Raw genomic sequence first — 144,179 nt, 5'->3', positions numbered from 1 at the left:
ATACGTTTTCTCATCTCCATCAGGTCCCAGAATAATAAAAACATGCTTGACTCTGCCAATTTACAATGAATCCTTGCTTTAAATAGGCACCTCTGCCTCACCTTCTCCAGGAAATTCTCCTTGATTCTATACTCACCCATTTCTATTCTCCACTCTGCAATGCATTCTTTGTCCTCTTTGCTCTTCCACACCACCGACCTGACTCTCTGCTCATCTCCTACCAGACTAGTAGCAACTTGGTGCTAATACTTCATTTCATCTTACCTTTTTATTCTTCAGCAAGTCCCATATACACTGTGCCTGAAGGCTACATATGAATGTGTATTAATTAACTCAAAATCTTTAGAAGGTCTATTTTTGTTTATTGTTTGTTCATTCTTTTTTGCTTGTTTGTTTTGGTTTTGCTTCCTAGATTCCACATATAAGTGAAATCATATGGTATTTGTCTTTCTCTGACTTATTTCACTTAGCCTAATACCCTCTGGGCCCATCCATGTTGTTACAAATGGCAAGATTTCATTCATTTTTAATGGCTGAATAATATTCCATTGTGTATATGTACCACATCTTCAAATGTTGCATTATGGGATAAAGCAAATAAAAGGAATTTTAAAATCCCGGTGTTTTTTGTTTGCTTATTAAAGAGTTTGTGGGAGGAGGTAAATTTTCAAGTAACTTTTCAAAATTTACCATTTGAATCAACAAAATCATTCAACGTTTCTTGCTTATTATTTCAAATTATATCCACTATTTTTAACCAATGTCATAGGTATCATAGAAATTATCTCAAGTAAGCACCTCCACTGAGACCAAGCTTAGGTTTTCTAGCTTGTACTAAGAACAGTCTTAAAAACAGCATTTCCTGCTTCCAGCAACAGTTTCCTCTCTTAGCAAAAGCACTTAAAATGAATTCAACAAATCTCAGTGTAAGGCAGACTTCTGGGTTTGAACTCCAGCCCTGCCGTTTACCACCATAAGTAAGTTACTTACCCTCTCTGGGCCACAGCTTCTGTCCTGTCAAATGGAGAAAAGAATGGCACCTATCCAAGGGGATTTATGGATGCTCAGTGAATCCTCAACAAGGTGCCGAGCCCTGTGCTCTGTGCCTTATGAAGGTATCCACTACAGGTTGGGTTTCTATGCCTGTCCTCACGAACTTTACCCTCTAGCAAGCCCAGCATCAAACTCTCATAGAGTTGAGGATAAGTAGAATGAGACTCTCCCACTACAAAATCCCAGAGCTTTGGAGAGCATGTAAGGATGTACCTGGGGTTTCTTTTTTTTTTTTTTTTAAGATTTTATTTATTTATTTGACAGATGGAGATCACAAGTAGGCAGAGAAGCAGGCAGAGAGAGAGAGCAAGGAGGAAGCAGGCTCCCTGCCGAGCAGAGAGCCCCATGCGGGGCTTGATTCCAGGACCCTGGGATCATGACCCAAGCCGAAGGCAAAGGTTTTAACCCACTGAGCCACCCAGGCACCCCTGTACCTGGGATTTCTGATTAAATTCCCACTTCATGGTAAAGCCTCAAGGGTTGACCATAGCAATTAGAAGAGTCAGGAGGTCCTGTGATGCATGCCTTTGGCCCTGAAACAGGACACTGCCATAAGTTCGCAAGGAACCTCTACCACCAACCTAGAGCCCTGGAGAGAGGGATCCTTCCAAGAGTGCCCCTGAGGTGTTCTCAATACTTTGGAACTCACTCTTCTCCAGTAACTTCCTCTGCACCCCAGACCCTCCTCTGCCTGGCGTATGGGTCTCATTCTTGAACAAGCAGACTGGGATCAAACCTTTCTCTCCATGAAATACTTTATCTACCATTAGTTTCATCTGGCCACCTTCCAAATATGAGGGAATTTGGAACTTACCTGGTTATTACTCAGTGCAAACCCTTTCTGCACACATCTCATTTGCTGATCCATGATTTAGTCATTTAAACAAGTCACAAATCCCTCATGAGATTTCTTGTTAGTGCATGCTACCAAACCCTCACAGCATTTCCTAGCTTTAAAGACATGCCAAACAATAAATAAGTAAAAGAGGAAGATACATTTAGAGAGAATGGTAGAAAAAAATTCTAACTTGCTAGATATTCCCCACAGCACTTTTTCTTCAACCACGCCACTTAGTAATGACTATGTCCCTGATAGATTTGTGGTGGAAAAGTTTTTATGAGTATGGATTGTTGTAGGTGGAGCTTATACAGAAAAGATTATTTGCTAAATTAGATATACACATATATATTTGTTCATATATATTTGTTCATATATATTCATATATATTTGTGTGTGTGTATATATATATATATAAATATATAAATTTTACCTCAATATACTACCTATAAGGATGATAAAAGTATTAACTAAAGATGTTAAATACAATTTAAGGATTAAAATAGTGCCCAGAGAGAAAATCATCTATAGAGCTAAATTTAAAACTATCTGTAACACAACAGACCTGGTTTTCTTAAGAAGATAGTTGCGAGTCTCCCCAGTCACGTGGGTTAGCAGAGCAGTGAGGGGATAGGTGACAAATAACCTTTTAAAGAAGATTTTGACTTTTTGTCCCTAAATGAGATTGAGGAAAACCCTATATGTTAAGAAGGAAAATACTAAGAACTTTAACTCTGATTTGGAAATTCCACACAATGAATCATTTAAGGGTGTTTCTTGTGAAGAAGTGTAAGTCACAGCTTCCCAGAAAGTGACAAATTGTGCCAGTTGCATAAAAAGAAACTATCAAATCTATAATCTAGGATGATAGTAAGAATGAATACATACATAGTCCTTTGTCTAGCAGAGTAGCTAAACTTTGGATTTCTTTCCTTGAAAAGAGAGCTATCCAGAGACAAAGATTACTTCAGAGAGTTTGAGCAAACAGCTTTCCACTAAACTGCAAGTTTAAATTCTAGCCAAGCAACCGAATGAGAAATGGATCTCTTCCCTTGGAAAATGAATGAATAGGACATGTCCAGATTCTCTAGCTGGGGACATACAGTAGCTTTTCTTTTGTTTTATTTTTCAGGCAAGAAATCATGGATTAATCAGTCTATAGTCAAGCAAAGCTGCACTGTAGAGACATAAGAGACACAACGTGTAATCCATCTGGCCTGGGCAGAGAGAAGAAAGGTTCAAGGACCCTACAACCCTGGCAGCAGTGACAGAGCTGTAATTCTGTGTGATTCCACAGTGTCCATCTAGAATAAACAACCCTCTTCAGGACAGCAAGCCTCATCATTCCTATCATAAAGACGTACTTGGACTGTGGAGTTTGCCCAAATGTCTGGTAAATTCCATTTTCAAAACTCAAGGCACTACATGGCGTGGTGCCTTCGCCACTACTCCAGCCTGGGAAGTTACTGCCCATCTCTACAGATTACAAAATGAATCTAAAGCAAGCTGGGAAGTGCTGTCTTCATTAACCTGTTCCCTTCTCATCTTCTCAAGCTTCTCTCTCCACTAGTAGCAGCCATGGCCTTGGGGCAGGATGCTTTCACAGGCATAGAAGTTTGTCGTAGAGATCCCAACTGAGCAACTGATCCCAACTGATCCCCAAACGTCAAATTATAGAGCAAAATGTGACATGAATTGCTAATCGCCATCTTTTCCTCCTTGCCATCTGCTCCAGCTCAGCCCTGACCACTCACCAGACTGAGCATATGCAATAACCATAGCATCTTTAACACCTCCGTCTTAATTCCAAGCACTGCTTATTCAAAAGCCTTCTCTCTGCCAGCAAAAAAAAGAAAAAAAAAAAGAAGAAGAAAAAGACTGCTTTCAACTTCTTTCAGCCAAGATCACACGCTGCTGTACTGAGCTTTCAGGGTCTACATCCCATCTGCTACCTGGCAGAAAAAGACCCTTCAAAATGTGTGACACCATTTGGGGTGAAACCCCACTATTAGCCGGGACAAATTCAATGGTATTTGTAGATGATAGGTTTAACACCCAGTCTTCCCAGTTCTGTTGATGTTCTGGTACATTTGCCTTCACCTCCACTTTATTTCTGCTATATAAACTTATCTTGTACCTTATAATTAGCATAACGGATTTAGAGCCAAAATTTAAAATACCGGCATTCCATGGGCTGACCTCATCCTAGCCCTAGAACTTCCTGTTCTCTCATAGGCTTGCTTTCAGCCTGGCTGAAATCTTCAGTTCTATGACGCCCCATTTTCTCTCCATTTATCTTTCTCTTCCAGTCTTCATTTTCTTTGATATTTCAACTTTATTGATCCTTGTCTTCCTGCCACACTATCAGTAATATTTCAACCATCGATCACCCCAAACATCTACTTTCTGCCTTCCAAACCCTAGGCTGATGAGTGAAAAGTCTCTCTCCCTCACACACACACACACAGTATTGTTCCATTATAAATTCACAATTTCTTAGCAAGCACTTTAGCAATATTGAGTAACACTGAAGAAGATATACAAACCATAAACCCTAGAAATTTTACCAATACCCTTGAAGAACTCTTGAACATGTAGACAAGGAGACAAGCACAAGAGAGTTCAGCAGGGCTCTGTTTGCAAAGGCAGAAAGGTAGCAACAACCCAATTGTCATTCAGGGGTGTGGGTCAGTACTTCCTGGTATATTCAAACACTATAATACTATATAACAGCTAAAAAGAATAGTCTAGATGCATCAGCATGATATGCCTAAAAAATAAAAATCATGCTTAAAAGTTGTAAAATGATACATAGAGTATAACATTTATGAGAAATTCAAACACAATAGCCACATCCTATTTAGGCATACCTCATTTTATTGCACTTAATTGCTTTATTGTGCTTCCCAGATATTGCATTTATTTACAAAATGAAGGCTTGTGGCAACCCTGAATTGAGGAAGTCTGTTGGTGCCATTTTTTCCAAAAGCATCTGCTCACTTTGGGTTTCTGTGGCCCATTTTCATAATTCCCACAACCTTTCAAACATTTAATAGACTACAGAACGGTGTAAATATAACTTTTATATGTACTAGGAGACCAAAAAATTCATTTGACTCAATTTATTGTGATGTTTGCTTTATCATGATGGTTTGGAACCAAACCCAGAATATCTCTCAGGTATGCTGGTAGTTTTTATGAGTAAATACATTATGATAAAAATTCAAAATCTATACGGCAATGATGTACAATCTCTTCAGGAACATGAAGAGGGAAGAAAAGGAGAAAGATCATGGAAGGAGAATGTTAAATGGTTAGTATTTCAGTAAAATTTTATCTCATAGATCTTATACAAATATAGAAAGAATATGAGCAACTTATATTTAGATGTATATTTGGGCTTATAAAGGATGTGTGTTACAGTAATTTACATTATTTCTATATCTCTGAAATACGATTACAAATAGAAATCAGTTTAAATAAATTCATAGTTTCAACTTTAAATATGCTGTAAGCTGTCAGATATAGTCAGCTTTTTTGGATTCCAGCATCCTCTGTCACTCTCGTTTCCTTCTTCCTAGAGAAAATAAAATAAGAATTCCTCCAACTTCCTGACCCTGTTCACAAACCTACAAACTATATATACGCTCTCCCTTCCTCATTTGCATCTTTCCTGGCTCAGTAAAAGAAGGGTCTCCTCCATCTCTGCATTTTTCCCTCTCAAACTCCTATGTGATCTCTTTGCAGCCATATCCTGCCCCTAAACCTTATCTTCATCAGCTTCATTTAAGTCTTTCATTCAACAGATAAAATCTGAACCCCAAGCATGTTCCAGCATTCTGTTCCAGGATGAGGATTCAGCTAATCACAATATCACAATACAGGTGTGACCCCTGCTTTCACAGAGTTTGGGCACTATCTCTTTGTTTTCTGACAGGACTTAGCTTTCAACCTACAAAATTGCTCAAGACTTTTCTTTCTCTCTCTGTCTTCTCACAACAAAGCTTCTCAAATTACGTCCCTAGTCACTGTTTTTACTTGCTCTAATCTTTAACCTACCTAATTTCTAAAATCTCTTTAACTTCTGATTCTAAAATTCCTCTTGCCAAAGTCATGAGTGGAATTCCCATATAATACAATGGAACACTTTTAAGATTTCTCCACTTACCTTGACTTTTCTTGATGCTCCAAATTTTCTTGAGACTCCTCCCTTACTGTCAGTGACATTATTATTTCCTGGATTTCCTCCAACATCCATGGCTACTCCCTGTTGCCCTACTGATCCCCAAAATATTGGGCAAGATTATCACCTCAGAGTTTCTTGCACATTCCACATTCTCCTTGGCAGATTCATTCACTTTCATAATCTCCAGGAACTCCTGTATTATGTTGACTCTCAGTCCATGGTCCCAATATAAATTTTAAACTTTAGTCCTAAATTCCTTCCTTATGCACCATACTGCCTACTAGACATCTCCATTTAGGCAGGTGCCTCAACTCAACATATCCAAGACAGGGCAGTAACTCTCCCACTGGTAATAATTATAACAACTAAGAAAATACCTAATAAAGTTACAAGAAGGGCACCTGGGTGGCTCATTCAGTTAAGTTATGACCTGCCTTCAGCTCAGGTCATAATCACAGGGTACTGGGATGGAGCCGCAAGTCTGGCTCCATGCTCAGCAGGGAGTCTGCTTCTCCCTAATCCCCTGCCCCTCTCCCTGCTTGTGCTCTCTCACTCACTTTCTCTATCTCAAATGAATAAATGAAATCTCAAAAAACAATAAATTATTTTTAAAAGATTACTATAAAATAACTAAGAGCAATGAAGGCAACCAGCATTTGAGGCAATAAGATTATAAGGGAAAGGGAAGCACATTGAGAAAAGGCCTATGTTCACAGCAGTTTTCTGTCTCAGGACATTTGTCAACTCACAAGGAAAGTTTAATAGGCCAAACAGAAACAGCAGTGTACAGTTGACATTCAATGTTACAAAAACAGCCAGGATTTGAGGGATCAAGATCCCAGAGAAACAGAGCTAAAGAAAAGCATAACAAATAGTTTACATGAAATGTGAATGTGCATGTCAAGGCAAATCTCTGAGAAACCAATCAGAAAGCACCTAGTAAGAGGTTAAAAGCTATGGGGCGCCTGGGTGGCTCAGTGGGTTAAAGCCTCTGCCTTCAGCTCAGGTCATGATCCCAGGATCCTGGGTTCGAGCCCCGCATCAGGCTCTCTGCTTGGCAGGGAGCCTGCTTCCTCCTCTCTCTCTGTCTGCCTCTCTGCCTGCTTGTGATCTCTGTCTGTCAAATAAATAAATAAAATCTTAAAAAAAAAAAAAAAGAGGTTAAAAGCTAGGCAGAGATTTGAGACACTCTTACGGTGTTATAAAAGTTGGAGTACAGACCTTACCAAAGAAGAGGGTTCTGACCTTTTTTGAGATCCCTGGAAGGGCTATCCCATAGAAATAAAGGCAAACTGGAAATAGTTCAGCCTCAATGAGATTTAGTGACCTTCTCCTACTGTATGTATAACCCTGCAGAAGAAATCTAAATCTTTTATGGAGGAAAATAACATCATCTTTTTAAAATTTTATTTAAATTCCATTTAGTTAACATGCAGTGTAATATTTGTTTTAGGTGTAGAATTTAGTGATTCCGTATTTAGGTACAACACCTGAGTCGTACCTAACAACGGGTGCACTCTTTAATCTCCATCACCTATTTAACCCATTCCCATTCACTTCCCCTCTGGTAACCATCAGTTTGTTTTCTATAGTGGTATGGATATACAATGGAACATTACTCAGCCATAAAAAAGAATGAAACCTTGCCATTTGCAGCAACATGGATAGAGCTAGAGTGTACTATGCTAAGCAAAATAAGTCAGTCAGAGAAGGACAAGTACCATATAATTTCACTCATGTGGAATTTAAAAAACAAAACAAATGATCTAAAGGAAAAAAGAGATAGGAAACTAAGTCCACATCATTTAATAAAACATTCCAAGTATGAAATAAAACACAGCCCCATGACTGAAAACTGAGAAAGCAAGTAATAAAAATACATTGAGAGGTAATACAAATATTGGAGTTGTGTAAAACAGACATCAAAATAATTATGATTAGCATTTTTATTAAAAGCTATGAGATAAACTATATAATCAGCATACTGAAATCTATAAGTAAAGAGTCAAATGGAACTTACAGAACTGAAAAATACAATGTATAAGAATTCAATAGATGGTTTCTACAAATAGAAACAACAAAAGAAGAGAAATAACACATTGATTAATAAAAGTTAAAAATCAGGACTGATACTCAGAGAGAAAAAAAGAATAAAAGAACAGAGGAAAAGGCATATATGACATCAATAGCACACATGTGATTGGAGTCCTAAAAGATGGAGAAAGAAGGAAGCAAAGGCAATATTTGTAGAGATAAATGAGTAATAATTTACCCACAGATACAAGAAACTCCATGAAACTATGAAGAATAAATACAAATACAACCAGAACTAGGCAACTAAAGACAGAGAAAAATCTTAGAAGGTTCCAAAGAGAAAAGACACATTTTCAGAGATGCCACTATAAGACTGACAGCTGAGTTCTTAAAAGAATCAGTGGAAGCCAAAAAAATTAATTAATTAATTAATTAATTAAAATAAAAAATAAAAAAATAAAAAGAATCAGTGGAAGCCAATGATGGAAGATAAATGACTGCCAAGCTAGAATTCTACTATCAGTGAAAATAATCTTGTAAAATGAAGACAAAACTGATTCTGGACAAACAAAACCTGAAATAATTTATAGTCAACAAGTCTGAACTAAAAGAAATAAGAAAGTCATTTCTTCAAGAAGAACAAAAATGATCTCAGATGGAAATATGATAATACAAGAAGGAATGGGAAGCCTGGAAAAACTTGGAGAGGGGCAATCATGTGGCTAATTCTAAATGAATTTCAATTGTTTACAGCAGTAATACTGATGTATAGTGAGGCTTATAACAATGCAGAGGTAAAATATATAACAGTAGCACAAAGGAGAGAAATGTGGTAAATGAAAAATCAGAGCTTAATTAGACACTAATTAAAGGTAGGCTCTAAGAAGAATTGGTAAAGGCTAGAGGATAGGATGCATGCTATAGGCTAGAGTAATCCTTAAGCAGTGTATTACTAGAATCTCAAACATGGAGGAAATGGAGTAATAAAATTAATTAATAATTAAATATATGTCCAAAAAAGGGAAGGAGAACAGAAGAGACAAAAATGTATACAAAAATGATTTAAACCAAAATATGCTAGTAATTACATTAAATATAAATAGAATAAAAAACCCATGTTAAAAGGCAATGATTGGGGGCACCTGGTTGGCTCAGTGGGTTAAGCCTCTGCCTCAGCTCAGTTCATGGTCTCACAGTCCTGGATCAAGCCCCGCATCAGGCTCCCTGCTCAGCAGGGAACCTGCTTTTCCCCTTCTCTCTGCCTGCCTCGACTACTTGTGATCTCTCTCTCTCTCTCTGTCAAATAAATAAACAAATAAAATTTTTAAAAGACAATGATTGTGTGTATACTGTATGTATGTAACATTCTATATGGACAATGTGAGGGTTAGGGGAACTGACTCCCTGCACAGTCCAAAATCTATGTATAACTTTTGATTCTCCAAAACTTAACTACTAATAGCCTACTGTTGACCAGACCCTAACTGATGACATAATCAGTTGACTAACACATATTTTATGTTATATGTATTACATACCGTATACTTACAATAAAGTAAGCTAGAGAAAAGAAAATGTTATTAAGAAAATCATAAGGAGGGACATCTGAGTGGCTCAGTTCGTTGAGCCTCTGCCTTCGACTCAGGTCATGATCCCAGGGTCCTGGGATAAAGTCCCATGTTGGGTACTTTGCTCTTTGCTCAGCATGAAGCCTGCTTCTCCCTCTGCCCCTCCCCCCACTCATGCTCACGCTCTCACTCTCTCTCTCTGACAAATAAATAAATAAAATCTTTTTAAAAATCGTAAGGAAGGGAAGATATATTTACAGTCCTGTATTGATCCCTCCCCCACAAAAAAACACCTTGTATAGTGAACCTGCACAGTTCAAACCCATGTTGTTCAATGATCAATTGTATTATACTTACAAGAGTTGTATTTCTTATACAATGACACAAAAAATTTCAAAGTATGTGGATTTAAAAAAGGTATACTATGCAAGTATCAATCAAGACAAAGTTTGTTTAGCTATAATAACATCAGACAAAGTAAACCTTAAGGCAACAAGTATTATTAGAGATTAAGAAAGATACTTTGTAATAACAGAAATATCAATTTAACAAGAAGATATAACAATCCAAAATTTATATATGCCTAGTAGCAAAACACGTAAAGCAAAAACTAACATTAAAAGGGAAAAGATAAATAAACCCATGATTATCATGAGAGATTTTCATGCTTTTCAGTGATTTATAGAAAAAAGAGAAAAAAAAATCACTGAGGCTGCAGAAGATTTAAACATGATTAACCAAATAGACCTCTTTGACTTCTAAGGTACACAAGGTATAATTATCAGAATACGTCATATATGAGGCTACAAAGTAAGTCCAACAAATTTCAAAGTATTAAAACACACAGAGTATACTATCAGACTAGATTACACCAAGCTAGAGAGCAATAACACATGCTTAGAATTTAAGTAATATTCTAAATAACAACAGTTAAAAAAAGAACAATGAAAATTGGGAAACACTTTAACCTAAGTATAAAAAAATTGTAAGAAATGAAAAAAAAACAGTAAAAGTTATGTCTATATCAGGAATTCCTAATAAAGGACTAAAATTCAAGAGATCCATGAAATTGGAAGAAAAAAAAATATGCGACTTCATTCCTACTGATCTCAAAATAGAAGAAGAACAGCTATTTCCATTATGAGTAGGCAACAGACTATATTAGTAATGGTAGGTTTGGGAAAATTTGAAAGATAATTATAAAATTTATAAGGAAATTCTAATACAGAAGTAATGAACAAGATGAAGAAAAGTTAGGGCACTTGGGTGGCACAGTCAGTTAAGCGTCTGATTTTTGGTCAAGATCCCAGGGTCCTGGGGTCGAGCCCCACATTGGGCTCCACACTTAGTATGGAGTCTGCTTGAGATTCTCTCTCCTTCTCCATCTGCCCCTCCTGCTTGTGCTCTCTCTCTCTCTCTCAAATAAATAAATAAATAAATAAATTTTTTTTTAAAAGAAGAAGAAAATTTAGAGGACACACACAACTAGTTATTAAGCATTATAAAACTACAGTAATAAAATAGTGTGGTATTGGAACAAAGATACACAAATAGACTAGTGGAACAAATGTTTGAGAAACAGACCTACACATATATGGTTATCTGATTTATGATAAAGATGAACAACAGTGTGATGGTGAAAGGACAGCAGATCCATTGGAAAAACATACATGAGAAAAGAGAAGAGAAGAGAGGAGATGAGACCAAAGAAAAGAAGAAAAGAGGAGAAGACAAGAGAGGAGAGGAGAGGAGAGGAGAAGGGAAGGGAAGGGAAGGGAAGGGAAGGGAAGGGAAGGGAAAAGAGAAGAGACCAAGGAAAAGAAATTTGATCCCTACCTTACAATATAGAGTTCTAGATTATCAAAGATGACATTAATAGAAGGAAAGAAAGACGAAAGTCCTCTTACTTAACATAGACAAATTTTTTAAAAACAGAAAAAAAAGCATTTACCACAAAGCAGAAGATTAATAAATTAGATTTCATTAAAATTTAGAACTTCTGTGACCCAAAAGACATTAGGAGCATGAAAGAGATGCCACAGATCAGGAAGAGATATTCCTAACATAGGTCCAATAAAATATTTGCCAACAAAGGACTTTTATCTAGAATATAAAATCATTTCCTAAAAATCAATAAGCAAAAGACAGACAACACAATTTTTAAAAACTGGGTAAGAGATTGAATAGGAACTTTACGAAAAAGGATATCCAAATGGCCAGCCAGCATATGAAAAGGTGGTCAGCATTATTAGTCATTAACAAAATGCAAAATAAAACTGTAAGATACCACAATACAGCCGTGGGATTGGCTAACATTAAAAAATCTAAAAATTCTAACAATTGGTGAAAGTAGGCAGGACCTGGATCTTCTGTTTCGTGTCAAGAGTAGTGCAAACTGATACAAACAAACTGATACAACAACTTTGGAAAACTGTTTGATACATCCACTGATGTTGATCATACTTATAGCCCATGATTCAGCATTTCGAATAGAAATGCATATGTACGTACACCAAAAAACAAGCACAAGAATATTCACGCACTATTAATTACATTAACACAAAAATAAAACAACCCAATGGGCAATGAATAATAAATAGGCTAAATAAATTATGATATATACATAAGGGAATACAATTATGGCAATGAATGAAGAACAGTGTATTGCTACTTGTGATAACATAAATGTCAAATAAAAGTCAGACCAAAAAAAAAAAAGAGTACTGTATGATTTTATGTAAAATTCAAAAACTGAAACTAACCTACAGTACAAAAATCCGAATGGTTTTTTTACCTTTGGGCTAGATCTAACTCATCATTCAGTCATCTCCTAAGTAAGTTTTAAATCTAGCCTTTGTTCTCCATTCCCATTTCCACTGCTTTAATACAAGTTCTAATTATAGCTCATCAGGGTTATTGTGATCATGTCTGACCATCTTTTAACTCTTCTTGCCCCACCACATCAAAACCTTCATTACTTGTCCGAACCAATCTTTCTTTCTTTTTTTTTTTTTTTTTTAATATGGAACGCTTCACGAATTTGCGCATCATCCTTGCACAGGGGCCATGCTAATCTTCTCTGTATCGTTCCAATTTTAGTATATGTGCTGCCGAAGCGAGCACCGAACCAATCTTTCTAAAATATAAATCTAACTATGTTTTCTTCCTCACTTAAATCCTTAACTGGTTCCCTATCACCTTCAAGATAAAACAGTATACGAGGTAGTTTATTTTACAGGCTCTGGCTATTTCTCTAGCTTCACTTTCTATGCTCCACATCTCATGCTATGGCCATGAAGTTTCCAAATCGCACCTTGCATGTCCCTGTACCTTTGAATGTGATGTTCCTCCACCCACAAGACCCTCCTTTCTACCCCTTCTCTGCCTGGAAAACTTTTACACATCCTTCAAAATGTCTGCAGCTCAAGGATCCCCTCCTCCAGGAAGCCTTTCCACCAGCCCTAAAACTAAGGAAGGTAGGTGATCCTTTCTGCAAATTCACATTTGCCTCTGATCTAGTCATGCCTGTACTCCGTCCAGTTATCTGTTTACTCAAAGGTTCCCCAACTGCACTACAAGGAATCAAGAGCAGGCAGCGTGCCCTTTTCTTAATTCTGGAACACTGAAAAGAAATAAAATAAAATAAAATAAAATAAAATAAAATAAAATAAAATAAAAATATCGGAGGTTCACACAAAGCCAGCAACTAATAAATGAAAAAAGTACTCATCTCCACTTGTTCATTTTCCCCCAGTTAGTTACCTGCAGCTTCTTTCTTGAATCTAAAGAGGACATGCAATTTATTTTTTCCATAAATGTAAAGCCTATCTATAGACAGGAAAAATAGTAAGCAATTGAAATCATTTTTCAGAATTTTACAATTTTTGCTCATAAATGTGGTTATTGAATAAAACAAACAAAAAATGGAAATTCAAACTCCCAAATAGATTTGAATTCCGTGGATTCTATGGAAGGGAAAGCATGAGCTCTGGCTTCAGACGGCCTGAGTTCCAAATTCCAGGGCTATCATTAGCTAGATATTAGCTATTAGCTATGAAACTATTGCCACATTATTTAACCTCTCTGTGCCTTCACCTCTGCACCTGTAAAATGCGGTGTTTCTGTTTCATACAGTTGTCACAAGTATTAAATGAGATAATACATATAATGCATCAAGCAAAGTGACTGGGAAAATGAAGTGTTTGATAATATCTACTGGTAGTAACAATAGCAACAGTAGTGTGGTAATTTAGAGAAATGTCTGTTTACAAAATGGAAGTATTCTAGAAATTTTTATGACAGAAAGTTGTGGCTATGAGGAAGAAAAAAATCATTCTGTTGACACATTACTCCCTGAGACATCTCCAACCAAACCACCATTGCTTTTAAAGTATAACTTGAGAGATATTTGTATAAAAATTGTTGAATTACTGTTACAGGAATTATGCAAAACAAACTATAAGATGTCTCAAGACTTCCTATCTTTAAAAAACGATGAAAGTAAATTGACACTGTAAGTTTTTGACTTCTGTGTTTGTTTTAAACATTTGAATCAAATAGCTGTTTTCTCAATATCAAAGTCTTGGAATATTGAAGTCTTGGCAAGTATAAAACCTCTTATTGATTTAAAATCAAGATCAAGCTAAAAATACCACTTCAAGAGTTTGAGTCCTTTTTAAGAATAAGAACCATCCTTTTACTTTAAAAATTAATTCACAGGGAGTTTCATTAAAATGATCTGCAAATAAAACAACTTTCTAAACCCAGAATCATAAATATTTTCCCTTCCAGCACTTAATACTAATCTTTGTGTCCTTATATTGAATAAAATTTTCATAAACCATAGTCTTATAACCATTTCCACCAACTGAAGAACTAGAGTTCATTTCGGATTAGGAATACATACTGGTAAAAAAATAATAATAATAATATTGGTGATATAGTGCTTTCTTAATGGTGAATGTCCCTCAATGTTCACTTTTGATGATAAGACTTTTGAATCTCTGTCATATTATCTGTTAGATGTATAAAGAACACAGTAACTTATGATTCTGAAGGAGCAGAAAGTATAATTTCCAACAAAAATGCATAGTAAAATAAACCTGAACTTAAATATGATCTGTTTATTATTTCCCGCAGGGCCTTTTAAGACAATACAAGAAGTTGAGAGCAAAATATATATTTAACCTGAATCTTTGAAATCTGCGTATCTATAAACTTAAAATCAAATGTTCTGCCTTAAAACCCAAGGAACAGTTTTGCCACACTCTCATTATCTATATGATATGAAATTCTTCCACCAATTATTTTCCACATTCTGACTGAGACAGAAATAAACTTAATAGTAATCTTATTTTTATTTATTTTGTGGACTAGATTTTGTATAAAAATATGTTTTATTATTTACTTGCTTTATTATTGCTTCAGTGCAATGCCAGAAAAAATCCTTAAAAATTGAAATATTCAACTGGCTAGTTGTTTTGGCTAAAAATTTTCTGGCAGTTGTTTCAAATGATTTTGTTCCCAAACTTATTGCTTTTTAGTCTGTCTTCTTTTGCCAATAACAGATATATTTTGGAAGTAAATGATTACCTCACACATACGTAGTTCTAGCTACAGGGGTTGATGAGTATTATCTTTGAAAATTGGCATTATTTTTAATTTTAAAAATCCTATTTTAGCATGTGACAAAATTAAACAATATTCCTTCCAGAAACTAAATGTATAGCGATGACATGGAGAAAGCAAGAAACAATAGTAGACTTTATTTAATGACATCCAAATGGTTGTTTAGACCCAAAAGATACTTTATAGTATCCACGGCAGACCTATCATATTACATCCAAAGTCAGGCCAGAGTGATATGCTGAGCAAACCTAACATTCCAAAAGAAACAAAGTTGATAAGAAAATCCTATCTCTTTAAGGGACACCAAATACAGGCAATTCCTATAGACTTACACATGACCTTACCACTTCTGCTTGGCAGTGAGTTCTCAAGCCCATGAGGGGCATCCAGGCAATTTCACTGAAAGATCTCAATATTAATTTTTTTTCTAAAGAACGGCAATAGAAAAACAATTGCCCCTAAGTCAAGCAAAGCTCTGATCACCATAAATATCTAGATATAAAACTGTATAGCAAGAAAGAGCACAAAAGCAAGTGACAAACTCAATTTAAAAGATATATTTGACCTTGTGTAATGGCTCATTGGCTTGTTCCTAAAACCCAAGTAACAAGGCGGCCAGATTTCAAGCTATTTAAAAATACACTTAAATCTCCTGTATTTGGGAAATTGCTAGCTAAAAAAATTATAGCACAGGAAAATATAAACAAATAATATGAAATTCCACCTAGTATATTTATTTTAATCATTGACTTTAAAAAAAATAAGAGCAGAACACACATAGTTTAAAAATTCCAACTATTCAGAAGGGAAACAAAATAAGAAGTAAACGTTTCCCTCCTCCTTCACCCCCAGCTACCCTGGACTTTGCCTAAAATTGTTTAAAACGTTCTAATATATCCATCCAGAAATGCATGTTTATATTTGTACTCACACTTACGAATACTCACCTACCATTGTACAAGCACATATATAACATTCTCCCATTTCATAACACAAATGCAACGACTATTCCACTCTACGCATTAGAGAATACTGGTGTAGAAAAACATGAACATTTTCTTTATGATTACTTCACTACATTTTGTAGGAAGCATGATTCTGAAATAAATTCTTCAATTGTGGTTTGTTTCAGGGTGTCTCAAGTCCCTGTCACTAATCCTTAATGACTCATAACATGCAGCACGTCCAAATCTCCACTAAAAGTGATAGGGAGAATTATCCACATAATTCTACATAGGTTCAAAGGAGAATGGAACAAAAACAAAAACTTCAAATACTTTTTTTTTTTTAAATAAAAACCTTGGGGCGCCTAGGTGGCTCAGTCTCAGTCATTAAGCGGCTTCTTAGGCTCCGTCATGATCCAGGATCCTAGGATCAAGCACGGCATCGGACTCCTTGCTCCAGGGGAAGCCTGCTTCTCCCTCTCCCACTCCCTCTGCTTGTGTTCCCTCTCTCGCTGTGTCTTTCTCTGTCAAATAAATAAATAAAGGTTTTTAATTAATTAAATAAATAAAAAAAATAAAAACCTTAAAAGAGAAACAAGTCATAAGGAAGATCTATGCTAATTGTATGATTCTATATTTCTTTTATAAACCACTACTTAAAGCAATCTGAAAAACCTAATTTTACCACTGCTTAGATTGAAAATAGAAAGATACAAAAATTAAGAAATGCAAATATTTTTAAAATTGATATTCTAAAATTCACATTCATCTTATATCATATATAAAAATAAATAAAAATCTCTTGCCAAAATTTCCATTTAGATTTTCTGAAAAGCAACTCAAATTTTAAAAAGCCTCAGTATTTCAATTTGTTATGAAATATCATCACGTTGAAACTTTAACAGTTGCCTACAACATGTAGACATACTGTTAATATTTTTAATTAAAATAATTAATGATCCTGTTCCCCTGTTACTTACTTTTAAGTTCTTTAAAAAAAAATCCCAATTCTGTTCACTTATATGAATAAGAAACAATTCCTTCATTTTAAAACATAATCTGACCCGAAATCGAATTTTTATCAAAACTTCATTTTTAACTCAGGATACAAATCATATAATTTTCATTTAATTCTTTGACAACTAGGTGCCTCGTTAGCGCAGTAGGTAGCGCGTCAGTCTCATAATTCTTTGACAACACAATTTATCTCATCTAAGAAAAATATTCATCAAGTAAATCTGTAAATTTTTTTTATTATTTCAGAATTATTGATCAAGGTGTCTCCTAATACTAGCAAATCCCGCCAATATCAGTAACATGACTCATGATAGAGTGAAAATCAAACTTCTCAATCAGCACTCATATTAAGAAACGCCTGGGGCGGAAGCTGTAATTCAAGTTGATCATCTAATAGATAAGGCAACTCTGTCAAGGGAAGAGACAACCCTTCCAATGGAAGAGAACCTTGAGGTTTATAATAAACAGATAATAAAAATAAAAACACTGCATTGCAGAGTATGTTTGGGAAGCAGATTGCGTTCATTTGGTCTGCAGAGTTCAGAAAGAGATTTTGAAATCTCCTTCGTAATTAGTAATGGCTTGCCTTCCATCAAAATGCCCTTGCTCTTGGAATACAAGTGCACTTGAAAATCAGAATACTTGCTTTTAGAAGTGCTCACTTTTTCTCCCTGGCCTTGTCTTTTTGGTAGCCAGATCCAGCACCTCCCTCCCATCCCTCCAACTGCTGCCACCAAGGGCCAAAATGAAAAGGAAACTACAATGGGCCAAATTATTTCACCAACTTGACTCCTCTAGACACATTCATCATGATGCGTCCTGACAACTTCTTACAATTAATATTGTCATTTGTAGACAATTAATATTGTCATTTGTAGTAGACATTTGTAGTCATTTGTAGACAATTGTACAATTGTCAATTGTAATATTGTCATTGTAGTCATTTGTAGATTAATATTGTCATTTGTCATTTGTAATATTGTCATTTGTAGTCATAGGGCAGACTGAATCACCGGGTGTTTACAAAAAGTCCCACACTAACTCTGCTCAGTTATGTGACAAAATGTTTCCAGTTTTCATCCGGTCTCATACAGATTCCTTGCTGCACCTTGGCTGATCGCATTCCACAGCAATTAGAGACTATTTGCTCAGTATTTACAACGAACCATATGTTGTGGGTAATTTGTCATCATCGTTTCAAAACATCAATCTCCTTGGCTTCTTTCGAGTAGAATTGTGGATTGAGAGAAAAATCTCTAACACCATAAACCAACATTGCTGATAATCCCTAGTCTTTGCTAATCAAAATAATAATAATAAAACCCAGTGACCAAAATCGAACAACTTTCTCACTTGCACAGTGACTTCCCCCCATCCCTGCCTTTCCTCTTCGGGGACATAAAAATCTTCTTTTGGGTTTAGAGTTGTCAAAAATCAGCCCTTAGCTTCGTTCCTTTGCCTTTTCTCCTTTTTTGTCCTGAGTGAAAAATTCCTCTGGAAAACGACATTTTCTGCCTGAATTGATAGCCCAACCTTTTAATTCTAGCATTTCAATACATGGACTAAAGGAGATTATATATGTGTCTTGTGTTTCATGGACTTAGGGTTGTGATAATTTAGGTCTAGATTGCTGATAATATTGGGGCATTATACAATATATAGTCTGACAGTGGCCATAAAATGGACATTTGTTACTGCACTGTGCCTCGTGCTGCTTAATGGTGTCCACAAATATTTGTACAACATAAAAAATACTGATATTTTAATGATGCAGTAGGATTACATCAAATAAAAAGCACTTTAGCTATAGCTGTGTGACAACAAAATTTACTGCACAACAATGGCAACAGAATTTAAATGAAAAGTTCTCTGAAAAAAAAATAGCCTCCCTTTTGGAGCTTTATACGTGTGTGTGTTTTTATTGGTGTGCTAAATTGATTCTATACAGTAAATGGCATCATTGCCTTTACATAGCATTTTGATAATTTCCAGATGGTCTGTGTTTTCATTTTACATTGGAAATTATGAACATAGAATCATTTTCCAAAGTTTTAAAATGTGACATGGTTGCAAATCTCAAACCTAGGTAAACCTCATGATTGTGAAACGGTTTTTCCTTATAAATGTAACATCTATAGACATATTTTCTACGAACTGTACAAAATCCCTGTGTGCCTAAAACTAATAGAACTGTTGGCAATGACCGTCCTGATAATAGTCATTGGTAGGCAGATTATTTGCTATCCCACCTATTCACTAATCAAAGCTAAAACTTAAAAAAAAAAAAAATTTCTTTCGTTCTTTATCCTCTTGCCCTTCCCCACAACAAGACTCTTGGCGTGAAAGGAATTTTTCCATTGCCTCTGATTTCCCAGCAGTCCACCTCCGTAGCCTATCATTTGATATTAAATCGCAGTGTTGCTTCTGCCCACCCTGCTCGTGGCGATCCCGTTTCAGCCCAGGGCACAGCCTGCATTGCCTTCCATTCTCCACACACGTCCTCCCCAAAGACCTCGTGTTGCAGACAGCTTTGCCACAGGGTAGGCAGCCTGGCTGAGTTCCAGGAGCACGTTGTGGGTGATCCTGCTTTGTGTTTCATGTTAAGTAGGGCTGGTGGATGATGCTGAAGGAAGGAAGAAGCCAGATGTGACATCTAGTGAAGGTTAGGCGCTACTGTCATACCAGAGAATTTCCATTTGGTGTGGAGCTGGAGGCCATGTTTGTTTCTGGTAGTCTTCTGTTTCACGAAGCACTTGGCTGCTAGTGTTGTTGATGTGATTATCTTTGTTGAGGAAACTGAATTAATACGGGAAGTAAAATTCATATTATGTCTCAAATATGCTAAATAATAGCATTCATTTCATATTTGCATTTTAAGTCATAAAAACAATAGGCGTTGAACACACTGAAAACTTTTATTCAACTCATATTTATTGAATCCCTGCTTAATGTTGGAACCTGTTCTAGGCATGAGGGATAGGGTAGAGAGCAAGGAACCTACAGAGTTTACCACTCATCATTGGATTATGTCTGTATTTATTTCTTCAATGAATTGGTGCTGAAGGATTGATTCCGGAACAGTATTCCATTTTGCTATTAATGAAAATGTTGGAGCACCTGGAGGCTCAGTTGGTTAAGCAACTGCCACTCTGGTCATGATCCCAGGGTGATCATTGGACTTCCTGCTCTGCTGGAGGCCTGCTTCTGCCACTCTCCCTGCTTGTACTCTCTTTCTCTCCATGTCAAATAAATAAATAAATAAATACAGTCTTTTAAAATAATTTTTTAAAAGATTTTTTAAAAATTCATTTGAAAGAGATACAGAGACAGAGACAGAGAGAGTACAAGCTGGGGGAGAGGCAGAGGGAGAGGCAAGCTCCCCGCTGAGCAGACACACACATCCCACCTCCCAGGCCACCGCCAACATGGGGTTCAATCCCAGGACCTGGAGATCACGACCTGAGCCGAAGGCAGACGCTTAACCATCTGAGCCACCCAAGTGCCCCAAATAAAATATTTTAAAAAAGAAAAAAGAGGGGTGCCTGGGTGGCTCAGTGGGTTAAAGCCTCTGCCTTCGGCTCAGGTCATGATCCCAGGATATTGGGATTGAGCCCCGCATTGGGCTCTCTGCTTGGCAGGGAGCCTGCTTCCCCCTCTCTCTCTCTGCCTGCCTCTCTGCCTACTTGTGATCTCTGTCTGTCAAATAAATAAATAAAATCTTAAAAAAAAAAAAAAAGAAAATGTTCAAGATTTGGGTATATACCAGTATTATATGATAACCTTGAGTTCGCTGAAGATATATCTAATTAAACATTTTCTTTTCGGTTTGGGGGTAGTTGTCATCTACCTAATTATTGTCTTGCAAAATAGTCAAACAAAAAGAATCAGACGGTATCAAACATGCTAGTTTCTGTTTCACTGCCTCTCCTGCCACCTGCCAAACACACACACACATCCATACACACACACGCATGCTCACACACACAGTCCCCTCCCAGAAGTAACTTCTGACCATGGTTTGATATGCATGCTGTGCATTTATATACATGTGTGTTCATATCACAATTATACTTCATGTCTTTTTTGTATAAATGCGATTATACAGTATTATTGTTCCATGCATTTTTTTACTTAAAAATATGTCTTAGAGATCTTGCCAAGCCAATATGTGTAAGTCTACCTCTTTCTTTTCAACAGCTGAATAGTATTCTTTACTAAGGATGGACCATATTGGATCTAACCCAGGTCCCTATTGATGCTTCGTGGCACCATTTCTCAGCTTGAAGGAATAGTACTTTATTGCCAATTTTTTTTCTATTTTAAGGAATTTCTGCAGAAAAGCTACACCATACATATGATCTCCATTTTCAATATGCTATTCCTTTTCACTTGTAGTGTTTGAAATATATCAAAGCTCCAGAAGAGAATTCTGGGTCTAATTCTCTCAGGAGTCTTCTCTGAAGTACTTCATTGCTTAGAGGCATAAGTTTCAAGTTACATATTTGGTGGCCAGGGTAACCTCACAATTACTTCACACTTACTATATGTTTTTAGAGTATTAATTAGTTTATGGTATTATAAGCCCAGCATCGAAATTTAAAAACCAAAACTTGGGACAAAAATAAGTCAACAAATAAACAAAGTGGTTTTGCCTTTATTTAGATGATTTGGAAAAGGACATATCTCAGAAAACTGAGGATAAGAGTACAAGGCATTGTTTGTTTGACTGAATTTTGAAAATCTGGTCCCAATAGGAACAGACGATGAATCAGGATTAAATTTGTGTGCTTTGATTATGACATTCACATAGACCAAAACATATAATTTGTCCCTTCAAATTCCTTTTTGGTAAAGATATAAATAAATGCTAATGAAAAAGATACGATAGTGGGTAGTGAGGACAGAGTGGTTTCAAATAATTCCAAACAGTAATTTTATCCACGCTGTCTGTTACTGGTTGACCTTTGTCCCCCATCACAGATGATAAGCTGCTCAAAAATCACTATTCTTTGGGAAATTTTCTTAGGTTGTGAGCTTTCTGATATCCCGTTAGGACAAACTATGTCAGCACACCCATAAGCATCACTGATGTTTCAGAGAATCGAGTACAACTGGTTTTGTGAGAATTTCTAAATTGAATGTCATCATTTTATTACCTTGTGCTTATCTTTAAAAGATCACCTGACTGAAATTACATCTCCCTCATGTCTCTGAACATTTTACCCAAGTTCTGCATAAAGCAACAGGTTTAATTTTCATGGTATAGTGGATTAGCTGCATAAAGATTTTAGACTCAGAAATAAGCCTCTGACCATCTATGAAGCACATTGGAGACATATTGGAGGGTTTGGGGCATGATTATCGCTGATTCGGGAGTATTGTCTTTTCCTTGACCCCTGTTCAGGCTAGCCAATAGACTGGCGTTGTCCTTTCTACTCCCACAGACCTAATCCAAATGTTATCCCAGCACACCAAAGCTGAGCAGAAACTGAAGGGGAGATCATTGTCCGACAATGGTAAATATTCCACTCCATCCCCTTTGTCCCTGGGTTTAGGAGGCGAAAAAGAGAGTCAACCTGGGAAGCGGCATCCTGTATTTAATAATGCAACCTCTATCAGCACGATGAGAAAAGCAATCATTCAGCCTCGGTGCCCTGCCTCAGGAATGTTTGCCAGCTTCTACAGGATACCTGCAGGTTCCCTGCCTATCTCAAGCTTTCCCAAGCTGCTCACAGAGCTAACACAGCTTCCACGGCCCGATCTCATGATGTCTGGTGGTATGTTCATTTCAAACAAATCAAAATGGCCATACTCTGTGAAATAAGCTTACATGATAAAGTCTATTTAATGTATTTTCATTCCCTGTGCAAAGTATGGGTTTTCTTCAGCTTCTTTAATTTCCTCTTATTTTCATTATAAAAAGAGAAATTAAATTTCTAGTATTTATTCATTCCATTTGCTCTTATTGTTGATAGAATGTTAGAAGTTAATTTTATAGCCTGGTTTTTACCCCAAAATGGTATATAACAATCATATCAAAATTAAATGACCAACCACGACATGCCAGTTTATACGTGCTAGAATAGTTAAAATTAAAAAGATGGATTATACCAAGTGTTGATAAAGATATGGAGCAATTAGAATTCCCATCCGCCGCTAGTGAGAATGTAAACTGATAAAACCACTTGGGAAAGAGTTTGACAATTTTCTAAAAAGTTAAGTATTTACCTTTCATATGACCCAACAATCTTACTTCTAGGTATTTACCCAATAGACACAAGAATGTATGTCCATATAAAGACCGTAAGCAAATGTTTCAATCAGTTTTACTCATAACACCAAAAAATTAAAATCAACCCACATGTTCAACAATGAGTAGGTCAATGAATAAAAAAAATTGTGGTATATCCATACAACAGAATCCTACTCAGAAATAAAAAAAAAAAAACACCCAAACTACCAATATACACATGTATAAATCTCAAATATATGACGCTGAACAAAACGAGGCAGACAAAAAATTTTCAGACCATATAAATGGATAAGATTCCATTATATGAAATCCTAGTAAAACTGGCAAAACTGATTTACTGAAAGGAGAGCAGTGGTTCATGAGTGCAGGATGGGAGGTAAACTGATGCTAACAGGCACAAGGAAATTCTGAGGAGCAACAGAAATGTTTTATAGCTCGATTGTGGTGGTGGTTAAATGGATGTCTGCAATTGCCAAGACCCACTGAGTTGTACATGGGTGCATTTTATTAGATATAATTATAATTCAGTGAAGCTTATTCTTAAAAAAAAATGGTCAATATTTAAAAAGGGAGTTTCTAAGGCTGGCGAGAGGACCCTGAAATGAGAAGATGAACACAACTCACACTGTTGGTCGGTGTGTGCAAAATTTGGGGGAAACAATTAGGTCCAAAGAAATATTTGTACCTTTAAGCCAAAAAAATATTATGTAATCATTATTTTAAAATCCATATATAGGAAATTGTTAACTTTGCCTGGAAAAATCCATGTTATTTACAGTAGCAGAAGCAGAATTTTTAAAAAGGAATCATCTAAATTCTTAACAATGGGAAAATGATTATAGAAATTTTAGCACATTAATCCAATAAGATCTTCAACCATTAAAAATAACTGAACATCATGAAAGAACATGAAAAATGTGTATCATGTAATGTTCAAGTATACAAAATTGTGTCTGTATGCATTACATATCTAAACTATTTTGTTTCATGGGTAGACAACCAGTGAAGGGAACTGTGGGGAAATAAACAGTTATATTTGTAGAAGTAATGATATCAAGGGAAGCTGTTTACTTATTTCTGTTCATGTTCCTCTGTTCATAGAAAATGTAACGAGTAAATGCTAAAGGACCAGGAGTACCTTCTAGGTGTCTTAAAAGCATCATAAGCTATTTTGTGGACCCCATGCTGCTCATACCGCTGGGAAAGGGACAAATCAGTATGTCCAATGGCTTTTAGGATACAGTTTGTGTATATGCATCCATGAATGAGAATGTAAGCCAGCCTTCATGGTCTGAGGTCAATACTAGCTTATTTGTCACAAGCTTTTTCTTTCCTTCTCCCCTCTATCATTTATGATTTAATGGTAATTATATTAGTTTTCTTTTGCTGCATTACAAATGATCACAAATGTACCAATTTAAAACAAAACACACTTATGACCATCTGTCACGGTTCAACATAACTCCCATGTTCCTCATTAAGTCTTTTTGATTAACTAAGTTTGATGTTGACCACAAGTAACCCTCATAGCTCCCATATGTTTTCGAAGCCATCTTTCAATTAAATATTTATAGGACACACTAAGTATCTGTGTTCTTTTCTGGAGCTTGGGTTCCTCTTCCAAACTAATGTGACTGTTGTCAGAATTCACTTCCTTGACATTGTAGGATTGAGCTCCCTACTTCCTCGCTGACTTCATTTGGGGTCTCTTGTGGCTCCTAGACACTGCTTCAGGTCCATGCCACATGGCACTCTCACAACACAGTGGCTTACCTACGTCTTCAAGGCCAGCAAGAGAGTATTTCTTGGGTGCCTGGGTGCCTCAGTCAGTTAAGTGTCTGTCTTTGGCTCAGGACATGATCCCAGGGTCCTGGGATTGAGTCCCATGTGGGACTCCCTGCTCAGTGCGAGTCTGCTTCTCCCTCTCCCTCTGCTCCTCTTCCCCCGTCATGCTCTCTCTGTCTCTCTCAAATAAATAAATAAAATCTTAAAAAGAAAAAGAGATTATCTCTCTTTAGGAAGGGCCCAGTATTTTTTTAAAATAAAATGGGCCCTCTCCCTTTGGATTAACTCAATCAATTGATTTGGGCCTTTAATCACATCTGCAGAATCCCTTCACCCTTGTGAAAATGTGACATCATCATCAGAGTGATATCCTGTCATATCAGGTCCTGCCCACGTTCACGTATACAGGTGCCCCAGTGTTAGGATCTTGTCTTTGATAAAGAGATGATTTCTACAGAGATTAAACCTAACTCTATAGGTGTCCACTATATTTCCTGTAAATATTGTCCAAACAACAACAACACACCACACACACACACACACACACACGCACGCGAAAGAAAATCAACAAATAACAAGAAATGTTTCCTTGTAGGATTGACTCACCCATAAGCAGAGAGTCCACTCACCTCCATATATAAACGTAACTAGCCTCCAGGGAACTTAGAATTCCCTTCATACAAGAGATATGTTCTTGGGTTAAGAAGAGGATGCTGAACACTAGCAGTAATTTCAGCTACCCCCATCCCATGTCTGTGACAGACGTTGCTGGTAGCCTCAGCATCTTCTCACACTGTCCAGCGGGTCTTAGAATCCTTCTCAGTGCAGATCTTTGGAAATTCACAATTATCAGTAGGAGATGACACCCCAGATTAAACCCATTTACTATCCCTGGGATAAAGTAATGTTTTCAGAAAGCACCTAGTAAAATCAAACACATTTGAGTACCAGATGTGGGCAAGGTTCTTTAAAGAGCTTATGCTGCTGTTGGGGAAAAAATAAGGTTATTTCATAATCCATGTGGCTTTTGTCTTTATTCATATTAACGTTTATTGGTTCTCTTGAAGAAAAATACCTATTTCCTACCACTTAGATCACAAACTTAATTTGACAGAAAAAAAAAATAGGAAAAGTGACATTATTTTTTAGCTACTAAGTGTTATCAGCAGATATAAGTTTCTTTTAGTGAAAACCACATTTACCGTCCACCAAGGAAGGTGTGAGACAAGGACTCGGTCATGAGAAAGTGCTTTAACAGAATTGTTCTTGCTCTAAGTAATGCCAGCTCAAACTGGCTTTAAATAATAATGTACCTCACATAGGATGTTATGTCAGCTATTTTGTCTATTATGTTCTCAAAGACTCAGGTTCTTTCCATCCGATATTCTGTCCTCAGTAACAGCCGCTCCTTAAATTGGTTTCCCTTTGAGGTCAAAGATGGCTGCGACAATGACAGAGCTATGCTTTCAGATTCACGCGAGACAGTAAAGCTGTTCTCCATATGTAGAAAGGACTTTGCTTCGGTTCTATTGGGCTTCTAGGGTCATGTGCTCATTTCTGGACCAATAACAGCCATCAGGACATGCCATGTGCTGAAATGGCTTAGTAATCCATTCTCACTGGAACTTTCTGAGGGAGCCATCTTCCCCAGGAGAACATGACTTGGTTGGGGAGAGGAAATGAGAAAAAAATAAGTTTTTGCTTGGGTGGGAGAAAAGGAAAACAGAAGTCAGGTTGGCAACTAAAGCTGTCTGCTTTGGATATCGCTCCTGATTGTGCCCAAACCTAAGCTCCTTCCCCAAGCTTCTAGGACCTCCTCTTTTCCAGGGCCTGGCTGGATGTTGATCCACCAAGCCCAAACATGGTGGATCATACATCGTGGAATAGCAGTACCAGGCAGATTTGATATAGGGTCTAGACCCTCTGCCTGCTTTTCCTAACTTTTCAGCCCTGGCTCCTCCTGCAGCCTCAGACACCATCTGCAAACAAGCCCCTTCCATCAGACACATATTAGTTTCCTATTGTTGCCATGGCAAATTACCACAAACTTGGTGGCTTAAAACAAGAGAAATTTATTAACTGATAATTTTGGAGCTCCTAAGGCTAAAATGTCTCGACGGGGCTGAGCTCCTTCTAGAAGCTTCTGGGGGGAATCCACGCATTTGCCTTTACTACAGGCGCCCTCTATTCCTTGGCTTTTGGCCCCCCACCTGCATCTTCAAAGTGCGCCCCTGCAATTTCTAGTTCAGTCTTTACATCCTCCTGCCTCCCTCTTTGGAGGACCCTCATGACTCTATTGGACCTGCCCAGCTAATTCAGGATAATCTTCTCATTTCAAGATCCTTAATTTAATAACATCGGGGGGGGGGGGGGACCACTTTTTTGTCATGTAAAGTAACATAGTCACAGGTTCCAGGGACTACTATATAGACATGTTTGGGGGACCATTATTAAGCCTGCGTTACTCAATTCCACCCACACTAAGGTGTTGGGAACTGATTGCAAATGAGTCTCCTCGGGATGGGTGTGGCTCCACGCTGCCAGTAAGCCACGCCCCTCCATTCTGCCAATGGACAAGCCTGGGCTTCCGAAGGTTGGTGATACAGACCAGGTTCAGGACAGGTACCAGAGGTACCCTCACCACCACCACCAGAGCGGAGACTGAGAAGCAAGAGGGTGGGATCAGGGCTGGAGTGGAAAACAAGAGGTAACTAGCTCAATTTACCACCAGCACTGTTGGGGACTTTGCTCTCTGGAAGGACCACAATCAGGGGAAAATAATCCATCAGATACATACCTTACACTCCATGGTTCACGGGGCTTTTTCCAAAACTCAGAAAACCACGTATCACGGATGTTATTGTTTTTTTAATAATAGTATGAAACTCACTTTTTAAAACTTAAATACATTTAAAGAAAACTATGCATTTTCAAAGAAAATAGCTGTTTAAAGAAAACTCTATGTGGCATCATAAAAATGAAAAGTCGGTACCATAAACAGAAAGTGTCCATAAAAACAAACACAACTAAAAATGTTTAATGTCAGTAAATTCTAGCTAGATGCTGTAATCCGTCAAGGCTTTGAGCTGAAGGCCCAATCTCTGTTTTATTAAAAAGGATCACCAGCAAGATTAGAGTCACTGTAAAGGCATGCTAGCACCACGTTGAAACTTTCCCTTTACTATAACTTAACTGGAACAGATTGAAAAGGGAAAATTTTTCTCCTAATATGATTCAGGTTTATTTAATGCCATCTTGGGGCACAAACATTATTTCTCATGCCACCAGCAGTAAGACACCCACACTTCAGGGGGCGCCTGGGTGGCTCAGATGGTTAGGCATCTGCCTTTGGCTCAGATCTCCAGGTCCTGGGATCCAGCCCCACATCAGGCTCCTGGCTCTCTCAGTGGAGAGCCTGCTTCTTCCTCTCCCTCTGCCTGGCATCTGTTTGTGTGCTCTCTCTGTCTCTCTCTCCCAAATGAACAAATAAAAATCTTAAAAAAAAAAAAAAAAGTCACCCACACTTTGGGAGAGGCTGGTTGCAGATAACAGCAGCCAAACCAATCTCTCTCGAGGAGCACAGTGAGGGAAGGGGGTCCTGCTATGCTTGGATCTTACGGACCATATCACATTCATTCCACATAAAAATAGAACCGGACTAATAAAGGAACTCCCCTTGGGTAAGTAGCCTAAAGAGCACTTAACCCCAGGGGGTCGGACTCCAAAGCCTTGGCTTATTTCCTGTCTGGATCACTGGAGAGGACCCAGATAAGGAAACGACTGCTTTAGGCTTCGGGCTAGAGTGGATGCATTCAGCTAGTTCCCTTTCTATGTGCATGCGCTTGTGCACACAGCCACACGCACACAGGGCCTCTAAAACCCAAGGAACGTGAAAGCCCTATTTCATGCTTTCTTATCACAGGGAGTGTCAACCTTAGCTGCCCATTGGAAATGCCTGGGAAGTTTTAGGAACTCCTGAGGTGTGGCCTGGCGCTTCCAGTGATTCTAATGTGTGTATTATTACCTCAGTTGCATATGAGGCATTATTTGCTCTTACAGAGCCATGAGCATGAGAAGCAGAAGGTCAGATCAGACTCCTCTGTAAATGACAGCAACCCTATGCGGGCCTGGCACAATTAGGAGACTATATTCAAGAACAGATATATTAGTAGAAGGCTCACATTGCATCATCTGTAACAAGTAGGATGTAGTACATAATACAGCTGAAGAGACTGATACGTTAGGACCCTGCCACTCTGGCCAGCCGGCTCAGATCCCCAGCCCAGCAAATACCAGGCAGAGAGAACAATGCCCATAGCCGGGGACCGCGCTGGACGGCCTCTCACCTACTGACTATGACCCCAGGAGTAGACTATGAGATGAGTTCTTGGGGAAGCAGGAAGGGAGAACAGATAGAAAAGTAAAGGGGAAAGGCCAAGCCCCCCGAAAGTCAGCACTCCACCTGATGGAGTTGCCATCTCCTTCTAGAAAATGTCCCAGTCCTCACTAAGGTCTGGCTCTTTAATTCAGAGGCAGCTTCTCAGCCTTCTGCCTTTCCCCTCCACAGACTCTCTGGGTCAACTTCACCGGCGAAGGTCCCAGAACATGTTATTGTTCCTGAGGACTTGAAAAAGCGAACCCACTGATTTTATGACATGGTATTAAACTTCCTCTAGGTTCACCAGAAAAATCCAATCTTTTATCATGGAGAAAGAGATAGTCACAATAATAAATATCAAAATGTTTCCTTATTGGGAGGAAATGGGTTTTCTTCCTGAACAAAATTCTGTTTCCAACTCCTGACCAAGAGAAAAAACCTTCAAACCAGGAAAGAGGAAGCGCTTCAGCTCCCCCTCTCTTCCCCAGCCTCATTCAAGCATCTGTGAAGCCAGTAAAGGGAGCAACACCGTGTTTGCCAGAAATGGACCAAGTACATGATGTCTGTACCATGTAATTGATTGGGCGGTTCTATTTAGGCCACCTTTGGTTTTTATTTTGAACATATCACATTTTATTTATTCTTGTAATTATACTACAATGCTGCTAAATGTACTGGGTCTGGGCAGAGCCCGCAGCATGCCAGGATCTGGGGCGGGGTACCAAGTTCAAGTACCTGGCAAGTGGCTTACAGGGTGAGTGTTATGTTTCCAACGCAACCCACTCTCTGAAATTATGGTAGGACGAGTGAGTCATCTCCTATTTTGTAAAACCATGCTTTAAGTTAAAGTCACCCTCAATGCTTTGCTGCCCCTGGGGGGAAATACATAAATAAATATAAATAAACAAATAAATAGGGACTAGACTGTCTTGTAGCTAAAATGCATATGACCCATGTGTGTGTTTTTCTTCTGTTCCAGCTGGTTGCATGTATATTTGGAGTGTGTGAATAATGAATCAGGAAGCGATAGTTTTGTTTTAAAGGGAGAAAAACATCACTCCTCATCGGCGCAAGTTCCTAGCAGGCTGATAATCTGTGAATGTTGTTGCCACTTAGTGACCCCACCACGGCAGGCAGAGTATCTCCTTCTCCCCCCGCCCATACTCACACCTGCACATAGTAAGCTCCTAAGTGCCATCAGTAGCAAACACAGTCTCTGTTTAAAAGGTGATAACTCAGTTATTCCAAGATAGGAAGCTCTCCCATATCCTCAAGACCTGCATAAAAGTGCCAGGGGTATCTAAAACAAGTGGCCCGGTATTTCTTTCCAAATACTAATGGTATGACTGCTGCAGCTAGATAAATATCACATGACATGAAGGAGAACAAACATTCTACCACAGTATTCAATAGATCTGAGTTTACAGAGACGAAGGCAGACAACATTGAGTAACTCAGGCAAGAAAAGAACTTAAGATGTGACCTCTTCCTGACAGTGTGAAAAGCAGTGGGAAATTTGGGGGGAGAGGGAAAAAAGCAGATGTCAAAAGCTTTGTAAAAATAACTTGGGAGAAAATAATGTAGCTATGAGTGTTTAAACACGTCTGGAAGTGGATTTTGACTCAGACAATGAGAAGTGGATTTTGGACCTGGGCCACTGAGACCAGTCTTTAAAAGGACATGAAATTGACCGTAGCAGGCTTGGGGCTGGTAAGATCTCAGGGCATTGCTAGCTAAAAGGACCTCTCTTATTTGCTGCTAAGTAAAATTCCTCCAACACAGCCTTATTTTTGTGACTTATAGCTTCTCAAATTAACAGGCCTACATCTCTGAGGAAAGCATTATTTACACTTTGGTGAAAATTATATTGTAATTTCCCCAGGATGATTTTCAATTGGAATACAGAAAGAAAGAAAGAATATAGAAAGAAGAGGAGACTTTGACAGCTATTATTTAAGCAGAAACATGTCTATTTTAACATGGGAATCCCCAAAATAATCATCATAGTGTAACCATGGAAACCCATTTTTACCAGAATTTCCATTCTTACTGATGTACATCCACAAATTCTGTTACCACCAGGAATGTATAATACTTAATGGAATGCAAATGCATAAGGAAATGGGAAAAAAAGTAAGAATACATTTTCTGGAGAGCTAAGCTTGTCAGAGTATGATACCACAAGTTAAGAGGGGAAAATCCGAAGTTGGGAGTCAGAGCCCTGGTTCCAGTTCCAGTTTTGCCTCAAAATGACCATAGGTAAGGTTTTTGATGTCTCTGGGGAAGAACCCTCCCTTCTGTTTAAAAAATAAATAAATACAAAAGACTCATATGTCATATCTACTCTACCTCTCTCACAGGATGTCAGAAGAATAAAAATTAATATAGAGTCACAAACCTTGAGAAGTGAAAAATACTATCCATATGAAAAATACTTTTTTAAAAAATTTTCATTTATTTAGAGAGAGAGAGAGAAAGAGAGAGGGCATGAGTCAAGGCGAGGGGCAGAGGGAGAGAATCCTCAGGCTGACTCGAGGCCGCGTGGAGCCCAACATGGGGCTCAACCTGACCACCCCGAGATCACGCCCTGAACTGAAACCAAGAGTCGGACGCTTACCGGAATGAGCCACCCAGATGCCCCAACATGCAAAATGACTTTTATTAGAGTCCAAAAACCATAACTTGGAGCACACGCTGTTCTAGAGGCCAGTCTTCAGCTTTCATGTTCCCTGTTGCCAAGGAACAAAGACGACATAGCTGTACTAATGCAAGAACAAGAGAACGAAGAGAAACAAACATTCTCAGACATTGGGACATGGTTCTCTTTTTTAATCTGTTCGACTGGGAAATCTTAAATATTAATTTGACTCAAAACCTTGCAATTTTGACATCAAAGCATGGCTTTCATTCTTCCAGGGAATGTTTTCTGAATGCATACCATGTGCCAGGCTTGAAGCTGGGCACTGGAAATTCAAAGGCGGTATAAGAGGCATCCAATAAGCATTTGTTGCCAATTATTTGAACCAAAATAGGAACAAAACAGGGTTAAGACATATTGTGAATCAGTAAAGGTCTTCACTGAAGACTACTTTAAAAAAAAAAAAGAATTTATTATTTTCAAATAGGGTAGGAACTCAGATTGAGGTAAGAAAAGTAACCGTTAGCTGCTAACAAAATGAAACAAGTATTACACACAATCAGGAACTCCATTTTTACACGTATACAAATCCTCTTAAAATATTCAAAAACCATTTTTTCTCAACTACTTTCCTCATCCACCATTTTGTTCACACTATTAACTTACATAGTCTTATAATCGACTGAGTAAAAAAAAAATTTCAACTGTTTCTATGTAAGTTATCACTGTTTCTATATAGGTAGAGACCAAACCAACCCCACATGTTTTGTCGGGTTTCTGCGGCTCTCCTAGCCCCTGCTCACGTCATATTTAGAACGTTCTTCTTAGTTATGGTTATGATTAACTAAGAAGCTCCCTGAACATAAGAGGTGCTCCCATCGGAAGATTTCCTTGCGGTCCTAATTATAAACATCGATATTCTCACTTAGAAAATAGAAGCCGACGAGTGAGAAATGCAACTGAAAATAGCTTAGCGCCCCCGGGGCTTTTTAAGCATTTAGTAGTTCTAATCCTGGTGTTCACAGAGATCTACAAATTGTGTTTATTAACACCAAAGAAGATCCTGTCCTATAACATCATCATCTTATGATTAAGAAACTTGTGTCTTTTGGAACTATTTAGTGTAAAAGTGATAGAGACACGGCATGCCACTTGTGATTTTAGTAGAAATTATTTTTCTGGTGGGAGCTTCTGTCAGGCTGTGACCTCAACTGTGAGCACAAGGGCATTTTTTGGTTACCAGAGGCAGTGGAACAGATAAGGTACTGGGATTCACCTTCTCATAGAGCCCAGAGGAGTTAGGAAAGAGTTGTACTGGCTCTGAAGTTTGAAAGCAAGTGAAATAAGCTTTTCACTTCGCACAGCATGCCTCTTGTTTAGAACACGGAGCGATTCAAATTCACTTCCCAGAATATAAAATCAGATCATTGAAGAGGAGGGGGAAAACAACTCAAGGGAAAAAAAAAAAAAAAAAAAAGACTGAAGGAAGCCATGTGTCATTAATTCAGTTATAAATTATTAGCCGAAAGCAGCCTCTCAGCATTTGTATTTGATGAACAAAAATTGATTGCTTCAAGGGCATTTCAGTCCTTTTGATGTTCCCATCTTTTAGCCCACCACAAATCTGAATCCTTAACAGAATGATTATAGCATTATAGTAATCCTGAGAGCCAATACGAAAGGATTTGCAAGAGCAACGGAGATCAATAGTTTGAAAAAAGAATGTCTTTTTGAATTGACAGCGCTGTCTCGCCTGATCGTGAACCTGAACAAAATAAGTGGGGCCTGAGTACACAAGCCAGGGCGCAGGCCGAGCCCAGGGGCTGCGAGGAGCCGGGCCCAGCGTGCTTGAATAGGCCTGAGCGCTGAATATTTCTAAAGGATTAAACCCCAACTAATGGCAACCCAAAGATATTTTGCAAACAATCGGCCTCTCCCCAAAATAGTTAAGATAATACACGACGGCTCTCGGTTTGGCATTCAAAAGACCGGGTTCAGCTACAGGTTCAACATTTGCTTTTGCACAGAGTTTGAGATGATGGGAAATTGGATTAGAGGTAACATCGTCTTAATGGCTCTCTCCTCTGGGCCACTTTGAAATCGAGAATCCGCCACCCTGTTTCAGGGTGGGACCGGAGGGAACCTGGTCCTGAACACATCCCATGTTAGAAAACCCGATGGGCCCAAATTGTTTAAAGACACCATCGCCGGCGTCTATGGGATTTCCAAGTTGTAACATCATTCGATTCCTCAAAAGACAGAGAAAGGCAGCTGACCGTTCAAGGTTCCTGGAACAATCCGGGGATTAGCATAAAATTACCCAGACAGGAGCCCAAGGAAGGCGGCGGCCCTCGCTCCCCACAGTACGGGCATTGTTAGGGAGCGCAAATGGACTCGGAGCAAGGGTGAAGGCGTCTGGGCGTTGTCTGCGGCCCCGCATGCTTTCACGTTGATGTATATATTCTCCAGCTCTTTGTTGCCTCCGCAAGAGGCCGGCTACGCCCGCCGGACAGAGGCGTCCGCAGACTCAGATGGCACACATCTGGAGAACATCCCATGGAAAATTATGAATGGCTAAGTAATCTCTTTCGGTACCAAGTCAAGGAGTGGTAATTTATGGTTTCACAGACTACGAAACCTGACATTAATTCTGAATAACAAACCTGAAGCCAAATGATGGGGCAGAATAGACTATACAGCGGCGGTGAATAGAAGGAAAGCGATTCTTCCAAGTGACATGGGTTCCATGTTGTCTCGAAGAGGAAGACAGCCTCCCTCTCCTCGACAGAGCTCAGGTTTGCGGGCCCTCCGCATGGGACAGTCTCGCTGGCATGGCCCCGCGTGGCGGCGGCACCGGTCCCCGGGTCCCCCAGTCCCCGCGCTGCTGCTGGCGTCCAGAAGGGTGGCTCCAATCAAAAGCATGTTAAAGCCACAGTCCCTGAGAGGTGTGCTGGAGCCGATCACACGTTTTATTTGGAGGCTATGCATCATAACATGTGATAATTAAAGTTAACCTTTTTTTTTTTTTTTTGAAGCTGTTTAAAATGTTTTGTAGCTGTTCTTGTCCAAACGAATCAAAAGAAGGATAAGCAGGAACTGGCATAAATAATAGCGGCCTTAAAAGGGGCGGCAAAATTGATAGCTCTACAAATGGCAGCCACCTGTACCAGGAAAACTCAAAGAATGAGAATAAGTATTTGAAGAGAAAGAATAATTGGAGATGTGACAGCAAAGAATAGAAATCACTCCCCAGAAGGTGTTTAAAAAGCTCTTCTCTCTCCTACTTAATCACTGTTCCCTCAAGCCCATAAATTAAAATGCACGGCATATGTTATATGCATTATAAGTAGGAATACTTATGTTATCTGAAGCATCTTAACTTTGCCCAGCTTGTTTTCATACGACCAGACTCCATTCCACTAATGGTATAAGGACAACAGGATCTTACAGGGAGCTGTTCTGCATCACATTCTCTTACAATTTTATTAAATTATCATATTGATGTTCTGCAAAGGCAGAACAGATATTACACTACGTTTGAAAGAAATTTGTGGGGGGGGGAGTAAAGTACTTGCTGGCAATCCGTCCCCAAGAATTAAAATGGTGCCCCTTGAGGTAGCCGGTTTAGCTCTATCTTTGTTCCATCAAAGCTAATGTTTTAAAGGAGTCTGTTGTTGGAAAAAGAAATGCAGTTTCTTCATTGTGAGAAGAAAAAACTATTTAATTCTAGAACTTTGGCAAATTAATAATTAAATTCAACCAGTAGAATAGGCATCCACAGGTCCTGTCATAGAGATCTGAGGATGAAGGAGACACCACAAGGATTTTGTAATTGAGTAGGGCTCATCTATGTGTCCCCAGATGTGCCTTTAAGAGTACTGTTTCAGGGGCACCTGGGTGGCTCAGTGGTTAAAGCCTCTGCCTTCGGCTCAGGTCATGATCTCAGGGTCCTGGGATTGAGCCCCACATCGGGCTCCCTGCTCGGCAGAAAGCCTGCTTCTCTCTCCCGCTCTGCCTGCCACTCTGCTTACTTGTGTTCTCTTTCTGTCAATTAAATAAATAAAATCTTTACCAAAAAAAAAAAAAGAAGAGTACTGTTTCATTACTGCGAATGTCACTAAAAGCTGGTACCGATAAAAATACCTGCGATTCCCAAGGGATTTTGGCAGTGTTTGTAAATGAAAAACCCATGTGTAAGGAATAAGAGTGTAGGACGAGCCAAGCAGTGCCAGGCTTGGGTAACCCCAGGCTAACCTTTCCCGAGTACTTCCTGTATGACAATACAACTAGAATATGTCCCATGGAACCCTTGTCCTGAAAAACATCCTCTCCAGGAAAAGGATTCCATGGTCAATTTGTTCAGGAATGACTACAACTCTACACCAAATAGAGAATCACAATGTACATAATTGTATAAATTCTTTAAAATGCTTCAATAAAGAAAAGAGTGAACCACAGAATATTTGAACATGGATCTTTTTTACTCATTACATTCGTGAACATCTGAAAACAAGAGTCCTAAGGAATAGACTTGGGGAAATTCGGCTACAGCCATCCTCTGGTCTGAGTTTCTGAGCTGCTCAAAGTGAAGGTTCCTCAGCTCTGAGGTTCGACTTCAGTTGATTCCAGAAATGTTACACAGTTTCTTTCTTTCTTTCTTTTTTCTTTTTTTTTTTAAGATTTTATTTATTTATTTGACAGACAGAGATCACAAGTAGGCAGAGAGGCAGGCAGAGAGAGAGGAGGAGGAAGCAGGCTCCCTGCCAAGCAGAGAGCCCGATGCAGGGCTCTATCCCAGGACCCTGGGATCATGACCTGAGCAGAAGGCAGAGGCTTTAACCCACTGAGCCACCCAGGTGCCCCACACAGTTTCTTTCTTAAACATGAATTAGCGCTAGTACAAATATTATTTACAGAATTTGAGGCACCTCTCAAACAATGGTTAGAAATAAATAAATGTAATCAATCATCATTTCTTAAATTTCCAGCTCAATTATGAAATTAGACTAATTCCAAATTTCTATAACTAAGCCAGATAAATTATCCCAAGTGTTCCAAGTATTAAAAACAAACAAACAAACAAACAAAATAACTGTTTGAAACACACATGGAGATCGAGTAACGCTGCACCAAAAATAAATAAAAGCAATAGAATGACAGAGGTTACAGGTGAGTGGTAGAGGCCCGTGGGTTGACAGCAATGGACTCATGAACTTGATTTGAAATCATCACCGATCAGAAACAGGAGTCTTTAAGGTATTTGGTTGCTGCTCAACTACCTTAGGTAAAAGCAGAAAATTGATTATATAGACAGAGAAAGCTTCATAAAACGGGGGGGGGGGGGGGCAAGAATATAGCTGGAACTGCCAAGCCACCAGGAATTCTGTAGGTCAGTTCTCTTCAAATCTCTCTGAATCATGTCTTGGCTTCTTTCATTTGCTCCATTCTTTTCTCTTTCTGCAGACAAGCATCCTCTACTTCTCTGCACCAGTGGCCCAATATGGCGGCCCCATAGCTCCCACGTTTACATATTACAGTACCAGCCACATGCGGTGGCTAAAGTCTTAGTTCCAAAGCCAAGTTGTTGGGAGAAAGAATGTGATTGGTCGGGACGCCTGGGTGGCTCAGTTGGTTAAGCAGCTGCGTTCGGCTCAGGTCATGATCCCAGCGTATTGGGATAGAGTCCCACATCAGGCTCCTTGCTCTGCAGGGAGCCTGCTTCTCCCTGTGCCTCTGCCTGCCATTCTGTCTACCTGTGCTCGCTCCCTCTCTCTCCTTCTCTTGACAAATAAATAAATTAAAGAATTTTTGGAAAAAAAAAGAAAGAAAGAAAGAAAGAAAGAAAGAAAAAAGAATGTGATTGGTCCATTTTAGTTCAGGTGTCCTGACAGCTTTGGCTAAAGAGATAGGTGAGAGCATGTAAATATGTTTGCCAAGGGCCCACCCAGTGGAGCCTAGAGATAGTTCCTAAAGAGCCACAGGGAGCACAGGGGTTAAGGAGTTGACATTGTGCCTTGAGAAAACAGACCATACAGTCCCACGGATGAAGGAAGATTGTCAAATGACATTACTAATACTAATAATGGAAAGGCCTAAGCTGCAAATTAATGGAGCAGAATTGCAGTGGTTTGCAGAATATCATAGCCTCACTTCAGCAAAGAAGATGCAATGAAAGACTTCTTCCCCTCTGGTCTGACTACAGGAACTAATTTTTTTAATAAGAAAAAAATGCTCTTAAGATGATCTTTCAGATATGGTCTCCCCTAACAATAATTGCTAACCTTTTCTGAGACACTGTTCTAGGTTTTTTAGGTGTGATAACTCAATTAATAATCTTGACAACCCTACAATTAAGTCCTAGGTTCAACTCCACTTTGCAAACTATGAAGCTGAGGCTTAATAAGGTTAAGTAAATTTTCAAAGGTCACACAGCTAGCTAGGTTTTCAACCTAAGGAGTCACCGTGGAGCCTTGAGAGTAATCAGTCTGTCCAATCCAGAGTCCTGGAGAAAACCGATGCCGCCCTCAGCCACAGTCCCGTACAGCCCTAAGTGCCTCCTCGACGTCATCATGATATCACCCACCCTTCCCATGAGATAAAGCAAATATCTTCAAACATAAAACTGCCCTCTAAATTAGTGCACTAACTGAGGCTAGGAAACATACAAAATTCATTAATAACACAAGACTTGAGAAATGATTGCTCCCGAAAGCAGTCAGGCACGCGCCCTGTACACCACATGTGGAGAGACACTCAACCCTCGGGTCCTGGGAATTCGATTTTTCCTTACTCGTGAGAGTTGGGGAAGAATTAAAAAAAGAGTTTGTGTTGGGGGTAAAAAGCTTCCTCACCAGGTTCGTTCGCTAGAGTTAAGGACAGTTAATTTTAAAATATGTGCACTTAAGAACAGCGTTTGATCTGCCAACAAGTAAACCAAGAATTTTCAATAAAACGGGGAAAAGTTTGAAAGTCTGGAAGTGATATAAAATTGTCATGAAAAAGAAAATGTTTCAGTTGTGTGATAGCAGCTTGGTGCCAGGTCTGAGAGACACCGCAGGATTCCGAGGTTTTTCCCAAACCCGGGGCATCTGGCAGACAATGGTTTTGAACTCCAGGCAGGTCTGGTGCAGGACCAGCCTTTTAGCGTGATAGAGAGAAGCTACTTGAGTATCAGTTTCCATCCAGCTTCAGCTGGAAGCGGGACAAGTTCAAGTCGTCCCGAAGTGGCACCGGTGAGGCTCTCCTCCCCCGTGTTCTCATAGTCAGGGCCGCAGCCCCTGGACACCTGCCAGGTGACTCGGGCGCGCTCTCGCACGGACGGCCTCGCGTGGCCTTCAGACGGCACATATGCTGGCAATTAACACCCTGGTTTTCAAAGAGGTGACTCTGCTCTTAACTCCACAGCTCTGTTTACGGAACTGCCCAGGCAACCAAAGGTTCAACAGCTGGGACGGCAGAACAACAGTTGGAAGATGAGGAGAAAGGAGGGCTGGGAACAAATTCAAGGAGGGCTCCTGGGACAATGCAGAGGCAGCATCGGGTGAGAGCAGAAGCCTGGGGATGATTCGCACAGGCCCCCTCCGAGGAGCGCCTGACCCGCGCAAGAGGGACAAGAACGAACCCGCGGCAAGTCCGAGCATGCGCTTTGCTTCTCTGGTCCTCAGCGACGGAGCCTCGACATCAACCCCAGAGAAGACAACGAAGAACTCCCGAAGGGCTCCCCTTCCAGATGAGAAGAAATACGAGTTTGAGAAACTCAGGGTTCCTTGAGTCTAAACTATCTGCGGCCTGGTTAGAAATGAAAGTCTTGCATAAGGCCCTACCCTGGTTACCATAGGCGTAGGCTATCTGTGGGTTATCGGTCTCTGAAGATGCGACTGCAAAACATTACACTCGCAGCATTAGATGAGATAAACTTTTTTTTCCCTGAACAGTGTGGGAGGCCGTTGAGAATCTCATTCTGCTTCAGGCACAGCATTTAACACTATTTATCATTCAGCTGAAGATGTGTGAAATTGCTAGTTAACACGATTCCCTCTGAAGGTCTGTCAGATTAAAAAAAAAAAAAAAGCTTTCTCTGTTTGCAATATGTGTTCTATATATAAATGAATATCCTGTAACTGGAGTCGAACCCACGACTAATACTGACATTGCCATGGTCATGGGTGAAGGTCCACGACATGCTCTCGGGAGCCCTGTGCTTCAGCCCTGCACAGATAACGTTGACGCTAACTGGCTCCACGGCTCCCTTCTTCTCTTGGCCCTGTCCTTTTCTCTTCCCCCACGAATCTTTCCAATACTTTCTCCATGTTACCGCTTTTGAATTTGGCCTGCTTTCCTTATTATGCCTTCCTTACGTCCCTGTGGATCATGGCATATATTCTCCAAATATGAATGTACAATCAGTTCAGAAAGAAACGTTTGATAGAATTTGATAAAACTACTACTGGAAAGACCTGGGAGGGGAGGGGGGTGAGGACGGGAGGGAAGGGCATGATTTAATGATTTGCAGAAAAATCATCCTTCTCTACAAGCAGAAAGTATAACCCATTAGCATTCCAAACAGGCTGTTCAAAGTTTTCAGATGGCAAGGCTGAGCGGGTCTTGTCCTCTCCCCAAGCACACACATCCCAAGGCTGCCTCGGACCTGGAGCCTCCAGACACGGCTGGCACAGCATCTGGGATTTTATCACCACCGCAGAGAGTGAGTCTGGACAGACCCACTGCTGGTTACTCCAAAATTTTTTTTGTGACTGAATGGCTTGATATGCATTAACTTGCATGGTATTCTTTGTAGTTGTTTTTTGCAGATATTTGCTCTTTCGACACGTTTGTATTACAAAGAGGAACATATGGCCCCCAAAACGCTATTTCTATATGTATAGACTCCAGAGTTTTCAGATCTTTTTGTTTCTAATTTAGCTTCACACAAAAAAAGAAAGAATGAATGAAAAAAAGAAAAAGCCACTTTTTTTTAACACTTTAAAAGTGTTGGTTTTTTGGTTTTTTGGGTTTTTTTTTTTTCTGAAAGGACCGCATACAGTCATACTTAAAATTCCTTAAAGTCAATGGAGTTTGGGTGTATCCATTTTACTTAGAAGATAAATAATGATCTTCAGGAGGCTTAACAGGCAAGTACAAAGAATGGATTCTCATGGAGCAAAAATGTACAGAGCTATACAGAGCCATCTTGCCCCTCATTGGGCATTTCTCCTGGCCCCCACCCACCCAAACTCACAGAGACTACCTGCATCATCATTAATAGGACTTGGCCATTGGGATTCAGAGGTTATGCTCCCTTGACAGCTGGGGTGCAGAAACAGCATGGGAATAAAGAGTAATCCTGCCAAATCAAAAAAAGAAAAGTGGGTAGATTCCCTTGTGTAATGTTTCACTCAGTTGAGGCATCCTGGCCCAAGTGGGAAAAAAAAAAAATATAAAGATGATGCATACCTATTTACATTGTTATAAGTGCTGAAATAGGCACCAATGACCCAAGCACTAAGATTTTTCAGCTATGAAAATTATAGTTGCTTGTAGCTTCTTATCACAATATTTTTTATGATGACTAGGGCAAAAAATTATTTGAAGCTCACTCCACCTCATGATTTAATTCTATAGTGCACAGACAATTATAATAAATGATATATTTCATAGACAATACCAAAATAAAATGGTTCAGTGTATAAGCTTCAAGATCATTCTACTCAGCTTTTAATCCTGGTTCTATCACTCATTAGCTTATAAGCCTTGGTCTAGTAACATCCTCTCTAAGCTTCAGTCCTTGCATTTAATTAACATCCAACAGATGTTAGCTACATTTATTATTTTGAGTCATTTCTGTGTTGGAAAAGAAGCATCTATACCAGCTCTTTTAGTCAGGGAAAGCAATGTTAGCTGGTATAACGAATGACTCCGAAATTTCAGTGAGCTTAACACTACAGCAGTGTTTTCCATTCATGTCACAGGACGGGGTGTGGGGGTAATTCTGCTCACCAGTGTGGGACCCAGACTGTTCCTATCTAGCTTCTCCATAGTCTATGGCCTTGGAGTGCATCACTGGATCCTCTGATTTAGCCTGCAGGAAGAGACCTCGGGTAAATGCAAGAGATTTGGGGCTGGGGGGAGGGGCGGGGAGATGCCTAGGCCTAGAAGTAGCCTGTATTCACTTTCACCACTTCTTAGTGACCAGCATTTAATCATACGGCCCCACCTAGTATATATCTAATATTCTCCCTTTATTGTACTCAGAGAAAAACAGAATATCCTTCCCAGCAAGAAGAAAAAATCAAAGTCCCAGAGCAATATTAAGTTCTATATTTTCTAATAATCCTGCTACTTATTTCTCCTAGACCTCATCTCAGCCTCTCTCAGTTTTGTTGAGTGTATTGAACATGGAAAAGAGTTAACGGTGTAAGGGTCATTTATGTAACCTGATAACACCATTATGTTATCATTTAAGAACACAGTCTTCTTCACAATTTATGTATATCATAGCTCTCATTTAAAAATGACCTAGAATTTCACGTATTTTGCAGAAGTTCCTGAGAATCAACTGAATTGGGGGTACCATTTTATTTATGTCTTTAAAGATTTATTTATTTTAGAGGGAGAGAGATTGAGCATGCCGTGGGCAGGGGCAGAGGGAAAGAGAGAGACTCTTAAGCAGGTTCCACACCCAGGAAGGAGCCAGACGCAGGGCTCAACCTCATGATCCTGAGATCAGGACTTGAGCCAAAATCAAGAGTCAGAGCCTCAACCAACCAGAGCCACCCAGGCACTCCAGGAGTATCATTTAAAAGAGTAATAAGCTTATACCAACTAACCTTCACAAAACATAAACCCATAAGGAAGAAAATATTATGTGATTTAAATCTAAAGGTGACTTGTGTCTATCAGGCTATCAAAATACACTAGCAAATTATTTCTTCTGTGGTGATACCCTATGAGAGTTAACTTCGAAATGTGTCAGAAATCGTACTTATTTTATAGAAGCAATGGTTACCAGTGGAGATGATTTTTACACCAAAAAAGGGCATAGGTTGGTTTTTGTAGAAAATCTTACTTCTTGAGTCTAAGAGAACTTGTTTCAATCATTTTCCAGCATGAAGAATAAGCTATCTATATAACATTGACAACACGGAATAATGAAATAATAATAATGAATATTGAAATAAATAAATAATAAGTTTGAAATAAATTTGAAATAAATGAATAATAAAAAATTGAAATACATTTGAAATAGATAAATAAATAAATAATGAAATAAAATTGAATGAAGCTTCCTAATATCTTGTGATAAGAAAATACCAGCTAACACATCCTGAGTCTTTGAGATCCTGTGAGGTAAGCTCTATTTTTATCTTCTTTGTACAAATGGGAAAATGGACCAAGAGAAGTTAAGCAAACTCCCTTAAGGTCCTGGTGCTGGTTTGAGACGAAGCTGGAATTTGAATGGGGAATGTTGGCCCAGGGTCCAAGTTGTTAACTGTTATCGGTCCTTAGCAATAGTCAATGCAATGTGTTAAATATTTCTCATGCCATTTCTGTGTTGAAAAATTACCGGTTGGTATTCCAAACCAATAGTTGGTCTCTAGTCCTGAACAAAGGAAAAAGAATGATGAGACTAAGCTATCTGTTTACTAGTTATTTCCTGCCCCCTCTCCTCACCAGAAGCACCTCCTTCTAAAAGTGACTGCATGCTCGGAGCATCAGACTAACCGAAGGGTGTGGCAAGTTGGCGAGGGCAAAGAGAAACTATAACCCAATGGGGTCATCTCCCAAATTGGAACTGGGCAGGAGATGACAGTACCAAAGGCTCTTCACAAGTCCATGTTCACATGCATCTTGAAAACAGCATCTCCTCTCCCAGATCCCTGATCCTAATTCCCATTGTTGGGGGGCGGGGGGGCGGGGGGGTTGGGTAATTGACTTTGACATGGAGTTGCAAAGCAAGCGCCCAGGAGCAAGAGTCCCACGTGGCTAGCCTCCTGGAGAGGGCTGTGGGGCAGGGGCTACTTCACGGAGGATTCTCTTCCTCCTCACCACTCCCGACACCCCCACCCCCAAGTGTAAGCAAAGCTCAAGCTTACAGATAAGCCACACGGAGGGTGCACATTCTCCAGTTCTTGCAGTATTGGATAAATGGATAATGGATGGATTGTAGATGAGGATATTCAAACGTTCTTTGTCCTTATTGCTTTTCTCAGTTGGTGCTTGCCATGAAAAGAGTAAAAGCTTGTTCCTTTTTATTTTTTGCACATTGAAGGGTATTAACCTTTTATGGAGAGGAGATGGATTGGTCTTTTTGAAGTGCTTGCTTTGCTATTACAGCTCAAAGAAAGAAATCAGTTCCGCATTAAGCCAAGTCTCAAGTTTGGTAGTAGCCTGGGAGGCCAGAGGGACATCATGTTTCCACTTTCTGAATTTAAGACGGCACAGCTCAGAGAAAGTCATGGGATATCTCAGGTCTGCTTAGAGCCACTTGCAAATTAGTAGCTATAATTGGATCAAAACTAGCCAGCTGTTGTTTGTTGCTAAATGGATGCAGCAAGGAGAAGCCCCCTCTTGCCTGCAGTGGGGAAAAAATGGCTCAGTTTTACACAGACGAAACAGGAGTGAGAAAATCTTTCATTGCCGTAGAGAGTCTGCAGCTTTTATTCAACTTTCCGAATTGTTGTGTAATGAGAAAACCTAAGTTTTCTTAGTTTCTCATTACAAACTACTTCAGAAATGCACCCAGACTCTCAGAGCGAATGAGGAAAGTCCCCCATCGGTCTCCTTGCCTCCATGGCTGAAAGCTGTGCACACACAAGCTCTTCCCGTTCTCTCTCCCATCCCTGTTCTCTCCCTTACAGGTCAGGGCAGCTTCACAGCTGACATTTGCGCCTGTGCTCACCGCTGCTCCCAGTGGCCTTGAGGGGCAGAGGCTCGCCACCCTGATCCATGGCCACAGCTCTCTCCATAACTCAGTTGGGGTATTTCATCTCTGTTACAGAATGGAAAGTGACCTAGAGCAAGTCATTTAAAGCTCTCTGGGCCTCAGCTTCCTCATCTGTCAAAGGAAGATAATCGTGTGGAAGGGGAAAGCAAACATGGAAAGCTCTGACCAGTTTCCAGGCTTGTTGTAGTTCCTCTCCCTTTTGTCTCTCACTATGGTGATTCACGTAGTGCTCCAGGCACCGTCAAGTTCTTACCTGCTAGGACAGTTACCCAACCGGAAGTGTCTAGAACCATGAAGGACAGCCCCGTCCCCCAAATGGCTCATATTTAAACAAACTTAAATGTTCACCTGCAGCTACATTTCTTAAAGTTTTTGATTTCAGCAATAGAGGAATAAATAACATGAAGGTGGCAAAGGGGTTGATGACATCATTACCCCAAACTTCATCCCCTCAAAGGGTTTTGTTTGTTGTTGACATCTTGGCCAAAGAGCAAATGCTCTTGAGAGTGCTGAAGGGAGAACAGGAGGAGGCAGTGGGAAGTGACCCACCACCGTTTCCCCCACTTTTCCTTCACGATGGCTCCTGGTCCGTCTTTGGTCCCAGGCTACCTCTGGGACCCCAAGCCAAATCGTATCATTAGAGGCAGAAAACAGTCCATTTCTGTTTCCACTCTAGGTATCAGAGCGGGATATTTTATAGTGGGCTGCAGATGCTAAATTATTTGAATCTTCGTTCAGATGTTCCTAATTTACATTGTCTGTGGCAAATAAAAAGATAAGTACAATCCATATTGCAAATGCATCATACTATGATAAATCTGTAGCCTTCCTTCTCGGGGCCTTCTCCACCTCGTGGAATTTATATTGCAGTCATAATAATGTCAGACCTACACTATGAATATCTTCCTGCTAATTATGCCTAGTTTTTAAAACAGTGCCCATTTATGAAGACAGTATTATGGCATTCTTGATTATACCCTAAATAATTCTGTAAACATAAAACATGCTGAATAATATTGGAATTCCACTAAAGAACTACAATAAAAATAGAACTATCACATACATTCCAACATTTTTTTTCTTTTTATGAAGAATGCTTTTGATGGGATGCAATGTCCTTTAAAACCCCTGAACTAAAAATATCCACCAATACTAATTCTAATGTCAGTGTAATCCTAGAAATACAATTACAGAATTTAGCTCAAAGAACAGTATCAAAATAATAATGATTATAATAGTCATAGCACTCATCATAATAAATAATATCGATTGAGTACTGAGCTAATTATGTCCTAAGTACTGAGTGTTGCCATGCTTTGAATATATTGCTTTTTAATCCTTTTTCAATTCTTCATAGTAAGGACTCTTCCCCATTTTATGGTTGAGAACACTGAGACTTGGAGATCAAGTACTTTGCTCGAGGTCACATTGCTGTGACAAAGTATAATTAGCAAGACTTGGCTTTGAGGTCATTAATGAAACTGCTTGTTTTTATGATTCCTCAGATTCCAAAAAACCTGGGAGCAGAGATGGTGGAGTATTTCTCCAGCTAGGCTTTCAGCCCATCTCATCAACCTTTTTTTTTTTTTTTTTGGTATGCATACATGTAAAGGACCTAGGAAGCAAGCTTACACTCTTGGGTCTTGTAGGCAGAATCTCAGTGGCTACAGTAATCATGTAATATAAATGTTCAAGAATCGGGCTCTGAGTCAAGATCAGATGTGTTAGTACACAGGACACAATTGGATGACCCGTAAGACTCGGCTGTTGTCTTCCTCCTAATGCCCCTGACAACCCAACCCTGTCTTACTTCTCATCCTGCCGCTATGTTCACAGCTTCTCCACTGTAGGAGTTTCTCAGAACACTGGCAGCAACAACACAGGGTCCCTCCCCCATCGCCATCCCACCCTTTAAACGTGACCTTATAAAAACCAAGGTAATTGATGGAGATGTTCTTCTGACATTTTAAAATTTTGTTTCAATTTCCAAAGCTAAATTTTCATCCATCTTGGTCAAGTTTATGGTTCTGAAGAACATGTCCAGACCAGCAACATGTGACAGAGTCTGGGCATTGGGGGTGGGGATTGTTACTCCTGTTTCTGTGATGGTCACCTCTACCTATGACAGGCATGTGAGTTTGGAACAGTGCCATTGTTTGATGGTAGAGTAGAGAGCCAAGTTCTCAATATTTGAAATGAAAGTATTCGGTTCCGTTCAAATGAACGATCCTAAATAAACACAGTGAACAAAATTAATGATTAAAATACACATGTGCTAGGAGCCCTAAAATGTAATTTACTCACTTTGACATTAAAAAAAAAAGACAAAACAAATTTCGTATAATATAAATCTTAAAATCAAGTGCAGTTAAAAAAAAAAAACCCTGAAAGGTTAATACATTTATTCCCCTCCCCCCAAATTATCTCAAATCTCAGAACAATTAAGTGACCTGGCCCCTTCTATATAAGGCAATTCAAAGTCGGATAAATAGCCTCTGTGCTACCCCACACCCCAGAACATCACCACCAATAAAATCTCACACTTAACAAAAAGAAAATGATTCCATGTGCCTTGCGGAAAATTGGAAACATTAGCAGAGAACTGTGCAAATGAATTTTTTCGGATCAATGATAACGTATTAAATAGGACTGGTCTGAAATGAATATTGTAAAGTTTGGGGTACACTAATTTTTCTCAATACTACAGAGGTTTATATTCTTTGTATCCTTCACAGATTCTTTCTTCCAGGGGATAAATGAAAAAGAAAATCCGGTTCAATTCATTTCCTCCAATATAGCGCACTAGGACTTCCTCATTTAAACCACAGACAATGTCCTCTCCAGTCTCCTCCTCCTCCCCTGAGCCTGAATAGAGGGATACTCTCTCAATGTATGCTCAGCCACCAGCTACCACAAGTCACTTAAGTAAACACAGAGGCACCTTGGTGAAAGCAATTGCATGGTCTGAATACCATCAACTGACACTTCTATTCAGTGACCCTCTCAGGTCTCAGAAATGGTCTTTTCAAATTCCGGGTCTTGAGATATTGATTTCAATCAGCAGCTTTTCCTAAGAGCATCATTTCAAAAATAGCCCTGTCACAATTTCTACGATCTCATCTCAGTTTCATCTGGGCTTTGTATTCCTATTTGAAACCATTCAGTGAGATGACACCAGAGGGCTTTACCGAGGCATTGATTCAACTGCATGCATAGGCAATAGAATTTATCCTTCTGTATATGAGAAAACATTAATATTTAAGTTTGCAGAAGGAGATTTCAGGTTTAAACAGGCCATCTCCCATTTTTTTTCCTTCTGGTAGAAATCAAAAGCTCAAATTAAACCATTCTCATTATGAAATTCTCAAGCTTCCTGCTAAACTAGTGACTTAACAAATCCATCAATTCTACCCTCTTGGAACATATTAGAGATAAACTGGGGGGGGGGGTAAAAAAATGTATGTCAGGATACACACATGTAAGTAAAATAGAAACATGAAGTGATGAACTATAATTCCAACATAAATGTCTTCCAAATTGCCCCCTGACACCGATCCAATAGTAAGGTCTTCTCAAGTTGTAATTATAAGCTGCCTAACAAATATTTATTTAATGACAGTAATCAAAAGAAGGTTGACATGCAGCATTTCACTTTGCAGTGAGAATGTGGAGGCTCAGGGTCACCCATAACCGTGTCTATTAAAAACTCATAGATTGTCCTGATAACTCTTCCATGACAGATAAATTCAGATTAATTTTCTATTTCAAAAGGAACCGAGAAAGAACCAATCTTAATTACTTCCTATGCTCTAAACCTTGTAATAAATACTTTATATATATTCTTTCATTTCATCTTTCCATAGGCCTTCAGAGGAAGTAACGTCACATTTAACAATGAAGAAACAGGTCGATAGTAAGTGACTCGCTTACATCATTAGAAACAAGCAGGATTGGAATTTGAATCCAGTTCTTCAAAACACAGATGGAGGCATAGTTTCAGCCTCTACTACGTACCAGGTATTCTGTGAGCTGAGGGGTATTTCCAGCTGAACAGCATTCGGTTCCTGCCCTCAAAGAGCCCATATTCAAATAGAGACAAACACAAGAAATAAATGACAACTGAATACAGAGGAAAAATTCTCAAGTTAAACATAGTAAAAGAATAATTTGATCAGGTTTTGGCCAGGCAGGCAGGATTTTTTGACATTAGGAAAGAATGTTTCAAGTTAGGAAATTAAGAAGGAAATGTATTATCATCTTGAATGCCAAAATGGCATTTGATAAAACTGAGTATCTGTTACTGAGATTTACAAACTCACTAATATAGAAATCAAAAAATAAATAATTGTAAGTATAGGAAAATAGAGATTCTTGTCGACACAGAAGATCCAAAGGAATCAGCTAAAAATTATCGGAAGTAACAAGGGTTAAATAAAATGTCATTAGTATAAGATATACAAAAATTAGGCAGTTTTCTTATGTGCTATTAATACCAAATTAGAAAAAAAAGTTATATAAAAAGATCCATGTGTTAGTAGATCACAGAGTTTTTGAGTACCTAAGAACAGAGTCAAGAAATACACAAAGACTATATGAAACTTTATTAAAGGACAAGAATATAGTCTCATGTACAAGGGGGGTAGTCCACTTTTACAATGTCTTTGGAGGGCAATTGGGTAGTATTTATCAAAATTGAAGATAACCTTTGAGTCAGCAATTTTACCTCTAAGAATCCATTCTACTGAGATTCAGTGACAGGTGCAAAAGGATCTATTTGCAGAGATGTTTATTATATATATGTATATAATGTAAAATAATAAATAAAAATTGGAAAGAAGTAGGTCTCTATCAAAAAAGGGAATAAATAAACCATGGCAACATCAATACTATAAAATATTATACATCCATTAAGGAGAATAAAAGAGATATAGGGAAACTGACATGAAGGATGCCCATAATACATTGCTGAATGAAAAAAAAAAGTCACAAAGCTGTACGTATTCTCTTTATGACTGTACACACTTCAGTATTGTATCAATTTTGTAACTGGCCTATTGTTTTCATAATTTAAGAAAGATCCTACAACTCCCAGTATGTTCTATAAATATTGTAACAGAAATATGAACCAGGTGCTGTGTGAGCCCAGAAAGGAAGTGTAAAACTCTCCCAAAGGGGAGTCAGACTTCAGGCATCACATGAGAACTCTGTGCCTTGAAGGGCAAAGAGGAATTTCCCAATAAAGAATGGCTGTAAAGAAGTCCAGAGAACAGCCTGTGCCAAGGACGAGGAGAGCAAAAGACGTGGCACAGCCCAAGAAGCTGGTGCGGCAGACCCCTGGGGTGGCTGGGGGGTCAGATGGAGAAGCCACCAAGGAGGTAGTTGGTGGCTCCATTGTGAAGAACTCCTGTGACAAAGGGTTTAAATTTCATTCAGATGCAATAGGGACACAGAAGAGCTTTTTCAGCAGGTGAATGGCATAAAATCTGTGGGAAGAAGACCCTGGCAACAGTAATCGAGATAAATCCTGGAGAACAGGAGGAGGAAATTAGATGGAGAAGAAAAGGACTTTGGAAAGAGAGTAAGGAAGTGGGATTATGGTGGTATTTCACACAGGGACAGGGTAAGATCTGAGAAAAGTGTTCTTTAAAAACGATCTGTGTCATGTAATATGTAATATGCACCAGAAATACATAAAAGAGACTTAAGGACAAATTAGGGGGAAAAGTGGATTTGATGGGGGGGGGTTGCAAAGAGGGAGTTGGAACACGGGGGCGCACATACTCACAGTAAGCCGGAACTGATAGAAAGTGTCACATACGTATCCCCTCCTTCATTATACAATTAATAGGAAAAAGTCATGAACATGCAGGAGACTGTTCAGGTCTCCAAATCAGAATGTTGAAAGCGAGTTGCAAACCCCCTCGCTCCAAGAAAAAAAAAGAAAAAACATGAAGCCGTGATCATCGTGTTGCTAAGATCCAGAGTATTATTTTGGGTGGCACAGGCCACAGGAAGTGTAATGATATGGACCATAGATCAAGATGCAATGACCTGAACTACCTCACCATCATTTCTGAGGGAGCATTTATTCACTCTTCCGATGCATATTTACCACATTTCTGTGGTGCATTGAGCATCTAGGGAGTGGGGTGCGAGGTAAGGGGGTGTGGGGAGCGGGGAGGGAATGGTTCCTGCATCGAGGATCTTTGCTGCGAAGGAAGGAGCCCAGAGAAGCACACTGGGGAATCTGAGCGGGTAATCGCCAAGCTGGTTCAGGACAGCAACAAGGGCAGTTCAGAGACAAAGTGAGTCCTGAGGTGGGTGGGGGTTGTGGCAGGCGGGGAGTCGGGGGAGGGCGTTGGGGGGGTCAGTCAAGGGAGGTCATGAGTGCAGAGTTCAGTGGAGGGGCCGTGCTGAGGGAAAATCGAGGGGGAGTGGAGGGCTGCTAGAGTTCTCCTTCCCCAACGCCCCAGCCATGAACCTCTTGAGTCAGGGGCCCCATGTGTTTTATCTGCATTGCTGAACATTGTACAAGGAGGCACTTGGTAACTGTTAATTGAACGCTGACTGGATGATGAATGAGGGGAAGTGGAAAATGGCAGGAGCCTATTCTCAGAGCCAACACCGAGCACTGGCGAGATGCGGAGGGCTCCCTGGGTGTTGCTTCCTTGGACGCTCACGAAGGTTTTTTGGGATAGGAAACCTTCCCATAACACCCTCGTTTGCCAGGTCAGAGTCACCTGGTTCATGAGACAGGCAGGCAGGAAAGAAGTGCAAAGATATGGTGGTCTTTTGAGATGTTGGAAAGAGAAATCAAGATATTTCAGGAAAGCAAGGATCCCAGAGCCCTCGGTCTTCAACTCAGGATAGGATTCAGGTTGCTCTCAGGACTGAAAACAGAAGTTGGGAGAACAGGGCCAAGAGGAGCTGAGCGGGAATGAGGCCTGATACACAGAAGTCTGGGTTCATCTGGGAGTGTGTGTGCGCACACATGTGTGTGCGTGTGTGTGTTTATAGGCCTAAGTATGCGTCTGAAGAACACTAGTACGTGTAAAAACCTGGGGTAGGAGCTGCGGAGAGCCAAAAAGGAAAGGAAGGAGAGAAGGACAGGTAGATGAAGAGAACTGCTGACAGATGAAAAAGGGTCCAGAGAGGTATCAGGACCATAAGACGTAAGGACAGAACTTCATGCCTGATCTCCATCTCCTCCTTTTAAAAAGTGTCACATAAGGAGTTATCATTAATTTTTGTAGGTGTGACAGTGACATAATGGCTATACATGCATATTTTTAAAAGTCGTTTAGAGATGGTCACTGAAGTAAAATAACATGTCTGCAAGGTGAGAGAGACTGGAGAAAAAGGTGAACATTTTGGAGTAATACAAAGGAGACCTGGCTGTAAACCCACCAAAGGGAATAGGAAAGACTGCTAGAATTTTTCAGCCGTCTTATTTCCTTTTGAGGCCATTAAGTGGAAAAATAGCAATGCCCATGAAAGAAAAATGAATTTCAAAAATAAAACAGCCTATGTCTTACATTAAAAGACACTTTCTACAGAGGGACCTGTGTGGCTCAGTTGGTTGTCTGCCTTTGGCTCAGGTCATGATCCTGGGGTCCTAGGATCAAGTCCCACAATGAGCTCCCTGCTTGCCCCTCCCCCTGTTTCTGCTCTCCCTCTCTCTCAAGAACATAAATAAAATTTTTTAAAAAGACATCTTCTACATACTTTTTCAGAAAAAAACACCAGGGTGGGGTGCCTGGGTGTCTCAGTGGGTTAAAGCCCCTGACTTCGGCTCAGGTTAGGATCCCAGGGTCCTGGGATCGAGCCCCCCGCCCCCTCAGCAGGGAACCTGCTTCCTCCTCTCTCTCTGTCTGCCTCTCTGCCTACTTGTGATCTCTGTCTCTCAAATAAATAAATAAAATCTCTAACAAGAAACAAAAAAAAAAAAAAAACAAAAAAAAAAAACAAACAAAAAAACCCACCAGGGTTAAGTATATAGCAGATGTAAGTATTTAAGCAAGGTACACAGGTGACTGAAAGTTTTTAAGGAATTGTAAAAACTTTCTAGTTTTTCCACTTCTTCTCCTCACCACCCTGAAAAAATTTCTCAGCTACTGGTAACTTTCAGTTATATAACAGAATTGCAAATCTTTATTAAAAATGTGTCTCTGACCTTTTAAATGGAAAAAGGTTTAGCATCCCATCGTAGATAAACCTGCCTAGCCTAACTAATGGGGCATATGACTAACACAAGGCCTGAAATTAGGAATTAGAAATGTAGAAATAGGGACACCTGAGTGGCTCAGTTGGTTAAGCCTCTGCCTTCAGCTCAGGTCACGATCCCAGGATCTTGGGATCGAGCCCTGCACTGGGCTCTCTGCTCCTCAGGGAGCCTGCTTCCTCCTCTCTTTCTCTGCCTCCCTCCCTGCCTACTTATGATCTCTGTCTGTCCAATAAAAGAATAAACAAATTAAAAAGTCTTAAAAAAAAAAAAAGAAATGTAGAAATACACTGAATAATGAACCCCAGTTACTGCCTGGATGATTCTTCTCGCATTAGATCCCAATTACACTTTCCCAAGTCAACACCGGAGACTTTACCCATAAAAAGACTCCGTGGGTTCAGCTTTTTAAAAAATATATATACTACACAAAGCTATCAGAAAATCCTCACCAGAAACTGAGAATGATTTCCTTATGGCTCAGGAGATACTGCCAAGATTTCCTTTAAGGTTTACTTAGATGGCACTCCAGTAAGATTCCCATATGGAATTACTCCCCACACAGGAGCCTGACCTGGGGGAAGCTGAACAAAGCAAAGATTATTTACAAACTCCCAAAGCAGGGGCTGTTTTACATTTCTCCCACCCTGGATCTAATTCTATCGGTAAATACAGCACATGTTAAGTTATAAAGCATAATTATGAAAAGGCCGAGAAGTGCTACAAAGGATCGGCCTTCGTGATACCGTGAGGCAGAGACCAAGGGCCAGGGCTGAACGGGCTGCCCACGTTGGTGGCAGCCACGAGTTACCACAATCCCCAGGCCAGCGAGATCCCAGCAGGCTCCTGCTGTTGCTTGAAGACATCTTACAGGAATCCTCTATGTTCTGGGGTGCAGATTGCCTGTCAGATAACTTTTGAGCAGTTTCCTTCACGTGAGCAAGACACATAATGTGGCAGAGTTTGCAACAGTCCAGTAAGCTCTACCCTCAAAGTAACCTTGAAACCAGGCCCTTGGATAACAGAGGCAGTGCCGACACATTTGTTCTCGGTGGGGTGGGCTTTGATTGGGCTTTCTGCAAAGAGGAAAGGAAGTTTTCCATGAAATAAAGCAGAGTATTTAACGACAACAATGAAAGAGCAATAGTTGTTTTTGGTGCATATCCTGAAAACGTTGGGTAAAAATGTATAGCTTTTCTTTTTTTTTTTCAAAGTGTAGTTTTCAATTACACTTTAGACCACTTGTATTTTATTGAGAAAGCCTCAAAATTTTTTTTAAAACAATAGGGATCCTGTTAAGATACTGTTACCTGTAATTAATTGTGTCCTAGACGATCCTTGGTATCATGTTCATAAAAGAAACATCAGAACATTCATTTGGCAGGAAGCAAAATATTATGTAAGGGGGTGACAGAGGCCAGGTCTTCCACCCCCTTTCATAATATTTGCATCATGTGTCAGTGGGATAATGGAGAAACAGCTTCTCTGGCCCTGAGACCATACATGGGGCTGCTGGAACGGCCCTTGACTGAACGGAGTAATCTGTTTTATGTAACCGCCGTGCACTCTCTTATTTTAGTTTTTTAATTACATAAAGAAAGCAGAATGAAGTAAGGTAAAGTTTTGGAGTAAACCTGCCTGGGTTCAAATTTCTTCTCCGCCATCGCTGGCTGCGTCACTAAGTCACGTACTGACTCTGAGTTTCCCTTTCCTCAGTGAAACAGAGCCCATTGGTGTTCCCTTCAGTGATGGTCTATTCAGACCTCAGTGGCAATCTAAGCTTGGTTCAGTGCCTGTGACATGCAACTCAAATCATGCTTGTCGTTTTTATGATTATCTGAAGAATTTACACTTTCAAAGCACAAAAGGGAAATCAAGAACCGTCTCTATGTGCTTTCTTAGAATGTCCTACAATGAAGAAGATTCTTAGGCACCTGGGTGACTCAGTGGGTTGGGCCTCTGCCTTCGCCTCAGGTCAGGATCTCGGGGTCCTGGGATCGAGTCCCACATCGGGCTCTCTGCTCAGCGGGGAGCCTGCTTCCCCATCTCTCTCTGCCTGCTTCTCTGCTCTGTCTGTCAAATAAATAAATAAAATCTTAAGGAAAAAATAAAAAAGAAAGATTCTTGGTTTCTATGCCTTTTGAGGCATGGGTATGTATCCCATAAATGCTATAGATCAAACTGAAAGCACGCTTATTTGGAAGTATGAAGTGGTGAAAACAATTTTACTTTCAGAAACTAAAGTGCTAAAACAATTATTTACAGAATCGTATTAAAAATATCTGATAAATGTTGTAATATTAATGTAATGATATTTGGGACAGCTTTATCAAAAAAGCTTTATGAAATACAAACATTTCCATTGAATTAAAAATATATTGTGTAAGGGCGCCTGGGTGGCTCAGTGGTTTAAGCCGCTGCCTTTGGCTCAGGTCATGATCTCAGGGTCCTAGGATCGAGTCCCGCGTCCGGCTCTCTGCTCTGAAGGGAGCCTGCTACCCTCTCACTCTCTCTGCCTGCCTCTCTGCCTACTTGTGATCTCTCTCTGTCAAATAAATAAATAAATAAATCTTTAAAAAATATATATATATATATTGTGTAAGTTCGTCAAATCAGCTAATGGTTGACAATTTCTAGAATACATGAAGGTAATCAAAAAACCCCAGAGGAAGAAAAAGAAACATGCTTGGTGCTATGAATTACCTGAAAAATCTATTTCTGTTTGACCTAAATTACTAATTCTAGATTTAAAAACTACTTTGGATTTCAAAATCTAAATTATTCAAGATGTGGGGCACCTGGGTGGCTCAGTGGATTGAGGGTCTGCCTTCGGCTCAGATTATGATCCTGGGGTCCTAGAATCTAACCTAGGGTCAGACTCCCTGCTCAGTGGGGAGTCTTCTTCTCCCTCTCCCTCTGCCCCCCCTTTTCTCCTGCTCTCTCTCTCTCTCTAAAAATAAATAAAAAATCTTTAAAAAATAAAAAATAAAAACCAAATAATTCAAGATGTGATTTTTTAACATGTTTTTGATTGACATCAAATTAAAAAATATATTATAGGTTTTCTTTTCCCTTGGGCATTAAAAATATAATATGTACTTTTAAATTTCTTGCTTTATTTTAGCAAAGAGGCAATAACAGGAGTCTTTCCTAAGAAGTTCTAAATTGAGAAAACCATTTTCTAGTATCTAGTGACAATCAGACCCATTACTTGATAGTTATTGTATATATGTGTAAGCTTCTGCTGCTAGGTCCTATAAAGTGTGTGTGTATGTGTAATGTGTTACCTATTCCAACAGAATCCAGAACTAAAATTGTTCTTATTTCTTTACAGTTCTAGTCTTCTAGTGGACAGTCTGTTTTGTCCTATAGAGACCTTTCATTCAATGAATAACTCAGACTCAAACTGCATATTGGTAACTATATTTTAAACCAAAAAAATTCCTCACATAATAAATACATTTTATGCACATTAACTTCAAATTTACTTCAGAAAGCTATTTACAATATAAATAATTATAAATGGGAACACTTTGCAAGATATCATTGACATAGCTAATATCTTCTACTTTACATTCCAAAGTAAAAGTTCAAATTACAGATTTATACTATGATACCACTAAAAACTATACATTGCAAGATGGTATTTGAAATATTGGCAATCAGTATCTTCTTTCACAAATATAATCCTTTTTATAGCATGTCAGTCAAAAAACAAACATAAAATATTTTTATCTTTTTTGAATTGCCTACTCATAAGTTTCACTTTTTGAAATATTTCCCTTTGGAAAAAAAAAAAACGGAAAAAAGTTACAGTACTTCTAAAAATTTTTCCACGCCAATTTCATTTCTTTTGAAATGTAAACACACCAAGGTCGTTGGTGTAAATTCAACTGTGATTAAATGTGTTCCAGATCAGCAAATTAGGACAAACTCTCCACTATATAGGTATATGAAAGCAAAGTCCCATGCAGCGAAATTTTTGCAATAAATAAAATTGTAAGTGTTTGGTTCAAAAGTTTTAGGATTTCTTGTGTGAACCATCAGTTTTTAAAGAGCACGGCAGAACAAAATCTTGTTACTTGCTTTACAACTGTGTGTGTGTATATATATACACATATATGTATATACACATACATATATGTACACACATATGTATATACACACATGTATATACACATAAATATGTGTGTATAGAGATACACACACACATACACACATGTGTAGCCTTTCTGCATACAGTCCTAGAGAAGGAACTCTGAACAAACCCCTATTTAATATGAGCACAATATCACATTTTGAGTTAAGCATTACCCGTACAACTCCTGTGCACAAGAAATGAGCACCACATGGTCATTTCCCCCAAGAACATTTTCTTTGTAAGATACCCTTTGCATGTGCCCATAGTTGTCCTGTCATTCATTTAAAGTTTAGAATGATCTTTTATCCACAATGCATGTCCCAGTAAGAACTAACCAGTAGGTTCTGCTGTCTTAGAGTCAAATCCCTATTCACAAAAACTGACATTTACATGAAAATTGAATCACTTATTTGGAGAGCCATAGGATTGACATTCTTTAAATCATTCAGAAAATAAAATGTATATCTATGTTCTATGGTTTGAATGAACTGAGGAACCAAAGCTGGGCATTCAAACTTGTTTAAAGCAAAGAAAGTATATTAAAGTGTAAGCTAGTCCACTGGGCAAGGTAAGTAGCCCCCAAATAACCAAATCGTCACTTTTCCAAGTATCAGCATTCAGTCTGTCACTTCCAAACACTACTAGTACTAATAGAATTGCACTGAATATCTTAGTAATGTCCTGCTCTTGAAAGGGAGAGTGAGCTATAAAATAACATAACTGTTCAGAATGTCTCTTTAGCGGTAGTGTCTTCTATCAGACTTGTCTAAACCAAGGTCTAGATCTGGATGGTAAAAAGCCTTTCATTTTATTTTAAGATAACTATGCATACTTTCCAAATGACCTTTTATTGAATAGATCCTTATCCCTCATTTAAAAAAGAAAAGAAAATAGAGCATATTATCCTTTTCTGGAAGATCCCATTAAAGCTTATTTTAAGTGGGATTCCCTGCCCAAAGGCAGCATGTGGCAGCCGGGTGTAGAGAGAATTAAGAATAGTACCCAATGGAAATAGTCTAGCCTTATAAAATATAATCAAGAGAGAATGAGTGGGTTTTCTGTATAAACACTGAAAGTTAATTACTTATTGCATCCTGTCTCATTTTGAATGTCACATCAGCACTCTATCATATTATCCTAGATCAGGCAATTATGGTTTAGAAAAGCTAGCCCATTATATTCAGCATAGTAAGTCAAAAGACTTGTGAAACTGAAGAACACCTAAATGTCCGTCTGTAGTGTTTATGACGTTAATATTATGCATCCAAAAATAATACATCAAATCTGTATATTCTCAATAGTTTTAATAGAATTTTCTCAAGGAACATTGGGGAAATACTTATTTATTTATTTGGTCATCCAAATTGTTAAATTAGGTCTGACAGGTAGGTAAAATGGGCGATAAGGATATTCTTACTATTACTAGAAAGCATGAACTTTGTATCATTAATGAATTGCTACATATTACACTAGCAATTGGATATAGCACATTTTTATGAATCTGGATGTGATATAAGACTCATACTTCTCAATTTCTATCGAGTATCATGATTCTCAACATTTAGCAAAGTTATGGAACTCAAGGATTAAAACTAAAGCCAACTGAACTTTAACTAAGTAAGTTATTGGGAACATATGCATTTTACATCCCGTATTTTAAAAAGACACAGATGATATCTTCATTATGAGGAAGTATGTTCCTGGACAGAACAAGATAATGTAGATTATAAATACATTTTAACACATTGTGTATATTAAAAAGGTACTTTGTCATAAACTGTCTCATCTTATTTTGGGGTCATTTTGTAATAATCATGCCACACTGCAAAAAATGTAAGCTTATAATACTGTGGACCTGGAAGGCATTATATGTAATGTAATAAATCTGCCACTATAAAATTATTGACATGTAAATTAAATAAATTGTTTGTATTTAAAACTGAGTCACCTGACAAAATTTTTAATTAGGATGTAACATAGATATTTCTGTCTTCACTTAAAAATATTGGTCATACCATTTTAAAGAGCATTATTTCTTCTGATTATCCCCTATTGGTAGAGTTCATAATCTATTTTTCACCAATTAACTATTTGCCATTTTAAGATTTCACTGAAGTCTCTCCAATGATGTTCTTTTCTTTTGTGTCAGTTCCTTTTCCTTGAGTCTGAGGACTGTATTTATTTTATAGCATCTGTTCCTGACATTTTTGGTAGAATGTATATCCATCAGTAAAACCCATCTGTATAGATTTCCTTTCCAAAATACACCATATTCTTCTGATATTTGTGCTTTTGAACCACTTACCCACCTACAGAATTCCCCCAGAACTTCAGCATTCCTAAAACCTTACTTCATGTTTCAAATTGATCAAAAATCTATTTTAAGTATTCCAGAGGTTTTTCATGAATATTCTTCTCAAAATCACTACACACTTCTTGCTTCCATTGTTTAGTATGTAGTCTTTCTTGTTCTTTGAACTTTTTTGAAAGTATATACGATAACCACTAACTTCCTCACTTACACTTTTTCCCTTTATGACACACATGTCGCTATGTCATACCCAAGAAATACTTATTTGATTTCATGTCACCTCCATTGTCATATACAAATGACCCCCTCTTCATCTCTCAGATTATCATCATTCAGATTGTTGCCTACCTATAAACTGCCAAATAACTGTGTTAAATGATGAAACTAGAGTTCTATCCCTGAGTGGTCAGTGTCATGTTCTGTCTTCAAAATCATGAGTCCATTTCTTCCAACGCATTCCCCTCCTTGCAGATGGCACAGGTTGCAGGCATGGAACCCCTAGGAAACACTGCCTAAGAAACTTCTCTAATCACTTGCGTGATTTAACTTTGCTTTGATTACTAGAGACTAGTGCATGAAATAAATCGTCCTTGTTTTCCCATTCCCTCACCAGTTCTTACCATCTACATTCTGGCTGGACCAGAAAGTTGACTATAACTACACATGCATAAAAGGACCCATGCACCTGCTGAAGTTACAAAGAACCTGGACCTCTGCAGGAGTGCAGACAAACCAGAATGATGGTCTTGACAACTGACAGTGGAGAGCTAACGGGTTAACGACCGTAATTCTGCCGCACGGATGATCCACAGAACCAGGGCACGTCAGAAGGGCCATACAGACAAAGAAACTAGGGCCCAGCCACAGTGAGTGATACATCGATATTCCCAAACTCACTCACAGGCAGGGCCAGGACTGGAACCCAGAGATCTTGCATTCAAGTCTGCGTTTTTCTACCATGTCGCACAAACTTAAGACCAAGTTTGTTGTTTCCGTCGTTCACAGACAATAGGGGAAACGAGCGCTTTGCGTGTTCCTTTTTGAAGTGACTCTCACCTTTTTGGCCACCTGTCCATCAGCCCAAGCTTTTATCTTGGGCTTTCCCTGAGGCTTTCCACATGTTGTCGCATTTGCACATCTGTGCCCTGAAATGTTCTCGTTCACACTACTGTCATGTAGCCCTCCACTGGCTTTCCTTAGTTCTTTTCTGCGCTTATCAGCCTTTTCCTGCTTGGTGAATTGGTTTGAGTCTTTTATTTGGTTGGTTTTATAGCCTCAAATATATTGATTACGTATTTAGAGGCTAAATTCTTGTGTGGAGATATCATTTCATTTCTCTCTGCCTCTGGCCTTTCCATCTTTCTTAAACTATTTCCAATTGGGCGCACCAGGTTTTTGATGTGTGTCCCAACATCTTAGTTCTTTTACTTAGAAAAGCCTTACTGCTATGTCAGTGTGATCCTGTTCCTTGTCTAACTCAAAAGTAAGGTGAAAAATCACCACTTCCTGATTGCTTATAATGGATACCAGGTGGAAACTCATTCTTGTACCATACCCAGAACAATTTCCCTAATTTATGCCTGAACCAAATGGGCTGACTGGTTGAAACCACAACCAAGAAACCAGTTTACGAGATGTAGCTCTCTCTCTTTCTCTCAGTTATTTTAGGAATGGAAATTTCTTTAATAAGCTTAATGTGCTAGGGTTAAGCAAACTTACCCATTTGGGTTGTATTTAAGGTATACAGTCAACATTTCTGCATGTAAAATGTATACAGCAGTGTGTGGATGGTGGTCTGTGTGTATGAGGTTTACTGGAGCATCACAGTGCAATGCTGTCTTCTACCAGTCCTTTAATGTGGTATATATGCTCACTTAATCTACACGAGTACTTCTCAAATCAAAATTTATCTATTCTGGTTCCCATATAATTAGAGGGGCAATTTATGTATTCATTTAACTCCATTATCTGCGTGTAACCCTGAATGCTAGTGCTCTTTGATTTCGCAGGAACACATGTCAAATATCCAGTAACTTAAATTATCCTCTCTAACCATCTGTGGCATAGTAAATGCTGGTAATGGGGCATTAAACTATAAATATGTTTCAGAGAGCCTTAAAGAACAAAATATTTTAGAAAAACATCAGCTTCCATTGGTTATTATAACAGATGTTCCCTTGTGTCCTTGTGCCGGGTCTGGCTGCATCCTTAGATGGGAAGTTACATCAAAGTGTGAGCCATTACAGCCCAAGGAATAGTTTCTAATGGTTTCACTGTCATATAAGTGCTCCAGGGCATATCCAGTTAATGTGTAAGCATGCTTATCAAAATACTGCCGGTGAGAACCAAAGCAGTTTGGAGAGACGGCAGGATGGTCTCCTGCTGTCTGATGTGGAGACATATCCGAATGTAGATAGTCTTTAGCTAGGATCAAACTGGATTTTGAAATGCGATCCGAATTGGGACTACTTATTCGAGACAGTGCAGTGGGACTGTTGTCATAGTCATTTTCGTGGGGGCTCAGCATCTTTCCCTCTCTCTGCTGGATGTGGTCACACGGTGAAGTGTTGGCAAGAACCGAGCCATGGCAGACTTCCCCCGCTGGCGGGGGCTGTTGGTAGTTTGCAAAACAGAGGGAGTGTTTTTTCCCAGCTCCATTAATGGAAGCCAGTTGGTCTGGGGGGACCTTCCTTAGCTGCAATCTGTTCTCTTCTTCTTTAATCATTTGCTGGGTGGCTCTTATCAGAGTTTCAATTTTGCTAGGTTCGTGTGGGCTACTTTGATACTGCTCAGTACGGTATCGGTCACCTGATTCGCTGGCAGACCCAGGGTCTGGAGAACTGACCACACTATCTTCATCCCAATGACCTCGCCCTAGAAATTAGAAAAAGGAAAAAGTAAGTGGTCTCAAAATTGACCCGCAAAACTGTGTGTTTCTTTTTCCTATTAAAAGAAAACTTCATCTTTCATTTTAAATATATGCACCAATATTTGAAACAGACATGGGCTCACAGGACAAAGCATCAATGTATTGTACTGGCGTTCATAGTTTTCAGTGGCTTTTAAGTGCAGATGAAGTTTATCACAAGTTTTTTAGAAAGTAAACTTTGCCCATGGGTCCTAGAGGCCAGTTAACAAAATGATAAGAGTGTTTATACTTATCCATGTTACCATATCATTGGACCAGTCTGACTGCAAATAATAAAAGAAAAATGCATAACATTTGGTTGATGAGACTTTCTAGACAAATATTATGCTTAGAAAATGCTTTCCATTGGGTTTGAAGAAGACAATGAGAGAGACTGGACTACCTTTCCAATCCCAAATAAATCATCTAAAATGTTAAAATCATTAAGTGTATCATAAGTAGAATTACAATAAAGCTCTAGTGTTAGTTTTAAAACCATTCAAGGGTTAAATAAATAAATAGATATATATTCATAAGTACATACATGTGTATATACATGCATGGATATAGATATCTTGTCCCAATCAAAAATATAAATATTGTCTCTTTAACTCTAGAGATCAAAATCTCAGTTTCACATATACTCATACACTAACTCTGGTATCTTAGTTTCTGAAGTAAGGTAAAGAATAAATAAATATTTAAAATGTTAATAGCAATCTGTTCTGAACCCCAGAGAGAGATCTAATACAGAGAAACAATGCATCCAAAATATATTCCATAAGCTACATTATTCTTAAAGCCGTGTGAAGTCAATATAAAAAGGGAAAAGAAAAGCAGAAAGGGACATATGAAAGCTGTAAACTGCTTAATGCAGAAGAGAAGCCCTGGATCACACTGTTCATTGCTTTCCTTTTCCTCTTTCTTCTTATTTTATTTCTACTATTTTCTTCCAGACCACGTAGGTTAAGCCAGGATTTTCGCTTCACTCCATTCTTTGGCAAGCAATTGCCCTTTGCCCTGGGTTTCCATTACCAGCCGACCACACTAGAGAAACTCAAAGCAAAAGCAGAAAAATAAAAAGCAAAAACAGAAACAAATGAAAATCCTTCGTGGAAGGCTGTCAGTGCCTGGGTGGTGGTTGACAGAGACTATGGGTGAATACGACATTGTTCAGCACGTTTCCCACCCTAAAGACCCAGCAAGAAGGGTAATAGTACCCTGTTAGATCAACCTTAATGTCACTGACTTTTAATGAAACAGGGAGGGTGTGAGAGACCTGTCTGGGCTCAAGCCTGGAATGGACAGAACGGGCACTCCCTCAATAGTTTACTTTGAAAGGAATAAAGAAGAACGTTACTGACCCTAAAAACTTCCACCACAGTGCCTGTTTCTATGTGGTCATAAAACTGTACAATAATCCCAGGGTGAAAATTTCCATGGATTCTGTATATCACTCCATCTTTCACCCACAGAAGACATTATGGGTTTTCCTAATAATGTGGAAGGGGGTGGTTAGCAGTATTTAATGCCCAGTGGCCCAGGAGGGTTCAACCACCTGTGAAGTGAGCAACAGACCATAAAGCAAAGCCTGGACTCCCCAAGAGGTCAGTGGCGGCCTCACTGAGAAGCGCTGCTGATGAGCCCCAAAAGTACAGAAGTCTACTTTTGAAACATCAGAATACAGAAGAAAATCATACGCAAGAAATTTAAATGCATACATATTCCATGTTCAACAGACTTACCCAATATTTGACTTTCCCTTAATTTCTACAGTTTTTGATGTTTACAATGGGAATCATTTTTACTCACATGCCAAAAATAAATGCACCTGGCAAGCATGAGCAAGATTAATACACTTAAAAAGCGTGGCTGCCCTTTGTAAAACCCTACTGATGCCAGTTCCTGATTTATCAACTCTAAGGAGAAAACCACCAGGTCAGTCCCTGCAGTGTCAAACCTAGACTCTCAGAAACCTGCCCAGGGGCCCAATGCTGCCAGCTCAGGACTCATTTCAGCTGCCCTTACCGTGGATCCTGTGGATGGAAGCGATGTGAGGCATGCTGTTTTCATAGGCTTCTCTGCTTTCTGGGGAAGACTTGGTCAGGGGCAAGGCTGCGCGAGAGCCCCACCAGGGCTCCCTCCCGGCCTGCGGCGTTCCCAGGAAGTACCTGCCTGCCTCACACCGGCCTCCCTCGCAGGCCTGCGTGTGGAAATGCCTCTCCTCCACCAGCCTGGAATGGTCCAGTGCAAAGCCATAGCAGAGAGAGCCGCGGTCAGAGAACTGTCTATAGGCGCACGACGCGTCGTGCTGAGAGCCCGGTCTCTCTGCGGGGTCCAGGAGCTGAGGAGAGGCCGTGTCGGTCAGGGGACTTCCACCCCACTGGCTGTCGTGATCAGACTCAGATCTTTCCGTGTGAAATCCAGAATACTGAAACCAAGAGAGTGAAAAAAGTACATTTCAAAAAAAAAAAAGGGAAAGAAAGCCTTTTTACTCAGCCATATACCACGAAGGTCATGTTGGGCTTGAAGGCATCAAAATAAACTGTACAAACTCTACCCCACGCTGGGCACTGGGAATCACTTAATTAGTCATGCTGCCTCAAGAGGAAATCCTGTTGGCTGCGGAAAGGAGATAAACGTGGTAATGACAGGGATGGAGGAACTGAGCACCAGGCACAGCAGAAGGGCTTCACGTGAGTGACCTCGCCTTGTTCTTCTATCAACCCTTTAACGAAGATATTAGTGACCCACTGCATGAATAGAGAAACTAAGGCCCAAGAGAGAAAATGATTTGCTCAAGGCCACAGGTGAGCAGGTGGCAGAGTCAAAATTCAAACCCAAGTCCTCCATCCCTTCCCACATGGGATTGCCAGAGGGAGAGCCCAAGAAAGCTCCATATTTTATTCCCATTTGCTGTCCAGATTGGTTTTTTTTTTCTTAATTTAAAAACAAAAGAAAATTAAGGCATAAGGCCCGAAGTGCTGTACCTTCACTCTTCACACTGGCCTGTGAACTCCCTGAGGGCCATGCTGGATACATGCTAAGACAGCTAATGAAGGCTTAACTAATTCCATGGCAATATAACTTTTAAAAAAGACTGGCGCATATGGGCTGAACCCAGTCACTAGGAGGCATTTCTTGCTTTCCCGGGTAAAATTCCAAGTATGCATGGGATCCTCAGGATAAAAGAACCGTACAATACTGTGCCTCGTTGGAGTCGTACTGCTCATCTGCTGTCAGTTATCTGATCTGGCGTTGAAAGAAAATGCCAGAGGTTTGGCAGACCTCCCTAGGAGAATTGCTCAGTTGGAAGTTCCTCATGAGCCACTAAATTAGTAATATAGTCTCTACCAGTTTTTGGTTACCCAAAACTAAACACAAGTCTAGGTCCCATACAGAGGTAACCTGCTCTGATAATCATAGGTGCCATTCATTGAGAACTTACAGTGCGTCTGGTGGTTGCTAATCATGGTACATACATTCTATCACTGAATCCTCACAACCCCTGGGCAGTAACAGGGCTCCATTTTACAGATGGGAAAACTGAATCACTGAGGGTTGTAATAAGATGGAATGGCCACCTGCAGTCCATCTGGCTCAAAGCCTGCCCTCCAACCATGTTTTACGCTCAAGAGAAAACACTGTCAAGGAAGAGAGGAGAGAGAATAGGATCCAGTGTTAGAGACATTTCCAGAAAAGAAGCAGGAACCAAAATATAGTCTCTGGAACCAAAATATGAGTCCATTACATTTTTTTTCTTATCCCGGGAGAAAGAGGGATGGATGTGTGGTGCTGTGAGGTGTCCAGGAGAAATTCAGTCAGCTCTGGCTAGGGGCTTTTGGAGCCAGAGAGATGAGGTACAGAGGTTTTGGGGGAACCCCAAAGTCTGCTAATAACATAGCATGATCAGGAAGGAGTTCTACACAAATTCCGAGCTCGAGATCTTTCTGTTACCATACCTCATTATTACTTTAATTATTTTCCAAGGGTACACATGGACTGTCAGCATATGCCACCAAGAAAAACAAAATAGTAAATGCAACTTCTTTCCCTGAAGAACCACGAGGCACCCGAAGTACCATTTCCCTAAGTCACACTTCCATATGCCATCAGCCTTTTCTCCCCATGAACACTGGGCTCTCGTTTTATGAGACACCACCTTCACTTTCACCACGGGAATGTTGGTACCCCTTTCCTTATTAAGGGGGGATCAGAGTGCCATACATTTGCCCTTTGGTAACACCATTTGTGCACCTGCCTAGGAAAATTTCAGATCATCAGTGCTTTTCCAAGCTAGGAATTGCCCAGACTCTTCTTGTTTTGATAAAAGTATAAACCAGGCCTATTTCTGAAGTACTCCAGTCAAGACTTTTGAGCCTTGTTGAGAGGGGGAAAAGCTTTCCCTGAGTGTGTATGGGAAAGTGCTATTGGCGCAGCACAGAAGAACATTCTGTCCTTCACTCACAAAGAAAATTCAACACAAGGCAACCCTGGCATACATGAGGTACACGTTTCAAGAGCACCCAAAGAAGAATTTGATGGATAAGCCTCTTGTCAATAGTCAGGAAACTATGACAGCAAGTACACTGTCCTCGAAGCAGGCGGAAGTTGGGTGGTTGAGTTAGACCAAGAAGATCGGTACAGAGCCAAAGCCTAGATGCAAACCTTTGCTTTTCAAGACCTGTAAACCTGCACCTGTGTGTATCATCAATCCTCTGAGCCACATTCACCCCTTTAAAATGAATGGCACTGGATGTAAACTCTGTTGAGAACCCTAGAGACCCACACATTGATCTGAAAAATTTCAGGTGTTTGTCAAGTCTTAGAGGGAAGAGAGAGCAGAAAGGAAGGCAGGCGGCCTGTCCATGCAGAAGACGCCATACAATGAGTGGGTGCTGCCTACGGTGTGAGGTCTTCCTCACACCTACCTTTGCTGCTTACTACATATACAACCTTGGGCAAGTAATTTAATTTCTTTGGTCCCAACAGGAAAAGACTCACGAAGATACCCAACTTATCAAAGGCAAAACCAGAATGGGGGCCATTTAACGGAAGAGGAAATAGGGACAGGGAACCAAGAGACCCTGATTCCAGGTCCACCCCTGCTAGTAACTCTCAGGGTACCCTTGGGCAAATCACTTTACCTTCCTTAGGCTCCTCTATAAATGATATATTGGATTAGATTAGATGCTCTCTAACTTTTCTTTCAGCTTTAACATTCTACATGATAGAATCATGATTCGGTATCCTTTCTAGTGTTAAAACATAGGATTCCTGTGCCTGTCCTTACATTTCACTGATTTAAAGGAGATAAATTATTTAGAACTATAATCCAAGTCCAGGAATTTTTATTGTCATGGTTATAAAAAGAAAGTTGTTATGTAAGTTTTATTTTACTATTATGTAAATTTCCCCCCCAAGTGTCCCCTTAAAGCACAAGTTTTATAGGGACTACATGATGCCTTTTGGTCAATAAATTATGATATTCTAGAGGCTTCTGGCAGGATAATGGCAGCCATTTGAATGTGTACCTCTTCACAAATACTACCCCTAGAACAAAGAGCACAAATGGAATCACCCATGACCCGTGCTATCGGCATTACTGAGAGGCAGAGAGTATGCTAAATTTCAATTTTTTAAAAAATAAAAATAAAAAGTCAAACAGCAAACACTATGAACCTGTGGGTCCAGAGAGCAGGGTAAAGACACGGTAAGAAACTCCGAGAGTGGGACGTCAAGCAGAGAAGAGAGAAAGAGAGAAATCTGAGAGAAAGAGAGAGAGAGAGAGTTAGTTTAGGACAAAGGTGAAACAGACAAAATTGTCCACAGAAAGAAAAAAATACATCACACGTAAGTGCTGAAATAAGAACAGAAGTCAGTATCCGGTAGTTCATGATACTGGCCACAGCGAAAGGGCTCAAAATCAAACAAAACCTAAGGTAGCAGCCTGGGACAAGTGTCATTTTCATAAGAGAAAAATGTAAGTTGAGAATGTGTTGTGTCCGAAAGGAGATAGTAGTGAAAGGAAAGGAGGAAAGGGGGAAACTAGGGATCCAGAAAATGGAAAAAAAAAAAAAAAAAAAAAAAAAGGTGATCCCTTCTTTCCTCTCTACCACTGTAGTCATCCACTTACACAACTGTATTTCACAATATTGATAAGACAGGGTGCTCTTTAAATAGTAACTCAACCCATGAAATGCTAAGGAGTAGGGGAAAAAAATTAAACTCTCTATAAAACTTCTGTAGGAAAACAAAACACGAAATGGAAACACGATCATCTCAGCTGATAAAAATTCTCATCAAATAACCAACTATGTCACAAAGGAAGGTTGTAAGACAACACACCAACCTAAAATAAGTACCTTTAACAAGCACACGCGATGTACTTGGGCGCACATGCTCAGAACCAGAAATGTTAAAACTAAGCGATGGACACCAAAACCCCACCTAACAACAAGAACAACAAAAGAGGAAGAAAGGCAACGAAAACTGACCCAACTCACAGAAATTGAATAAGTGAAAAATAAGTTACAAAGTAACTTATGTGAAGAAAGTATAGATTTGAATGAACATTTAATGAGGGAAATTGAAGATAAGTTGGAAAACATGTAAGGATACAAAAATTGGACAGAGAAGGGGCGCCTGGGTGGCTCAGTGGGTTAAAGCCTCTGCCTTCAGCTCAGGTCATGATCCCAGGGTCCTGGGATCGAGCCCCGCATCCGGCTCTCTGCTCCGCAGGGAGCCTGCTTCCTCCTCTCTCTCTGCCTGCCTCTCTGCCTACTTGTGATCTCTGTCTGTCAGATAAATGAATAAAATCTTTAAAAAAAAAAATTGGATAGAGAAAATTAAAGGTCAAAGTAGATGAAAGAAGTAGAAAAGGTTCAATATACACGTAATGTTTATGTAGAAGGCAAAGGAACTAGAATTGTCAGAACAACTTGAAAAAGAATGATATAGTGAGAGAGGAAATCAACTTCAAGACTTACCATCATAATTGTGTGGTATTGACGGAGAAATACATGTACAGAGCAATAAAACAGAATACAGAACCCATAAAGGAACCCATACAAATACACCCAACCGATTTTTTACAAAGGTGCAAAAACAATTCAACAGAGGAAAGACAAACTTCTCAACAAATGGTTGCTGAAATAATTGGACATCTACAAGCAAAAATAAAATGAACCTCAACCCAGGTCTCATACCTTATATAAAAATTAACTCCAGTGGATCATAGACTTAAATATAAAATAGTAAATATATAAAAAAAATTTAAAATATAAATATAAAATTGTAAAACTTTTAGAAAATAACAAACAAAATGTTTAAAGTCTGGGACTAGGTAAAGATTTTTTAGACTTGATACCAAAACACGTGCATTAAAAAACTTTTTGGTAAATTGGACTTGATCAAAATTGAAAACTTTTGCTTTGTAAAAGATTTTGTTAAGAGGATGAAAAGAAAAGCTGTAGACTAGGAGAAAACATTTCAAAACTACATACCCAACAAAAGGACTAGAATCTAGAATATAAAAAACTCTCAAAACTCAATAATAAAAAAAAGGGGGCAAAAGACATGAAGAGACATTTCACCAAGTAGATAGTAAGATGACAATCACATGAAAAGATGTTCAATATAATTAGCAATTAGGGAGATGCAAATTAAAACCACAATGAAATATCACTATATACCTATTAGACTGGCTAAAATTAAAAATAGTGACAACAACTGGGCTCCTGGGTGGCTCAGTTGGTTAAACAACTGCCTTCAGCTCAGGTCATGATCCTGAAGTCCCAGGATAGAGTCCCGCATCAGGCTCCCTGCTTGGCAGGGAGTCTGCTTCTCCCTCTGACACTCCCTGTTCTCATACTCTCTCTCTCTCATTCCCTCTCTCAAATAAATAAAATATTTTTTTAAAAAGTTAAAAAAATTTTTAAATTAAAAAAAATAGTGACAACATATGCTGACAAAAATGTAGGAAAATTGGATCACCCATACATTGCTGACAGGAATGTTAAATTGTACATCTGCCCTGGAAAATTGTCTGGTAGTTTCTAAAAAACAAAAACAAAAACAAAAACACCAAAACTAAACATACAACTACCATATGCAATCCTGGACATTTTTCAGATGAAGGAAAATTATATTCATACAAAAACCTATACACAAATGTCTAGAACAGTACTTTTTTTTCTACATCCTAGTTCTCTTTTTTCCGCTTAAGATTTATTTATTTATTTGAGATAGAGAGAGAAAGAAAGCACAAGAAGGAGGGGCAGAGGGAAAGAGAGAGTCTCAAGCAGACTCAGAGCTGAGCTCAGGGCTGGATCCCACAACCCTGAGTTCATTACCCGCGCCAAAACCAAGAGTTGGATGCTTTATAGACTGATCCACCCAGAGACTCCTCTGGTCCTCTTTGTTACTGTGCTCTTTCTTTTTAAAATTTTAACTGTGGTAAAATGCACATAAAATTTTTAGTCTTACCCATTTTTAAGTGTACATTTCAGTAACAGTTAACACATTCACATTCCTGTGCAACCATCAGCACCATCCATCTCCAGAACCCTGTGTCCCACAAAACTAAAACTCTATACCCATCAAACAATTACCCCCCATTCTCCTCTCCCTCAAGCCCCTGGAAACCACCACGCAACTTTCTGTCAAAAGAAAAATAAATGAATCCCAGGAACCCCTGGACTGCCCTAACACTAGGTATTCCCAGAACCTAGCCACCTCACAGATCTTTCTGACATTCTTATCCAATCATGCCACTCTCCTGCTTAAAACCGCTCTTCTTTTATGTCTTTCTGTCTATGACTCATATAACACATCAATACCACCTACGCATAGAAAAAACTAGAGAAGATGCAAGGAGAAATAGGAGACTAAGAAACCACTCTCAGTATAAAATAAGTAAAGTCAATTTTTAAAAAAAGACCGCAGAAGACTTTAAAAAAAGAAAAAACAGTTAAATCTTAGGGCTATCAATCAAACTTTGCATATTGGTAATAAAGGATGAACCTTAGTGTACATGACTAATCATCAAAATTAATTCAATAGTAGGTCACAAAGAGAGCCTCAGGTAACTTCACAAAGTATAAATAATATAACTGATACTTTGACAACAATGAATAAAAAACAGAAATTAAAAACAATTTTTTAAGACTCTTTCACCAAAAATAAACCCCCCAAACTATTAAACAACTCTTGGGGAAAATAAGTAAATGCAAACATAAACTATAGATTTTCTGGGGAAAAGATAATGAAGTAATGTCTGTGGCGCCTGGGTGGCTCAGTGGGTTAAAGCCTCTGCCTTTGGCTCAGGTCATGATCTCAGGGTCCTGGGATCAAGCCCCGCAATAGGCTCTCTGCTCAGCAGGGAGCCTGCTTCCTCCTCTCTCTCTCTCTCTGCCTACCTCTCTGACTGCTTGTGATCTCTGTCTGTCAAATAAATAAATAAAATCTTAAAAAAATATATTACATATCTGGATTTATAGGATACACAGCTTTAGACACTTAATAAAAACGAAAGAATAAAAAGTTCAATTCTCAATTCAAAAGCTAGAAAGACAAAAAAAAAGAAAGCACAATGAAAAATGATCAAAAAAATACATTGACCATCCACAAAAAATTTAAAAATAACTCCTAAACTAACTCCTATGAAAAGATAGTTAATTTCTTAATAAAATAAATGCAAATTAAAGCAGCACTGATATTCCATCTGGGCCATCAGATTAGCAACACTTCAGAAGCTTGGCTATACACTGTCTGGCAGAGTTTGGGGAAGCAGGCATGCTCCTGCCATATTGCTGGCAGGAATACAAATGTATACAACCTCCACAGAGGATAATTTGGCAATTCTTAACAAAAGTTGCAAATTTCCACGGCACCTGGGTAGCTCAGTCAGTTGAGCGACCGACTCTTGGCTGTGGCCTAGGTCATGATCTCAGGGTCCTGGTACTGAGTGGGGCTCCTCACTCAGTGGAGAATCTGTGTGACAATTCTCTCCCCCTCTCCTTCTGCCTCTCTCTTCTACTCACTCTCTTTCTCTAAAATAAATAAATAAATCTTAAAAAAATTTTTAAAACCCTGCAAGTTCCCTATTCTAAAGAATCATTAGACCAAGCAATACACATTACAGTATTAAGGCTTACGTAAAGAGACATCATATATGGAACCTATTATGAGACGATTTAGAAAAAATAATGCAGAAGATGGCAAGGAAAAGAGAGAATGAAAATGATAAAGAAAATACAGCAAAATGTTAAGTCCTGGTGAACCTAGGTTTAATATACAGGAATAATTTCCTATTCTTGCTACCTTCCTTTATGTATGAAAACATTTCAAAATATTTTAAAATCAAAAAATCCATAGAGTACACTGATACCTTATTTGTAGAACAGAGACAAAGCCATTAAATGAAAATATTTTTCTGAAGAAATGGGAACTTGACCCAAAAAACTGTAACTTAGTTATATAAATATCTTTGTTTTTATTCCTGATTATTAATATTTTATACATAAAATATAATTTTAATTTATCCATTAAGGATTCCAGTAGAAGCAACATTGGACTCAAATATGGGAGGATCCTGGTTTACTCTCACGAGATTATGCAGTAGTAAACCTCTGCACTACCTTGTGACTTGTACAAAAGACCACTTTCCTTGGGTCTTGATTTTCCCATCTGCAGAACAGGAACAGACTATCAACATTGTGGGACTGCAACAAAGAGCAGTATATCAATATATCAATAAATATCAATGTATATCAATAAATGATATACAGCAAAGCACTCTTAAAAATGCAAACATGTTACAGATACGTATGTATGAAGTAAATGCCCCTAATTAATAACTTTCACTTGGGTAAGCAGGAATGGTTCATACCAGCATCTTGTAAAAACTATTTTGCCCCAGACTGCATTATCTAGAGGTCGTATTTTTCAGTCCCGCCCTACAAGTATGAAAGAGATAAAACATACATGTTGAAGGATAAAGAAATTAGCCTTCCGACTGCAAAAAGAAATCAGGCCACTGGCCAATCATCTGAATACTAGGGCCTTTTCTTCCAAATACTCTGATTTTCAAAGCTGAAATGCACTTCGTTACCACTGGTTCTTAATGCTTAAGCTTTAACTGATGAGCACTGGGTGTTATATGGAACTAATGAATCATTGAACACTACATCAAAGACCAGTGGTGTGGGGCGCCCGGGTGGCTCAGTGGGTTAAGCCTCTCCTTTCGGCTCAGGTCATGGTCTCAGGGTCCTGGGATGGAGCCCCGCATCGGGCTCTCTGCTCAGCCTGAGGCATACTTCCCTCTCTCTCTCTGCCTGCCTCTCTGCCTACTTGTGATCTCTGTCTGTCAAATACATAAATAAAATATAAAAAAAAAATTAGTGATGTACTATATATGCTGGCTAACTGAATATAATAATTTTTTTTAAAGCCTCAAAGGTGTGTTTTGAGGGTGGAGACTGGAATACATGTAAGCCCTCTAGATGATTCTTCCAGCAACTGTTGACATCCATACTAATTTCAAGGAAAACAAAAATGTTTTAGGATCTATAGAACATCTGCCATTCTTTGAAAAGGTAAGGGTGCTTTCTTCTGTATTTCATGCTAAGAAACTGAACAATTTAATTCCCTATCTTAATTAGGTTACATCCATCAAAGAAATTCCCTGAAAATTAATTTTTTGTTTATTTTGCTGAAACCTTGGCTTCTCTTCCGTAGAAAATACATTGTCATCCTGAATATTCTGCACCTTAATTTATCCCTATTTCTTATTTAAAATTAAATTTTCAAAACAGGCATTCATATTGGCAAATTAAAAAATAAGTCAGATGAAAGATGCCCTTGTTCTCACGAAATAGTAAACCAAATGCCACCCACCAAAGGTGGGCTAAAGCTGGCAGGCAAAGAGCTTGGATGACTGCCAGAAATAGATGTCAGTGACATCCACATCCCCAAGCTTCCCTTCGGGATTCAGTTCACAAAAGCATCATCCCTTCCAGGAGCTGCTGCTGCCTCCTTTGGTTACAGGTCTCAACCATCAGCAGGGGCCTAATATGCATCCAATGGGAACTTTTTGTAATAATTCATCCTATGATTCAGTCTAATGTTTATTGAGTGGCTACTATTTGCAGAGCAGTATACCTGGTGATCTGAGAAACATAGCTTCACCTTCACACCAGTGAACAGAACATAAACAGTGCACAGAACATAACTTTAATAATACAAGTTAGAAAATGGCATTGGCCTGAAAGCCCATATAGTTTAGGAGTTCAAAGAACAGAGCCATTTCTCCCTCTCTCTAAACACTGTAGTTGCTTGGGAAGGTAAACAGGACTTTATGACTGATTAAGAGGCAATTGACTATATGATTGGCATATGCTAACTAACACCCATAACAACCACAATAGCTACCATTACCAAATACTTGCTATGCGCTAATCACTATGCTGAGAGCCCACAGACACCATCTCATTAAGTGGCAGCATGTTTAAAGTATTATTGGGGGCATCTGGATGGCTCAGTCATTAAGCTTCTGCCTTCAGCTCAGGTCATGATTCCAGGGTCCTGGGATCAAGCCCCGCATCAGGCTCCCTGCTCAGCGGGAAGCCTGCTTCTCCCTCTCCCCACTACCCCTGCTTGTGCTCCCTTTCTCCTTGTTTCCCTGTCAAATAAATAAATAAAATCTTTTTTAAAAATTAAACTTTTAAAAAGTATTATTAATCCCTTTACAGATGCAGCAAGTGAAGCTCAACAAACAAACAAACAAAATTACCCTGAGGTCACATGACTGAAGTTTCAGAGGAGAGATCCAATTCCAGAGCCCTTGCTCCTTCCAGTTCCCCAGACTCACCTAGACGTGTGCACTTAGATACCAAGGACAACAGCGTCCTACTTTCTAAGCAGTAATGAATGCCAGGTCCCCAAGCGTGTTTTCACAAAGGAGGCTTTCTCCAAGCCCTACGCTACAGTAAACTATCTCCCCACACGCTTGGGTGATGCTCTCCCATCACAGAAACATTCTTCCACCACGATTGCTCTCACAGATAGTCTGCCTTCAGCAACAGTCACGAGGTTCATTCCTGCCTCAACAGAATGCTCCAGGCAGGTGCTCCACACGCCTCTGGAGGTGGCAGCAACCACCCAGCTCAAGACAAATGCCAGATGTTCCAACAATAGAAGTTACAGTTATCTATTTTTATTCTGGCAGCTCATTGAAGTTTTTATCATTTTTAGCTGTAAAACACAGAGAGAGACCCTCTTATGGCAAAGTCCTGTTTTCCATGAAAAACTTTCACTCTATCAGGCATGAGCAGCTTTCGTCTTGATTTGTGTCTGAACCATGAGGAAAAACATCACAGATGCAGACTGCATTGGACTAAGAACATATGCATGCTTTTAAATCACTTTTATCTTACTTTTTACTAATGTAACCCTGAAACATAAAATATGTTCTTTTTTTTTTTTTTTTCATGCACTGTTACGGGAAGAACAGATGGTAAAAGGGTTAGATTAAAGTAATACAGCATGTCCATTAAAATAACCCCCACTGCCGGGGATGCTTCCCTCAAACAGGAGTTGTGTTTACGATGGAGAACGACTTTGGCTCCCACAAATTGGAGATTGCCAGGGGTTTTCTCAAGGATAACAGAAGGGTAAGAGAAAAATCAACATCAAAATCGAATGCATTTTTAAAAAACAATTATGCAGGTTAATTTTGCTAATCTGAGAAGCTGAGTGAAAACAAGTGCCTGTGATAATGTAACAGAACAGCAGTGAAATAACAGAGTCCATTTCTAACTTGAGAAATTATACTACCTAGAAGTCATCAGTAACTGAAACTGCAAAGAGGGTATCAAGGAGACATTATTTTCTACATTCCTGAACTCCTGTTAATTGTAGGTAGAGATTTCTTGCATCACTTATTTCTAACTTATTAACTTATTAATCAACACCAAGGATAATCCTGTACAGACTACACATTAAGAGAAGGTAACTATAATATAGTTTATATACAAGTAGCAAAATATTTAGCATTAGAAAAGAATCCTCATGAGTTTTGTTTTTTTTTTTATGAAATCCAGTTGAATTACATATAGGTTTTAAAGAGTTAAGCTTTTAAAAAAATTCCCCAAGAAAAATTAGAGAATGCATTTTAAAAGAAAAAAAAAATTGAGTCACATTCCAGAGTCAAGGATGGTTTTACCAAAAGAACTGAGCAATAAATATATCCATTTATACCATAAACAATTAGAAAGCAAATATAGACTCAAAATTCAACTCTTCGCAATTTTAAATATTTTGGCCATTTCCTCTTTCATCTAGAAAATGGTATTAATTGTCAGCTTCTCATAATCACTGTTTAAAAGTGTGTCCACAAGATTTTGCTCATTATTTTTATGGTTTGCTCCACTTACAACTATTATTTATTGTGACATTGTTTTTCACTTTAATCTACATTTTCGTTATTTTTAGCTCAAAGAATATTCTGATGAGAAATCCTGCGTACCTCTAAGTTCCCTGATATATTTCATGAAGTAGAAACATGGGAAGTTTTTTAACATGCCTTAAGTATAGTTTGAAATGTCATAGGTCTTCTCTTAATCCACCCCCCCATAGTTAAAGAAATGTTCCTGGATCTGTTTCACTCATTTTTCTCACAGAAAGGTAACCATACTTGACATCTCATTAGCTGTCAGGGTGATATGCAGCTGGAAGGGAATCAGCACCCAGGGCCTGAGGCAAGCTTTCCTCCAGTGTAATTCTATAAGGAATCTCCAAAGGGTTCCAATCGGAGAGAGCTGTTCCCAAACCATGAAATCCATAATTCACATCCTTTCATAAATCCAAAGGCAAGGTTCTAAAGGCTTGCAGGCATTTTCATTGCGCCAAAGATTTTGAACAGGTAATGAACACAGAAGGAGCATTTAATTCAGCCCCTGATGTCATGGCATTTGCAGCTGTAATATCAGGAATATCCCAACTGGCACAGACAATCAGAAAAAGCTCTGGCCCATTGGGAAAATCATGGGTTTCTAGGACCAGTAACATTAGTTTTGATGGTGATGTTCTTCCATGATGGGCTTCAGGCACAAGCCAGAACTTTTTCCATCCTTTCCTCAATGCTCTAACTCACCCTCTGATTTTTCACATAGAAGAGGCTGATTAGAGGGGTATGAATTATATGAGTACAGGTGGTGCCACCTGCTCCAACTCCTTATTGCAATGTTGTTGGGTCTTCTCCTGGCTTCGTCTGGTCTGGACGAGGGACTGGCCGCCCAGGCTACTCTTGGCAGTGTTCTAGAACTAGGCCTATAGACTGCCAGCTGTATTACCTGCTTTCTGCCTGCTGAAAGAGAAGATCTATCAGATTTGGAATTTTTTGAAAAGAGATTGGAGTGCAAAGGCCCTCTAAGAAGTTAATCAGTTTCAAAGTGGAATCTGTAAAGGGAAAAATGGTTCCATCTCTTCTTCAGCGAAGTCAAACATGGTAAAATAATGAGAAAAATTAAAATAACATTAACTATTAAACACTATATACCAGAACCTTGACTTCTCTGGAAAATCATAGCAATCCAATGCAGAATAATATGCAACAGGAGTTTTCTAAAAATTGTGAAAGAAGGAAGAATTTCTTCCTAATTTTCTTTTTTTTTTAAAGATTTTATTTATTTATTGGACAGACAGAGATCACAAGTAAGCAGAAGCAGGCAGAGAAAAAGGGGAGGAAGCAGGCTCCCCACTGAGCAGAGAGCCCAATGCAGGGCTCGATCCCAGGACCCTGAGATCATGACCTGAGCCGAAGGCAAAGGCCTTAACCCACTGAGCCACCCAGGTGCCCCTAAATCTAAATTTCTTAAAGATATCCAATCTAACTCTTAACTCAACAAGGTTCCCATTATGAGTGGGTCAAATCCCACCGTGAACTGTCAAATAAGACATTGCTGTCTTTAATTTCACTCTTTAGTTTTAATAAATTTTTTTAAAGATTTTATTTATTTATTTGACAGAGAGAGATCACAAGTAGGCAGAGAGGCAGGCAGAGAGAGAGAGAGAGGGAAGCAGGCTTCCTGCTGAGCAGAGAGCCCGATGCGGGACTCGATCCCAGGACTCTGAGATCATGACCTGAGCCGAAGGCAGCGGCTTAACCCACTGAGCCACCCAGGTGCCCCAGTTTTAATAAATTTTAATTAAACAAATTTTTTGTTCAAATAAATTCCCCTGGATACATTTTGATGGTAGATTCAGCCATTTCCTCTTTCTGTTCAACTGGGGAGCAGAATTGCTCATTCCAGCTATCACTTCCGCTAAGCCAAAAGCAGAGGTTTTCTGCTTGATTTAGCACCACTGCTTTACCTGGTGCCCATTTTTTTTTTTTTTGACACTCTCCCCCAGATTCACACTATCCTATGTTTTGGCACAGATGTGTGTAACATGAATTATGCCTTATAACCCAGAATCTATGGGGATGAGAGGCAGTCTGCAGTTGTGATTTTACTGGTAGACGGGATTTGAGGGGCTCCACAAGCGAGGTGTCTGCAAGGACACGGTGGGCTCCGGTGCCAGGAAGGCAGGCAGGAGCGGAGATGTAGCCTAGACCACATTTACAGATTGGACCTCATACTATAGTCAACAAGGAGCCTCTGTAGGTTTTTGGGTTTTTTTAAGATTTTATTTATTTATTTGAGAGAGAGAGAGAGAAAGAGAGCATGAGTGGTGGTAGGAAGGGAGTGATAGGAAGCTGCTGCTATTCCCTGAGCAGGGAGCATGACATGGGACTCGATTCCAGGACCCAGGGATCATGACTTGAGCTGAAGGCAGATGCTTAACCAACTGAGCCACCCAGGCACCCCTTGTAGGTAGTAGGGCCAGGGGCAGAGGGTAACGAGGTGGATGTATGCCAAAAATGATTTGCTCTGGCAGGAATGATCAGAAACTGAAAGAGTAATAAGGAGGCATGGGAGGTAGTCTAAATATGATGTCCTATTCCAGAAAGCCTGGAACCACACAAAGACAGGAGGAATAGGAGGAGAAGGACCAAGGACCAAGAAACACGAAGCAACAAGACCCTCACAAAACCCCTTATGTTCAAAGGATCAAAAACCAAACCAAACCAGCAAACAAAAAAAAAAAAAAAAATGTTTTAAGAGAATTTCCCCTTTCTTATAGAAGCAATCTACCCCACATAGAGCATAATATTACTAAAGGTATAATACAAAAAGTGCATATAGATTATTAAAAGGAAATAAGAGTGCTCTAGAAAGTATCCTCAGGTCAGGGGAACTGAGCCCTAGAATTAGGGCTGGTTCTATAAACAAAGAACGGGTCTCTGAGATGGAAGACATGCCAAATGTCTTTCATGCACAGACACTCAAATGTCAATGCAATTATTTTGTAATCAACACACATACACACACATACACGCACATGTGTGCACACAAATATCAGCTGTCACAACTCTCCATTGTTGCACTGAAGATGCAGTGGGGACACAGAGAACAGAAAGCCCACTTGAGATGTGGATTGTTTCCTGCCCCTAGAGTCGGAGACAGAGGAGGCTTATTCAAAGTTTTACTCTAACACGTCTAATTCCTCCTCAGCACCTGGGTGTCTGATTTGTGCTGCAGGATTCTGCACCTGTGAAACCCACCCCCAGGTTGTTTTGGGTGTGTATCTTCTGCCTCTCTACAAAGGTTACAAATTCTTTTGCAGAATGTTTTCCCTCCTTTGAGTTTTTATATTTCTAAAGGCAACCAACAGGGGCGCCTGGGTGGCTCAGTGGGTTAAAGCCTCTGCCTTCAGCTCGGGTCATGATTCCGAGGTCCTGGGATTGAGCCCCATGTCCAGCTCTCTGCTCCGCAGGGAGCCTGCTTCCTCCTCTCTCTCTCTGCCTGCCTCTCTGCCTAGTTGTGATTTCTCTCTGTCAAATAAAATAAAAAATAAATAAATAAATAAAGGCAACCAACAAAGTATTCTCATACTTTTTAATGTAATCATTCATTCATTCATTCATTCCTATAACATTTGGTGAGTAAACATGTGGAAGACACCATCCTAGATGCTGAGGTGGGGTTGGGATGGATATGAAATAGTCATGGTTACTACTTCCAAAGAGATTAAACTCCAAGAGAGGAGACACAACACATCTAGGAGGCAGTAGAAGGTAGGTATTCTAAATAGAGACCCGAAAGGGAAATATAACCCAGTTATATTTCATGAAAGAAGTACCATTCAATCCAGATCTTGGAAGATAGGCAGAATTTTGAAAAATAAAGGCAATGCAGGCAGAAATAAATGCACGAGCACAAGCACGGAAACAGGGAAGAACAAGGGATTCAGCAAATTGTGAGCAGACTGATCTGGCTGCATCACGGGGTTCAGGCGATTTAGGACCCAATTAGAGGTGACCTTGAGTAACAGCTAGGGCCCAGGCAGGTCTCCATGCACTGACTTGATTGGTGTTCTTTTAAGGTCAATCTGGGAAACAGGGCAAGCTGTAGAGGAAAATGTCCCAGAGTGGAGGGAAAATTAAGATACCATCGCAATCCTCCGGAGTGAGAGAACTTCTAGGACACCAGCAATGGGAAAAAGGTAAGTGGGCGGGAAGATAAAAAAGCACCAGCTGCTAGATCAAGCATGGGGTCTGGTCCTTGAGGGAGCATCCGCGAGCTAATGGGCTTTATTGACTGTCATTCCATAGCCCCACTGCAACTTTGCACACAGGGATAAATTTGCACTTGCTGATAACTCCCCCTGACATGTGAGGTCTCTAGGCCTCGAGGCCATTGGTTCTCTCACTGTCAGTCCCCAACTCCAACCTCTAATCCACTGCTGGAAGGGCAGGTCGGCTCCCAGCACATGCCATACACTGGCCACCACAGGCCTTTATCACACATATATTACACTGGGTTTCAATTTTCTTTTTACAGTTTTTTAAAATCCTTTTTAAAAATTATTTTTTTTTAATTCTCTATTTAAATTGAAAGTAGTTAACACATTTTATATTATTAGTTTCAGGGGTAGAATTTAGTGATTCATCAGTTGCATATAATAACCCAGTGCTCATTCCATCAAATGCCCTCCTTAGCGCCCATCAACCAAATACCCTATCAAATAAATAAATAAAATCTTTAAAAAAAAAGATTTTATTTATTTATTTGACAGGCAGAGATCACAAGTAGGCAGAGAGGCAGGCAGAGAGAGAGAGGGTGGAAGCAGGCTCCCTGCTGAGCAGAGAACCTGATGTGGGGCTTGATCCCAGGACCCTGGGATCATGACCTGAGCCAAAGGCAGAGGCTTTAACCCACTGAGCCACCCAGGCGCCCCTCCCTATCCATTTTCATCTTATTTTATTTTTCCTTCCCTTCCCCTATGTTCATCTCTTTCTTTCTTTTTTTTTTATTGTTATGTTAGTCAGCATATAGTACATCATTAGATTTTGATGTAGTGTTCCATGATTCATTGTTTCTGTATAACACCCAGTGCTCCATGCAATCCCTGCCTTTCTTAATAGTCATCACAGGGCTAACACATCCCCCACCCCCTCCCTTCTAAAACTCTCACTTTGTTTCCCAGAGTCCATAGTCTCTTATGGTTCATCTCCCACTCTGATTTCTCCCCCTTCATTTTTCCCTTGCTTGTCCTAATGTCCTCCATTCCTTATGGTTTTTTTTTCTTTAAAAAAATTATCATTACATTTTTATCTCCTCCAATGAATCTGTAAATCCTCTGGGGCAAAGAATATATCCCAGAACTTAATACATCTCATCTTTGCCCTATTTCTTTCTCCACCTCCTCTATGTGGCTCATCCATCCATTAATCCAGGACACATGGTGCCCCTGACTCAACCATGTGCCAAGAGAACTAAAAGGCCAAAGCTATGGCCTTGAGGTCCCACAACTGAACAAATCCTACAATTCCTTTCTAAAATGTTGCCTTGTCTCCCCAACAAGACCATACACATGGTTCCTTAAGGACCCACCTTTAGCACTGTAGTGTACATAATAGTTATTTACCTAAATATAAGAGTTAGTAAAAACCAAAGAACAAACCCATAACACAGAGGTCTCTTCTTACTGAGCAGAATCTTTTCTAAAATAATACTCAGAGTTTCGTTTATGAATATGGTTTTGAAAGACCATAAAGGACCACTCTAATAATCTTCTAACATTTCTGTAGCACAGGGAGACTAATCTCAAGTTTATACATGGCCAGAAAATATAAGCAAACCTATATAGTATAAAAATTTCGGAAAAGATAACCTCATTTATTTGAAAGATGCATTAAAAACTTTTCTTGTGGTTAGTGACCAAGGATTATATGTTTTCATACTACAAATAAACATGAAATGAGAGGATGTCTATCCTGATAGTCATAAAAGTACTATACTTGAAAAATCCTTGGTCCTTCTCTTCTCTGGAACTTAAGATGTTAGGCTCTTAGCATAGCAGTTACTGGTGTACTTTTGAGGCCAGAAAGAACCTTTGTAGGAAGAGAGATTTTACCTTCACCAAAAGGAAGCCAGATTGCTGGCAGTGAAAATTAAGAGGGTTCTGTAGGATTATTTAAGGTAACAGATGTGTAGTAAAACCTGCAAGTGGTACAGTGTGTCTGTAGCAAGTGATTAAATACTTTCAGATTTCAGAAGCACAAGCAGTCTTATGCATGCACGGTTATTACAGAATTATATGGTGTATTGGTTATTACTGACTAGGGAAAAAGCAAGAGGAGGGCAGGATGATGCAATAAAGGAAGAGGGCACGCACTGTCTATAATAAACCTAACAACTATAAACATGCCATAATAAGTTTAAAAGGAAACTGGAATCAGGAGGTGGAATGGGGGGGTGGGGGATATGGAATAGGAAGGCAAATTATTCATGATTGACATGATTAAACCATAGCAAGATAACATCCGACTATATTAAAGTAGCCATGACTCCCTCCATAAAGACAGGTGAAAAATATTGTAGCAATCGTTAATAGATAAGGTCTGAAAAATAAATTCTACAAACTCAACATTTCTGATTCAACAGAACTATAAAAACAAGTTGCTATTTTCATGAACATAAACCCAGGAACAATCAAATACAACTGTCATAATGTATCCCCAGGCCTTAACAGCTTTGCCATAATATAGAAAAGCACAATAGCTCTGTGCAGAGTCTTCGGAAATCAACTATAATAGTGTCTATGACAATTTTTCCAAAACCATTCAAAAACAATTCTGTTTTGACCTTTCTTGTCCTGAGTAATACATAGAGGTACAAAGGTGATTGAGTCATTCATTAAGTGGCTATAATATAATCAAGTCTAAAATCATTCCCAAGAGCATCTCATATCAGGAAGGGACCTGAAGGTTCATCTATTACTGCAAACTGGGTGTGACAGCAAATTACAATTTGTGCATGTCTCTCATGATCAAAGAAGGGTGCCTAAATAATTCCAAAAAGCAGTGTTACTATTTGCCATTCAGCAGACATCTTTGAAAGATTTCTAGATATGCCCAATGTATCATAGAGCAAAGAGCCTAATAAATAACACTGATAGAATCATTAAATCACCATTTACATAACTAATAAGAGGAGCAAGACGTACCGTGTGAGCTCAGCTTTGCTCTGGAAACTGCCTCTTGAAAATTCTAATGAGAAGAATTTGCACACTGAAAGCATGTAACCATGCAAATAACAGACAAGATTTTCTTTTTATTTTTGAGAAAAGGGGCAGAAGTATTCAAAACTAAACATAAAAGCTTGGGGCGTCAGGGTGGCTCAGTGGGTTAAAACCTCTGCCTTCCGCTCAGGTCATGATCCCAGGGTCCTGGGATGGAGCTCCACATCGGGCTCTCTGCTCGGCAGGGAGCCTGCTTCCTCCTCTCTCTCTGCCTGCCTCTCTGCCTACTTGAGATCTCTGTCTGTCAAATAAATAAATAAAATCTTTAAACACAAAAACCTTGATCATTTAGGAACCAAAAATGCATTTATTATGGATCTATTAACCTATGAAGGAATAGTCAGTACGAGTTTGTCATTGACTACAAAAAATAAGTATAACTTATTTAAAATAAGTATAATATATATAAAAATAAGTATATATATATTATATATATATATAATACATAAAAATAATTATAATATATTTAAAGTATAATCTCCAGGGGTGCCTGGGTGGCTCAGTGGGTTAAAGCCTCTGCCTTTGACTCAGGTCATGATCTCAGGGTCCTGGAATCCAGCCCCGCATCAGGCTCTCTGCTTAGCAGGGAGCCTGCTTCTCTCTCTCTCTCTCTCTCTGCCTGCCTCTCTGCCTACTTGTGATCTCTGTCAAATAATAAATAAAATCTTTAAAAGTATAATTTCAAAATAAATCTTTAATGATCAAAATAACTCTATAAGGAGAATTGGTGCAAGCAGCCAAGGATCAAAAGGATTTCATCCATTCTTCTTCTCTAAGGTCTTTTACTTCTGTAGAGAACTTTAGTTCAGACCTTCACAGATGTATGCCAGGACTCTTCACATGAGTAGTCTGCCTTGCTTCAACCACTTTAATGCCCTCATTTCCTGTTCAAAAACCACTACTGGCTCTCCACAAAACAAATTCAAAATTCCTTGGCCTGGAAGATACTTGGCACCAACCAACGTTTCCCAATGTATCATCCCTAGTCCTCAACCACAGGGACGAAAATCTTCCCCACTTGGCTCCAGTTCCAATCACAAAGCATCTCTGCCATTTCTTCATAATCTTGGTCTTCTGAAGTGTCCTTATCCTTTCCCTTACGCCTGTACACCTGAACCCAACTCTCAAAGCCAGGTCAGGCACAATGCCTTCCCCAGTCATCCAGGCTACCGTCCCTGCAGCTGACCCCACTCATAAAGCCCTTTGTGTACACCATCTCTCTCCTATGCAGTACTGATTCTAAAGTTTAAATGATTATTTCAGCTGTACTGTAAAGTGTAAGGACATTTCTTATACCACTTCTTTATATTGTAGCACTTTCACCCAACCCCTACCCTTATTCACCACAATAGCCAACAAAGCATCTTTCCAATGCAGGGGATCAGCGAGCATCTACTGAGTCAAGGACACATAATAGCAGTGATGCACGAAAATTAAAGGTTAAGTATAATATAAGGACAATTTGAAACAAATGGGACTTCTGAGCAGCTAATTTTTTTTCTTTAACATTTCTAAGGATTTGGAATCCAAGATGATGCTAACCAATTGCTTTCTTCCAGAAGATACAGTGAGGAGTTTGCCCTAGGTTTCATGCTTTGCCAGTGTGCCCCCCAGAGGGCCTTCTGCTCACCCCATGACAATTCACTACAAACGCCTGTTCCCTCATCTGTCTATAGGAGTAGCTTCTTGAAAGCAAAAACAGTGTGTTCCATTTCTGATCTCTACATATTAGTAGCCCATATAGTAGGAATTCAGTCAATGATTGACTTAGCACCATGATTGTCTAAAGTAAACACAATTAAAAAATAACCTTTACTAGGCACATAAACGTTAAGTAAACTTAATTCGTGCCTGTGTGATTTCAAAGATTTTTTTTATTATTATTTATTTATTTGATGGACAGATCACAAGTAGGCAGAGAGGCAGGCAGAAAGAGAGACAGGAGGAGGAAGCAGGCTCCCAGCTGAGCAGAGAGCCGGATGCGGGGCTTGATCCCAAGACCCTGGGATCATGACCTGAGCCAAAGGCAAAGGCTTTAACCCACTGAGTCACCCAGGTGCTCCCTGTGTGATTTCAAATAAGACATACAGCCAAAGTTCTAAGGACTACATATATGTAAGTACTAACCACAAAAATGGACACACAAACAACAAGAGAAATCCTATATGGACATATGTGTGGGCATGTGCATGATTTTTATACACCCTAGAATATTTCCAGAAGAAATCACGATTTCAGAGAAGGAAAATAAGGGACTAGAGGTGGGTTTTGTTTTTTTTTTTTCTATGTTTCACTGTTCTGTATTATTATTTTCTGGTACAAAAGGTGTTTTTATTATAGCGTGAGGACAGGACACTGGGGTCATGAGGAGCAATCAATTATATACGTTGGAGTTGAGGAAGGTAAAGAAAAAGGGAAGTTTCCAAAAGAACATTCATATGCTAAAGAAGATGCACAGGATCCTGGAGGCCTTACTATTGACAAGCCAAGGTTTTTTTTCCCTCAAGCAAAGCATGAACAGTAAGAGTGGAGCTTCCTAGAGCAATGTCTATTCTACCAGCCTCAAGTATTTGTCTGTGGGTGGCAGGTTTTAAGGAAATTTAATTTTATCTACATTTTTTTCTTGCCTTTGTTCTCCACATCATTCCCCCCTAAACAATTTTGACCCTTAAATCTTTAAGGTTCTTGAGGGTGGAAGTTCTTATCTTTTGTACCTTGTTCCTGCAAATAGGGGTATAGAGATATCCCTATCTACGGGTCAACATTGGTAGGTTGGAGAATTTATATAGAGGAGTTACCAAAGGCAGAGGCAGGCAATCCAAGGTAGACAATCTTCTGTATTTTTTTTAAACTAGGGAGCATGTGGGGTATCTGGGTGGCTCAGCTGGTTAAACATCTGCCTTCAGCTCAGTTCATGATCCCAGGGTCCTGGGATTGAGTCCCACGGTCGGGCTCCCTGCTGAGCAGGGATCCTGCTTCTCCCCTTCCCTCTGCTGCTCCCCTCTGCTCCTGCAAGTGCTCTCTTTCTCTCAAATAAACAAAACTTCTAAAAAATCAAAATAAACTAGGAAACATATATAACTTCCAAATTAACACCTCCTTCTTGTGTGACCACATGTACAAAGAGCAGTCTAATGGCAGTTACAACATTTTTTAAAAAATGAGTCATCTAGGGGCACCTGGGTGGCTCAGTTGGTTAAATGTCCAATTTGTGATTTCGGCTCAGGTCATGGTCTCGGGGTCGTGAGATCAAGCCCCACACTGGGATCTATACGGGGCATGGAGCACGCTTAAGATTCTCTCTCCCTCTGCCTTCCCCCCACTCATGCATGTTCTCTCTCTTTTTCTCTGAAATCAATCAATCACTCAATCTTTAAAAAATGAGCAGTTTACCATTAGAGCAAACTAATAGAAATTTTATATGTTAGAGCTATGAATGAAAGAACAGAATTAGTGAGTTTTGGGAAGTCCAATGGGGAGATATTTTATGGCTTAATTTAGGTATAACAACAGATAAATGCCTTCTTAACACAGTATTTCCTAATTTAAATTCTTCTTTCATCTATGTGTTCAACACTCCTGTTTGTTTAAGAATAAAATTACCCACAGGCGTAATTGATCCTTCCAAGTAATAAAAAGAGACAGTAAAATTTTTCCCCAAGGTACAAGATTATAATAAGAAAAGCTTCTCAGATGTTCAATAAAAAGAAGCAACTCCTCCTCCATGGTGACTTTAACTAAAATGTACTTTTTAAGTAAAGTGCTCAGTCCTCATAACAGAGGGTGTACACTGAAAACTGTTTAGCGTCACATATCAACTCAATCCCTTTTGTCAGAGCAAAGAGATCTAGCCTTCTGTGGGAGATTTTAAATTGTGTGACATAAATCTCTTGGGGCCATGATCTTCTCATCTTTATATACCAAGCTGCTAAAATAATCTAGCAAATAGTAGCTTCTTAGTAATCATGAGTTCAACAAATGACATTTCCTCAAATAGTATACACATTTGTAGAAATCAACAGAGTAATATCGCTCTGATAAGTAAGGAAATAACGGTTTCTGTAACCAGTCAATGGCCATCTTTAGTTTTAAAACATAAACAATAAAGACCACTTTGACAAAATAATTGCAAATCCAATTTGGCTTTATATAAGCCTAGGCATCTTCTCCTGAGTTACTCGAGTGATGTGGCACCTTAAGGAAAAGGATAGAGGTGAGATGGTCCCAAGATCCTAGGAGTAGAGAATCCCCAATTCTGTCCCACTTCTTTCAGGCCAGGAGACAGTTGTGCATGTATCTTGGTACAGTCTAATTTCTAACAGTGACTGATCAGAAAAATAATATTTTTCTTTCCAAGAGCACAGACTCATCCTGTGCCTTGCAGTATTACTAGAATACCTCATCTGGGTCTCATCAGCTTACCACTTTGTCAAGATGAGAAGAGAGTTGCTTTTCCTACCATTCCTGCCATCTGGTAGATTCTACTTCCCTCCTTACTCAGATAGTCCTTGCATGCACACATCTCATGACAAGACGCAGCCTTGATTCTTCCCTCCACCTCTTCATTTTCCTCTACTTCAGTTCCTATCCTAAGAATCAATTTTACCATGTTCAGCTCTTGTTTTCCACTTGCTATGCCGGCTACATCTTTTCAGTCAGGATCAATCTCCTTGAAAAAACGGAGTTATGTCTCTAACTGCAACTGAGACTCTCACGATCTCCGTATAAAAGCAGCAAACCACAAGATTATTTCAAATTTTTACTAGCATAGTTATTTTAAAAGGAGAAGAGCGGAAGAAGATAGTTTTAGAAAGCTTTACATAGAAGTTTTAAATTTATTACAACCAGATAATGAATTCCAAGCTGTGCTAATACTTCCTCAACTTTGAGACCAAACCAAGTCACCCCCACACACAAACAAGAAAAGAAAGTTGCAAAATGGCAGTGCACCTACCTGAGGATATGGGGAAGTTCTGGATTTTGACTTTGAGCTGGAGAGCCTGGACTTGGCCCCCTTCCTGTTGTCAGTCATGGTAGGAGTGGAACTGCTGGTGTAGGAGAAGGCTGGTTTAGAGGCTGAGATCTGATCCAGGGAGAGCTGCAATCCTTTGTATTCTGTGTCCCTGTAGGGTGAGAGGACACAGCCCTTAATCTGCCACCCCAGGAAATGGGTGCATGTGTTCTCTCACCAGGAATGGCAGTAATCCATATTTGAAAAGAAAGCCAGCAAAAGTTAGCCATATAACTGGTCACCACAAACACCTTGATTATTTTGGAAATGCCTAACATTTAACTAATGTATACAGAGGTAGCTGCCCCATATACCACAGCCAAATTATATGATATACTCATGCAAATGTCTTGATTTTAAAATACAATTTTTATTATAAGTAGAAAATAAATCCATAATTCAACTTCTCTGAGCTTTTGTGTCCTCGTTGGTGAGGTATAGATTATAAAATCTACTCTAACAGATTTTCTGTGTAGGATGAATTCAACAGACAACAGGCCATCTGATACTATCTGATTATTGGCAAGAAGAATGTCAGCTGTTCCAAGATCAATCATTGTGGTAAACATTCCTAGTATTTTTATAGCTAGCAAACCAGTGAAACTAGGCTTATAAGTAGTTAAAATTCCCTTTTAACAGGCTAACTAATTCAGTTACATTTGGGTACATTTTATCACCAGTTCTTTCCATTCCATCTTCAATAAATATCTATTAAGCTCCTAATATATACCAGGCTTTGTGCTATGTGGAGATGGAAGAATGAGTAAGCAGCCTAGAGTCCTTGCCTTTCCACAGATTACAATCTATTTCCAAGAAGACACGGTAAACAAATATTAAACATAATAACTGCAGACTGTGATGTGAAGAGGATAAAGAATATATCTTGGAGAGCTCATTACAAAGGTATGGCTTGAGGTATTTAGGGACTGAAGATGATAGATTTGCCCAGCCCACAACTCTCACCTCAGACCACTTCAGAAGAGAGAATCTTGACTGACTCCTCAGTTTCCATAAGAAGATATCAACCCTTCCCACTGGCAGCCAAAATAAAATGTTTCATAGTCTTCTTTATGAGGACCCATGGGAGAATTCCCTTTCAGGTTCCAGAACTAGTTGGACTGCTCCTGGGAAACTGATTTATCTCACAGACACCGTGAAGCATACAACCCATCATGTTTCCCCCCATTCCACTGGAAGTCAAAAAGCTCTGAGCCCCAAATCTGATTTGTAACCACCTCTAACAAGTATACAAAACCTCAGGGCAGGCATGTTTGTGCAACACTGACTTCTTTTATTTTTCCTTTTATCTGATGGGTTCACTTTTCTAAAAAGATTTACATGCCTTTTTAATACTCTTTGGATTAAGGTAGGTATATTAAATGTAATAAACTAATAAAGTTCAAAATGTTAAAGTGATTGGTAGATTTCCAGAGATCAGCAAATATTCATTTACCTTCTCTTCCTTTTCCCTATTCTTTTACAGAGAGATCAGGCAAAGGCAAAGGAAAATTTAAGCAAGTGACAAGTGACAAGGGATAGAAATATATAGAATATACATATATAGAAATATAGATCGAGAGAAACATTTATAGATACATATATAAATATATAGATAGAAATATCTATCTATCTATTTTACCTGATAGAAATCAGCTAAAACAGGTTCAATAATAGCATGGCCACAAACTACAGTATAGTGGTATATATCAGCAAATTACAATGACTTTATATCAAATAGTCCATCTACTCAGGGCAAGTTAAAAAAAAATTATCCTATGCAAGCAAAAAAATATAGAAGGTGAGCATGCAACACCTATTCTAGGCTTGGGAAGTTGAATCATATGACTGATGTGCTTTACTACTCTAATCATCTCCCAAGGAAAACACACAACACAGACTCTTAGCACTTCTTGGTCAGAAATTCAGTTTCTAAATTGAAATTTAGAGATGTGGTTCCCACCTATTTTTCTGACAATATGAACATTTTCCTTCATCAGCTCCTCACTTCACCCAAAATTGTTCTCCTCAAACTAACCTTATACTTTCCTCTCTTCCTCCTCCAACACATACCTATAGAACTCCTCTAATAAAGAACTATCTTAAATCCTATTTGCCTCTGAAGCCCTTCCCAACTGCTAACCCCTTTCATTCCTTCAATACGTGTTTACTGAGTGAGTATCTTCTCTGGAGGTCCTGGGGAGATATCAATGAACAGAAGGACTAAGTTGCTGTGCTCAGGAAGAAGACACCAAGGCCAGTTCCCGCAGGAAGTAGGGAGGGGACCAGAAAATGCCCTTTTCCTCCTCCAACCTTATTTTTCAAGCGATAATATCTAATCATTCCTCGGGGTTCCAAGTTCCTAGAGGGCAAGAGACAAGAGATGTTTTGTTATGTTCCAATGTCAACTGCATAATATTTCACACATCTGGAAGAGGAAGAAGATAAAGATGCAACTCAGAAAGGACTCTTTTCCTCAGTGACTATTAATAAGCAGCAGCCCAACAATATTTCTCTGTTGGAAAAGAGTCTCTGGGCTGTGAGTCTCTGACCCTCTTCCCTGGGATCACATGCATGTGACAGTAAACAAGGTGGGCTCTGACAGGAGATAGAGCTCCCATGCTTGGGCATCTCCTGTGTCAAGTGAGTGTTGGTATATCCATTCAGTCTCTGCCTGACAGGACCCAGACTGATAGCAAAAACCCTACACACCTGAAATTTGGCCACATAATTTTAAAAACACACTCTTAATGCAACATTTCAGCACAGAGACTTCATGGCAATGCTTATTGAGAGAGTAAACAAGGATTCATATCTCTCGCGTATACTGTCAGGCACCGGGAGGATGCATCTCAACTACTGAAGAAGCCTTCCCTAAGTTTTTGCCTAGTTTCCAATGATAGAAATACTCCAAATGGGCTTAAATAAAAATTCAAAACAAATAAAGGATTTGAAATTCTACAGAGTCACATGAAAATGCTAAAAAATATAAGAAGAATTATGCAAATACTTTTGATAAATAAAAATATTAATATTTTGCTGCCCATCTAAAAAGACCATAAAGAATCCACCAAAATAACAAAAAGACCATGAGGTCAGGCAGACCATGGTTTGAGCCACTTACTGTGTAACAACCCATCTAGACCTCAATTTCCTCTTTATAACTCATAGCAATGGATGTGCTAAGGTTTAGAAAAATATTATATGGAAAGCTCATAGCATAGTGCCTAGAACATAGTAAATGCTCAACAAATAGTAAGTATTATTTCTTTACTTCCATACTTTGTGGTGCTTTTTGGCACCTGACTTCCCCAAAACAATAGTTCTGCTTTGGTAGTAATTATAATACATTTTATTACAAACATCTCCTTATGCCGTATTTCTTTCCTCTCTACCGCTAATTCATATTAATTTGTTGTGTTCCTTCTTAGTCTCTAAGCTCTATTGCAGTGTGGCCAAAATACTCACTAAGGTTAAGTTCTTTGCTGCTGAGTAAGCAAATGCGGACTTGAGAGTAGCACAGACCTGATATCCTGAGAGGAGCTCAGCCTTCCTATTCCTCTAATAACTCAAAGATGTGTTAAGATGAAAAGCACAATAAAAAATACCCACTTAAAGACATTTCAAGTACAGTTGATGTGCTGCCAAGAGCAGCTCTGAATGACAGATTCACTAAGAACAAAGCATTTGTTTTACTTTTAGAATTCTATTAAATTGGAGCATTTCATTTGTATAGATTAAAGGTCTAGATGCTGATGGGAATCACATTATGAGTTCCATTTCCCTCCTCCAAACCCAGACACTCCCTCCCTTCCCAGCAGTGAGGCACATTCTGGTATCTCTCTCTCTCTCTCTCTCTCTCTCTTACACACACACACGCACACACACACACACACACATATCACAGTTAGCAAAGCTGTTCAATGCTCCCCTGTGGAGCAAGACAAAATAAAATACTTGGGTGCACAGCCCTGGGACTCTGGTACGAGTCCAGTGAGGAATTAGACCTAGCTGACTTTAGTAAAGGAGGGACAGGACACAGCCCCACTCTACTTGTAAAGCTTTCCTGAAAAGTGCCACATAGACCATATTCAGGACTCCACAGGCTCTCCTCACTAGGGCAGCTCACGCTGTTCTCCAGGATACAATGGGCATATCAAAAGAGGAACTGAGGGCATAGGCCCTTTGGCATATTTTTTCAAAATGGCTATTAATATCAATTTACATTTGTTTTTTTTTTTTTTTTCTCCTTTGAGTGACTTGTACTAGAGCTGCAGACATCCTCAGGTACCCTGCTCCTAAAGCAATGTGAAATGGGTAATTTGCAATCACTAGGACTTGCAGCTTGTCAATCTCACTCATATTTGCACAGACCAAAGTAATCCTCTTATTCCATTATGGACAGTCAGAAATCATTCAATTTGCAGAATTAACCATCTGAGTCTACTCTAAACTTTATAATAGCCATGTACATATTTGGAATTACTCAAATTCCAATAGAATAAAAGGGGTCATTTTTGCATCATTGGCCTTCCTGGCCTTCAGCGATATGCCATGACCACTCACGAGGTAAGTGCCAACTTGCCATAGGAAACCTCAGTGTGAGGCCCTTGCAAAGCAAACAAGAGGTCTCTCTTCACCATTAAGAGGTACTTTTAGCTTCAGAGAAATGCATTAATATAATTTCTATCATTTTGACTGGGAGACTGGTGTCCATGACGCCAACAGCAGCATGACTATATTTGCAAACTTCAAGTGAGTTGCAATGATTGTACAGATAAGCAATCAGCAGCATTTTCACAGTTCGTGGTGAGTCAAGATTCTTCCCAAGAACCTTTCCTCTTCAACTCTGCCATCTCCTAGTGCACTTCCATTGTAGACAAGTGACCTTTTGCTGCTGTCATGTCACTTTTGAAACTGGACATTCTGAAGTGTCTTTGCTAGCTTTATGTTATGTGGCAATTCTTAAAAGATGTTGCCAGATTTCCCAATTGAGCTATTTAAAAAAAACAAAGCAAAACAAAACAAAAAACCCAGCTGAAGGTGATCAAATTACGGAGGAAAATGTGGAAACAGAGATATACAATTGATTTGGCTCGGAAGGCGCTGACTACAATTAGCAGAGGATTGCATTAAAGTGTGATCGGATTAAGCAGGAACAACAGTGTCTTACACTAAACTTTTTAATTGGATTCTCGAATCACAGTCACACGAAGTGCATGACCTTCTTTATATTCTGGCAGAGTTACTGCCCAGCCAACTGGGTAAACCTCTGCAGCAGAGAGACCTAGTTTATGTTTCATTTTCAGGCTCCCATGGAGCCCAGCAGAGAGAGCTGATAAGGAGGATTCCATACTGTGAGAGGCTCACAAACGAAGACATCTGCTGGGAAATTAGGCTAAGGCACCCTTGGAAATATAATAGTCTCATACTAATAAGTGGATTTGTGTTTGCTCCTTGTGGTTTTCTCCATTTGCTCTGGTGATTTCAGTAGTTCCCCAAAAGTCTTTGGTTTTACATAAACACTGCCTCTGCCTAGAAACATCTTTCTCCTCTATTTTGTAGGTCTCCTCCAACATGCTATGGAGAGGATGGCACGACAAGGGGGAGGGATGGCTTAGGCACAAAGTCTACCAGCACACTGTAATTTCAAGAAGGAAAGACAGGGTGTAAATAAGAGGCAAATACCTAAAAAGCAAGTAAAAAACTGTAATAGTTTGGTAAGATGTAGCAAAGTCAACCATCCTCACAACAGGGATTATGGAAAACCTCTGCACAAACCCATGACACAAGTTGAAATATAGTTAAATCCAGACCCGCCACAACATGCATCTGTACCATTCCATGCTCATGGATCAGAAGAATAAACATAGTTTCTTTACCTACAGAGGCCACAGTGATTTCCTGCTTCCTCCCTCAGCTCCTACACCGGCCACCGTCTCTAATGTTCACTTAGCACATCTAGTTCCTGTCACAGTGTGGCAAATAGTGTATCAGACAACAATCTCCTAAATTCCTTCTCTTATGATAGTCTCTGTTTACTGTCCAGTACCATATCTTACAGAGAGCAGATGCTCTCTCGCAACTGATTAACAAAATAATTCTCAATGCTTTAATCCAAATAAACAAAATTTTAAAAAACTGGCAAACCTTTCTACATAAGCAAGAAAAGATACCTACTAAGTAAGCAAGCTTATGTGAGGGATTTTTAAACTCCAAGATTATAAATAATAATGATCATTCTGATATTCTGTGAGATCCTAAATTAAAGAAACAAATCATGCTATTGTTTTAGCATTAGGCATCTTAAGAAAATGCACTGATTATTTAGTTAAGTTATGATTCAGGCATGGCATATGTGATACTTAAACTAGAATACTAGGGGCGCCTGGGTGGCTCAGTGGGTTAAGCCTCTGCCTTCAGCTCAGGTCATGATCTCAGGGTCCTGGGATCGAGCCCCGCATGGGGCTCTCTGCTCATCAGGGAGCCTGCTTCCTCCTCTCTCTCTGCCTGCCTCTCTGCCTACTTATGATCTCTCTCTCTGTCAAATAAATAAATAAAATCTTTAAAAAAAACAAACTAGAATACTAAATTGGTTTTATCGTCAACCATTTATTTGGAACTATTACAACTGTACTGAAGGAGTGAGGAGGAATAGTACTTTAGACCCCCAGAGAAATAGCTTCTACAAATCGATAATACAATATCTCTGAAATAGGAAAATATGAAAAGGATGTAAACAATCTACAAATTGCTGAGGAACAATTTTTTAAACTTTAGCCCATTTGTAAAAACCTATATGAATTAAGGCAGCTATCAGATTTTTTGTCACTTCTATCTCTCAAATCGACAAAGATTTTATTTTAATGACACTAAAATCTCAATGAAGACAAGGTGAAGTAAATGAGCATTCTTGTACACCAATGCTAAAAAGAGTAAACCATCAGTGTTTATCAAGAATCTTAAGAATAGGACACCTGGGTGGCTCAGTTGTTAAACGTCTGCCTTTGGCTCAGGTCATGATCCCAGGGCTCTGGGATCCAGCCCTGTATTGGGCTCCCTGCTCCATGAGAAGCCTGCATTCTCATCTGCCACTCCCCCTGCTTGTGTTCCCTCTCTTACTGTGTCTCTGTCTTTTTGTCAAATAAATAAATAAAATCTTAAAAAAAAAAAAGAGTCTTAAGAATGTTCATTTCTTAAATCCAGTAATTCCACTTCTAGGAATATATCTCATGAAAATAGTCAGAGATAAGCATCAAAAGTCTATATACAAGGGTACTTAGCATAATTTATTATATTTAATTTTAAATAAGTAAATAAAAAGCAACAAAAGAACCATTACTTAATTATGGTATACCCATGTGCTAAAATATTATGCAGGCATCAGTTTTTTTTATTCTAATGATGTGAAAAATACTAATGATAAAGTGAAAAATTATCTCTTTTTAAGTTAACATGTACCATATATGCATGTATTTACATACACATAGGGTGAAACAAAAAATCAAAATGTTAACAGTGACTATCTGGAAAATAGATTAAAGATGTTATTTACCTCTGCTTTATACCTCTCCGTATTATCTTTATTCTTTCTATAATAAATATGTATCACTTTCATAATCAGAAAAAAGAGTTCATGAAAAAGAAACTCTAATTGAGACAAACCAGGCACTCCGATCTGGTATTGAAATGGTTTCCCAATTTTTCTTCCTTGTATTTCCAGGATTTCTTCTTTGTAAGTAATATTAAATTATTGGAGGGACAACACCACGAAACAACTTCTCCCACAGGTTCAACTTCTCATGAACACCATTTATAATTTTAAAATGTCCAAATGTCCATATGCTCTCTCAGTGCCTATACATTTCACTTACTTTCTGATCTATTTTCCACCCTTCCTACCTTACAGAATTATCTGTCTCTGAAGACCTTCATGTGAACTCTATGACTCTATGTTTCCTTCTTTGGAGAATATAACCTAAATTATTGCATATAATTGAAAAAAAGAAAGTCTTGCCATGTAGTTTCTTACAACAGTTCAGCTTCCTGTGAGTTATAGATGGCATATTTGTCATGATTTAAGTGGAGTAAACCCTACTTTGGGGTGCCACATTTTTTGTTCTGAAAAACTTCATTTTTTATGCTCAGAAATCTATTCTACATCTAGAGTTAGTGAAGTTTAGGTGTACTATATCCTACAGATCTAAGTTCCAAATTCTATTGATCTTACAGCTTTTTTGTTTCTTATTTTCTCCAAGTTGGGCCAGGGTTGGGGGGCAGTTAAGGAGGTATTGGTCTTTAAAAGTTAGATCCAAACAAATTCAGTGCAAAATGTGCTGTCTCTTTCACCAAAGGCATAAATTTAAAAATGCCAGTCTCCTTTTCTACAATCAACACCACTAATTTTAGCCCTCTTCTGGGGGGGGGGGGGGCGTCAAATACAAAGAAAGAAAATACTAATATCAGCCGAGTTTTTCTTACTTTTAAAAATGTTCACAAATAGAAAATGAAATGCATACAAGTTATTCTGGCCCCGGCTTTCCATGTCTTTCTATGTCTTTCCATTGGTTCTCACCTCCCCACCCTCTGTGCCCATCCCCCTCACCTTCATTGTCATTTTACTAAGCTGACGCTTTTCAAGAGGGTGTTTCACTTCAGAATTCACTTCAGAATTTTGTCAATACCCAAGATAGAGAAGTAATAGGGGAACCCACCACCTAACAACTTATATTTCGTTGAGGTTCTATTCTCCACAGGAATAGCTTTCTCACCCACTTCTGCCCCTTACAAAGGTCCTTCCTAAACCCTATAACTAACCCCCTGGCAGAGAGAGTGAAAAGAGCACACCTCCTATTTCCAACTTCACACAACTCCTGGAACAGAATAAGTGCTTGTGATCACAAAGAAATAATCTTCCACAACACTGGGAAATTTGCATTCTATATTCAAGACCAGAGGGTCCTAAACTCCCCACACTTTGTGGAGAGACCCCACAAGGCTAAACCTCACAGCACCATTGAGAGCTCTGCCCTTTTCTGCACAGCACAAAGGAACTAGCATTTCTGTAGATAAAAGAAAAGCAGAACCTTAGGCTTTGAACTCCCCAGGAAAAGACGCAGCAAAAATGATGGCATGATGCGATGTTTTCAAATGCACAAATCTTCATTTGTTTAACTTAAATATTTTAAAATATTTCCTATAGCATTTATTCTTGATTAAACCTCTTCTAGTAGTTAATCATTAACGGTTTCTTTACAGTTGCTGTGCAAACAGTTCATTCATACCTATGACATATCAAATCTCACAGACGTGTTCTTTAATTGGATTCATTTATTTCTAATCTCCCTAAAGCCCTTACTACTGTAATGCTTGACTAAATATACATAAAACTCTATTATTTAAATTGCTAAAATAAATTTGAGGTGTATTTTATGACTAAAAATTCACAATTCAATGAATGTTCTGCCATTATTATTATTATTATTATGTCTTGCTGATGAGGCATTATTTAAAATTGTCTGGTAGTGTTTAAACAACTTTAATCAGGGAGGTCTGGGTGGCTCAGTTTGTTGAGCAGTTGACTCTTGATTTCAGGTCATGATCTCAGGGTCCCAAGTCCAGCCCCAGGAGCAGCCCTGCAAGGGGCTCCAATTTCTGTGGGGAGCCTGCTTGAGGATTCTGTCTCCCCCTCTCCTTACCCCTCCCCACTTCTTATACATTCTCTCTCTCTCTCTGTAAAATAAATAAATCTTACATTGGGGAGGGTATGTGCTATGGTGAGTGCTGTGAAATGTGTAAGCCTGATGATTCACAGGCCTGTACCCCTAGGGAAAATAATGTTAATAAAAATAATTTAAATAAATAAATAAATCTTTAAAAAATAAACAACTTTAAACGAAATAAGTGTTCAAACAAAATAAGTTCTGAATTATCTCTAGATATTTTGGATTGCCCACCAAAATGCTCAAATTTTCATTGCCTTCATATTTGGACTCAGAGAGCTTATATAATACTACACAGACTATATAGTTATCGATGGAGTTCATTACCAGAGATACAATAGGCATCTGCCTCCATTTATGACTTGTAGGGCTTGAGAAGTTTCCTTGGTCCCCACAAAGATGTCTTAAGAATGGCCCATTGCTTTATGCCTAAAATCTACTGTTAGATATTTATCTCTTTGCCTTTAGACAGAGAGCTCAGAAAAGGTTAAAAGAGTCAAGTCTCATCTGTTCTTTTTTATTGGTTCAGTTTATCGACTACTTTCTTTAGAGCAGTGGTTCTCTAACTTCATGCATCAGAAGCCCCTGAAGAGTCAATTAAAACTCAGTTCGCTGAGCCCCACCCCTAAGAATTTCTTATTTGTAGGTCTAGGGTGGAGCCCGAAATTTGCATTTTTAACAAGCTCCTGGGGGGTGCCGATGCTGCCAGTCAGGGGGCCATACTTGGAAAACTGGGGCAGTTGTTATATGGGATAAGAAAAACTCAAGAAATCAGATAAAATTCCCAAAGAGAAGATGGAAAACCACTGTAAAGGGAGGGGACATTCCAAAGACAAACTTCACATCTTCCCCAGGGCCCAGCCTTACACGCATCTCACCAGACTCTTCCCAATCCATCCCTGTTCACTTCCTTTCAGCCTCCTCTGGGGACACTACCTGCTCCTGCAGATCCCACAACACTGGAGAGCTACAGGGGTTGGACTTCAGGCTGCATCTCAGTTACAGCTCACTCTCCAAGGATCTCATCTCTCTTGCTGACTTTAAATTTTATACATTGATGACCAACCCCCATCTCCAGCCAGACCTCCCCACTCCATGACACCCAGATCCAACTGCCTGCCTGACATTTTCCCTCAAATGAATGACAGGCATCAGCTTATTTGCCACATCAGCCAGATGTCCTTTTCATAGTTTAAATTAGTTCATGCCATGCCTCTGCTCAAAACTCCAGTGACTTCCCAAAGCCCTTAAGACCCAGCATGGTCTGACCCTGCCTATTATAACATCAACTTCTTATGCCCCTCCCCTCCCTTTCTCTGCTCCAGCTACAGTGACCTCATTCATTGACTTACTCACCTAGCAGGTTTCTACCCCAGGGATTTGCATTTGCTTCCCACTGCTGAGAATTCTCTTCTTGCTGGTCTCAGCATGGCTACCTCCTTCCCTTCTTTCAGGAGTCTTCAGAGAGGCCTCCTCCACCACCACCATCTCCTTGTCCTGCCTAATTCTTTCATTTCCTGACATTATAGGACATATTTATTTGTTTATAAGTACTGTTTCTTCCTACTAAAATTTATCCTCCATGAGGGTAGGGTCCTGTCAGTCTTGGTCACACCACAACCTCCTAAATACCTTGGCACTCATAAGGCACTGGGGAAAAACTTGCTGAGTGAATGCAAGAACTGTCCCATTTGCTAAAGGAAGGACTACACTCTACAACACTTCTTACCATCCTTTTAATCATAACAACAAAAATTTAGCTAATGCTAATGATAGAGATTTGTTCATAATGAAGGTCCTATTGAGTCAACTGGGAAGAGACACAAATAGAAAAGAGATGATAACATAGCATACCTAAATATTTCCCCCTGATTTTCAATTAGCCCTCACAATAAAATGTTACCCTGCATTTTGTTATTTCTTTAACTGCTGTAATTGGAGGAATGAAATTGACACTTACCCTGCCCTCTGCTTTGTGGGCTTCATCTTTCCAGCATTCCTGAGCTGGAATCCTGCAGGGTTCCATTACCCAAATCCAGCACAACAAACGCTTCACTTTGCCAGGACTACAGTAAAATTTCAACAGCTAATAGAAATGCTATGACTTTCAACAGTCTTAGCCTCTGAACAGCTTATAAAAATTAAAATGAAAAACCTTGTGTTTCATTTGGTTTGTGTCAAAAAAAAAAAAAAAAAGCTGCTCTTTTCCTGTCATGTATTTGGACACCAATATCAATTAATGGGAGTGTCGAAAGAAGTAAATCTCACGGGTTCTTACCTTCAGCCACCAGAACACATTATAGTCATCACGAGTGCAGACAGTAAAATGAATGACTGAGGAACAGCACCAAGCTACAACCCCCTAAAAATGCTCAGAACCAGGGATTCTATTTTTGTAATGGTTTTCAGTAGGAGGAGGCAAGAGACAGCACATTCTCAGATTGTATTACCAGAGAATGTTGCTATTCTCAGAGAGATGTAAAAAGTGGCAAGGGACTTGGGTTTAAAAGTACAAACATAGAGAGAATCCCACCTTAATGGGGACCATTATGACATCCAGTTCAATATAATGAGGCTATTTCCACAATCTGGCCAGCAGCCCATATTAGCACGGCTTTACTGATGTGGATACAACAAATTCTGTTTGAACAAGAAATCCCCAGGAAAAAGAGAAAGAGAGAGAGAAATCCTTTCACGGTCTCTATCCATTTAACAATCAATCAAAGGGAAAATATCCTTCCAGTAAAGACAGCAAGGCCCATTTGAATCCTGGTAAAATATTAGATGTTCCAAATAAAATAGTGTTCTCTGGGTATGCATTGCTGTTCTGTGGAAAGGTCATAACTATTGATGCCCAAACTGGCGAAGGGGACGTGGGGTCAGACCCAGGGGTTAAGCACATGGCGTGGCAGCTGACTAGGTTCTGAGTACACCAAAACTTCCGTGAAGCTATTAGGTCACTTGGTGGAGACCCCATATTGAACTCTTTTAGTGAACTATCCACAGACTTTTGCAAAATCTCTTCAAAGTGTCATATTACTTTCCAAATATTGGGTGGAATCTTATGAAATTGCCAATATTAGTCTGCTTTAAATGTACAGAAATGGCAATTACATATGGTTCACCTTAGTACAAGGTTACCAACTTAAAGACAGCATGCCAGAGAGGAAATCAGGTGGGCCCTGGAGTCCTGTCTCTGGGTTAGCATGTCGCTCAGTAGCTGTGTTGTGTTGGGTAAGTTACTTGGCTCCTCTGAGCCTCTGGCACAAAGCAGCAGCCTCTTGAATTAAGTCCTTCTTACCCCCTGACCTTTCTAAGTATGACAACAAACAGAGCACCTTCCCACCCCTCCTTCGCTTGCAGCTGACAATTACACAGTCTTTCCAGGGCAGGGCAGCAATGCCTGGGAATTACCCCTTACCAAAAAAAGTTAAAAATATTACAAAGACCTAAAATCATTAGAAACATTTTTTTAATGTAATAAATCTGCAAAGACTATTTTGACTCTAATGTGATTCTTCCATTTAAAATTCAGTAAGATTCCTAATCCTATTAGCAGTCAACCCCACAAAATACTGAAAAACTCCATTCAAAGCAGAACAAAAAGCAGCTCAATATCATTGCAACAGGATAAAAATCAGCTTGGCACACACAACTGCTCTCTTGGGCTGACATAATGAGATACTCAGGACACACCTTAGGCAACAGTGTTTTTGTCAGAGTTGAGATGGACTCCTTACCCTGCAGCCAGTCAAGATCTCCCCCGAAGGCACACATGCACAGCCCTCCCCAGGGGCTCAGCCCTTCTCACTGCCTCCACTCCCTCCCCACCATCTAACCAAGGGGAGTCTGACCACACCTGCAAGCTTATTCTGCAGGTGACCTTAACAGTGCCAAGGCATTTTGGGCTTTCTTCTAATGGCGGATGGAAGCGCTTCCCTCCAGGAACGAATCCATCCTCAGCAAGCCCATAAGGAAATCAAGCTGGGATAGAGCTTGTACTTGTGCTTATTTCTTGTAACAGCAGGTACTGTCTCATTCATTTTGATATCCCCAGAACTTGGCACAGTGCCTGACACATAATAGGTGCTCAAGAAAACATTTATGAATGCTTAAAGGCTTACTAGTCCTAATCATCTGAAGTAGGATCTAACAATCCATTCCAGATGGATCAGCATGATTGGTGATTTCTCATTCTTGGGCAACACTCTGCCTTCCTAAGACTCATGCTTTCCCTCCTTCAGCCCAAAGAATCACAGACATTTATTTTGTGTTTACTGGCAAGCCAAAAATTATTTTATTTAATTTCACTGAAGTAACCACCCTAATAATTCATATTTACTTGATGTTACTCTGCCGGGTACAGAGCCAAGAACCTCACCCATTTTCTCATTTAATGTTCACAATGACTCTATGAACTAGATATTATTATTATTACCCACATTTTACAGATTAAAAAATTAACAAGACAAAAGAGTTAAGCAATTCGCTCACAGTCACAGAGATAGCCAATAGCAGCACTGGAATTTGAATAAGCAATAGAGCCATAACCCAAGCTCTTAACTATTAAGCTATGTTGCATAATAAAGTAGTGATAGCTCATTTCATAAGACGTTTTGCAAGTATCTTGTAAAACGTATTACAAGTACCTTGTAAAACATCCCTATGGTTATCAGGGTTAAAACATTCTAAAAAGCCTAGGGTTTAGACTGCATCATATTCTAATAACATTATGATTATGATGTCAAACACAGGACAGGGGAGGCCTTCTGGCTCTGCAAATCTGGAACCAAAGAATCGGGTTCTTTGCACCTCTCTCTCATCCATTCTGCTGATGTTCACTGTCCTAATGTATACCTCTCATTTGCTTCTACAAATGATTTTTAGAATATGACTATTATACATGTGGCAATACTGTGTATTTGTTTCAATAAGATTCCACTTTCCATTCAGAATACTGACATCCCTTAAAATGTTAAAAACTGTGTTATATGCCTATATATATATACACATGCATATGTATGCTATATATATATATATGTATGTATATATATATATATATGCTACACACTAGTGTGTGTGTCTACACACACAGTATTACTAAGGCTGGGTGAACACGTTCAAGATACATGCCAGCACTAATTTGAGAAAAGTAAGAGGCTTAGAGAGAATAGTTTCCAATCCAGATGAAACTTATTCAGTTCCAACAAAAAAGTGAGGGCAAAAAGCTAAGAGGAGGAAAGAAAACCCAGCACAGATAAGAACAGTGAGACAAGCACTGAAGCTAATTTGAAGAGGAATAATACTAATTGTGCTATAACGTTCATGCAAAAAAGAACAATGAGACAAATGTGCGTATGTCACCATTCCATCTCAAAAGACTCTACCTCTCCTTCCTCCTTCCATCCCTACATTCTACTCCTTCCCTAGTAGCTCCACAATTCAAGCTTCTCTGAATTCTCTGCTCGCAACAAATAGCCCAAGCGTATCATTTCCAACTGTACTAATCTGAGTTCTTAAATACTTAAATGGAACTCTTCTACTTTTCCAACTAAATTGTAAACTCCTCAAGAGATGCTAAGACCTCTGCTTTGTGTATTCATGCAACAAATCATTGCACTCTGCCATACTCTCTGAAACACTTGATTTATCCATACCCAGTCCATACAGATTAAAGGAAATTTACAAACATTCCATTGGACACCATCAAAATGGCCAGTACTGCATGTTTTATTCACTTTAAATTATAATTACGACATTGGTCAAGCTGGCAAACGTTGGTTCTAACTAAATTAACTTTAGAAATTTGATAAATCTAAGTTTCCTAGAATCTTCTTTTTCCCTGTAATGCACCTTCATTTTGCCTGGGACAAATAAGGTGCTCAATAAATATTGGCTTCCTTCCCTCCAAGCACAAAGCTCAGCTCCCTGTAGAATACATAACTACAGCAATGAAAACCAGGGTGAGTTTAACCAAACTATATAAACCACCACCCACAAAGAGCACAACATTTGGAGATGTGTGTGTTGAGGAACTGGGAGGAGAAGGAAGATAAACACTTAAATTTGTGAATTTGAAGATTTAGCAATTCAAGTTAAAAAGGGAACCACTCCTCCCTTTTCAAACTATTTGAGCCGACATCGCATAATTGGCAAGAGCGGATAACAACAGTTATTTCGAGCATCTGCTTTCTGCCAGGTTCTGTGCTATATATATATACATTATTTTATTTAATCCTCCTCAGTCCTTAAAAGGTGAGTAAAAATATCCCCAATGCACAGATGGGGAAAACGAGGCTCAAAGAAGTAGAGCTGTGCTCAGAGTCTCGTAGCTATAATGCAGCAAAGCATATTCAAACCCAGATCCATCTGACACTAAAGCCCATGCCTTTCCCTTGCAGGTTGCTTCCAATGATACTGTGGGCTTTTATAAAAACAAAATCACAATCCAACTGCAAAGTTGAGTAAAAGTCACAGATGGTAAACAGATGGTTCAGCCTCGGCCAGACCCTAAGCATTGTCAATGCCTCATAAAAGTAAGTTCTCTTCTCACCCTCCCCTTAGCCCTGCCATCACCATGGACCACCTTTTCACCCCTACCAGCATCCTAGACCTCAGAATGCCTGAGGCAAGGGAAAGAAGTGGCGAAGTTAAGTTACCCCCTCAAACAAGACAGAACGGAATTCCAGAATGAAATTCCTCTACTGAGAAGCACTCAGTCATTTCCAGGTTTCATTTAAACTTTAACCAATCCTTTCTGCAGGACTACTGAGGCATAGACACTGGCACTTCAACCCAGATGAATTTTCTATCACTACCTGCTCACCTGGGAAGATGCCACAAGCCAGTGAGAACAAACAGGAAAGCACTGGATACATGGAAATAAGTAACAACCTCTTACTAAATCATCAAGACATGCATAATCCACCCACCCACCCACACACACACATACACACACCTTGAATCAACATAACAGCGTTCATGAAACAAATTGTGAAGTCAGATAAATGAAGTCAGAAGATGAAAACATACTTTTCAGGAGTTCCAGTAAAGCTTCATTTGCATTCGTCCATTCACAGTCACATGTATATCCCTGCCTTCAGGAAGTTAATGACCATGTTGTTCCATGATAAGAAGCAAAGATCAGAACGCTTTCTGCCCCAACAGCCAGAGAAGAGTGGTCAGGCTGGTCATTTAGCACATACCAAGTGGCCTCCACATAGGAATCTTTTAAAGAGGTCCTGTGACTCAGTGCCCTCCAGGTCAGGGCAAGAACAAAGAAAGGAATGGAGGCCAGAGAAGCCTGGGGAGAGGGAAGCAGCCCAGTAGCAGCATTCCCAAAGGGCCAAGAATGACTCCCTTAAGCTGGGAGGCTCTGCATCCCAAGCCTCCCTCCATCAACAGAATCCCCAGAAGACAACATTTTCTGCCATTTTCCCTCAAAAGCAGAATACTACTTTTTTAAAAAAATATTTTATTTACTTATTTGACAGAGATCACAAGAAGGGTGGGGGTTGGCCGAGGAACAGGCTCCCCACGGTGCAGAGAGTCTGATGTGGGGCTCAATCCCAGGACGCTGGGATCATGACCTGAGCTAAAGGCAGAGGCTTTAACCAACTGAGCCACCCAGGAGCCTCAAAAGCAGAACACTATTTAGGAAATATCCCATTGCCATGGGAGGTCATTTGTGCCTCATCTGATGAAAAGGATCATTTAGCTTGCAAATCCACTGACGTTTGTTTTAACACATTTAACAAAAACATAAAATATTAAGTCTGGTTGCAGAAATAAAATAATTAGGCCACATTTTTTTTTTACAAAATGAAAATGTCCTTAGTGAGACGGGGAAAAAGATATATTTTTAATTGAATGTGACTGAGAAGAGAGCACTGCTAAATTTAAACCACTACATTGTCAATATCTGTGCGTATTTATGAAGCAGCAGCACAAAAACAGCTTTTTAATTTTCCATCATGAGATCAGATGAAAGCCTATCCAGAAGCTGGGTGGGCTGAACACAGGCCTCACCCATTTAAATCCATCTACCAGATAATATCTACCAGAAAATATCTACCAGATATTTTCTCCCCTGCGACCACCTCTGACCACCACCTTCATGCAGAGGAACCTGGCATACAGTAGGAGTCAATACCCCAGGCTTTAATCCTGGATTCCCCACTTATTGGCACATTTGATGTCAGTTTCCTCACCTAGGAAATCCCTGCCCTCACCCTCCTACAGAGCTATCAAAGGAGCAAACTAGGGAATGAATGTGACAGCTCTTTGAAAGAAATATTCAGCTTTTGTCATGATGCTATATTCAACATTTGTAATAATAATAATAATACAAAATTTGTACATAAATGATGAATTCAAAACTAAATACAGATCATTTTGATAAAAAAATTACAATAAGTAAAAAGGATATGAAGGATAACATTATTTAAGTGAGTACTGGTGGTATGAACTATGAAACAGACTAAATCTCCCAGCTCTTTCTTTTAATAAACTGTTTTAGAGGTTATAAAATCACTATTAATTGCTATTAATAGTTTTCATTGTTATAAATTACCTTTCATTCAAATGTGTCTTCAATTCATTTCTATAATCAGTCACTTACTTAAAAGATCATTTGAAAAGGACAACTGGGGCTTTGATGTTCAATATTATTATAATAAAGATTAAACACAATTAAGGATCAAATCTAATTTACGCGTATACATTAGAGCATGATTATTATTTTTAATGATCAAAAAATTAAATCTAAGCAACAAGTGCTCCACAAATCCAAGGCATGAGAGTAAATTATTTTATATTTTGCTATGGCTTGCTAAGTCAAAAGGCACTTCATTTGACATTATTTATAATATAAAAATGGTTTTGTTAGCCAGAGAAATAAAATCTATTTCTATAACTATATATATTATTGGTCAAGTTTTTAAAAAGCATTTTCTAAACTTTCCTAGTAGTAATAACAAAAACATCACTGGGGCTTTAAAATAATAAAAAAATTTTTTAATTTAAAAGCCCAACTTAGCACTATTCATACACCTGAAAGAGCAAACTAACATGGACATATTTTAATATCTGCTGCTTTGTGATAAGTTTATACATAAGGCTTTATATTCACAGAATATGTTAATACTTAAAGACCCTTTTTAAATGTGGGAAATAAAAAGATAAAATATTTTTTAAATAAATAAATAAATGTGGGAACTACAGAGGTTTTATAAAAAGAAATGCAAAAATATTGGACTTGCAATAATTACAATGTAGAGACCCATTTTTTTTCTTTTACATGAAGGAAGTTATGTTTGGCATTAATTGGCATTAAGTTTGGCATTTTGCCCAAACTTTTCTATAAATGCAAAGGATTACTTAGCAGATAGTGTTGCATAGACCACTAATTCAAATTGTCTATTTGTTCTGCTTTTTGTAACTCTGAAATAGAAATTTTAACATAGAAAATTCCTATGTGTTCAATGAATCACTCTAAAGCAGTTTGTGAGATTTTCCACTACAACAACTTTCAATCCTAAACTTAGGATGTAAGCAGAGAAGCCTCCCTCACCAACAAAGAAGGGTTAAAGATATTGCTGTGATTCCAAAGTTACCAAAATAACTCTCAAAATCTCTCTCTTTTACTTTCCAGAGAACAATGTCAGAGTTGTATTAATTTATAATTCTTACTAAAAGTCTAATTTAAAACACACTAGCATTTACAACTATATCCCACGGAAGTCCCCTCACAAAACACCAACTATCAGTCAGCCTACTGAGGTCATATATCAGTGAGTACTTGATGAATGTCAGTGACAGATTGTTTTTAATGGCATCAGTAAACTAGATCTCATGAACATTTTTGTAACCTTCTACACACATGTGCCGCTATAAATGGTACAGTGACTATGTAAGAGAATGTTATTTAAGATGAAGAATCATGATGTCTGTGGCTTACCTTGAAATAATTTAGTGGAAAAAATTGCATATACAGATAGACATACATATAGATAGAAAAGGAGATAAAACAAAATTGGCTTATATTATAGACGATGTGTGGGTATTCACTGTATTTGTCTCTCAATTTTTCTGTATGTTTGAAAAATTGATGTCCTTAAACATTTTAAAATGGGATTTTTATACTTCCATGATTTATCCTTAAAAGTAGATTTTAAAAGTTTTATTTTTATAACATATGAAGTTTAATAACCTAAAAAGAATCAAGATTCTTCTTAACTTTTCTAGAAATTACTTTTCATAGTTTATTGGGTGTTCCACAATTTCAATTTTCTTCACATTGAGTACTAAAGTTTTCCATCTGAACTGGCTATGAATAATTAGTACTACTAATTAAACAAACCCAAGGAAATATGAATTCAAGAAAATTACTCAGTTTTTACACAGAATTCCTTATACTCTCCATAGTTGTCTGGACATTCCCCAACATTCAGTGTTACTAGACAGTATCTCCATTCATCTATCCTCGTGAAAATAATCAGGGAGAATGGCCTGTCCTACTGAACACTTATTTCAAAGCCTATGGACACTCAAGACCTATAAGAATGATTTTTTTTTTTTAATGTGGAACATAAAGCTAACAGGTATGTGTGTCTTACAGAAAATCATGAACTGTTCAGTCATGGTTTGAGAGAAACCTTTTGTTTTGTTTTTGTTTTTGTTTCTGAGTTTTAATGAAGAGTTGTATAAGCTTTAGGGACCCTCAAGCACCCAGAGAAAAACTAAGAGAGTTTTTAAAAATTTAATCATAGTGTCCTCTCCCTCTCTGTAGATTTTCAGAACACCAACATGTGTGTGATGGTCGTACAAAGACGGTTACCTCAGCCTCTAAAATGCCTATATTCACAGTTGCCGCTGCTTATTAGAACAAGGTTACTGAATATTTCTATTCATCATCACTTTTGTCAGATAATAATGATGGGTATTTCTAGGCATATTTTTTTCTAGGCATATTTTAACTTCAACAATAAATTGGCCATCAGGAACTTTGAAAAATGAGTTTCTTATGAATGCAGCTTCCATCAATATGTCACTCCTTCATTTAACCAATGCTTATTTAAAATTCTCTCTACTTTCATGATACGACAATCCCTGAAAAATGTATGCTACTAACATGTCTAAATTGGGAAAACATCTGGCCTGTCCAATTGTGGTTTTAAGTACATTGTTTGAGGTAGTATATTTGGAAAGAATTCACTTATCATTCTCAGGCTGCAAAGAGAACTAGCCTTGAAAACAAATGTATGTGGTAGTTCACTGCTACCATAGAGAATCAATAGCCATCTATTTAATTTGCTAAGACAATGTAAATTAGTAACTTCCAGCCAGATGTGTGATATACACATCAAACAAACTGCAACCTGTTCGTTATGAAAATCCTGTCAACACACACAGAGCCACTTGATGACATTTCGTCTAAGACAGTTTCCACATTTGCAGCTATAAAAATTGTCTTGAGAATTTTTATACAAAGGATTGGAGTTGAGACTCATAAAAGGGTAATCAATTTCAGCTTTTCATCTTGCGTGCTTCTATGTGTTTATTTCCATTTTCATTCCAAGGTATAAAACATTGAGAAAAATATGAGCCATGCTATTTTTCCTTCTGTAAATCATTTATCCTCATTATGTCTTTTTAATCTGATATAAAGTTGGTAGCCTAATCCTACAGCTCTGGAGAAGTGTGTGAAGTGAAGAATGACAGAGTCCACAGAAGAAAGGAAGTACACTTATCCACTGGAAAACAAAACAGAATATTTCAAAATGACTCCAAACATAAATTAAGCTTACCCATTGGGAGGTCTAACTTGCATTCTGATCATTTATATGGGTCTCTGTGACTATATACCCTGCTGTTTGATAAAAAATGATTACTAACCACAGGCACCCACCAGAGAACAGAATGTATGTATGAGGCTTGTGATGTCTCAGACATACAAAGCACCTTCTTAAAGAATGTCCATTTCCTTTCCATGGTAAGCAGACACAATTTTTCACTCCTTAATACTTCTGTTTCACAGAGTGGCTTATTTTATGAATTATGTTTTGCCATTTTCCCTGATGTGTACTTTGATAATATAAAAAAATACATTCATAAAATAGACGGTTATGTTTCATGATACCCAAAATATTGGTATGTTTTCTGCTCTGTATTAAAATCCACAGCTTTCTTGCTACTACAAAAACCTAACAGTATTTATTTTAATGCCATTTATTAAATCAAAGGAATAAAAAGATTCTTCTTAATAACCAGCTATTATTCTTGAATACTGAATCCTCATTTAAACCAAATTCATTTCCCAAGTCTATTGAATTAAATTTTCTTATTAAACAGGGCACAGAGTAAATAGTCTATTGCCAAGCACAATTTTTTCAAGCACTACATTTTTAATTTGGTGATTTAAAACGAGGTGGAATGAATCTAGTCCTCATGGCCTATTAGTATAGTCTGATTCCAAATAGTAACCCTTAACCAACTTCCCAAGGAGAAAATAACATTTCTACTAAGCGCTGGGTGTGTCAGTGCTTCCAAAGTAAATAATTCCTGAGGTCCCCTAAAATCACAAGAATTTCAGTGACTACCCAAAAAAACCCAGAAACTGTGCACACAAAAGGGCTCTTCATAAAGGCTTCAAACCTGAGCAATTCAACTTCACAAACATTGTACAGAAGGCGCTTTCTTCACCAGCCGCACACCAGACCACGTGATCAGCCTGCCAGGCCACGGCACGGACCAGAAACGATTGTTTCTAGAAAGAATAAGGCTCCAATGCCGCCACCAAAGCCGTCCAGCCCAGCCAGCTGTGCCCATTGCTGGCACCCTGAGACCAGCTCCTCACCTCGTGAGGCGGTCCCAGAACACGTGGGGCCTGGGCACCCACCAAGACTCGTGGCATTAGCCTGGGTCCCTTTGCTTTCTGGAGGTTAAATTCACACCCGTCTGGTCATTTAAATTCCCATTGCGGTTCAACGGAAGAATCATTCTCTCAGAACTCTTAACTTTGGAGACTGGTTAAAATTAAGAACTTCAAACCCAGATTTGAAAAAGTGAAACAGATGTCCTGTTTGTTAACCATAAATGGCTCCGTACGTCGGACCCTTTCCTCTCTCTCTCCCTCTTTTTTCTTTCTGCCGCATTAAGTTTTATTTAATGCAGAGTTCGCTTAAAAGGTTAAAAGAGAGAGAGGGAGCAGAAAGCAAATATAGACTGTAGACGGAAAAACTCCTAAATCTTTCCCTGGAATATAACTTTATAAAGATGAACGTGCTCAAGCTGCTGCCTCCCAGCACAGCCTGCATTGGGGTCAGACCCTGCCTGTGCCCCAGTGGACCCCAGTCTCCTCTAACCCGCAGTGCCCACCACCTGCACCCTCTTGGAGACCAGGGTTGCCTGGAGTGGGCGAAGTGTTCCAGACTTGCACTCACGTGAGGACATAGTTGACGCTGACGATACAGTGCGGCCTGGAGGAGCGGCTGTTGTGGACGATGGTCGCATAGCTCTGCACCCATACCCAGCCACCATGCTTCGCCAGGAACCTGTAGTACTTGGTGGTCACCTGCCCCTTCACAAGCACTGATGGGAGAGACAGAAGGCTGCTGGGAGTGAAGAATCCAGCTGCTAATCCGGCCCAAATGCAAAGCCTGGCGGCGGCGGGACTACAGGTCCCTATGGGCCCTAATAACCGTGCCCAGGCAGGAGGGAGAGACAACCCCAGTCCCAAAGGAATAGAGTGTTCTGTTACTTTGCATCACGTCCTCCAGTCCCTTGCGATTGGCAAAGGGGTGGGGGACGCTTAAAATTGGGGGATTTCCCCTTTCAGCTTTCTAACTAAGGAAGGTGGGTCTGGGCAGCTGAACTCCCAGGCTCAGGGTCCCTGTTCCTCGAGATTAAGTTCTATCAAAAGCTTATCAAAGCTCTATCAAAAACCGAAGCAGGTCGGTGCACGTGAGCCAAGTGGCCTAGCTTCAGTTTATTCCTGTCTTCCGTGAGGTTTGCAGCGGGCAGGAGGGAGGCATAAAACCCCTCCTGGGGGAAATTTACCCAGAAACTCGGAAACTCTTCCCGCGGACGTGAGAGAAACAAGGTTGGGCTCAGCTTGGGAGCAGCCTCTCCCTGGCAAGGGCCTCGCACCACCACCCGGCTACCAGGGCTCCCACCCTCCCGCATACTGCGGACTTAAGTCACGCCCTCTCCCCTCCCCGCGACGCGCGGGGCTTAGTTCCGTGTGGGTAGGAGCGGTGCCTTACGCAGGTGATGCGCGCAGCGCAGGTGGAAGGTATCGCAGCCGTGCACGTGGTGGTACAGAGTCTTCTCGATTAGGTCTTGAGGTTCGTACCCCGTCAGCTCCGCCACTCTGCGGAGAGCAATCCTCGCGCATAAGCTCAGAGTGCTGAGATGCCCCCCACCCCGGACAGCCATCTCAGATCTCCGCGCCCGCCCCGCTTCGCAGGGCCGAATGAGTCGCCCCGTCTGCAAAATGGGCTCAGAAGGTCGAGGAAGAGCTCTCAGTCACTAAGCAAGACCCCTCTCCCGCTAGGGTGATCCTTTCCCGCCTCGGCCCCCCACCTGGAGTCCAGGAAGATGAGCTTCATGTCCAGGCTGGCGCGGAACATGAACATATTGCTGTGCAGCTTGATCTCCGTGACGGCGCTGGGAGGCAGCGAGTGGCCCACGGCCACCAGGCCCACGTTCTGGTAGCAGCCGTCGAAGGGGGACATGTCCAGGCTGTACTGGCGGATCTTCAGGTAGCCACTGCAATGAATGACCTGCAGCGGAGGGTGACAGGTGACAGGTGGGGGAGAGACTCAGCCCCAACCAGGAAACATCTCCAAAAAGGTGGGTAAGGGATGGAAATACTTTTCGACTCCCCGGGGCCACAAAGGCCGTGTGGGCCTCGCCCTGCACCGAGGGGTCCAAAGTTATTGGAGCTCAAGCGTCTCGAGGGAATGACTGTCCTGCCACGCAGAACTCACCAGAGAGCGTGTAAAAATGCAGAGGCCTGGCAACACCTAAGGACCTGAACTCCTCAAAATCGGGAAGTGGGGCCCTGGAACCTGCATTCTAATCGGCTTCCTCTCATTGAACCGGAGAAGCGTGGATTCAGGCTAAAGCTCTGGTTCGTAACCCCTCTGGGGTCGGAATTGGACGCTGTGAGTAAACTCTAGAATCCGCCAAAATGACCCACCGTTTCAGACGTTTTGCACACCCCTAAAGCCCATTATGGGCCCCAGATTAAGAGTCCCAGCGGCCCGGCCTTAACCAGACACAGTGAAACTAAGTCTTAAAACTTAGTAGCCCCCAAGTGTTCACAAATTACAACTCTTGAGGTGCTCCCCGGCAGGCAGCGCTGCGAGGCGTGCGGGGGTGGGGGAGGGGAGGCCGTCGGGGCAGTCGGGGACGCAGCAATGTCCCTCCCACGCCGCAGGCTCCTCTTGTCCTGCCCTTTTCCCCTACACGCGGGTCGGACTGTCCCTCTCAACCACGCACTTTGTAGCCACCGCAGGTGAGGCCCGCGTTCCTCTTGGCTAAGACGCACTTCATCCTCAGGAAGAAGGAGCGCTCGATCTCATACTCTGGGAGAGAGGAGCAGAGGGAGGGGCAGGCCGTGAGCCAGGGAGATGGGTGGTGCCGCGACCCAGTCCCTGCCCCCGCCCTTGCCCTGCCTACATGGGGAAAAGCCACAAGCCAAGGGAGACAGGCCCAGGTGTCAGAGGCACGCGCTGCTCACCCTGGACGAAGTGAGAGTGGTAGGGCTGATGGGCTGTGAGCACCGCGGTCATCTCGTCGTGGTCCGCGGGGTGGATGTATTCGTAAATGCTGTTCCCAGTCAGCTCTACCTGTAAAGAGGTGGGTATCAGCTTCTCCGAGGTGGAGGAATGCCCAGGCAGGGCTAGAAGATTGGACCAGGGTGTCTACGGGGCTGTGAGGACAGGAGCCAAAGCTTCAGGGTCAGCCCTGAGTTTTAACGCATTGTGCGGTTGGCTACCTATTGCAGTCTATCTAAGCCTCGGCTTCCTCATCTGTGAAAGGAAATAATAATAATAATAATAATAATAATAATATCATGGTAATTACAGTAGTAGTACTAGTAGTAGCAGTTCTCTGGCAATGTTCTGGTGAACACATCTTTAGACGTTTTTAGACATTTTTAGACTTCAGTAAGTAACCACCACCCACGGTGTTTGACTTATGGTATGGACTCTAAAAGGTAGCAGGATAAGGGGTGAGAATAGGGAAGTAGAGGAAAAGGGAGATGCAGACCTGCCAGCTGAGATGTTTCCAGTCCCAGAAATGCACACATAAGAGCTCTGGGAACGCACCCCGACCCTTACTGTGGATCTCCAGCTCTTGGTGTAAACTTGGAAGGCTGGAGGTGTGGACCACTCACCTACCTGAGAAAGACCCAGGTGGACGGAGGCTGTCTCTGAGATGTACATGATCTTCCCATCTGGGGCCACCACAAAGATGAAGCCATCCAGGGTCTAGGAAGATAGAAACAGAGTTGAATAGGCAGCTCCCTGGGCCATGGGGCTGAACATTAGAGATGTTCAGCCAGAAGAGCGGACAGAGAGGGTAGAGAGGCTGGTAGGACATAGGGCATAGAATACCTGCCGCAAGAGTCCCTCTCTTGTTCATCCAAATATGTAAGCATCTGGGACATACATGTCATGCTACAGCACAACTGGGTGATGCCCGGAGGAAGTAGCTGGCAAGACTACTGCCCTCCAAGACTCAGGATCCACCAAAATGGATCCATATCTATTACACACACACACACATATAGGGGACAGGGATCACAGCCTGCAATAAGACGTGGGTAGGTTCTTGGGGTGATGATCACTGAAAGAATGAAAGATTTCCTGTGTCAGTCTTGGAGGTCTCCATAGTGGTGGCATCCTATAATGGAAAGAATACCAGCAGGGCTTGGGAAATGGGCACTGAGCCATATGGAAGGGCTGGTAGTCTGAAGAGTTTGTAGACAGAAAGAAGGCAGCTGCCTAGTAGCTCCAGAAAGAACCTGGGAAAGGGGATTTAGGAAATGAGAGGCTTTCCAGGCAGCAAGTCTGTAAGAGTAGTGGTATAGTGTTTACATATGTGTGTTTACATTGATGTGTGTTTACACTGATCAAACTGACAGACTTTCCATGAAAGAAACTCCTATCCTAGACTTTCCCTATCCCCCTATCTCTGTGAATGAGGCTTCAGTCCGGGCAGTGGGGACATAAGGATGTGTCAGATTCTGCTCTCACGTTGCTGGAAGTCCAGCAGCAGTGCCCGGCTAAAGACAGACGTAATGACAGCACAGCTGAAGAGACAGGGTTGTAGGGGTCCAGAGGCTGAGTGGCCAGAGGCGTGGGGGAGAATCAGAGAGGCCTCAGGGGAACTCTTTGAGCAGAGCCTTGAAGTGGACGTTTGAACTGGAGATGAGAGGAAGGGTATCCTAGGTAGAAGGAATGACTTGGGAAAGGCAGGGTTTGGGGGGCAGGAGGGGGTCTCTGGTGTACTCAGGCGTGATGGACTGGGTGTGCCAGAGATGGGTTAAGAACGTACACCAGTGCCGGGTTTTTGGAGAGTTTGAGCTATCAGTCAGAGGAATTCAGAGATGTTCCTGTAGGCATCAGGTTTCCAGCAGTTTCTAAGCAGGTAAACAGGGAAATAGTATGCTCAGGGGTGTATGTGCACACATGCTAGTGTCTATATTTCATTTTGTTTTGTTTTTTAATGGCAGAATGTGGACGGTGACCTACAGGAGGGAAAAGTGGGGATGAAGAGTTCAGAGGTGGTTGACCCTAAAATTGGGTGGTCACGGGCAGATGAGGAAGAGGGAGAGTTTAAGTCAAAGATGGGTTCTAGTTGTGGGAATTTATAGTGGCAGAAGGGGAAGCTTTGAGTGACTTCAAGGTGATTGAATAGAGGGTAACACCATAAGCCCAGATTGAAAATTTAGGGAAGCGCCGTGAGTTTTTCTGTGAGTGGAAGACTGGAGGAGGGAAGTAATGAATTCTTGTCCTGGAGATGCTAAACTTCAGGTTTATGCAGATTTCCAGTTGGCAGTAAGAGAGAAAAGTCTGGGGCTCCAGAAGGGTGTCTAGACTGAAAACCAGCTGGAGTCATGCAAATGTGGGAAAGAAGTTGAGGTGATGGTGTTGGCTGAGATTACCCTGAGGCCTTGAAGCTGTGAGAGGAGAAACAGAGGTAGAACTTTGGGGAAATGCCAGCATTTGTCATCAGACAGCAGTGGGGGAAACCAGAGAAGCAAGTAGAGAGGGAGAAGAATCTAGGAAATTGTGCTACTTTGGAAGCCAAGGGAGAGAGTGAATGTCGAGGAAGCAGTGTCACCTCTGTCGGGGACATCCCCAGATGTTCTCTTTTCAGTGAGGTCCTCTGCAATGTCCCCATTTGAAGTGGCACTACTCAAACACAGCCCCTCCCTCCCCCTTCTTATTTTTCTCCACAGCCCGGACACCACCTGTTATGCTAGGTAATGTCCCTGTCTGGGTTGGCAAGGCTGCTCGCCTTAGAATGTAAACTCTATGTGGGCAGGACTTTCTGTCTGGCACACATTGGCCTCCTATATTTGTGAAGTGAACAAAGTCAGGCAGGATAAGAGATGAGCATCTTTATGCTGATATCAAAATGTGACAGAGCCTGACAGAGCACAACAGTTAGGAGAAATGCCAGACCGCAGGGGTGTGGAAGTGAGGGGAGCAGGGTGAGTGATGGAAACTGAGAGATAATTAAGTTCTTCCAGAAGTGTGGGATGGAGAGGGAAGAGACTGGGCAAGAACTGGAAGGAGTGGAAGATTGTTTGGGTTTTGTTCTCTCTCTTGTTTTGATGAGGGACATTAGAGGGGAGCATGGAAAGATGGCAGGAGTGTGTTGTTGAGCAACAACTGACGAAGTTGTCTCTGAGAAAAGAGAGGGACGCTGCCTTTCTGTTTAATTCAGAGGGTTGGAGGCCAGGCCTGTGAGGGAATGCTTACACTGGCCTTTCTGTGCTCTGTGGCACTAGGATCTCTTTGGTCTCCAGGACTGAGGGGGGGACGGAGTAGCAGCGGGACAGGGGAAGACATGAGATGCTGGTCCTGCCCGGCCCAGGGGGAAGAAGCCGCTCAGAGTCTCACCGTGCTATTTAGGTCTGAGGCTCCCACATGAGGAGCTGGCGGAGGACATGGATAATGATAAGGGGGTGGAGGATGGGAGACAAGTGTCAAGCCTAAAAATGCCACCGGGAGTTTTGCTATTTTAAATATTTGCTATGCGACTTAAATGGGCAACGGGCAATTTAAAACGGTGTACACTGCAAACAACGCTGTAATGGGCGCCTCCACATTAAGTAAACTCATTACCTGGGGAGCTGTATGTGTGTAGGCAGGGTCTGTATGTGGGTTGGGCTGGCCTGGGGTGAGAGCTCATGGAGAGAGAGGAGGGAGCCCGAAAGCTACAGGGAGGAGAGGAAAGAGTTGGAGACGCAGCTGGACCTGGAATGTGTGGACTCAAAGCACTGATGGGCATTTCTACCAGATTCCCGCTATGCCTGTGTAAATCCTTCATTTCTGGTGGTTTTGCAGCGTGGCCCAGCGTGCTCAGTTCTTTCGGCCGAATGGTGTCAAATGGCCACCTCCCTCGGTTCAGTCATCCTGGTTTGGGACCTTGAGGGACTCCCTTCTAAACCTAGCGTGCTCATTGTCACCTTGCCTCCCTCTCTGCCTGGAGAGGTGCCATCCTCACTCAATGAGGTTAAGAGCTCAACGTTTTAATTTTGTAAGGAGCAGTAGGGACTGCAAGAAGGCCACGTCTGGGACCCACCCCATTTCCCTAAAGATCAAGCCCGGTGCGGGGCCAGGCACCTGAGCCCTCAAAGCCTATGTGCTGACGCGCTGCTACCTGGAGCAAATGGGAGCCCAGTTCTCTGCCCACGTTGTCCAAAGGGCTGGTGCGACTCGAGTGGCCCCACGCCTCGCCGAGCCCTGTAGAGACAAAGAGACAACCTTTAGCGATGGGACTCCGACCTGGCTAGCAATTTGAGTCTAACCTCTCGGTTATTGTCACACCCCCAAGTTCGTACGCACGACCCTATGGCCCCAGAGATCGCCGGCACCAGGACGGCCTAGGATGCAAGCGGGTAAATTTCGGCCCCGCCCTCTCCACTTATAAAGGACTGCGTCGAGGTCAGACTCCCCTTCCCGGACCGGCGCTGGTTTCTCAGGGGGGCAGAGCCCTGGCTGAGCGCCCCTCCAGGCAGTACCCCAAGTGGCTGAATTTGAGGACCGCCTGTGTCGAGAAGGGGCCGACACCGAACCCCCGCGGTTAACTTTTGCATGGGTTCACTAGTGTGGTTAGGGGGGTGAGGGACACTATTTCTCTCCCAAAGTGTCATCATCTTCCTTATCAGGAGGCAGAGGGCGACCGCACATCCAGCAAGTGCCAGGAGCGAATACCTGAGGCTTCGAGCCAGGTCCAGCTGGCCCTTGGTGGGCTTTCTCATTGGCTGACAGGCTCTCCGGCCGTTTTCCTCCCCTAGCGCCCTGACTTCTACTCCCTCCGTAGAAATCCGTTTGCTTGCGGATGGTTTCCGGCATCAACATCCCTGAACAATCCTTCTTCCTCTGCATCTCCTCCTCCCCACCCTGTGCCTGTCCTCGATTTACACATCCTAACCTTGCCTTTAAAAAAAAAAAAAAAAAGTATACGCTTTTTTGAAGTTACTTTCAAGTGCTTATACCGTCTTAAGCAATATTTCCTGTTCCCTATTGGATATAGACAATCATTCATTCAGTTTCTCTACTTCCCAGGCACCATCTATTAACAAAGACAGCCCCTTTCTCTCCTTGAGGCTACCACGTTAAGATCTTTCCAGGCTTTGCCAGAAATCATTTCGTCGATGATGCCTAAAAAAGACAATTCTCTGGATACCCATGGCTGATGTTTTAAAAAATTAATACGGAATCTGCTATAGTACCTGTTTGCAGAAAGAAAATGAAAAAAAAAATAAGGCAGAGGAAACTTGAGACAGAGGTTATACTACCTGTAACTACTTACAGGTAATTTTTTTTTTAACAGTGTTGCTGCTGAAATTAATTTAACTTGGTAGTTAAACTCTTTTATTCTTCCACCAATAAACAAGGTTTAACATGACAAAAAGAGGGGTGATTTACTGATTTACTGCATTAAAATACAAATCACCAGGAAGTCCACAGTGACAGACACACTCACATTGTAATATGGGGGTGAGGGCGGATCTTTCCGAGTAAAACATGGAGTTGGACTCTTAAAATGTGTTGGCCAGGAGCTGCTTCCTCAGCAAGCGATCAAAACCCTGGTAACGAGTAACCAGGAGCGCCCCTTAAGCTCGAATCGGGTCTTTCTGGGTGTTTGCACATCTAAATAAATCTAACGATTTCCCCACCGCTCTGCAAACACTGAAGCTCCCCACCCGCCGCCGCGGGACTCCTCTCCCTCCCTCGCCTCTTGTCAATCCCTCCCGCCTCTTTAGCCCGCCCCAGTTTCCCTCCCTGGAGTGACACCACTGCCCAGATGCTAGGGTCCTCCTGGACTGTTTAGGAGAGCCTCCGCCACAGCCACCTATACCCACCCCTTCGCCGTGTCACCTTCCCTTCGCTCCTTGGGTCTCGGCCAAGCTATCCTGCCTGGTTTCCGGCCCGACGCGTTCATTTTTCTCCTCGTTGCTCACACACCCACCCGAAAGTGGCGGAAAGGGAGGTGGGGGTTGTTGGTTGAGGAGGCCAAACTGGGGGAAAGGGAAAGGAAACCTGCTGGTGGTGCTGGCTGCTCGGCGCCCGGGCCGGCAGAGGCCTGGAAGCACCAAGCTGTGCGGGGGAGAAGGGCCCGGGCGCTCCCGGCGCCCTGGGAGCAGGCAGAGGCCTCCTCGCGTCTGGAATCTGGTCTTCTGGAAGGGTGCGAAGCCTGCGCTTGGGGCCAGCAAACGTCTCTATTCTAAAATTGTGAAGTTCTCCCAAGTCGGCTGGAAGCAGCACGGGAACGGCCTCCCGACCCGAATCATTTGAAAATCCCCGAGCTGGGCTCGGGGTTAAGTACTGGTTCCGAACCCCAGCGCCAGCCTCTGCTGTTTGTTGTCTCGGGTTGCGGCCTCATTAGTATGCGCCTATGAGGGGAAAATAAGACTTCCCCGCAGGTTACTAAACAGCTGGCCAGGCGCAGGTTAACAGGGGCCTCCCTCGCCCTCTCCTGCCCCTACCCCCACACCTTTTAGGGAACCTTTTGCTTTCACGGAGCATTGCCTTCTCTATGTTTGCGGTTGAAATCGCCGCCACACGGTTTTGTCTGGGTTAATGTTTTATAAGGCACTGGCTGCCCTCCTCTCCCTGCCAGGCTTTCCTGACCTAATCCTAGGGCTGAGCTCGCCCTTCAGCCTTCCCAGGACACCTTCTGAAGCCCCGGGTCAAGGGTTCGGCCTCCCGAAAATCCTGCAGTGGGCCAGAGACCCCTCTCCCCGGACCCCCTCACCTCCAGCCAGCGGTGACCCGCTCCCGCACCCAATTTCAGTTGGCGAGGGGGGTAAGCTGAGATTTCGTTTCTGCACTTGACCTACCGCAGAAAATTCACAAATCCTTTGATTGTCTGTTTAAAATGAGGAGGAAACCAGCTCCCTTTGCGGCAGGATTACAGTGGGAACAAGATCTAAAGATTCTCTTGTAATTCGGTGAGGCCGAGGGAACGGGGTTTTTGCAAAGGAGAAAAGGAGCTCTGCGAGGGAGGCGATAACTAAATCGGGTTTTAGACAAAAGGATTTTCCCCAGCTAAAGTGGCCGAAGACAAAGGAAAACATAATCTATTTTGGAAGATTTCCAAGATATGCCACATTAACCTTAGCAGATAAATTTTGCTTCTCCCCTCCCCACTCTTTCCTTAAAGTCTGGTTTATCATATTTACATAAGTAGTATTAGAAGGGATGTATCTATTATGGATCTAAAGGGCTAGCTCACATTTCATGTGAAAACCCGGGGCGAAGTTTCACTCTTACCCTCAGTGCTCGGTTGAGGCATTTCCATTTAAATACCCCCTGACCCAAGGATTACCTCAATGGACTGACTGCACGGGTTTTGTAATTTCCTGAAAATGAGATTTCGATTTATAAAACAAGAAACCAATTAGTAACCAAATGAGGCGAAGTAGATCCACTAAAATTGACCTAATCCCACAGGCACAATTTAGGCCCGTTCTTGGCGAATGAATGATGAGCCCCAGTCTAGCGTGAGCTCAAAGCATCATCCAGCTGTGTTATTACAAGCAGCAAAAATAAATTGATCGAGCTTTTCCTTCGGAATGAATTTCATACCCTTGACAAAATATAGATTACAGACCTGGCATCACTGCCTCCTTCACTCAGACAGGAAGAGGAGGAAGAGAAGAGCTTGGTCTACTGTTCTTTTCCCCTTTTCTTTAATAAATAAACTATATCTCAATAGAAACGTGTCCTCCTTATAGTAGTTCCCAGAAAGCTTCATCTGACTGACAGATCCCGATATACCTTTTAGGCAATATGGGAGTGGGAAGGGGACTGGAAGAGCTGTCCCAGGATCTGACCACAACTTGGTGATTGAAGTGGGAAAAGCCCTTCCGGACACAGCTCCTAACGTGGGATCCCAGAGGGACTTGTCTCAGCCACCTGGACTCCTTCCACCACCCCTGTCCAGCAACTTAGCGGTCTTCCTATTAGGGCTTTGGGGGCCTCAGAAGCTGTGCTCACTGAGGAAGAGAGGGATGGATATTGGGGGCCCTTAGACAAGTCCTTAGACCTCCAGGAGCGGTCACTGGATAGAAGGCTGCTTCCTGCGTCTAGGCATACCCACCCTCAACCCTCCGGCGCGGTGCCCCTGCGGGCTCGAGGCCCCCTCCGGCCACCTGGCGGGTGTGGCCGACCTCCTGAGGGCGAGGATAGCAGCGCCGGCTGGGCTTTGTCCCGCGCAGCAGCCTGGACACTACCCTGTGTGTCCCAAACCCCCCTCTGTGTTCTGCAATCCGCCTTGGCAGTGAGTGCCCTGCTCTCCCCTGCGCGCCTCTGAGACCCCTGGCCGCGCCCGGGGAATCCACTAATGTTAGTTATAAATCTGGGGTGGAGACTGACGGTCACAGCATTGATTGTCTCTGCACCCTTGCTGCGCTCTGGCCCTGGAGCTAGGGCTTCCAAGTTTGGATGGAGCCGGCCAGCAAAGCTGGTCTTCCGCGTCATAGGCTGCCGTGAAGAGAACAGGAGCTAAAGGGTTTCAGGCTAGTCTCAACTAAACTGTGGGACGAAAATGCACGCGGGGTTGACAACAGTGCCTGCGTGACACTGAAAAACGTCAAGTGGTGTCTCCCCAGGGCTCCAGGTTTTCAAAAGTGGCCGGGAGGGGCAATGCCATCGCCCCAAAGGCAGGCGCGGGTGGGCGGACGGGGTTGCCCCGCTGTTCAGGCGTGTCCGGCTTGTGTTCCATTTTGCGGCCGGACTCGACCGCCGCACTACGGTCCGCTCCGGCAGGATCTCGACTTCAGGTTTAAACAACAGACCGACCTTGGGGCAGTGGCCCAGGCAGCACGAATGACGGAGGGAGCACGCCCGCACCGGCCCGGCCTCTGCTTGGGCAGGCGAGCTGGAACGTCCTCGAACCTTGGAGGGCAGAGACCTGGTCTGGACCATGCGGAGATTCCAGCTGGCGCCCCCTCGGCTGCGGCCCCCCGCGGCCGGGAAAGAATGGGCCTCACCGCCCCAACCTGGCCTTCGAGTAGCAGCATAACAGGCTTCTCCCCGTTGCGTGCTTCGTTGCGTACCCGAGCGCGGCAGAGGTTTCTACAAGGTCTCTGTCTCCGGTCTGTCCCGAGCCACCGAGGTAGAGCGACTCGGAGCCGGACCGCCTCCCGGATGGGGACTCCATGCAGAAAGTTTGCTCTGCACTTCTCGAACAATGTTTTAGTACTAAGTAGCAGCCCCCTTGCTAAATACTTGAGGGTTGTCCTCCGCCCACGGAGAATTTAAAATTCCATGAATCAGAGACCAGCAATGGGTGGACAGCTAACATCATAAGGTGTTAGTTGGCTCCAAACCTCATTCTCTTGAGAAATACCTGGGCCGACATAGAGAAATGCAGCCAGAATCCGTGAGCTCGAATTGTGTCCACTTTTGTGTCTGCAAAAGCTCCAAGCTGCCGAGATTTCCCCCAGGTTTGAAAAATAACTCCCCTAGAAATCATATTTGTCCTCTGGAAATTTAGTGTGATTTTAGCTTCAGGAGTGTGATTGTGCCCTGCTTAAAAGCAACTTGCTATAGCTTATAATGCCCTGTTTTGTTGTTGTGATTGTTTTTATTAGTGACCGCTCCTTTTAAAGAAAAAAAAATATATTTTTCATTGATCTGATCTACAATTTCTAGCACATAAATCTGCCTTGCAAATGCTCTGTACGGAGTTTAGTTCTGCACTCTACATTTTAAGTCAACATCAAAACTGGAATTAAACAGAGAAAACCAGCGTGGAGCGTAAACTGGGCTTAAAGGCTTTTAAATGAGAAAAACTTCTGTAAGAAAATAAACATGGAAACCTAATGCTCAATCATTTCCCCGAGCAGCAAGAAAAACAGCCTTAAATCACCCATCCACGTGGGAAATGGGGCCTCTTTTTCTCTTTCAGTTCTGGGCCTCAAAAAATTATAAGGCGATTAAGGATTTCAATCTTGAGGTGAATATTATAGAAAGGGTCTGTGGAGGTTTGTTTAATCATCCTTGTCCTTCCAGCCTTTGAGACTCCCAATCCTGCACAGTTACTAATTTCAATTCTGTGATTATTTTTATTTTCCCAAGACATCTTTACAATGAAATGGTAGTGTGATGTTACCAAGATTCCCAATGGCTATAGATTTGAAAACATGTCTAATCCTTTCAAAGATTGTTCAGCAAGCCACTACACCCCCAGCCAAAACTGTATTATATCTGGATAACAAATAGATATGTCTTTTTAGTTGAATTTGTCTTATTTTGCACACAAAAGCACACCATCTTTCTTTTTTATCCCACTTTTCTAGCTTTGGTAACACTAAAGACATACATTTCTCAAGTTTTTTCTTTGCAAGGTTATTTCAGAATGGAATATGCTGCCAATGGGAGATACGCAGTTTTAATGATTTCACAGTAATCTTTCCTGCGTTTTTTTAAAAGTATGAAGCCGCTGATCTATTGCTTTATTCTTAGTTATTCCAGTCACCCATATCCTGTTCCTATGTTCTCAATCTCTCGTTTTTCTTTCAAGAGCTCAATTTTATCCACTCAGATAAGTGAAAGCTGCAGTTTGCCCCTAGACAAGGAATCTGCAGGAACCTGGGGGAGGTAGGAACTATACTTAATGATGGGGGATTAACTATATTTTAAGAATTTGTTTATTTTTTCAAATATGAGTATGGAAAGATTTCTGTTGATTTAAGTCTTTTGATATTAATAAGTACTGTAGATGACATGTAATCTGAACCAAAACAGTGGAGTTTTATAGTCATTGTTGTGCCTATAACTGAGATGTCATCAGATTTATAATTATTTCAGATTATATACCTTGCAAAATCCCTATGTTATATGTGACAGAATGCTTACCATGATGAAATAGCTCTTTTACTCTATTTTTAGAAAAAAATGTAAGACCTATATGTTCTGGAATGGGATCAAGATAGATGTAAACATGAACTACATCTTCAAATTCTTTCCATTTCTCGTTACTAAAAAAGGGTTACTTCCACAGAAAGCACCCAGTTTCCCCCACTGCCATGGACCCGGTCTTGTCAACTCGCTGTCTTCACTGCATAGCTGAACCCAAATCTAGCACCCTCTGCAGGTTGTGCCTGGTTTTGCCGCTTGTGATTATTCCTCTCCTTTGAAAGATGTTGGGATTTTGGGGAAGAGGGGGGTGTTGTTATCGTTTAATATTTTAAAGGGCTGTGTCTGGGTTTTGGATTTTTGAAGCTGATCTATCCTCAAAATTAAAACCTTATCTCTAGGAGCCAGCTGTTCGGATGACCCTGTCCAACTCACCGGTGGAGACTGCCAGTGAGTTATGAGCTCAACAGTAGCTGGAGAAATAAATGATGTGCCCAGAGTTCACACATCGTCCATCCCCTCCTCCCCATAAACTCACACTAGTCCGCAGGAGAAGGGAGAGGGGAGGGGCCCCGGGCTCCGGAAGAAGGTGAGGGGGCTGCAGAAAGCACAGTCACCTTAAAGTAACCACAGGGGATCTGCGCGGCCACCAAGGGGACCCCAGAGGGAGTCCTCGCCAGTGCTCTCTTTAAAAATAAGTTGGCTAACAGAGTTTACTTTCTGTTCCTCCTATTTATCACGCGATTTATAATTTGTGAAGTTAGCACTTAAGGCAGCTTGCGCTCTTAGAAAACAAAACCAAAACAACACAAACCAGCCCGAAACCCTCCCGGCCGCGCCAGCCAGGGATCTGCACGACAAAGACGGGCGCCCCCAGCCCTCTTTCTGCGCCCGCCCGGGAACGCCGATCCCCTATTCTTTTTCTCCCGCGATTACCCGGAGCCCCACAAGCAGCACCATATGCTTCTTCTGATCAAACAGCGAGCCACATCGGCACTGATAATTGACGAGACTCGCTAGAAATCACGCAGAAAGGGAGCCCACTGAGACCACAGGGGCTGACAAATCACTGCTAATAATCCTGTTAGGAACAGCGCGGCCAGCCGAGTTCGCAATAGCTTTATTTTTATAAAGTAGGCGCTGACAATATAAAAGACAACGAGATCTCTTTAAAAAACAAAAAACAAAAAAACAGAAGGCAGTGTAGCATAATAGTACTTTCCCCACCAGCAATTCTAAGCACAGTTTGAATGGGAAATATGGTTTTTACTATATAAGTGCCCCCTTTCTTTCTTTTTCTTTCTTTCTTTCTTTCTTTTTTTTTTCTTTTTTCTTTTTCTTTTTTTTTTTTTTAACTTTTCAGGAACTTTAGGTTTTGATTCCTCTCCTCCCGTGGTTTCCAGGGTCAAGTGAGACTGTTCAAAGAACTGCTTTAAGACAAAACAACTATGACACTACTTGTAGTTATCCGGTAAAACTGAACTATAATTTGAAAGTTTTCCTCTAGTGCCCCTGACTAATTTGTCGACATGTTTTTCGAGATTTTGATTCAGATAATAACTTCTAGTCAAGATCAAACAAAGTGAAACTCCAAGCCCGATAATGGCTATTTCCTTCCCATTTCCTTAAAAGAAAACAATAGACCCCAAACACCCAAAATCAACAATAACAAAAACCTCTGCAGGTCAAATAAGACATTCTGGTTTGTAAATAAACAGGGTTCTTTCTCTTGGAATTTTTTGTTTGTTTTGTATTCTCTCCTTTATATTTCCCAATCTCTCTCCTCTAGCAAAGATACATCTAAAATATTTTTAAAATCTGTACATATTATTTGAATGTGGGTAAAGGAAAGGATGGGGAGATGGAAGAGAGAAGTATTCTTTTCCTAGTGAGTATATATGATTTTATACAGGACAGTGTTCTTTGAAGGGTGCTCTATTCCCACACAGTGAATCTTGATCATCTAAATACATGTTTTAAATCATGACCAGCTCAGCTGTTCTTCCTTCTAGGCCTTAAAGGACAATTTTCCCAGGACCCATTTGCCAACCTGCCTCCTAGAAGATAGTTTCCAAGCGGGCTAGTCTTCTTGATTCAACCTTAAGTATTTGGATCCTAGCCTATTATCTCAGAGATTATATATACCAAACTCAGAGTTGCAAATCATGAAGCCCCAGAGTTAGTTTCAGAATCTGTGAGTGTCTCAAAAACTCAGAATAAATTTGCTATAAGCAAGCAAGAGACTGGGTAAATTCAGGACAAATTTGTTCCTAAATATGCCTGCTTCTCTTCTGTAGAATTATAAACTTAGAAATTATTATCTAACTTAGCTAGCTCCATGTACATGGGTCTATCTATATGTAGCAAAAATACAAGAATTTGGCAATGTTCCTGCCTTCTGCTAGATACAATTCTAACAAGAGGAATTAAAGAAAGAAAGGAAAAAAGAAAGAAAGAAAGTCAGTCAGTCATGTTTGGATTACTTGTACTTTCAGTCAAGCTCAGTATCCGAAGTGTTGACAAAAGCACTGTTGGGCTGCATCCCAACCAAACACATCCGATGGATGGGAGAGAAAGTATTAATGCGGAAGTAGAAAGAGCCACAAAAAGGCAATAGGAATCTAAGTTCAGAGAGGTCCTGAGTCAAGCAGCCACGCTAAACTTCCCTTTGCAGAGAGTGTGTACGTATGTGTGAATGCACTCCTCTGTTCAGTGGTGTAGGCTCACTCACTGGCAAACCTCTACCCCTTCTGCCTTTGAAATTCCATCTGGGCAGAGTCACTTACCTTCTGGGAACACAACTCTCATTTTGAGATAGCTGGTGGTGAGCCTGATTATGGATGCTTTGTCCAGCTGCGAGGTGATAGCCGAGGGCAAAGGCAGTAATTTAGCCAGTTCATAAAATTCACTGTTTTCCTTCTCCCTCCTAGTCCGGGCAGCATTTTTGGACTTCTCTTTCATTGTGTCTCGTTCTCCCTTTCTTCTTACAACATAAGCTCCACAGATTCATCCAAAAGCAAAAATAAACTCTCAATTAGAGATCATATTGGCAAAAACATAAAGCCTACTTTGAATGAAGAGCCGGAAGTCTTTGCTTCAGTGTACTGATGTCAGTGAAAGACCAATGCAGCGAAGAGAAAATTATTTTCTTTCAAAATAGGGGACGCGAATGTAGGAAAGTTGTTGATCCACGGCAATCTGGACAATCCTAGGAGTCTCTGGGTATCAAATGCCGGCGGGACCCCTGAGAAGCCAGCCTTTTCTTCTGTTCGGCGCGGCAAAACCCGGTCCCCAAAAAATCGACATAATTATCCCCGACGTTTGCTGTTCAGTCCCGAGGCATTTGAGGCGGCTCCGAGCTCCTTTGGGAAGAACTTGGGAAGCACAGGGACGCCGGACAACTCTTTCAGGCCACTGTGAAGACAACAGCATCAGAGCGTAAGGGGTCTGCAGCTCCGCAATCACCCATACACTCCCCGAATTCCGAAAAACGACCGGAAAGGGCCTTAGCGCGCCTTAGCGCGCCTCTCCAGGCTCCGTGTTTGTTTGTGCGTATGTGTGTGTGTGTGTGTTTGTTTGTTTGTTTGTTTGTTTAAGATATGGAGGAATCCGCGGCGAGACTGAGCCCCCCTGCAAATAATGCCCGCATTCCCTCATCCATGCCAACCACATTCTCCAGTCCCCTGGGAAGTTGCCCAAATAACAAAATGCATATTTTTGAAGACACTAGAAGACCCTCAGTCGCCGGTCCCCGTGCCCGCGCCCAGGCCAGTCGCACGTCCCAGAAAGCAGGGTTTCAGAAATCAGAATTCCTCCACAGTGCTCAGGCCGCCTTTCCGGCCCCCCAGTTGGGCAGATCTGGAATTTGGCTATCTCTCTAACTTGGGTCTCAACTCTCAGGGATTCCACAAAAAGTGGCACTTACGCATCAAGTCCCTCGGGACTCCCAAGGCGACCCAGGGCTCTCTCTGCCCAGCGGGGGCGGCAACACGCCGGGCACGGCAGCGCCAGGTTAACAGGTGGCACATTCATGACAGCCCCTCGCAGGCACGGGGAGGGGGGCGGTGGGAGGCGTACCGGCCTCTCCCGGTCCGCCGCGGAGCTGCGGGTGCCTCTGGGCGGGCCCAAGGTGTCTTCGCTTCACCTACCTTCAGTCCCCGCCGGCGGCAAAGGGTGCAGAGGCGCCCACCGCTTAATTGTACTCATGCCTACCATCCAACTGCGCCGGCCTCTCGGCTTCGCACCGGCAGAGAGGAGCGGAGCGCGTCCTGGCTCCCTTTTCTTTTCTCGGTCATGAATTGGGGGAGGGGTGCGTGGGAGAAGGGGGGGGATGCAGGCTTTGGGACGGGTGAGGTGGTTTTAGAATCCTCCTCCTTGGTAGTTGCTACGAAGCCAGTATTATTCCTAATTGGAAGCCGAAAACGCCCCCCTGTAACTTCTTTATAGCTCACGGGGTTTAGCTTCAACTTCACTCCCGGGCTCCCTCTCTCCCGCCCTGCCTTAATGCCACTCACAAACTTCCGCGCGTCCAATTGGCTCGGCCTGCCGCGGGAAGAGGCGCTCATTGGCCGGCCGGGCTGAGTGACGCGAGCACGACCCGAACCACCTCCTGCGCGCCCCGGCTCCTGGCTCGCCTCTCCGCTACCCGCGTGGCTGCCGCGCTCCTGATGAGCCCTGGACACGGGTGTCCGCAATGCCCGTCAGCGGCCGCTGCTCCCGGCCTCCAGGGGCCTCGCGGGTGATGTGCAGGACCCTCGCTTCCCCGCTCTCCCGGGGTCGAGTGGCTACGCACCCAGTCCCGAGTGCTGTCCCCGCTGTGCCCCGCGCGTCCGAAAGCGACGGGCTGCGGCTAGAGGCCGCAGAGGTCGAGCCGGGGGACTGGGGCTCCTGGCGACGAGGCTGGAGTCGCCCAGACTGCGGGCGCGAGTGGCCCAAAGGCCGAGTTCGCGGCCGCGCCATTCCCATTGGCAAGTGGCGGGGCCCACTGCTTGCACTGGCCGGTGTTGCGCTTTCTCTTTCACGTTTCTCTGAAACCACAGCGACACAGAATTCATCGCGGGAGAAGATGATAGATAGATAGATAGATAGATAGATAGATAGATAGATAGATAGATAATAGATGATAGATAGATGATAGATAGATAGATATGCCTGTCTTTAAATTAATCCCAAAGAGGAGAGTCTTTCGAAATGGCTCGAGTTTGGGGGCTGATTTGTTCACGGTGGACAGCTCAGCCGCGGGGTTGTCTTGAGGGGGGCAGATAGGGGAGTCTAGAGGAAAAGACGTTAGTATTTCAGCACAAAATAGAGTTAGAGTGATTGATACATAGTTACCTCACAACAATCTGTCAGCTTAAAGGTGAGTGAAGACTTTTTTGTTGGGTTTTGTTTCCGGAAACCCAAGTCCTTACGAAAGGATGCATTCTGCATCAATAAATTTACAACATTCACAGTTCCCCCAACAGGACCCACTTAAACAAACGCTTGTAAGCACTCTCGCTGACAAATTAAGACACCCTGTGATTTGAATTGCTTTTTTTCTGTCATCTGAAGAAAGACGACAGCTAGCAACTGGGGAAAGCTGACTTGCCCCCAAAATAATTACTACTACTTGGAATCACTCCCTACAAAGGCGATTCCCCGCTTGTTTTTTGGTGCTGCTGGTGACCACGATTCTTCTGGACGTACACTCGGAGGCAGGTGTTTCAGCGGCGGTAAAACACAGGAAGAACGCCAGTGATGTTGCACTCATCCTCTCCTTTGTGGCGATAATTGCCGACGAGAAAACATACACTCTGAAGAGGGGTTGTGCCATTTTTCTGATATTCCGAGCAACTTGAAGAGTGTTTGTTCAAAAATGCAGACATCTGCCACCTCCTTGCCGCCCGATGGCAGTAAGCTCGCAGAACGACAACGGGAGCTTTCTGGGGGATATTTACACATCTGGGAAGCACCTGGCAAGAAGAGGTGAATGGTCTGGATAGAAAGAATAAGACAAAACGGAACATATAGATTTTATACGTGTTTCAAACTGGAATCTGGCTAATGGGCTCTAATCTAGAAGGAGTCATTTCTCCAGAGTCTGTGGCCGCTTAGAGATCTGGCCCTGGGAGGGTTCCAACCTCCAAGGGCTACACTCCAAAGGAGTAAGGATACTAGGAGAGATGTGTATAAGGGCGCAGCAACGGCAAATAAGAGTTAAGCAGTTTTCTATCCCGACTTTGCTCTGGAAAGAATTTCTGTTAAGTCAGTGGTTACTTAAACCCTACCTCTCCTTCAATGACGTGCAGGTGTGTTAGTGCTTCATTAGAGTCCGAAACCCTTGCCCTATGACAGAGACACCCTGGGGCGTCAGGAGGTGCTCTGCTCCCCATACAACAGAGCGTTTCACCGGAAGAAAGGTAGTATTTTCCTTTCAGAAGGAAAATGGGCAAAATGAGTGGGTAGGTCTTCACACCAGAGATGACATCCTGGGGGGCCCAGCGTGCTGTTCTTGCGTCCCAGTGAAGCTCAGTAGTCGATGAACCGAGTAGCTGTTTAATAAACAAAGTGAATGCACGGCCTTGTGGGGACGGCCCCCTCGCTAAGTCCTCCGCACACAACTGTCTGAGCCGCGTTTACCGAGTGAGTGAATTAGCATGGCGACGTAACACCTGTTTTTCTAATCTTTGAACCTAGTCTGAAGCCGGAATGCGGCTCCTGCATGCCCTCCCCCGCCCGGGTGCAGGGACCCGGCCTCGCACCCTTCCGGCGACCCCGCCCGCGGGCCCTGCCAGAGCATCAGGCCAGCGAGGGGCGTGAACCACAACCTCCGGTGCCTCCCACGTGTTCTGAGAATTTGCGTTCCCCTCTAGCGGGAGAAATTTTAAATTTATTTCTTGAGTTTGAGAAGCTAGTCCTACCCATCTCTTTGACAAAAAGTTAAGAGGGAAAGCCCAGGAAAGAAAGAAATGGGTGCATGTGACCCACCAACACCAGACCAGAATCCTAAGAGCGTCTAGGCCGCTGTCTCCTTTGCGAGTACCTCTGGCCCTGGGGCACTGTCCATGCAACGCAGGAACGATTTCCTAAAGCGGGAAGAAACCGGAGCCTGTTTGTAAACAAACACCTTCCTCCTTCCCTAGGCCCAGGAGGGCAAACAGCAAAATTGTACCCCTGGGAGTCGCTTCTACCACGAAAGCGACCCCAGAGGCTGCCCGCACGGAGCCCACCGTTAGCCGGTTCGGACACTACGACGTGCGGGCTCCCAAGGCTCCCGCTGCGGCGGATCTGAGAACCAACGCTCCTGTGCGTGCGGAGTCCCGCGCGCGGCGCGCTCCCGGGACTAAAAGGAGGGGGATCTGAGGGCCGCCGGACCCCTCCCAACACCAGGCAAAGTCCAGACTGAGGAAGCTAAACCTCTGGGTTGGAAGAGAACCAGAACGCTAAGCGGAATTCGGGTGCACACTACGGGGTTGGGTTTCAGCATATCGGTCCCGACTTACGCGCACAGCGATGCTGACCGTGCTCGGGCAGAGACTTCTCTCCTACCTTCTGGTAACTCCTCTCTGTGCCCAGCTGCTTGAACATCTTAGCAAAACTAGAGTGATTTCTGTCTCCTCTTCTTCGATCCCATAACACACTTTTTGTTTTGTTTTGTTTTTACAGACTACTGGGAACGCATACGTGTGCTTTTGCTCGCTTCCACATCACATGTACACGTTTGTACAAAGCACACAGGCACGGGTTTTGCTCAGTGGCCAAGGTCAGGATGAATGATACACTTATTAGTAATCAAGATGCAACATCCGAAGATGGTCACCTGAATATCTCAGTATGTTATACCCAGATGTTCACTCCCTACCACTGAGAAGAATTTATCTAGGGAAATATTGATGTCTAAGGAAATACTAACATTTTTCTTCTTCCGTGTACATAAGTGAATCCTGCTGTAGCCTCATTTTATTATCACATTTAGACAGTCTGATGTTGAGGAGCAAAAAAGAGCTCCTTAAAACTTCAACCTGAGGGGCGCCTGGGTGGCTCAGTGGGTTAAAGCCTCTGCCTTTGGCTCAGGTCATGATCGCAGGGTCCTGGGATGGAGCCCAGCATGGGGCTCTCTGCTCAGTGGGGAACCTGCTTCCTCCTCTCTCTCTGCCTGTCTCTCTGCCTACTTGTGATATCTCTCTCTGTCAAATAAGTAAATAAAATCTTAAAAAAAAAAATTCAACCTGATGAGACAAGTCGGCTAGAAAACAAAGAATAGAAGGAAACTCCAAAAAATAGCCATATTTAATTTTTTAAAATTTATGGTATATATCACTTGTTTGATCAGGATGTTTTGTAAAGTGTGAGATTTTATGCAAAACAAAACAGTCCTTTCTGAGACACTACTTCTGAGGTTGCCTAACTGAATTGACCATTGAAATGTCCAAAAAATTAGCTTCAGTGAGTACACATTAAAAAAGAAAGAAAGAGAAAGAGAGAAGGAAGGAAGGAAAAGAAAGAAAGAAAAGGAGAGAGGGAGGGAATATAAGGGAGAAAGAGAGAGAAAGGAAGGAAGAGGGGAAGAAAGAAAGAAAAAGAAAGGCACCAACCTGAAAAATGAGAGTGGTGAATTTTATGTAGTTTTTCTAAGTAATCTGGATAATATTTTCTAACCAGATTTTGAAACCATAGTCTAATACAATCTTGAATTGATCACAGAGAAACAAGAGTACTTCTTAAACTGTGCACACTTTAAAAGAAATGAATTATTCAAACATTAACAGTAGCCGGAAAGCGCTGATGATGTGCATTCTGTGGACAGGAGCAGGGGGCTGTCTGTCTCTTAAGGGTGCCAGCATTTTTTACACTTTGTTGTTGTTATTATTTTTAGCTGGTGATGGTGTGTGTGTGTGTTTCAGCATCGCTGGGCACAAGAGCACGACCAAAATGTTCAAAAGCTGATGATGAACGTTGGTTTGTGACTTTGGGTTGAGAGACACTTTGATTCCTAAATCGGTTTCTGATTTTCAGACCAAAACATGCTCTTTTGCACCTCAGGAGAGGATCCCAGGCCGGGCTGGAGAGCGGGTGGCCTTAAGGAGACGAAATGGGGTCAGTGGCCTCCAAAAGGGTGAGGGGCATCAGAACTGCGTGGACCTAGAGGGCATGTGTTTCACCCTCCCCTGGCTTTGAGAACTTTTGAATTAGGCTTCTGGAGAGTTTTCCCCTTCTCGGAGCCCCAACTTGGTGTCTATTCCCTGGCACCTATGAACCCCGGGACTGTACCAGGAACGCCTAAAGAGGAACCCTTAGCCCTGCACGGTCTAGGAGGAGTGGGCAAGGCGTTCTCGTGAGACTGATCTCTATAACAAATGACCAGCTTCCAGCGGGGGGCGGAACGTCAGGGTCACCTGCTGGTGGGAGGTGGTGGTAGAATGTGGCTTTAAAATAAGGACTTTCGGACCCTGCTCCGATTTAGAAACTGGAAATCCTGTTGAGCCCTGGAGTTGACATTCCGTAAATTGCGGGAGGGGAGAGAGGGTGGCCCAAAGACAAAGTAGCTCTTAAAGCTGAAGGAGTAGTAATGAGAACGACCTCAGAGGGAGGGGCGCCTCCGTACTCCCACCGTACAGTGAGAGTGGGGGCTGGCTCAGGGACGCCAGGGCGTAGGCCGGGGCGCCGCCCCACAGAAGTCGCTGAGTCAGGTCCTGCGTCTGGAGTCTCAAAAAAGTGCTTGCCTTCGCCTATCCTCCTTCTGACATCAACCCAGATCCCAGGAAGTACGTTTATGTTCGCCTGGGCCCTGGACCAAGTGCCTTTGGCATTTGGGGCACATTCCTGAAACCCACCGTCGTCATCGTCTCTGGGCCCCAGGGACATGGAAATCTACCCTCAAAAATCTGGGCACCCTTGCTCCTAACTCCGTGGTTTCAGAACTTCAGCTTGCATGGGAATTGCTTGGAGGGCCTGTTAAAATACATATTGCTGGTCTCTCAGAGTTTACGATTCAGCAAAGCTGGGCTGGGACCCAATAATTTGCTTTTCTAACAAGTTCACGGGTGAGATCCATGGCCTCAGTTTGCTTTTTCTTAGCTTGTTTTTGGAGGAGAAGACTGGAAGGGAAAGTGATAGACTTGTGCCAAGTGGGACCTTGGGCATATGGTATAAAATGATATGACTGTCTATTTGAGGTCCAGGTGTCAGGCTCATAGCTGTGATAGAATGGGGTCCCTGAAGCTAGGTCATTAGTTTGCCTCCTTAGGAAAGATCCTGAGATAATGGCCTCAAGATGAAGGCAAGGAGGCCTAGGAACCCAGCCAGGCCACACTTCAGTGGGGACTTTGGTCTCAGAAGGGCAAGGAAGTGCTCAGGGCATCCCCAGAAGGTTCCAGGGTTCCAGGATTCTAGCTGGGCTACAGAGAAGAAATCCAAAGGGTTTGGGTCAATCAATCAGGAGTAGGGCATGTTGGAAAAATAGCAGATAAGCTTTTGTTCTTCTTTTGTCACAGAAACCATTCCCTAATTGTGCCAGAGTACTTTAAACATAAAGGGCCCAAGATGTGTGTAGCACTGGTACAGAGGGCTGTCCCTGCAGGAGCAGGCCCTGCAGATACCCATTGGGTCAGTGAGGTCTAGGCCTCTCCCCAAGTGGCAAGTGCTCCCTCCTGTGCAGGGCCCTTAGGACATTATGACTTGTCAGTCCCTGGGCACTTCTGTCATGTTTTTACGGGTCCTTTCCTCCATAACATAATTCAAGATTATATTTTACAAACTGTGTCATTCAGGCTGATTTCATTATCATATATTCATTATTCTCATATTTATCTTTTTTTCTGATTGTAAAAGAAATTAACATTAAAACATCCCATTAACCTCTAAAACTATCATGGGCGCCATGCACGTGCCAACTGTGACAAATGGATAAGTCAGTTGCTGTTCTTGGGCACATCGGGGAGGATGAGGAGGCTGCGTGTGCCTCTTCCCAGCTGTGGCTCCTAAGCCTCTTTAGGAAACCTAGAGAGAGGTTTGGGATGAGGCTTTCTCTCTATGAGCCACCACTCTACTCCTACTATGAAACTGGCTGGCTCATCCGTGCTCCCACGGCAGAGTCCCTCCACCTTGCTTTAGTTATGTACGAGGTAGTATCCTAAAAAACTGAGTGGGAAAAATGAACAGGTTATCAGCACCATTTCTTAACACCTGGCCAGCTTCGCATTTACCCTTACTTGGATATCAGATTATTAAGTGAAATCCAATTTTAAAATGTTATGCAAACCAAGTGAGTGTACCTTTGGCCTACCAGTCGGTGTCTGCTGCTATACAGCTCTTTAGATTTTTATTATCTTCTAGAGTTGCTTATGCATATTTAAGCAAACATTAAGATCGATCTTTTATATATCGTTCTGCACCTAGATATTTTCAACTTCCATAAAACTTATTTATATCTCCCTTTCTTAAACATCTGTATGGCAGTCCATTTTAAGAATATATTATATCCGTATAATTTCTTTAACCTGTCATTCATTGAGGGCATTTTGATCATTTCCCATCGTTGCTATTGCAAACAATGCAGCAACGAATAAACTGCACAGGTGTCATTTACCTGTGTACAAACACAACCACAGGGCCGATTCCCCAAAGTGGAGTTGCTAGATCAAGGGTAGGTAGATTGGTAGCCCCAGCAGACAGGGACAAACTGCCCTCCGCAGGAGCTGTGCAGTTGACGCTCCCACTAGCAATGTGAGAGGGTGACTGGTTTCCAGCCTTGCAGTGAATGAAGTACATTGTAACTTTTCTCTCTCTCTCTCTCCCTCTCTCTCTCTTTTTTTCCTGATAGGTGAAAAAAATCAGTCTACTTTTGTTCTTCTCTAATTATGGAAGTTGAATATCTTTTCATACCCCGAGGGCCTTCTGAGTTTCCTTCCTGTGAATTGTCCAGAAACATTTGAAGGTGGGACCCTCTTGGCTCTAGAGTGAGTCGAGGTCCTGGGGCAAGAGAAGCTGGGACTTGACCCTTAATGAAGATGAGTGTTTCTTGAACCCCTGGCAGAGATATACAGGCTCAAGCTTCTAACATTTTTTTTTTTCCTCCTATGAAACATTTAGTACTCTTTCATGCAAAACATAGAAGATAAATATGCAAATATAATTTTAATGTGTCTTCATCTAACAGATCTCCTGACTAATTATAATCAATTACATTGTACATATGTTAAAATAGTGGTTAATTTATGGATTCTGTATGTTTTGAAATTCAGTCATCCCAAGTTGATATCTGATCAACCTGTTTTTGTGTTTTACCTATAAACACATGGGGACTTTCCCACAAAAAACAACTCAAGCATTAACATAGGCCAGCCAATCACTTCTCATGATTTAAACAAATAACTCCGAGGAAATAGGGGATAGATTGGTCCTGGCAGCAGTTTCACAGGAGGAAACGCTCTAATGGTCTCGTTAAGAATCTAAATAAAGTCATACGTAGGAGAAAACAAGTGTACTGCAAATGTGCAGCCTGTGGTGGCTTAGATCTGCTTTGAAATTTATTTTCACTCCTGGAGATCTGATAACTTGTTTGTGAAGATAAATGTCATATGACAAGCCATTGTGTATTCTCCCTGAATAATCACAAGTCCCAGAAACGAAGCCAGGATGGCAACGTGATTTTTTTTTTTCTTTCACTCCAAACCAGACAGCAGCATACGTGTGTGTTCCAACTGGTGTTAATTCTCCTTACACATTTTAATTTCTTACTCCTTTTAGGGCTCGAATGTATGAGAATGATAACACAGAGTTTGATATCAGATGACTCCCTCTCGCCTTCCATCTCTCCCTGTGCCCCTTTCCCTACCATAAGACATGATAATCAGAAACTATTCCAGCAGGAGGAGCTGGTTTAGAAACAAATGGATTCCATGGCAACTCCTGACTCCACATGACTTCTAATAACTGGCATTTCTGTTGGAAATTGTCTATGTGATATTCTGTCCAACACTGGTGCTTTATGTGGGGTTTTCCCTAGTTTACATCTCAGACACGGAGCCTGAACCTCCGGTTTCATGAATAAGCAGCAGCAGCAGCAGCCCTATGTCACCACCTGTAACCATGATGTGGCCGGTGACTTGTCAAAGGTTCCGGGTTCCAATTTTCAGACTAGCTGACAGAGATGAGCACCAAGTGAGACGTGTCCAGAGCTGATCTCACATAGTGTGGGGGAAGTGTGTCCCACCGCAAATTGACACTGAGAGTCAGATGTTCTCATTCAATTCAAGAGACCATGGGTATCAGGCCTGGAGAAGGCAGGTCAGGCTTGTTGGGCTGCGAGTCACAGACCACTGTTCTGGAGGAAGGAAGACTAACTGGGGACAAGTGTAGCCAGAGGGTCCCCTTCCTCATTAAAGAAAACCAGAATAGTCGGAGCTTGTCCTGGAACTGCGTGATCTGTTGACTTCCCGAAGAGTATTGGCACCACTATCCCCGAAAAGAATGGGTTGGTAAAACCTCATGATAATTTTTGCTGGGACTGAGGGAGAAATGTGTCACAAAAGTGTCAAAAGATTGCTCTTAGAAACACTGACAGACAATGATGGAGTCAGTACAGAGGAGAAACTGAGCCTGTGCTCTTGAACTTGCTCCAAAGCTTCTGGGTCCAGCTAGGCTGCTGTGCCGTGCCCAGATAGACCAGGACTGAAATGGAGCCAGCATGCAGTTCCTTATCCTACCCACAGATGGTACCTTTTCCTAAGTTGCACAAGAGCACTCTATGGTGGAGAACGCACCCTGCCCACACTCCCCTCCTTGTGGGTTCTAGGCTTGTGCAACACACGTCAAGGAAGGTTTATCATGATACATTATAAATAATCATGTAGGGGCTTGAGTGGTTAGGGAGGGACCGGCAAGTTACACTTTATCCCAGGGGACTGTAAGACCAGAAATGACACAGCAAATTTATTTAGTGCGGGCATGTTCCAGAGAAAGTGGGCGAGTGAAACAAGACTGTAACTGGGATGAAGAAAGAGAGATCTATGTCCAGGTGGGATGCACGGAAAGGAGAATTTGACAAAAAAGTTGACATCGGCATGCACAAAATGGTTTGAAAAATCTATCCATCAAATTCTGGGGGGAATACTTTAAAATAGCTGAATTTATTTATTTTAAAACTGTATTTACTAATCAGTCATGCATTTTTTTTAATTTTTTAATTTTTTTAAAATTTATTTATTTTTTCAGCGTAACAGTATTCATTGTTTTTGCACAACACCCAGTGCTCCATCATGCATTTTTTTAAACTGACTTTCAAAATATCACAATTGTTTTGAGTAATAGGAAATTTTTTTTAAGCTTTTTTTTATTGGGGCACATGGGTGATTCAGTCAGTTAAGCATCTGCCTTTGACTCAGGTCATGATCCTAGGGTCCTGGGATCAAGCCCTGTGGCTGGCTCCCTTCTCAGCAGGGCCTCTGCTTCTCCCTCTCCTTCCCCCACCAAGCTCTCTCTCTTGCTTGCTCTTTCTCGAATAAGTAAAAATTTTTTAAAAAGATTTTACTCACTTATTTGAGAGGGGAAGAGCATAGACAGGGGAGGGAAAGGCACAAAGAGAGAGGGAGAAGCAGACTCCTTGCTGAGCAGGAAGCCTGATATGGACTCGATCCCAGAACCCAGAGACCAAAGGCAGATACTAATGGACTGAGCCACCTAGGCTCCCCTGACTAATTGGGAATTTGAGGAAGGATAGAAACATACTAGGTCCATACCATTTAATAATAGTATTAACTATCAGTGATCCAGTAGTCAGTGATGCAGTAGCTTTCAGAGAACCTTAATATCTTTCTAGAATGAATCGAAATCTGACCAGTGAGACGGGGTGCTAGAAGAACCTGTGCAGTGAGTAGAATGTACAAGGCGCTCAGGAGAGGGGAGGCTCACCGAATTCTCATTTGCTCTATTTCTGCATGGAAGGAGTTCATTGGAGCCTCTGTGAATTTGTAATCCTCAGCATTCTGTGAGGAAGGAGACAGATGACATTTCTCCAAGTTTCCAGAGGGAAGGCTGAAGAACAGAGAGCTGAGTAGCTTCCCCAGAATCACACAAGGTTATTGTTCCCCAATTAACTATTTCCAGACTTTACTTGAAAAGCGATTCCAACTTTTTGAAAAAGACCAAGTAAAAGTACATATTGAAAATAAAAAGAGTAACCCAGGGGGCAAATATCTCTATGAAATCAAGGAAGCAGAAACATCTCTAGGCGGAAGGAGGGGGTGCTTACGAGTGAGCCTGGATTTATTCTTGAAACTTTTCTTAATAATTACAGATTTACAGGAAGTTGCAAAGAAATGTACAGGGAAGTCTGGTGTGCTTGTCACACAGCCTGCTCCGATGCTAACATCTCGTATAACTAACTATAGTACATACCGACACCAGGAAATTAACATGGGTACAATCCACAGAACTTACGCAGGCTTCTGCCATTATATACACCCTCGCGTGCGTGCATGTGTATGCGTGCATGGCTATTTGCAGGTTTGTCACATGCCATAGCTTAGTGTAACCATCACCACAATTAAGATACAAAGTTAGAACATCACAACAAGCTTTCCTCATGTTACATTTTACAGCCACACCTATCCTTTATTCCCTGCCCCATGCCTAAACCTTGGCAACTACTAACCTTTCTGTCTCTATTATTTTATTTCAGAATGTTTTATGCAGAGACTCATATAATATGTAACCTTTGAGACAGGCTCTTTGACTCCCGCATAAGATGCTTAAGGTTCATCCAAGTGGTTATATACTTCACTAGTTCATTCCTTCTCATTGTTGAATAATATTCTGTGGATTGGAGATACCATAGTTTATTTAACCATTCATCTGCTGAAGGGCATTTTGGTGGCTTCCAGTTCTCTGGATATATGTATAAAGCCATTACGAACATTTGCATATAAATTTTTGTGTAACCTTATGGGTCTTTAAAATTTTTAAACATTTATTTATTTGTTTAAATTCAATTTAGTTAACATATAGTGCATTACTACTTTCAGGGGTAGAATTTAGTGATTCATCAGTTGCGTATAATACTCAGTGCTCAGTCCATCAAGTGCCCTCCTACATGCCCATCACCCAGTAACCCCATTCCCCACCCACCTCCGCTCTAGTAACCCTTGGTTTGTTTCCTATAGTTATATGTTTTTATTTTTCACAGACAGATGGTCAAGGATACAATTGCTGAGTTGTGTGGAATCCTACTTTTAGGTTTTAGAAGAAACTGCCAAACTGTTTTCTAGAGTGAATGTACTATTTTACCTTCCCACCAACAGTGTGTGAGTGATGCAGTTTCTCCAGATCCTTGCCAGCACTGGGTGTTATCATTTTGTTCTGCTCTAGCCGTTATGAGAGGTCTGATATCTTTACGCTGTTAATTTGCATCTCCCCAGCGGTTAATGATGGTGAACAACTTATCATATGCTATGTGCTATCTCTCTATCCCCTTTGAGGAAATGTTTGTTCATGTCCTCTGTGCATTTTCCAACTGGATGCTTTTTTTCCCACTGTGGTGCTTTGAGAGTTTTTTATGTACTCTATATATGCAAGCCCTTTCTTGTATATATGATTTGCAAATACATTTTTTTCTGAAATTGTCTTTTCATCCCTTTCCCAGGATCTTCCACATAGCAAAAGCTTTAAAATTTGAAGAGGTCCAATTTTTCCATTTTGAAATGTATTTTCAAAAAGCTGTAAGGACAACATCACCCACTAGGGAATGTCTCCATGTTGAAACCACAGCTCTGTGAAGCTGTTTCATAATTGCAACAGGAGAAGGAATGGTAATTCCAATTCCACTGATATTTATTTAGCATCTCGTGTGTCCCAGGTACTGCTCTGTGTACTCTGGATTTTTTTGATGAACAAAACAGCAAAGATCCCCATCCATGTGGCACATGCAGATGAGGGGAGACCGACAATGAACATAATAAAAAAGTTACTTTGTAGGTAAGAAGGTTCTATGTGCTGTGGGAAAATAAAAAGGAGCCAAGGGTGCAGAACACTGGAAGGGGACCTTAGCAGTATTAAATAAGAGTGCAGGTGGCTTCGTGGCAAAGGGGCAACAGAAGCCCACTTGAAGAAGGAGTTATTCAAGCTGACGTCTGGGGGGAGCGGACTGCTAGAGCAAAGACCCCAAGGTGGGGGACACCTGCCGTGTTCATGGAATAGCAGGAAGGTCAGAGTCTGGAGCAGAGCAGAGCAGGGAGAGGGAGAATAGAGGAGAAGAGACAAGAGGGGCAGATTATGGGGGGCTCCAGGGCCATTGTGAGGACTTCACTCTGAGTGAAGCAAGAGCTATGACGGGCTGTGGAACAGTGAGGCGCAAAAATCTGACTTGGTTTTAACGGGATCACTCTGCTTGCTGTGCCGAAGACAGTTTGAAGGAGGCAGGGACAGAAGCAAGGAGATGTGTGCGCGGCTACTGCAGGGATCCAGGGCAGAGCTGCCGGTGCCTTCCACCAGGTGACCGCAGGGGAGACAGCGAGAAGGGGCTGAATTGTGGACATAGTTGAAGGTCAGTCCAATGGAGCTTTCTGATGAGTTACGTGAGAGAGAAAGAGGGAGAAGGAAGCCTTCAGGGTTGAAGTTAGTACATCAGGTAAAAGCGACCCAGAGTATAGGATGAGAACCGAAAGTTAACAAGAGAGAAAGAGAAAAGAAGATGGAAGAGTCGACCAAAAAGTCAGTTCAGCCTTCCGGGTGGGGGGGGGGATGATTTAACATTGTTCATAAAAATTGCAAATGTATAAATGCTTTGTTCCAACAATGTTTCATTTTTAGCAATTTATCCTCTGGAGATACTTGCTCATGTGCGTGGTTGTGTGTAAAGGGATTTCACCACAGAACTGTAATAGTGAAAGATGGAACTAACCCAAATACCCACCTGTAGGGGAATGGGTTCTGGACCATGGTCCATCTAAACTTTAAATGTCTGTGCCACATGAAATCAAGCAACCTATCTACATAAAGCTCTCCAGAGGCCACTGTTAAGTGAAAAAAGCAAGGTGCGGAATGATATAGGAAGAGAAGAGCCTCCAGATGTACACTTACACACCACATATGTGTAAATATGCAGGAATAGGTCTGGAATGGTATGGAGGAAGCTTCTGAAAGGAGCGAGGAGTTTATTCTCTTTATATGTTTAAAAAGACATTTAATACTGTTCTAATTAGGGGCACCTGGGTGGCTCAGTGGGTTAAAGCCTCTGCCTTAGCTCAGGTCATGATCCCAGGGTCCCTGCATCAGGCTCTCTGCTCAGCAGGGAGCCTGCTGTCTGCCCCCCCCCCCACTC

At 41.1% G+C, this 144,179-nt stretch overlaps 1 protein-coding gene and 1 non-coding gene across 2 annotated transcripts; both read right to left on the bottom strand.

Moving 5' to 3' along the window:
• Positions 1–12,695: 12,695 nt before the first annotated feature.
• Positions 12,696–12,802, bottom strand: LOC123942849. The gene has a single exon (XR_006818486.1). It is a non-coding gene; the product is annotated as a U6 spliceosomal RNA (small nuclear RNA).
• A 48,772-nt stretch (positions 12,803–61,574) lies between these two features.
• SIM1 (SIM bHLH transcription factor 1) lies at positions 61,575–130,048 on the bottom strand. Its single transcript, XM_046005599.1, has 12 exons — positions 130,030–130,048; positions 128,668–129,295; positions 119,172–119,254; positions 115,676–115,765; positions 115,012–115,120; positions 114,771–114,856; positions 113,850–114,049; positions 113,531–113,637; positions 112,709–112,856; positions 89,491–89,659; positions 64,875–65,277; positions 61,575–62,812 (listed from the first exon to the last, which is right to left on the bottom strand). The coding sequence occupies exons 2-12, from the start codon at positions 128,840–128,842 to the stop codon at positions 62,082–62,084; spliced, it is 2,301 nt and encodes a 766-aa protein (XP_045861555.1). The 5' UTR covers positions 128,843–129,295; positions 130,030–130,048; the 3' UTR covers positions 61,575–62,081.
• Between the last annotated feature and the right edge of the window lie 14,131 nt (positions 130,049–144,179).

The sequence above is a fragment of the Meles meles genome, chromosome 5 (genome assembly GCF_922984935.1).
Source record: "Meles meles chromosome 5, mMelMel3.1 paternal haplotype, whole genome shotgun sequence".
Classification (NCBI taxonomy): domain Eukaryota; kingdom Metazoa; phylum Chordata; class Mammalia; order Carnivora; family Mustelidae; genus Meles; species Meles meles.
The sequence above is the reverse complement of the archived record's forward strand: the minus strand, read 5'-3'. Positions and strand labels throughout refer to the sequence as shown.

What these genes read in the sequence shown, in the direction of transcription:
- SIM1 (XM_046005599.1), bottom strand. Translation starts at nt 128,842, where the DNA reads ATGAAAGAGAAGTCCAAAAATGCTGCCCGGACTAGGAGGGAGAAGGAA. An exon ending in GAGAGTTGTGTTCCCAGAAG is followed by an intron (nt 119,255 to 128,667) that starts GTAAGTGACTCT and finishes TTGTCTCTACAG; the next exon opens with GGCTCGGCGAGGCGTGGGGC. An exon ending in CCACTCTCACTTCGTCCAGG is followed by an intron (nt 114,857 to 115,011) that starts GTGAGCAGCGCG and finishes CCTCTCTCCCAG; the next exon opens with AGTATGAGATCGAGCGCTCC.